General features: G+C 46.8%; 3 protein-coding genes, 1 long non-coding RNA gene and 1 pseudogene across 4 annotated transcripts; 2 read left to right on the top strand and 3 right to left on the bottom strand.

Annotated features, from left to right (window-relative positions):
• Window positions 1-21,670: 21,670 nt before the first annotated feature.
• Window positions 21,671-58,283, bottom strand: LOC121559470 (annotated as a pseudogene).
• Window positions 24,010-24,639, bottom strand: LOC123493076. Its single transcript, XR_006661971.1, has 3 exons — window positions 24,526-24,639; window positions 24,293-24,371; window positions 24,010-24,200 (listed from the first exon to the last, which is right to left on the bottom strand). It is a non-coding gene; the product is annotated as an uncharacterized LOC123493076 (long non-coding RNA).
• A 12,693-nt stretch (window positions 58,284-70,976) lies between the features above and the next one.
• Window positions 70,977-80,676, bottom strand: LOC121559469 (tyrosine-protein phosphatase non-receptor type 2). Its single transcript, XM_041872712.2, has 9 exons — window positions 80,589-80,676; window positions 75,200-75,290; window positions 74,969-75,069; window positions 74,711-74,809; window positions 73,767-73,904; window positions 73,477-73,686; window positions 72,722-72,883; window positions 71,811-72,151; window positions 70,977-71,595 (listed from the first exon to the last, which is right to left on the bottom strand). Exons 1-9 carry the CDS (start codon window positions 80,643-80,645, stop codon window positions 71,406-71,408), a joined length of 1,389 nt encoding a protein of 462 aa, XP_041728646.2. The 5' UTR covers window positions 80,646-80,676; the 3' UTR covers window positions 70,977-71,405.
• A 510-nt stretch (window positions 80,677-81,186) lies between these two features.
• LOC121559468 (nucleoporin SEH1) lies at window positions 81,187-88,194 on the top strand. The gene is made up of 8 exons (XM_045226879.1): window positions 81,187-81,392; window positions 81,717-81,767; window positions 81,951-82,097; window positions 82,315-82,526; window positions 83,211-83,309; window positions 85,239-85,379; window positions 85,580-85,734; window positions 86,983-88,194. The coding sequence occupies exons 1-8, from the start codon at window positions 81,282-81,284 to the stop codon at window positions 87,138-87,140; spliced, it is 1,074 nt and encodes a 357-aa protein (XP_045082814.1). The 5' UTR covers window positions 81,187-81,281; the 3' UTR covers window positions 87,141-88,194.
• Window positions 88,195-98,529: 10,335 nt separating this feature from the next.
• LOC121559471 (centrosomal protein of 192 kDa-like) lies at window positions 98,530-105,372 on the top strand. The gene is made up of 8 exons (XM_041872714.1): window positions 98,530-98,665; window positions 100,355-100,495; window positions 100,593-100,638; window positions 100,776-100,915; window positions 102,741-102,905; window positions 103,308-103,555; window positions 104,925-105,046; window positions 105,269-105,372. Exons 1-7 carry the CDS (start codon window positions 98,657-98,659, stop codon window positions 104,926-104,928), a joined length of 753 nt encoding a protein of 250 aa, XP_041728648.1. The 5' UTR covers window positions 98,530-98,656; the 3' UTR covers window positions 104,929-105,046; window positions 105,269-105,372.
• Window positions 105,373-128,365: the final 22,993 nt, after the last annotated feature.

Raw genomic sequence — 128,365 nt, 5'->3', positions numbered from 1 at the left:
GAGCCTTGGTCTACCATTCAGAACAGAAGAGCCTTGGTTTACCATTCAGAACAGAAGAGCCTTGGTCTACCATTCAGAACAGAAGAGCCTTGTTCTACCATTCAGAACAGAAGAGCCTTGGTCTACCATTCAGAACAGAAGAGCCTTGGTTTACCATTCAGAACAGAAGGAAAGTATTCCTGTAAAACAATGACGGTTGCAATAATGTTTATCTCCTCCATATCAAGTGGAGAGTACTATGGCAACAACACAAATAGCCTACTGAACAGACACACACTCTCTCTCACACACAAACACAAATACTGAACATACACTCACTCACACTCCCAAATGATGAATCATGTAGGTAACAGAACAGTTCACAGTATGAGGAATCATCTAGGTAACAGAACAGTTCACAGTATGAGGAATCATCTAGGTGACAGAACAGTTCACAGTATGAGGAATCATCTAGGTAACAGAACAGTTCACAGTATGAGGAATCATCTAGGTGACAGAACAGTTCACAGTATGAGGAATCATCTAGGTGACAGAACAGTTCACAGTATGAGGAATCATGTAGGTGATAGTACAGTTCACAGTATGAGGAATCATCTAGGTGACAGAACAGTTCACAGTATGAGGAATCATCTAGGTGACAGAACAGTTCACAGTATGAGGAATCATCTAGGTGACAGAACAGTTCACAGTATGAGGAATCATCTAGGTGACAGAACAGTTCACAGTATGAGGAATCATCTAGGTGACAGAACAGTTCACAGTATGAGGAATCATCTAGGTGACAGAACAGTTCACAGTATGAGGAATCATCTAGGTGACAGAACAGTTCACAGTATGAGGAATCATGTAGTCTGTTTCATCCTGGCTGTACTCCAGGGTTGTTTTCCTGTTACAGACAGGCCTTTTCAAGGAAGGTCATTACAATTACAGATCCATTTATTACAGATCCATTTATTACAGATCCATTTATTACAGATCCATTTAGCTTTTCACAGAAAAGCACCAAATAATGTTTTGTGATTGTGGTCTGGAGCTGCTGTAAAGTCAATGTGTCACTCAAGTGTCTCCATTATAGTCGCTCCCTTAATGGCACCCTATTCCCTACATAGTGCACTACTTTAGACCAGAGCCCTGTGGACCCGGGACCAAAGTAGTGCACTACGAATAGGGTGCCATTTGGGACACACTAATGACTGTGGCCTGCCTGCATTAACGGGGTTTTAGATTGGGCAGTGCATCACTACTTTCTGCAGAGAGGAAAATACATCTGAAATAGGTCCCTGATTTAGCAGACGCTCTTATCCGGAGCAACTTGCAGGAGCAATTAGGGTTAAGTGTGTTGCACAACAACAGATTTTTCACCTTATCGGCTCGGAGATTCAAACCAGCGACCTTTCAGTTACTGGCCCAACGCTCTTAACAGCTAGGCAACCTTTCAGTAACTTTTTGTACATAGTCCCCCCCCATTCTAGGGGACCAAAAATATTGGGATAAATTCAGTTAAATGTGTATTAAAGTAGTAAAAAGTATTTGGTCCCATATTCATAGCATGTAATGACTACATCAAGCTGGTGACTCTAGGACACATTTGTTGGATGCATTTGCTGTTTGTTTTGGTTGTGTTTCAGGTTATAGAAATGAATGGTAAATAATGTATTGTCAGTTTGGAGTCACTTTTATTGTAAATTGTCACGAACGTCGTATGAAGGAGTAGACCAAGGCGCAGCGTGAGAAACAAACATGACTTTAATTAGTTAAAGTTTCTAAACAAAACAAAACACGACTCGTGAAGTCCACGGTGACAATGACCGAACACGGAACAAAAACCCACAAACCCAAAGTGAAACACAGACAGTTAAATATGGCTCCCAATCAGAGACAACCAGCAAACAGCTGACACTCGTTGCCTCTGATTGGGAGTCACTCAGTCAAACATAGAAAATGACGAACTAGAACACCCAACATAGAAACAGAACACATAGAATGAACACACCCTGGCTCAACATAATGAGTCCCAGAGCCAGGGTGTGACAGTACCCCTAAAGGCGCGGACTGCGACCGCGCCTCAACTAAACAAAACAGGGGAGGGCTGGGCGGGCATACCTCCTCGGCGGCGGTTCTGGCTCCGGCCTTGACCACCACCCTCCAATACACCCCCCATAGTGCCCCTGGTCCAGTCTGTCGACTTGCACCCCTGGCTTGGTGCGTGGAGGAGGAACGGGCCTTACCAGGCTGACTTCTCGCACCCCTGGCTTAGTGCGAGTGGCAGGAACAGGCCGGGTCGGGCTGGCGACGCGCACCGTAGACTTGGTGCGGGTGGCAGGAACAGGCCGGGTCGGGCTGGCGACGCGCACCGTAGACTTGGTGCGGGTGGCAGGAACAGACCGGACCGGGCTGGCGACGCGCACCGTAGGTTTAGTGCGTGGAGCAGGGACAGGCCGGGCTGGGCTGTCGACGCACACCGTAGGCTTGGTGCGTGGAGCAGGGACAGGCCGGGCTGGGCTGTCGACGCACACCGTAGGCTTGGTGCGGGTGGCAGGAACAGGCCGGGCTGGGCTGTCGACGCACACCGTAGGCTTGGTGCGGGTGGCAGGAACAGGCCGGGCTGGGCTGTCGACGCACACCGTAGGCTTGGTGCGTGGAGCAGGGACAGGCCGGACCGGGCTGGCGACGCACACCGTAGGCTTGGTGCGTGGAGCAGGGACAGGCCGGGCTGGGCTGTCGACGCACACCGTAGGCTTGGTGCGTGGAGCAGGGACAGGCCGGACCGGGCTGGCGACGCACACCGTAGGCTTGGTGCGTGGAGCAGGGACAGGCCGGCCTGGGCTGGCGACGCACACCGTAGGCTTGGTGCGTGGAGCAGGGACAGGCCGAACCGGGCTGTGGAGACGGATAGGAGGCCTGGAGTGAATAGCGGCCACCACCCGTCCTGGCTGAATGCCTACCCTCACACACTCTGTGTGAGGCATCCGCACAGGGACGTACAGGGCGGTGTACCCCTGGCCTGGTGGCCTTCTGGATCCGCCCCCTTTTCTCCTCCGTCAGCCCCCTCGTCCATGCCGTGTGCCCCCCCCTAAAAATTTTCTGGGGTTGCCTCACGACCGTCCGACGACGACCCTGATCACGCCGTAGCTCCTCTCTACGGCGCGCCTCCACCGTCTCACTCCATGGCCGGCGATCCATCCCGGCCAGGATTTCCTCCCAGGTCCAGGACCCCTGCCCGTCCAAGATCTGCTCCCACGTCCAGGCTGCCTGCTCCTGGACACGCTGCTTGGTCTTGGTAGGGTGGGTTTTTCTGTCACGAACGTCGTATGAAGGAGTAGACCAAGGCGCAGCGTGAGAAACAAACATGACTTTAATTAGTTAAAGTTTCTAAACAAAACAAAACACGACTCGTGAAGTCCACGGTGACAATGACCGAACACGGAACAAAAACCCACAAACCCAAAGTGAAACACAGACAGTTAAATATGGCTCCCAATCAGAGACAACCAGCAAACAGCTGACACTCGTTGCCTCTGATTGGGAGTCACTCAGTCAAACATAGAAAATGACGAACTAGAACACCCAACATAGAAACAGAACACATAGAATGAACACACCCTGGCTCAACATAATGAGTCCCAGAGCCCGGGTGTGACATAAATAAGAATATTCACTTCTACATTAATGTGGATGCTACCATGATTATGGATAATCCTGAATGAATCGTGAATAATGAGTGAGAAAGTCACAAACCAGGTTTCCAGCCAACCTTTTTTATGTGAGTAAAGTAAATGTTGGATTAAAAAAATTTATTGAGAGGCCTGAGTGAAACTAAACTAAACTTTCCAAATGTCTACAAAACATAACACGCTTGACAAGGTGGGATGTTTTTGTGTCGGAAAAATTAATTATGCGAGAAACGCTTTAATGCGCAAAATTGTTTATTCGGTACATGGGAATTTAACAACAAGACGTGTCACTGTCCCAATACTTCTGGAGCCAAGTGTCTATGACTAAAGGCTATCTGCAAATTACACTCTATTTTAGTCATTTAGCAGGTGCTCTTTTCCAGAGCACCTTGCATTCATCTTCAGATAGCTAGGTGAGACAATTCCTGGGTGTATTTCTTCCTTTCCTATAATGCATTAGAAACACAGACTTATGTGCAGAGGTCTTATCATATACTGAACAAAATTGAAACACAACATGTAAAGTGTTGGTCCCATGTTTCATGAGCTGAAATAAAAGATCCCAGAAATGTTCCATACGCACAAAAAGCTTATTTCTTTAAAATGTTGTGCACAAATTTGTTCACATCCCTGTTAGTGAGCATTTCTACTTTGCCAAGATAATTACATTTACATTTTAGTCATTTAGCAGACACTCTTATCCAGAGCGACTTACAGTTAGTGAGTGCATACATTTTTCATACTGGCCCCCCGTGGGAATCGAACCCACAACCCTGGCGTTGCAAGCGCCATGCTCTACCAACTGAGCTACAGGAAGTAGAGCATGACAGGTGTGGCATATCAAGAAGCTGATTAAACAGCATGATCATTACACAGCTTCACCTTGTGCTGGGCACAATAAAAGGCCACTCTAAAAGAGAAGATGGCTGCCGTTTTACAGCCCTCTAACCAATTGTACTATTATGTGTGTTTTTCCGCGTTATTTGTAATTTATTTTGTACATAATGTTTCTGCCATCGTCTCTTATAACCAAAAAGAGCTTCTGCATATCAGGACAGCGATTACTCACCTCGTATTGGACGAAGATGTTTTCTTCAACGAGGCGGCCGCGAAGGATATCCTACAGACACCCGACAAGGCCCAAATCCCCGTCATTCGCATGAGGAAGAGACAGAGATATCGTGGACGTAGGTCGGGGTGCCTTGTAAGGATCCGACGGCGAGCGAGTAAACTGCCGCTCCCATCAATCCTATTACCCAACGTTCAATCATTGGAAAATAAATTGGATGACCTAAGATTACGGTTATCCTACCAACGGGACATTAAAAACTGTAATATCCTATGTTTCACCGAGTCGTGGCTGAACGACGACATGGACAACATACAGCTAGCGGGCTATACGCTACATCGGCAGGATAGAACGGCTGACTCCGGTAAGACAAGGGGTGGTGGTCTGTGTATATTTGTAAAACAACAGCTGGTGCACAAAATCAAATACTAAGGAAGTCTCGAGGTTTTGCTCGTCTGAGGTAGAGTATCTCATGATAAGCTGTAGACCACACTATTTACCAAGAGAGTTTTCATCTATATTTTTCATAGCTGTCTATTTACCACCACAAACCGATGCTGGCATTAAGATTGCACTGAATGAGCTGTAAAAGGCCATAAATCAACAGGAAAACGCTTATCCAGATGCAGCGCTCCTAGTGGCCGGGGACTTTAATGCAGGGAAACTTAAATCTGTTCTACCTAATTTCTACCAGCCTGTTAAATGTGCAACCAGAGGGAAAAAAACTGTAGACCACCTTTACTCCACACACAGAGATGCATACAAAGCTCTCCCTTGCCCTCCATTTGGCAAATCTGACCATAACTCCATCCTCCTGATTCCTGCTTATAAGCAAAAAACTAAAGCAGGAAGCACCAGTGACTCGGTTAATAAAAAAGTGGTCATATGACGCAGATGCTAAGCTACAGGACTGTTTTGCTACCACAGACTGGAACATGTTCCGGGATTCTTCAGATAGCATTGAGGAGTACACCACATCAGTCACTGGCTTCATCAATAAGTGCATCGATGATGTCGTCCCCACAGTGACCGTACGTACATACCCCAACCAGAAGCCATGGATTACAGGAAACATCCGCACTGAGCTAAAGGGTAGAGCTGCCGCTTTCAAGGAGCGGGACTCTAACCCGGACACTTATAAGAAATCCCGCTATGCCCTCCGACGAACCATCAAACAGGCAAAGAGTCAATACAGGACTAAGATTGAATCGTACTACACCGGCTCTGATGCTCGTCGGATGTGGCAGGGCTTGAAAACTATTACAGACTACAAAGGGAAGCACAGCCGTGAGCTGCCCAGTGACACAAGACTTCCAGACGAGCTAAACCACTTCTATGCTCGCTTCGAGGCAAGCAACACTGAAGCATGCATGAGAGCACCAGCTGTTCCGGATGACTATGTGATCACGCTCTCCGTAGCCGATGTGAGTAAGACTTTTAAGCAGGTTAACATTCACAAGGCCGCAGGGCCAGACGGATTACCAGGACGTGTACTCCGAGCATGTGCTGACCAACTGGCAAGTGTCTTCACTGACATTTTCAACATGTCCCTGACTGAGTCTGTAATACCAACATGTTTCAAGCAGACCACCATAGTCCCCGTGCCCAAGGACTCTAAGATAACCTGCCTAAATGACTACCGACCCATAGCACTGACGTCTGTAGCCATGAAGTGCTTTGAAAGGCTGGTCATGGCTCACATCAACAGCATTATCCCAGAAACCCTAGACCCACTGCAATTTGCATACCGCCCCAACAAATCCACAGATGATGCAATCTCTATTGCACTCCACACTGCCCTTTCCCACCTGGACAAGAGGAACAACTACGTGAGAATGCTATTCATTGACTACAGCTCAGCATTCAACACCATAGTGCCCTCAAAGCTCATCACTAAGCTAAGGATCCTGGGACTGAACACCACCCTCTGCAACTGGATCCTGGACTTCCTGACGGGCCACCCCCAGGTGGTAAGGGTAGGTAACAACACATCTGCCACACTGATCCTCAACACGGGGGCCCCTCAGGGGTGCGTGCTCAGTCCCCTCCTGTACTCCCTGTTCACCCATGACTGCATGGCCAAACACGACTCCAACACCATCATTAAGTTTGCCGACGACAAAACAGTGGTAGGCCTGATCACCGACAACGATGAGACAGCCTATAGGAAGGAGGTCAGAGAACTGGCCGTGTGGTGCCAGGATAACAACCTCTCCCTCAACGTGACCAAGACAAAGGAGATGATTGTGGACTACAGGAAAAAAAAGAGGACTGAGCACGCCCCCATTCTCATCGACAGGGCTGTAGTGGAACAGGTTGAGAGCTTCAAGTTCCTTGGTGTCCACATCACCAACGAACTATCATGGTCCAAACACACCAAGACAGTCGTGAAGAGGGCACGACAAAGCCTATTCACCATCAGGAGACTGAAAAGATTTGGCATGGGTCCTCAGATCCTCAAAAAATTCTACAGCTGCACCATCGAGAGCATCCTGACTGGTTGCATCACCGCCTGGTATGGCAACTGCTTGGCCTCCGACCGCAAGGCACTACAGAGGGTAGTGCGTACGGCCCAGTACATCACTGGGGCCAAGCTTCCTGCCATCCAGGACCTCTATACCAGGCGGTGTCAGAGGAAGGCCCTCAAAATTGTCAAAAACTCTAGCCACCCTAGTCATAGACTGTTCTCTCTGCTACCGGCAAGCGGTACCGGAGTGCCAATTGAGTGTTATTTTCTCCATAAGCCGCCTTCAACGCCGTTTTAGAGAATTTGGCAGTACGTCCAATCGGCCTCACAACTGCAGACCACGTGTATGGCGTTGTGTGGGCGATGATGTCAACATTGTGAACAGTGCCCCATGGTGGCGGTGGGTTTATGGTATGGCCAGGCATAAGCTACGGACAACAAACACAATTGCATTTTATCGATGGCAATATGAATGCACAGAAATACCGTGACGAGATCCTGAGGCCCATTGTCGTGCCATTCAACCGCCGCCATCACCTCATGTTTCAGAATGATAATGCACGGCCCCATGTCGCAAGGATCTGTACACAATTCCTGGAAGCTGAAAATGTCCCAGTTCTTCCATGGCCTGCATACTCACCAGACATGTCACCCATTGGGCATGTTTGGGATGCTCTGGATCAACGTGTACGACAACGTGTTCCAGTTCCCGTCAATATCCAGCAACTTCACACAGCCATTGAGGAGGAGTGGGACAACATTCCACAGGCCACAATCAACAGCCTGATCAATTCTATGTGAAGGAGATGTTTCGCGCTGCATGAGGCAAATGGTGGTCACACCAGATACTGACTGGTTTTCTGATCCACGCCGCTACCTTTTTTAAAGAAAAGGTATTTGTGACCGACAGATGCATATCTGTATTCCCAGTCATGTGAAATCCATAGATTAGGGCCTAAATGAATTTATTTAAATTGACTGATTTCCTTATCTGAACTGTAACAACAAAACATTTTTGTTGAAATTGTTGCATGTTGCGTTTATATTTTTGTTCAGTATAATTTGAGCCAGTTTCTCACAGCAAATTATCATGCAGCAACAGGAAATGTGAATTGCTATGTGGATTATAATTAATGGACTTTTTTGTAGGGGTTGATACATTTTTCATTAGGACAAATCAGGTCTGAAATTTTAAAGTGGAAATTACACATTTTAGAAGCCTTTTTAAACATTGTATATATCACAAGTTAGCATTTGCAGCAACAAAAGGATGATCCAATGAAAATACGGCATCTGGATATAACAGGATGATGAAATGAAGATACGGCATCTGGATATAACAGGATGATGAAATGAAGATACGGCATCTGGAGATAACAACAGGAGCAGGAAGTTCACACGAGACGGTCGATGTGCTGCTCGGTTCACACCAGATGGTGTAGGGAACAATCAGAACAATCCTCCTTCACAGCTCTGGAAAAAACACTAATTGGTTTGAAGTAAATCGATATGGGCTGGCAGCTACCCACAATCCATCAGGCTCATTCTGCTATTAGCTCATTGATTGGTCAGTACTAATTGATGGCCATTGATTGGCAAGAGCTAATTGAAGGTATGGTTATTACAGGGTCCAGTCAGTCTCCACAGCAGCAGAGGTCAGGATGTAAATCAGAGGTAATGTATCTGTGATGAGGTGGTGTTGAAGGAGTCAGGCGCAGGAGGGTAAATCACAGAATAACAGGCTTTATTCCACAAAATACAGGTTTACGCAGAAATGCGTCAAACACACTCCAGGGCAAAAAAACAGGTGCACTGGAAAATACAAGGCACACGGGAAAATACTCCCGTCGATACAAAATACACGAGCTCCACCGAGCTTCACTAACCTCCACAATAAACAATCACCCACAAGGACAAGGGGGCAGAGGGAACACTTATACACGGACTAATGAGGGGATTAGAACCAGGTGTGTGTGATAACGAGACAAGACAATTGTGATGATGATGATGATTGGGGCGGCAGTGGTTAGTACTCCGGTGACGACGAATGCCGAAGCCTGCCCGAACAAGGAGGGGAGGAGGCAGCCTCGGCCGAAGCCTGCCCGAACAAGGAGGGGTGGAGGCAGCCTCGGCCGAAGCCTGCCCGAACAAGGAGGGGAGGAGGCAGCCTCGGCCGAAGCCTGCCCGAACAAGGAGGGGAGGAGGCAGCCTCGGCCGAAGCCTGCCCGAACAAGGAGGGGAGGAGGCAGCCTCGGCCGAAGCCTGCCCGAACAAGGAGGGGAGGAGGCAGCCTCGGCCGAAGTCGTGACAACGGAGCAATCCCTGGTCTCTTTAGAGCTGAACTTTCATTTATGCCAAAACAAATGTAATCAGCTGGGTGACAGATCATCTACCTGATTTCCATATGAACCTAGAGAAGATAACATGGTGTATGGATTTAGATTGTAGTTAGGTATTGTAGGTAGTTGTTGTATGTAATTATTGTAGGTTAGTATTGTATTCGGCTGAGCCCGGTGAAGCACGAAGCTAGCTAACCCACTACCTGGACTAGCTAGCGGGTAGCTACTGGTAACTATTTGCAACTGTGGATAGTTGTTTCACGCCTGAGAGTACATGTAATTACGCCAGCTAGCTGCCTACAATAATTACATACAATAGTGCCTACCATTCAGCTGTTTTTCTAACCTCATTGTCTGAAGTGTTAATGTTAGGTAGTAAGTGGCTACTGTGCTTGAAATTTAGCTAGCTTGTTGCTACCTGGATAGCTACTAAACAATGGCTGGAACGACCTAGCGAACAGACGCGAACTGGCTGAGTCAATTCAGTGGCTAGCTTTGCACTTGGCTAGCTAACAGTAGCTGCTAGGGGTAAGTTAAAACCTACATTTGTGTTTTGTTTTTACATACTGGTAGCCAGAGTCGTTCAAGGGAATTCGGGACATGGGTGACTAGTTAACGTTAGCTTGGCTCTCTCTGTGTGTTCGTGCCGTGGGAGGAGGGGTTTCTTCTTTGTCTGAAAGCAATGGCTAGCTAGTATGCTAACTATTCTAGCTAACTAACTGGCTGAATAAGTTGACGACGGACTCGCTCAAGCTGTCGGGACTAACCCACAACGTTAGACATGGACACGAATGATCTGCTTGGCGTGTTGACACACTGGTGGTTTGTTGTAGCCGAGTATTGGTGCTAAACCGTGTTGTTGGAGTCCGGCATGCTAGTTGGCTGTGGCGTCATATGACTAGGTGCCCTGGACGATTTTCACGGAAGAATACTGTACCAAGTTAGCTAGCTGAATAAACTAAGTTAGTCTATTCCTAGAAAACATTGAACCGCTGTAGTTTACAACAATTATAGTTTCTGAGGTGGAAGTTGGGAGAGCTATATTTGGGTGTTTCAGTGAAACGTAAGTGAGGGAGGCCCCGCTCTCTCCTTTCCCAGATGTTTAGTTCATTTCATTCCGATCTCCTTTGCATTATTGTAGCCATTTTCTGTAGCCTGTCAACTATGCCTCTGTCTATCCCTGTTCTCTCCTCTCCGCACAGGCTATACAAACGCCTCACACCGCGTGGCTGCTGCCTCTCTAACCTGGTGGTCCCTGCACGCACCACCCACGTGGAGTTCCAGGTCTCAGGCAGCCTCTGGAACTGCCGTTCTGCTGCCAACAAGGCAGAGTTCATCTCAGCCTATGCTACCCTCCAGTCCCTCGACTTCTTGGCGCTGACGGAAACATGGATTACCACTGAAAACACTGCTTCTCCTACTGCTCTTTCCTCGTCTAACCATGTGTTCTCGCATACCCCGAGAGCATCTGGTCAGCGCGGTGGTGGCACAGGAATCCACATCTCTCCCAAGTGGACATTCTCTCTGTTTCCCCTGACCCATCTGTCTATCTCCTCATTTGAGTTCCATGCTGTCACAGTCTCTAGCCCATTCAAGTTTAACATCCTTGTCATTTATCGCCCTCCAGGTTCCCTTGGAGAGTTCATCAATGAGCTTGACAAGTTCCTTTCCTGAGGATGGCTCACCCCTCACAGTTCTGGGTGACTTCAACCTCCCTACGTCTACCTTTGACTCATTTCTCTCTGCCTCCTTCTTTCCACTCCTCTCCTCTTTTGACCTCACCCTCTCACCGTCCCCCCCTACTCACAAGGCAGGCAATACGCTTGACCTCATCTTTACTAGATGCTGTTCTTCTACTAATCTCACTGCAACTCCCCTCCATGTCTCCGACCACTACTTTGTATCCTTTTCTCTCTCGCTCTCCTCCAACACTACTCACTCTGCCCCTACACAGATGGTAATGCGCCGTCGCAACCTTCGCTCTCTCTGTCCCGCTACTCTCTCCTCTTCCATCCTATCATCTTTTCCCTCTGCTCAATCCTTCTCCCTCCAATCTCCTGATTCTGCCTCCTCAACCCTCCTCTCCTCCCTTTCTGCATCCTTTGACTCTCTATGTCCCCTATCCTCCCGGCCGGCTCGGTCCTCCCCTCCTGCTCCGTGGCTTGATGACTCATTGCGAGCTCACAGAACAGGGCTCCGGGCAGCCGAGCGGAAATGGAGGAAAAACTAGACTCCCTGCGGACCTGGCATCTTTTCACTCCCTCCTCTCTACATTTTCTTCATCTGTTTCTGCTGCTAAAGCCACTTTCTACCACTCTAAATTCCAAGCATCTGCCTCTAACCCTAGGAAGCTCTTTGCCACCTTCTCCTCCCTGCTGAATCCTCCCCCCCTCCCCCCTCCTCCCTCTCTGTGGATGACTTCGTCAACCATTTTGAAAAGAAGGTTGACGACATCCGATCCTTGTTTGTTAAGTCAAATGACACTGCTGGTCCTGCTCACACTGCCATACCCTATGCTTTGACTTCTTTCTCCCCTCTCTCTCCAGATAAAATCTTGCGACTTGTGACGGCCAGCCGCCCAACAACCTGCCCGCTTGACCCTATCCCCTCCTCTCTTCTCCAGACCATCTCCGGTGACCTTCTCCCTTACCTCACCTCGCTCATCAACTCATCCTTGACCGCTGGCTATGTCCCTTCCGTCTTCAAGAGAGCGAGAGTTGCACCCCTTCTGAAAAAACCAACACTCGATCCCTCTGATGTCAACAACTACAGACCAGTATCCCTTCTTTCTTTTCTCTCCAAAACTCTTGAGCGTGCCGTCTTTAGCCAACTCTCTTGCTATCTCTCTCAGAATGACCTTCTTGATCCAAACCAGTCAGGTTTCAAGACTGGTCATTCAACTGAGACTGCTCTTCTCTGTGTCACGGAGGCTCTCCGCACTGCTAAAGCTAACTCTCTCTCCTCTGCTCTTGTCCTTCTAGACCTGTCTGCTGCCTTTGATACTGTGAACCATCAGATCCTCCTCTCCACCCTCTCCAAGTTGGGCATCTCCGGCGCGGCTCACTCTTGGATTGCGTCCTACCTGACCGGTCGCTCCTACCAAGTGGCGTGGCGAGAATCTGTCTCCGCACCACGTGCTCTCACCACTGGTGTCCCCCAGAGCTCAGTTCTAGGCCCTCTCCTATTCTCGCTATACACCAAGTCACTTGGCTCTGTCATATCCTCACATGGCCTCTCCTATCATTGCTACGCAGACGACACACAACTAATCTTCTCCTTTCCCCCTTCTGATAACCAGGTGGCGAATCGCATCTCTGCATGTCTGGCAGACATATCAGTGTGGATGACGGATCACCACCTCAAGCTGAACCTTGGCAAGACGGAGCTGCTCTTCCTCCCGGGAAGGACTGCCCGTTCCATGATCTCGCCATCACGGTTGACAACTCCGTTGTGTCCTCCTCCCAGAGTGCGAAGAGCCTTGGCGTGACCCTGGACAACACCCTGTCGTTCTCCGCTAACATCAAGGCGGTGACCCGATCCTGTAGGTTCATGCTCTACAACATTCGGAGAGTACGACCCTGCCTTACACAGGAAGCGGCATAGGTCCTAATCCAGGCACTTGTCATCTCCCGTCTGGATTACTGCAACTTGCTGTTGGCTGGGCTCCCTGCCTGTGCCATTAAACCCCTACAACTCATCCAGAATGCCGCAGCCCGTCTGGTGTTCAACCTTCCCAAGTTCTCTCATGTCACCCCGCTCCTCCGCACACTCCACTGGCTTCCAGTTGAAGCTCGCATCTGCTACAAGACCATGGTGCTTGCCTACAGAGCTGTGAGGGGAACGGCACCTTCAGGCTCTGATCAGTCCCTACACCCAAACGAGGGCATTGCGTTCATCCACCTCTGGCCTGCTGGCCCCCCTACCTCTGCGGAAGCACAGTTCCTGCTCAGCCCAGTCAAAACAGTTCGCTGCTCTGGCACCCCAATGGTGGAACAAGCTCCCTCACGACGCCAGGACAGCGGAGTCACTCACCACCTTCCGGAGACACTTGAAACCCCACCTCTTTAAGGAATACCTGGGATAGGATAAAGTAATCATTCTACCCCCCAAAAAAAAAAAAGTGGTTATCCCACTGGCTATAAGGTGAATGCACCAATTTGTAAGTCGCTCTGGATAAGAGCGTCTGCTAAATGACGTAAATGTAATATAATATAATAATATGCCATTTAGCAGACGCTTTTATCCAAAGCGATTTACAGTCATGCGTGCATACATTTTTGTGTACGGGTGGTCCCGGGGATCGAACCCACTACCTTGGCGCTACAAGCACCGTGCTCTACCAGCTGAGCTACAGAGGACCAAATGTAAATGTATGTGTTGCACTTTGTTTTAATAGTTGTGAGATTAATTAGAGATGGTGGGGATATTGTGCATCTATGAACTGTCTAAATGAAGTGTCTTTGACGGTCTATAAAGCTTCTGTTAGGTTCTACAGAGATATATAGAGAGGTATGATGGAGAGCCCTTTAACCAAAAGGGTCTTTATAAAATAATAATGTCGGTATGGTTTAATGTGTTATTGTGATCATTATTTCATGAACTATAAAATCTCATTCAAACACAAGTTTTTGGAGAAAAACAATGATTCATTATGATTTTGGTAATAATAGCATATAACATTTATTTCAGTGATTATTAATCCACATTCATTTTACGGGAAAATATCAGCCTATTTATTTCCACTAGCATTTATTAACCTTCATTCATTGGTCCTAAAAGTTTTGACAGCTAAGTTAAACGCCTGGCATTGAGCCAGGGAACTCTCTTAGTTCATCTTCTGACCACAGATAACTGAGAGGAACCAGTTAACATCTAACTGTTATAATACATTTAGTCCAGTGTGAATAGAGCTACAATAAAGAGAAGCATACTGTCCCAACACCAGGCTAAATCCCCCCTAAGATCTGTCCCAACCAGGCTAAATCCCCCCTAAGATCTGTCCCGACCAGGCTAAATCCCTCCTAAAATATGTCCCAACCAGGCTAAATCCCCCCTAAGATCTGTACCAACCAGGCTAAATCCCCCCTAAGATCTGTCCCAACCAGGCTAAATCCCCCCTAAGATCTGTCCCAACCAGGCTAAATCCCTCCTAAGATCTGTCCCGACCAGGCTAAATCCCTCCTAAGATCTGTCCCAACCAGGCTAAATCCCCACTAAGATCTGTACCAACCAGGCTAAATCCCCCCTAAGATCTGTCCCAACCAGGCTAAATCCCCCCTAAGATCTGTACCAACCAGGCTAAATCCCCCCTAAGATCTGTCCCAACCAGGCTAAATCCCCCCTAAGATCTGTCCCAACCAGGCTAAATCACCCCTAAGATCTGTACCAACCAGACTAAATCCCCCCTAAGATATGTACCAACCAGGCTAAATCCCCCCTAAGATCTGACCCTCTACCTGCTTCATTCCGAGCCAATGAGACTCATTCATTACCGTTTAATTGAGGACAGATAACAGCCAGTAGAGCCAATGAGACTCACTCATTACAGTTTAATTGAGGACTGATAACAGCCAGTAGAGCCAATGAGACTCACTCATTACAGTTTAATTGAGGACTGATAACAGACAGTAGAGCCAATGAGACTCACTCATCACAGTTTAATTGAGGACTGATAACAGCCAGTAGAGCCAATGAGACTCACTCATTACAGTTTAATTGAGGACTGATAACAGCCAGTAGAGCCAATGAGACTCACTCATTACAGTTTAATTGAGGACTGATAACAGACAGTAGAGCCAATGAGACTCACTCATCACAGTTTAATTGAGGACTGATAACAGACAGTAGAGCCAATGAGACTCACTCATTACAGTTTAATTGAGGACTGATAACAGACAGTAGAGCCAATGAGACTCACTCATTACAGTTTAATTGAGGACTGATAACAGCCAGTAGAGCCAATGAGACTCACTCATTACAGTTTAATTGAGGACTGATAACAGACAGTAGAGCCAATGAGACTCACTCATTACAGTTTAATTGAGGACTGATAACAGCCAGTAGAGCCAATGAGACTCACTCATTACAGTTTAATTGAGGACTGATAACAGCCAGTAGAGCCAATGAGACTCACTCATTACAGTTTAATTGAGGACTGATAACAGCCAGTAGAGCCAATGAGACTCACTCATTACAGTTTAATTGAGGACTGATAACAGACAGTAGAGCCAATGAGACTCACTCATTACAGTTTAATTGAGGACTGATAACAGCCAGTAGAGCCAATGAGACTCACTCATTACAGTTTAATTGAGGACTGATAACAGACAGTAGAGCCAATGAGACTCACTCATCACAGTTTAATTGAGGACTGATAACAGCCAGTAGAGCCAATGAGACTCACTCATTACAGTTTAATTGAGGACTGATAACAGCCAGTAGAGCCAATGAGACTCACTCATTACAGTTTAATTGAGGACTGATAACAGCCAGTAGAGCCAATGAGACTCACTCATTACAGTTTAATTGAGGACTGATAACAGACAGTAGAGCCAATGAGACTCACTCATCACAGTTTAATTGAGGACTGATAACAGCCAGTAGAGCCAATGAGACTCACTCATTACAGTTTAATTGAGGACTGATAACAGCCAGTAGAGCCAATGAGACTCACTCATTACAGTTTAATTGAGGACTGATAACAGCCAGTAGAGCCAATGAGACTCACTCATTACAGTTTAATTGAGGACTGATAACAGCCAGTAAGATAATGAAATAGTCATTCCAGAACCGTTCAGAGTGCATTACTTTCCTCTTATCGTAATATTCATCTTATGAAAGAGACAGACTCTGGAGATGCCAACTGTCTTCGCAAACTATTAGGAAGGACAGTAACAGCTACTGGAAGTCATAAGATCCCTCAGTTATTATCTGTGGTTTGAATCATAAAGTGCTTTGCTATTACCATTGACTTAGTTCTAATAGTGTTTAAATAGTTTATTTTTATTTTTTATCAGCCACATGTTTGTTAGTGCGGTAGATGTGAACGTGAGCAGGATGAGTGTTGATATTCTCTAGACAGTGATTACACTGAACAGCTCCTGGAGGAATGGAGCCTTTAGTTCAGTCATTTCAACCTTCACTGTCTCCGCTGGTCTTCCCTCGCTATCTAGTGGTGTAATAATGTATTACACATCCACTGTTTATTACAAACCCTCATGGAGGGCTTAAACTCGACTGATTACACCCGATTTACTAGATAACAGGAAACAATTCTATTCAATCAAATTCAGTCAAATTCCAATTCAAACTCACTCAATTTAAAAAGTCATTCATTTATTTACAAAAAATATATGTAGCTATAAATATAATCTCATATAGTAAACAAAGTCTTTAAGACTGTACAAAGATAAAACCTTTCAATAATGTAGTGATGGGGGGAAATCGATAGTTACATATCGGGATATGTAACTTCAAACCAAGCTGCTTACCTATTGTAGGTTTCCGTAGGCAATTATTGTAGGTAAGTATTGTTTACGTATTGTTTAAGTATTGTTACGGCGGAGCCCGGCGAAGCACGAGGCTAGCTAGCTAGCGGGTAGCTACTGGTAACGTTTATTGGTAATTATCTGTTTAGTGCAATGGTGGAGAGTGGTTTCCAATGTTAATGTGCTAGCTAATGTGCTAGCTAGCCAACGTTTAATTTTTTGCTGCGTTATGAAAGGAACTAGACACGGACATGAATTATCTGTTTAGTGTGTTAACACACTCTTGGTATGCTAGCTAGCTAGCGGGTAGCTACTGGTAACGTTTATTGGTAATTATCTGTTTAGTGCAACGGTGGAGAGTTGTTTCCAATGTTAATGTGCTAGCTAGCCAACGTTTATTTTTTGCTGCGTTACGAAAGGAACTAGACACGGACATGAATTATCTGTTTAGTGTGTTAACACACTCTTGGTAGTTTGTTGTAACCAAGTATTGGTGCTAAACTGTGTGTTATTGGATGCTAGCATGCTAGTTAGCTATGGAGTCATAGCTAGGCATCGTGGGCTGTTGTGGGTAGTTACTGTGGGTTGGCATTGTTTTTCGGCGGTGCCGGGTAGTACGAAGCTAGCTAGCTAGCCGTTCTTCAAACAAGGTCAACACAGTGGCCATTGCTAGCTAGCCAACAGACACGGACACGAATTATCTGCTTAGTGTGTTAACACACTATTGGTGGTTTGTTGTGACCAAGTGTTGGTGCTAAACTGTGTGTTTTTGGATGCTAGCATGCTAGTTAGCTATGGTGTCATAGTTAGCTAGCTGAATAAAGTGGGTTGAGTCTATTCCTTTAAACATTGAACCGCTGTGGTTCACAACAATTCTGATTTCTAAAGGTGGAAGTTGGTAGAGTTTTTGTTCGGGTGGTTCAGTGAAACAATTATAGTTTCTGAGGTAGAAGTTTTTGGTGAGGGAGGCCCTGCTCTCTACTCTCCCAGATGTTTAGTTCATTTCATTCCGATCTCCTCTGCATTATTGTAGCCATTTGCTACAGCCTGTCAACTATGCCTCTGCCTATCCCTGTTCTCTCCTCTCTGCACAGGCTACACAAACGCCCCCACACCGCGTGGCTGCTGCCTCTCTAACCTGGTGGTCCCTGCACGCACCCCCACACCTGGAGTTCCAGGTCTCAGGCAGCCTCTGGAACTGCCGTTCTGCTGCCAACAAAGCTGACTTCATCCCAGCCTATGCTAATCTCCAGTCCCTCGACTTCCTGGCGCTGACGGAAACATGGATTACCACTGAAAACACTGCTACTCCTACTGCTCTCTCCTCGTCTGACCATGTGTTCTCGCATACCCCGAGAGCATCTGGTCAGAGGGGGGTGGTGGCTGGGAATCCTCATCCCTCCCAAGTGGACATTCTCAATTTTTCCCCTAACCCATCTGTCTATCTCCTCATTTGAATTCCATGCTGTCACAGTCACTAGCCCATTTAAGCTTAATATCCTTGTCATCTATCGCCCTCCAGGTTCCCTTGGAGAGTTCATCAATGAGCTTGATGCCTTGATAAGTTCCTTTCCTGAGGATGGCTCACCCCTCACAGTTTTGGGGGATTTCAACCTCCCTATGTCCACATTTGACTCATTTCTCTCTGCCTCCTTCTTTCCACTCCTCTCCTCTTTTTGACCTCACCCTCTCACCGTCCCCCCTACTCACAAGGCAGGCAATACGCTTGACCTCATCTTTACTAGATGCTGCTCTTCTACTAATCTCACTGCAACTCCCCTCCATGTCTCCGACCACTACTTTGTTTCCTTTTCTCTCTCGCTCTCCTCCACACTACTCACTCTGCCCCTACACAGATGGTAATGCGCCGCCGCAACCTTCGCTCTCTCTCTCCCACTACTCTCTCCTCTTCCATCCTATCATCTCTTCCCTCTGCTCAATCCTTCTCCCTCCAATCTCCTGATTCTGCCTCCTCAACCCCTCCTCTCCTCCCTTTCTGCATCCTTTGACTCTCTGTGTCCCCTATCCTCCCGGCCGGCTCGGTCCTCCCCTCCAGCTCCGTGGCTTGATGACTCATTGCGAGCTCACAGAACAGAGCTCCGGCAGCGGAGCGGAAATGGAAGAAAACTAAACTCCCCTGCCGACCTGGCATCTTTTCCTCCCTCCTCTCTACATTTTCTTCATCTGTTTCTGCTGCTAAGGCCACTTTCTACCACTCTAAATTCCAAGCATCTGCCTCTAACCCTAGGAAGCTCTTTGCCACATTTTCCTCCCTGCTGAATCCCCCCCTCCTCTCTCTGTGGATGACTTCGCCAACCACTTTGAAAAGAAGGTTGACGACATTCGATCCTCGTTTGTTAAGTCTAATGACACTGCTGGTCCTACTCACACTGCCCTACCCTATGCTTTGACTTCTTTCTCCCCTCTCTCTCCAGATAAAATCCTGCGACTTGTGACTGCAGGCCGCCCAACAACCTGCCCGCTTGACCCCATCCCCTCCTCTCTTCTCCAGACCATCTCTGGTGACCTTCTCCCCCTACCTCACCTCGCTGATCAACTCATCCTTGACCGCTGGCCATGTCCCTTCCGTCTTCAAGAGAGCGAGAGTTGCTCCCCTTCCTCAAAAAAACCAACACTCGATCCCACTGATGTCAACAACTACAGACCAGTATCCCTTCTTTCTTTTCTTTCCAAAACTATTGAGCGTGCCGTCTTTAGCCAACTCTCTTGCTATCTCTCTCAGAATGACCTTCTTGATCCAAACCAGTCAGGTTTCAGGACTGGTCATTCAACTGAGACTGCTCTTCTCTGTGTCACGGAGGCTCTCCGCACTGCTAAAGCTAACTCTCTCTCCTCTGCTCTTGTCCTTCTAGACCTGTCTGCTGCCTTTGATACTGTGAACCATCAGATCCTCCTCTCCACCCTCTCCGAGCTGGGCATCTCCGGCGCGGCTCACTCCTGGATTGCGTCCTACCTGACCGGTCGCTCCTACCAAGTGGCGTGGCGAAAGCTGTCTCCGCACCACGTGCTCTCACCACTGGTGTCCCCAGGGCTCAGTTCTAGGCCCTCTCCTTTTCTCCCTATACACCAAGTCACTTGGCTCTGTCATATCCTCACATGGCCTCTCCTATCATTGCTACGCTGACGATACACAACTAATCTTCTCCTTTCCCCTTCTCGATAACCAGGTGGCGAATCGCATCTCTGCATGTCTGGCAGACATATCAGTATGGATGACGGATCACCACCTCAAGCTGAACCCTGGCAAGACGGAGCTGCTCTTCCTCCCGGGGAAGGACTGCCCGTTCCATGATCTCGCCATCACGGTTGACAACTCCGCTGTGTCCTCCTCCCAGAGTGCGAAGAGCCTAGGCGTGACCCTGGACAACACCCTGTCGTTCTCCGCCAACATCAAGGCGGTGACCCGCTCCTGCAGGTTCATGCTCTACAACATCCGAGAGTATGACCCTGCCTTACACAGGAAGCGGCACAGGTCCTAATCCAGGCACTTGTCATCTCCCCGTCTGGACTACTGCAACTCGCTGTTGGCTGGCCTCCCTGCCTGTGCCATTAAACCCCTACAACTCATCCAGAATGCCGCAGCCCGTCTGGTGTTCAACCTTCCCAAGTTCTCTCACGTCACCCCGCTCCTCCGCACACTCCACTGGCTTCCAGTTGAAGCTCGCATCCGCTACAAGACCATGGTGCTTGCCTATGGAGCAGTGAGGGGAACGGCACCTCTGTACCTTCGGGCTCTGATCAGTCCCTACACCCAAACGAGGGCATTGCGTTCATCCACCTCTGGCCTGCTGGCTCCCCTTCCTCTGCGGAAGCATAGTTCCCGCTCAGCCCAGTCAAAACTGTTCGCTGCTCTGGCACCCCAATGGTGGAACAAGCTCCCTCACGAGCCAGGACAGCGGAGTCACTCACCACCTTCCGGAGACATTTGAAACCCCACCTCTTTAAGGAATACCTGGGATAGGATAAAGTAATCCTTCTACCCCCCCCAAAAAAATTGTAAAGTGGTTATCCCACTGGCTATAGGGTGAACGCACCAATTTGTGAGTCGCTCTGGATAAGAGCGTCTGCTAAATGACTAAAATGTAAATGTAAAAAATGCAGATTCAGTCTTCCCAGCCTGGTGCAGGTCTACAATTTTGTTTCTGGTGTCCTTTGACAGTTCTTTGGTCTTGGCCATAGTGGAGTTTGGAGTGTGACTGTTTGAGGTTGTGGACAGGTGTCTTTTATACTGATAACAAGTTCAAACAGGTGCCATTAATACAGGTAACGAGTGGAGGACAGAGGAGCCTCTTAAAGAAGAAGTTACAGGTCTGTGAGAGCCAGAAATCTTGCTTGTTTGTAGGTGACCAAATACTTATTTTCCACCATAATCAGCAAATAAATTCATTAAAAATCCTACAATGTGATTTTCTGGATTTTTTTTCTCATTTTGTCTGTCATAGTTGACGTGTACCTATGATGAAAATTACAGGCCTCTCTCATCTTTTTAAGTGGCAGAACTTGCACAATTGGTGGCTGACTAAATACTTTTTTCCCCCACTGTATACACATATCGTATCGGCACCTAAGTATGGTGATAATGCAGTATGGTGAGGTCCCTGGTCTTTCCCAGCCCTACAATATTGTACAAAAGAGGAATGTGTAAAGGTGTTGCTACTATGGCCTTAGACAGCGGTGGGGGGGGTGTCAGAGGTTAGAAGTCAGAGTACAGAACGATACTTGCAGGCGAACATCACCCAGACAGCACAGGCAGACTCAGGGTACGCAAACACCCGGACACGCACCGCCAGCCTCACGTGGTCCCCACGGCAACACACTATCTCATCACAGAACGGAGACCTGCCCAAAAAACAACAGTTACAACTAGGGGTGTAACGATTCGTTTTAACAACGATTCGATTTGTATCACGATTCGTGGTTGTCGATACGATTCAAGGACGATATTGGTTCATTTAGAACGATACGATCCGAAACGATTCAGTGACTTGAAATCGATTCAGTAACCTTTTAGCCAAAAATTCAACCAGTGTGACTGAAATAAATACCTGGATACTGGACAGTGCAGGTGAAGTTTCCTAGATTCCTGTTTCTTGTAATGGAATCAGGTATCAATTAATTATGAATATAAATAAACAAGTAAACAACAATGAATGGCAAATGCATTCACATTTTATTTGAATAAAGTGCAAACAACACTTTAGGTTGAATTAACAGGAAGTTAAAATTGTCTGATCTCATTTTCAATATTCAATACATTTTCAATAAAAGTACAGTAAGTGCAACCAACATTTCAACAGTAGGTTTACCTGCTACTTCTGCTTTTGTTTTTCAACATAAAAATATTACAATATTAATATCAAAAATAAAGTGCAACCAACATCTCTTCAGGTTGAATAAAGAGTAGGTTTACCTGCTACTTCTGCTTTTGTTTTTCAACATAAAAATATTACAATATTAATATCAAAAATAAAGTGCAACCAACATCTCTTCAGGTTGAATAAAGAGTAGGTTTACCTGCTACTTCTGCTTTTCAACATGAAAATATTACAATATTAATATCAAAAATAAAGTGCAACCAACATCTCTTCAGGTTGAATTAACAGTAGGTTTACCTGCTACTTCTGCTTTTGTTTTTCAACATTACAATACAAATACAGTATTAATATCAAAAATAAAGTGCAACCAACATCTCTTCAGGTTGAATAAACAGTAGGTTTACCTGCTACTTCTGCTTTAGTTTTTCAACATAAAAATATTACAATATTAATATCAACAATAAAGTGCAACCAACATTTCTTCAGGTTGAATGAGCAGTGGATGAACCTGCTACTACTCTCATTTTAATAAACAAACAATATTCAACAAAAGATCAAGTGTAACCTACTAGGCTACTCTTCAATGACTACAGATTTTTTTTTTTTAATATCAACTGATCAACATGATCTGGCCGCAGAACACTTCTCTGTGCGTTCACTATGTCGCCAGCAGTACTAACAACTCGTTCTGCTGGCACACTGGTGCCTGGAATGCACAGGTACCGTTTAGCAAGGGTGGAAAGTTGTAACGGTTTTGACTTGAGGTTATTTATAGGGGTGCCAGGTAGGTTGTGCCCACCAGAGAAAGCATGGGTTTCTCCTTTTTAGTTTGGGAGGGAATGAGTCCCATCTGGTCCGTCAAGTCACACTAATACAAAGGACTTATGTAAAAGTCAAGATGGAAATATACTTTTCATAAACCCCTTAAAACCTTGGAAAGAACTTCAAACAAGTGTATTTCTTTTGCGTGGTTGTATTAACAACATAAATGATCACACACACCCCACACACAACAATATAACAAATCAATGCACTTATGTTCATTTAGAAATGTCCTGTACCTCGGGCATAAAAAGAGTCCAGCCCGGTAAATAAGTTCAGTGACTCAAGTATCCTTAGTCCCGCAACGTTTGTCCGTAGCATAAACCCAGTATATCCATACACTCAAAATAACACTTATTTTGTAACACAACTATAAAGCGTATCAAAGACTACCCAAAGAATAATACGTCCTCACAACTACATAAATCACAGTATACATCACCCCAAACAAATGAAATACCGTGTACAAAAAGTTGTAGTCAGTCGGTCAGTCAGACAATCCGCCAACAGCTCTCCAGCGGAGAAAAGGCCACGAAAACCAACGGAGAGTTGTAGTCCACAGACGCACAGAGTGGATCCAATCCTGGGTAAACTCGCTTTAAGGCTACAAAACACACTGTAAGGCAACAAAACAAACGTAATGGCGAAGCTTCATGAACTGAAAGGTAGTACACATCCTCATTCATGTCTCAATCACAACTTTTTTCTTTGCGCAGCTGATGCTGGCTATTTAATGAGGAATTAAAGGGGAAGCGCCCTATTAGAAGGAGAAGCACTGAGACGGTTCAGAAATATTCAGGGCCGTCACAAAGTACAGGTAGCTCTTTCTCCTGAGATCTCCACCACTTCATGGCATTTTCAGTCAAAGGCAACGCATCTTTTGCTCGGTACTTTAACACCTCTGCTCTGGCTGTCTCGCTTGTGGATTTTCTTTCTCTTTGGGTGAAGGAATCGCCAAACAGCGCATCTAAGGCTTTCTTCTTACAAGGAGGTGACTCATTTGGAGCTACAATATAAGAAATATTTTTCAAAATATAGTCATGTTTCTCATTAATACAAAACAACAACAATCTTTTATTGGTATCACATGAAACACACCTGTGGTCTCTTCATTGAATCCTGACAGCTTTGTGCTTGAGCTTCCCTCGTCTTCCTCCTGATTTCCAATTGCTTGCATCTATTGATGTAAGAATGTGTGAACTGTTCAAATTCCTGCTCTGTAATACTGCACACATAAATTTAGAGGAAGATAAAGAACAGATTAGATTTGAGAGAGGACAAATGAAAGGGGAGAAGAGAAAAGAGCAGAGGAAAGAGGAGAGAAGAGTTACCTGGTGGGACACTTCTGCCTCAAAAACCAGTTTTGTGTAGACCTGTTCTCTGTCCTCTTTTTCCAGGTAGGGCAGTTCTTTAAATCGCGGGTCCAACGCTGATGGTGTTTAAAGAACAAGAATATTGCATTCATTGCATTATTAAATTAAGTTGACCTGAAATTGCAAGTGATGACCACCTCCTCATACACAAAATAATCAGAAGATTAAACTTTAGTATGTTTAAAAGAAATGTGGCACAGTGATGATGTAAAGCCACCATGAACTAAGAATTGTATTGCAGATATCTTGTTTACTTTTCCATATGAAAAAACAACTCAAATTCAAACTTGAAAACGCAAAGGTGTGGCATTTTACAAATTAATACAGTCTAATAACCTAAAATATTAACCAAGTTGATTTTAATTAAGACTCCAAATTAATTACCTATGTTGAGAGCGTATTGGGTGCCTCTGTAGCGTGTGGAGAGGTCACTGGCCATCACCCTCTTAATCTCTGCAACCAGGGTTGAGTCGTCTTCGCATGGCTGTAGGTGTTTCAGCAGTTTTGCTTGAAGAGGAGCAATTACAGAGAGAGTTGGCTGGTCTTCTTCACACATCACAGTGGTTGCCATTTTGACAGGACCCATCAACTGAACAATGTCATCCATGTTGGCAATATCACTCTCACTCAGCGTGCCTACATCTGTGACCCCCTTTCGTAGATCCTTGGACATCAGAGTTGCCATTATAGCTGGCTGTTGTTCCAAAAAAACGTTCAAGCATTTCGAATGAACTGTTCCATCTGGTGATTATGTCTTGGATCAGTTTGTTTTGGTAAATCCATCAGAGTTTGTTTTTCCTGTAGGGCGTGACATGCAATCGGGCTGCGGTGAAAATATCCAACAATTTTTCGCACTTTCCCCAACAACCTGGAAGCACGGTCCACCCCCAAACCCTTCTGCGAGGCAAGGTTGAGTGTATGTGCGAAGCAGGTAATGTGTGGACTGAACTGGGCTTCTGCACCGGCCACAATCATATTCCTGGCGTTATCTGTGACGATGGCAGGATTCTTGTCGTAGATTTTCCACTCCATGCAGGCTTCACGCAGTAACGCGCCAATATTTTTACCAGTATGGGCTTCATTTAAAACTCTGGTTAGCAGAACAAAGGTCTTCATTTTCCACTCCGGATCAATGTGATGAGAGGTAATTGTCACATACCCTTGATTTGAGCATGACGTCCAGCCATCTGTCGTTATCGCTACTCGTTCAGCTTGAGAAAGCGACAGCTTCACATCATTCTTAGTACTTTCGTACAATGCAGGAATAACCTTTTCTGAGAAGTGTGGTCGGCTTGGTATTGTGTACCTTGGCTCCAATGTTTGAATCATTTCACGGAATCCCGGATTTTCAACCACACTGTAGGGTCGCATGTCTTTGCAGATAAACTTGGCAATTGTTGCCGTGATGTTTTTCGCCCGAGCTGAGTTTTAGCCTCTGACTAAACATGCAGGCGAGACCTGAGGCTTCTGCAGAGTTGACTTTACCTTTCGCTGCTGTAGCAGCGGGAACGCTGCAAGAGGTGCCTGGACGGTCGGTGTTGTGTGAAATCCCATGGCGCCTTAGTAGGTGGTTGGAGAGATTTGTCGTGTTGCCGTTGTACTTTACTTGACCTTTACATATCCTACAAACAGCGAGCGACTTATTTAGAACATCTCCGTCTTTGCAAAAGCCAAAGTGTTTCCACACACTGGACCGCAATGGTGGCTTGATAATTTCTCGCTCGTCGGCTTCTCTCTCTGTCGTCCGCCATGCTATGTTTTGTTGTCTTTGCGCCTTTGCGCTGCTGCTGGCGCTTGGCGATGACGTCACGGATAGGCAGACTGAATCGAGTAATGTTTAAAGCCTTTATCATTAAAAGTGCTAAGAAAAAACATCCATATAAAGTCTGATGTGCTTAAATCCAATGGGTTATTTCCTAGTATCGATACAATCGATTTATTACATTTTAAAACGATGTTAGATTGATATATGTTGTCCAAAAGGCCAACTCGCCGAGCACAGATCGATGTAGTTGGATCATAGGAATATAAATCGATACATCGATGTAGTAGATGGATCGTTACACCCCTAGTTACAACACCCCTTCTGTATCCATGACAACACACACCTCTCCTGCCCTTCAGCTCTTAATTTATCTGAACAACTTATAAAACTGTGACGTGTCTATAAGCTGGAAACATCCGGTGTTGCGATGCGTTGCTATAGTTACCTGAGGCAGGTAGCGAAGGCTCGGCGTGCGTTGTGGTGCAGGAAGTGGATGGGGAAGGCGTGTCCGTCCGGCACCGCCCTCCGCACAGCGTCCTGGAACTCCTCGTTACCGCAGGAAGTCCCCGTGCAGCGCTCCAGCTCGTACGCCGCCAGGGCAGAGGACAGCACGTAAGACAGGTGGTCCTCCCACACCGTGGCCAGGCCCAGGTCCTGGCGAGACACACAGAGAACTACTCTAATACAGCTTCTACAAACACAATTCCAAGAGACTTCACATTTTTCTCTCGACTGTCAAGAGGCGGTCGCTAAAATGTTTTCTCGCAAGTTAGGGGGAAGGGGCAACATGTCCCTTAGGCCCCCCAAAAGGCTAGGGACAAGGGCCCCCAAAAGGCTAGGGACAAGGGTCCCCAAAAGGTTAGGGCCAAGGGACCCCAAAAGGCTAGGGCCCCCAAAAGGCTAGGGACAAGGGCCCCCAAAAGGTTAGGGCCAAGGGACCCCAAAAGGCTAGGGCCCCCAAAAGGCTAGGGACCCCAAAAGGCTAGGGACAAGGGCCCCCAAAAGGCTAGGACCCCCAAAAGGTTAGGGACAAGGGCCCCCAAAAGGCTAGGGCCCCCAAAAGGCTAGGGCCCCCAAAAGGCTAGGGCCCCCAAAAGGTTAGGGACAAGGACCCCCAAAAGGCTAGGGACAAGGACCCCCAAAAGGCTAGGGCCAAGGGCCCCCAAAAGGCTAGGGACAAGGACCCCCAAAAGGCTAGGGACAAGGACCCCCAAAAGGCTAGGGACAAGGACCCCCAAAAGGCTAGGGCCAAGGGCCCCCAAAAGGCTAGGGACAAGGACCCCCAAAAGGCTAGGGACAAGGGCCCCCAAAAGGCTAGGGCCAAGGGCCCCCAAAAGGTTAGGGCCAAGGGCCCCCAAAAGGTTAGGGACAAGGGCCCCCAAAAGGTTAGGGCCAAGGGCCCCCAAAAGGCTAGGGACAAGGGCCCCCAAAAGGCTAGGGACAAGGGCCCCCAAAAGGCTAGGGCCCCCAAAAGGCTAGGGACAAGGGCCCCCAAAAGGCTAGGGACAAGGGCCCCCAAAAGGCTAGGGCCCCCAAAAGGCTAGGGCAGGGCCCCCAAAAGGCTAGGGACAAGGGCCCCCAAAAGGCTAGGGACAAGGGCCCCCAAAAGGCTAGGGCCCCCAAAAGGCTAGGGACAAGGCCCCCAAAAGGCTAGGGCCCCCAAAAGGCTAGGGACAAGGCCCCCAAAAGGCTAGGGCCCCCAAAAGGTTCTGACTGCATGTGTGGGTATGGATGTGTGTATGCAGACCCTCATGATGAGGTCAGACCCACGAGCCACTGCGGCCCCTCATGATGAGGTCAGACCCGCGAGCCACTGCGGCCCCTCATGATGAGGTCAGACCTGCGAAACACTGCGGCCCCTCATGATGAGGTCAGACCCGCGAGCCACTGCGGCCCCTCATGAGATCAGACCCGCGAGCCACTGTGGCCCCTCATGATGAGATCAGACTCGCAAAACACTGCTGACCCTCATGATGAGGTCAGACCCGCGAAACACTGAGGCCCCTCATGATGAGATCAGATGTTTTGTGGCCCCATGACTATACACATAAATGCCATGTTAATATCCTGAACTGTAGATACACAACATGACTATACATAGAGACCATGTTAATATCATCTACTGTAGATACACAACACAACATGACTATACACACAGAGGCCATGTTAATATCCTGTACTGTAGATACACAACACAACAGATATGGGCTCTGACAGGTGTTTCAGTTTTAACTAAGCCAACCTGTAAGCTGTGTTTCTACTCTCACCTTCCTGTGTTCCACCACCAGGTACCTCAGCTCCAGTTCCAGCTGGTTGGAGGCAGCACTGGGCTCCAGGGAGGGACCACAGAGAGGAGGTAGAGGGGGCAGAGAGGAGGTAGAGGGGGCAGAGAGGAGGTAGAGGGGGCAGAGAGGAGGTAGAGGGGCCACAGAGAGGAGGTAGAGGGGGCAGAGAGGAGGTAGAGGGGGCAGAGAGGAGGTAGAGGGGGCAGAGAGGAGGTAGAGGGGCCACAGAGAGGAGGTAGAGGGGGCAGAGAGGAGGTAGAGGGGGCAGAGAGGAGGTAGAGGGGGCAGAGAGGAGGTAGAGGGGCCACAGAGAGGAGGTAGAGGGGGCAGAGAGGTGGTAGAGGGGGCAGAGAGGAGGTAGAGGGGCCACAGAGAGGAGGTAGAGGGGGCAGAGAGGTGGTAGAGGGGGCAGAGAGGTGGTAGAGGGGGCAGAGAGGAGGTAGAGGGGCCACAGAGAGGAGGTAGAGGGGGCAGAGAGGAGGTAGAGGGGGCAGAGAGGTGGTGCTGCCTGGGGAGCACACTGAGCCAACAGCCTCCTCACTCATAGCCTTCCACTGGGACTGGTGGTGGAAGTCAAACACGCAGAGTTCCACGGCGTCCGTCGGCTGGCAGTTGGCCAGGAAGGCCTTGTGGTTGAACACACAGCCGATGGTCCTGTAGGGATAGGAGGGGCGGGGCTGGGGGAGGGGCATCTGGGTCACACACAGCCGATGGTCCTGTAGGGATAGGAGGGGCCAGGGGAGGGGCTGGGGGGCCAGGGGAGGGGCTGGGGGCCAGGGGAGGGGCTGGGGGGCCAGGGGAGGCTGGGGGCCAGGGGAGGGGCTGGGGGGCAGGGGAGGGGATGGGGGGCCAGGGGAGGGGCTGGGGGGCCAGGGGAGGGGCTGGGGGGCCAGGGGAGGGGCTGGGGGGCCAGGGGAGGGGCATCTGGGTCAATGGCCTGGTGGAGGTACCTAAAACAACATGGTGGAACAGATAGAAATATATTGTGTAGAACAGACATGCCACTGACGTCTAGACTAGAGGAAGGGATCATGACAGGTCTATTCACAACACTGCTGCACCCTGGTGAAGGGGACTCCGTTAACCCATTAAGAAACTCTCAGCCAGAGAGACAGAGGACAAATGGTTGCAGGTGTGTTGAGCCCAGTTCACATCTAAAACACCAGACGCGTTTATGCAGTTACAGAACAAACAGTCTAGTTTTAGATCATCTCATGTTGGCTGCTGGTGTTTTCAACATTCAGCATGTCAAATCTCAGCTAAAAACTTGCGACTCCCTTTAGCCAATCAGAGAACAGTGCGCTGACGTTCTGTGTTCAGCCAAGCAGCTAATTAGTTAGTCAAGCAGACAGCGAGCTGACATGCCACTGACGTATAGACTAGAGCTAGCGGTTTTATTGCAGTAATAGCTAGATTAGCTTGTTGATATTTCTCTGACGAGTCGTCATGTTTCTGGTGCATGTATTTCATGAAAGTTGTTTGCTACAACACCTAGCCGCTGCTACAACACCTAGCCGCTGCTACAACACCTAGCCGCTGCTACAACACCTAGCCGCTGCTACAACACCTAGCCGCTGCTACAACACCTAGCCGCTGCTACAACACCTAGCCGCTGCTCAACACCTAGCCGCTGCTACAACACCAGCCGCTGCACACCTAGCTGCTACAACACCTAGCCGCTGCTACAACACCTAGCCGCTGCTACAACACCTAGCCGCTGCAACACTCCAGCGCGCTACAACACCTAGCCGCTGCTACAACACCTAGCCGCTGCTGCAACACAGCCGCTGCCACTGACACCTAGCCGCTGCTACAACACCTAGCCGCTGCTACAACACCTAGCCGCTGCTGCAACACCTAGCCGCTGCTACAACACCTAGCCCAGCTGCTACAACACCTAGCCGCTGCTACAACACCCTAGCCGCTGCTACAACACCTAGCCGCTGCTACAACACCTAGCCGCCACGCTGCTACAAACACCTAGCCGCTGCTACAACACTGCCAGCTGCTACACACTGGCCGCTGCTACAACACCTAGCCGTTGCTACAACACCTAGCCGCTACTAACACCTAGCCGCTGCTACAACACCTAGCCGCTGCTACAACACCTAGCCGCTGCTACAACACCCAGCCGCTGCTACACACCTAGCCGCTGCTACAACACCTGGCAGCTGCTACAACACCTAGCCGCTGCTACAACACCTAGCCGCTGCTACAACACCTAGCCGCTGCTACAACACCTAGCCGCTGCTACAACACCTAGCCGCTGCTACAACACCAGCAGCTGCTAACACCTAGCCGCTGCTGACACCTAGCCGCTGCTACAACACCTAGCCGCTGCTACAACACTTAGCCGCTGCTACAACACTCTAGCCGCTGCTACAACACCTAGCCGCTGCTACAACACCTAGCCGCTGCTACAACACCTAGCCGCTGCTACAACACCTAGCCGCTGCTACAACACCCTAGCCGCTCACACCTAGCCGCTGCTACAACACTCTAGCCAGCTGCTACAACACCTAGCCGTGCTACAACACCTAGCCGGCTACAACACCTAGCCGCTGCTAACACCTAGCAGCTGCTACAACACCTAGCCGCTGCTACAACACCTAGCCGCTGCTACAACACCTAGCCGCTGCTAACACCTAGCCGCTGCTGACACCTAGCCCAGCTGCTACAACACCTAGCCGCTGCTGCAACACCCAGCCGCTGCACAACACCTAGCCGCTGCTACACCTAGCCGCTGCTAAACACCTAGCCGCTGCTACACACCTAGCCGCTACAACACCTAGCCGCTGCTACAACACCTAGCCGCTGCTACAACACCTAGCCGCTGCTACAACACCTAGCCGTTGCTACAACACCTAGCCGCTGCTACAACACCTAGCCGCTGCTACAACACCTAGCCGCTGCTACAACACCTAGCTGATTCAACACCTTGCTGCAACAAGTGGCAACTTTGTTTCAAAGAAATCATGTCATTGTAAAGAGGCAGCGTTACCGTGGAAACGGTCTGAACAATGTCTGGTCAATTTTTATTTTTATTTTAATCCCCCCCCTCCCCCCAATTTCAATCTTGTCTCATCGCTGCAACTAACCAACGGGCTCGGGAGGCGAACGTCGAGTCATGCGTCCTCCGAAACATGACCCGCCAAACCGCACTTCTTAACACCCGCCCGCTTAACCCGGAAGCCAGCCGCACCAATGTGTCGTAGGAAACACCATTCAACTGACGAACGAAGTCAGCCTGCAGGCACCCGGCCCGCCACAAGGAGTCGCTAGAGCATGATGAGCCAATTGTGCGCTGCCCTATGGGACTCACGGTCACAGCCGGTTGTGACACAGCCTGGGATCGAACCCGGGCCTGTAGTGATGCCTCAAGCACTGCGATGAAGTGACTTAGACAGCTGCGCCACCCGGGAGGCCCCGTCTCTGGTCTTTAGACCGTCTGCTCTACAACACAAGATTCTGAAACAGTCTAGTTCTGTCTCATCTCATGTTGGCTGTTGAATCTGAACCAGGCTTTAGTCTCACCTGTGTGCGGTCAGGCTCTCCCAGAAGGTGATGGTACTGTCAGTGCCCCTGGTCATCACCCAGGTGTGTGCCAGGCCCTTGGGCTTAGTGCCAACACACAGGTAGGCATCCAGGCCAAACCCCAGCAGCAGACTGCACAGCAGGGTGGCATGGTCCTCACAGTCGCCCTGGAAACACACAACCAATCAGATCAGAGAGATGTCACAGTCTCCCTGGAAACACCATGTCTCAGTCTGGCCTCATTTCCTAACCCAGAGTTTCCCAAACTCGGTCCTCGGGACCCCAAGGAGTGCATGTTTAGTTTTTTGCCCTAGCTTTGATCATTTCAATCTGCTGTGTAGTGTTAGGGCAAAAACCAAAACGTGCACCCCTTGGGGTCGCGAGGGCCGAGTTTGAGAAACGCTGTCCTAACCCTAACACTAATCCATAAGGATGGTCATCATGTCTCAGTTCCTAACCCTAACACTAACCCATAGGGCTGGTCATCATGTCTCAGTTCCTAACCCTAACACTAACCCATAGGGCTGGTCATCATGTCTCAGTTCCTAACCCTAACACTAACCCATAGGGCTGGTCATCATGTCTCAGTCTCTCCTAACCCTAACACTAACCCATAGGGCTGGTCATCATGTCTCAGTTCCTAACCCTAACTCTAACCCATAGGGCTGGTCATCATGTCTCAGTTCCTAACCCTAACACTAACCCATAGGGCTGGTCATCATGTCTCAGTTCCTAACCCTAACACTAACCCATAGGGCTGGTCATCATGTCTCAGTTCCTAACCCTAACACTAACCCATAGGGCTGGTCATCATGTCTCAGTTGCTCAGTTCCTAACCCTAACACTAACCCATAGGGCTGGTCATCATGTCTCAGTTCCTAACCCTAACACTAACCCATAGGGCTGGTCATCATGTCTCAGTTCCTAACCCTAACACTAACCCATAGGGCTGGTCATCATGTCTCAGTCTGGTCTCAGTTCCTAACCCTAACACTAACCCATAGGGCTGGTCATCATGTCTCAGTTCCTAACCCTAACACTAACCCATAGGGCTGGTCATCATGTCTCAGTCTGTCTCAGTTCCCCTAACCTAACCCATAGGGCTGGTCATCATGTCTCAGTTCTCTCCTAACCCTAACACTAACCCATAGGGCTGGTCATCATGTCTCAGTTCCTAACCCTAACACTAACCCATAGGGCTGGTCATCATGTCTCAGTCTTCCTAACCCTAACACTAACCCATAGGGCTGGTCATCATGTCTCAGTTCCTAACCCTAACACTAACCCATAGGGCTGGTCATCATGTCTCAGTTCCTAACCCTAACACTAACCCATAGGGCTGGTCATCATGTCTCAGTTCCTAACCCTAACACTAACCCATAGGGCTGGTCATCATGTCTCAGTTCCTAACCCTAACACTAACCCATAGGGCTGGTCATCATGTCTCAGTTCCTAACCCTAACACTAACCCATAGGGCTGGTCATCATGTCTCAGTCTGGTCTCAGTTCCTAACCCTAACACTAACCCATAGGGCTGGTCATCATGTCTCAGTTCCTAACCCTAACACTAACCCATAGGGCTGGTCATCATGTCTCAGTTCCTAACCCTAACACTAACCCATAGGGCTGGTCATCATGTCTCAGTTCCTAACCCTAACACTAACCCATAGGGCTGGTCATCATGTCTCAGTCTGGTCTCAATTCCTAACCCATAAGGATGGTCATCATGTCTCAGTCAGGGGAGGGGAGAGGGGAGAGGAGGAGAGGGGAGAGGAGGAGAGAGGAGGAGGAGAGGGGGGAGGAGGGGAGGGGAGGAGGAGAGGGGAGAGGAGGGGAGGGGAGAGTTGGGGAGGGGAGGCATTTATTCATTCTGCTGCACTGGGGGAAAATCCCAGAACCGTCCATCAGGATAAAAACTAATCTTCTCATAATAGACAGTTTAACGTTTTATAAATCAATTATTGTCCAATTCCACCACTGAGGATTACAACAGAGAGAGAGATACGTTGTCAGAGGTTAAAGACTTAATAGTATTAAAGCTGTCTAAATGGTTATGCCTGTGTGTGTTGTGAGGGGAGAGGAGGGAGAGGGGAGAAGGAGGGAGAGGAGGGGAGGAGGGGGGGAGAGGGAGGGGAGGAAGGGGAGAGGAGGGAGGAGGAAGGGGAGAGGAGGAGAGGAGGAGAGAGAGGAAAGAGGGAGGAGAAGGAGGGAGGAGGGGGGAGAGGAGGAGAGGGGAGAGGAGGAGAGAGGGAGAAGAGGAGAGAGGGGAGGGGGAGAGAGGGGGAGGAGGGGGAGAGGAGGGGAGGGGAGTTGGGGAGGGGAGGCATTTATTCATTCTGCTGCACTGGGGGAAAATCCCAGAACCGTCCATCAGGATAAAAACTAATCTTCTCATAATAGACAGTTTAACGTTTTATAAATCAATTATTGTCCAATTCCACCACTGAGGATTACAACAGAGAGAGAGAGATACGTTGTCAGAGGTTAAAGACTTAATAGTATTAAAGCTGTCTAAATGGTTATGGCTGTGTGTGTTGTGTGGTTTTTGAGCAGGCCTTGCCTAGTCTTTTTCAACAGCCACTGCAGTATAAACAGTGTGGGACAGAGAAGGCGAGGAGAGAGCACCACTGCTCCTGTTTGCCCCCTCCTCCTCCCCCCACCACAGGGGCTTTCTCTAGGCCCAGAAGGCTAACGAAGCGAGCCGCCTGACGAGGACTCTCCAGGAGACGACCAGCACGTAGGAACACACCGGCCTGTTGACGCAATTCTCATCCTGACAGCAAGACAGCAGAGTTCAAATACAGCAGAGTTCAAATACAGCAGAGTTCAAATACAGCAGAGTTCAAACACACCCAACTAACACACACCCCAGCTAACACACACCACAGCTAACACACACCCAACTAACACACACCCAACTAACACACACCACAGCTAACACACACCACAGCTAACACACACCCAACTAACACACACCCAGCTAACACACACCCAACTAACACACACCCAACTAACACACACCACAGCTAACACACACCACAGCTAACACACACCACAGCTAACACACACCCAACTAACACACACCCAACTAACACACACCCAACTAACACACACCACAGCTAACACACACCCAACTAACACACACCCCAACTAACACACACCACAGCTAACACACACCCAACTAACACACACCACAGCTAACACACACCACAGCTAACACACACCCAGCTAACACACACCACAGCTAACACACACCCAACTAACACACACCCCAACTAACACACACCACAGCTAACACACACCCAACTAACACACACCACAGCTAACACACACCACAGCTAACACACACCCAACTAACACACACCACAGCTAACACACACCCAACTAACACACCCCACAGCTAACACACACCACAGCTAACACACACCCAACTAACACACACCCAACTAACACACACCACAGCTAACACACACCACAGCTAACACACACCCCAACTAACACACACCACAGCTAACACACACCCCAACTAACACACACCACAGCTAACACACACCCCAGCTAACACACACCCAGCTAACACACACCCAACTAACACACACCCAGCTAACACACACCCAGCTAACACACACCACAGCTAACACACACCACAGCTAACACACACCCCAGCTAACACACACCCCAGCTAACACACACCCAACTAACACACACCCCAGCTAACACACACCACAGCTAACACACACCCAACTAACACACACCCAACTAACACACACCCAGCTAACACACACCACAGCTAACACACACCCAGCTAACACACACCCAACTAACACACACCCAGCTAACACACACCACAGCTAACACACACCCCAGCTAACACACACCCAGCTAACACACACCCCAGCTAACACACACCCAACTAACACACCCCACAGCTAACACACACCACAGCTAACACACACCCAACTAACACACACCCAACTAACACACACCACAGCTAACACACACCACAGCTAACACACACCCCAGCTAACACACACCCAACTAACACACACCACAGCTAACACACACCCAGCTAACACACACCCAACTAACACACACCCCAACTAACACACACCCCAGCTAACACACACCACAGCTAACACACACCCCAACTAACACACACCCCAGCTAACACACACCACAGCTAACACACACCCAACTAACACACACCCAACTAACACACACCCCAGCTAACACACACCACAGCTAACACACACCCAACTAACACACACCCAACTAACACACACCACAGCTAACACACACCACAGCTAACACACACCCAACTAACACACACCCAACTAACACACACCACAGCTAACACACACCACAGCTAACACACACCCAACTAACACACACCACAGCTAACACACACCACAGCTAACACACACCCAACTAACACACACCACAGCTAACACACACCACAGCTAACACACACCCAACTAACACACACCACAGCTAACACACACCCCAACTAACACACACCACAGCTAACACACACCCCAGCTAACACACACCACAGCTAACACACACCACAGCTAACACACACCCCAACTAACACACACCACAGCTAACACACACCCCAACTAACACACACCACAGCTAACACACACCACAGCTAACACACACCACAGCTAACACACACCACAGCTAACACACACCACAGCTAACACACACCCCAGCTAACACACACCCCAGCTAACACACACCCAACTAACACACACCCAACTAACACACACCACAGCTAACACACACCACAGCTAACACACACCCAGCTAACACACACCCCAACTAACACACACCCAACTAACACACACCCAGCTAACACACACCACAGCTAACACACACCACAGCTAACACACACCACAGCTAACACACACCCAGCTAACACACACCCAGCTAACACACACCACAGCTAACACACACCCCAGCTAACACACACCCCAGCTAACACACACCCAGCTAACACACACCCAGCTAACACACACCACAGCTAACACACACCCCAGCTAACACACACCCAGCTAACACACACCACAGCTAACACACACCCCAGCTAACACACACCCAGCTAACACACACCCAACTAACACACCCCACAGCTAACACACACCACAGCTAACACACACCCAACTAACACACACCCAACTAACACACACCACAGCTAACACACACCACAGCTAACACACACCCCAACTAACACACACCCAACTAACACACACCCCAGCTAACACACACCACAGCTAACACACACCACAGCTAACACACACCCCAACTAACACACACCACAGCTAACACACACCCCAGCTAACACACACCACAGCTAACACACACCACAGCTAACACACACCCCAACTAACACACACCACAGCTAACACACACCACAGCTAACACACACCACAGCTAACACACACCCAGCTAACACACACCCAGCTAACACACACCACAGCTAACACACACCCCAGCTAACACACACCCCAGCTAACACACACCCAACTAACACACCCCACAGCTAACACACACCACAGCTAACACACACCCAACTAACACACACCCAACTAACACACACCACAGCTAACACACACCACAGCTAACACACACCACAGCTAACACACACCCAACTAACACACACCCAACTAACACACACCCAACTAACACACACCACAGCTAACACACACCCAACTAACACACACCACAGCTAACACACACCACAGCTAACACACACCACAGCTAACACACACCACAGCTAACACACACCCAACTAACACACACCCAACTAACACACACCACAGCTAACACACACCACAGCTAACACACACCCCAACTAACACACACCCAACTAACACACACCACAGCTAACACACACCCAGCTAACACACACCACAGCTAACACACACCCCAACTAACACACACCCAACTAACACACACCCCAGCTAACACACACCACAGCTAACACACACCCAGCTAACACACACCACAGCTAACACACACCCCAGCTAACACACACCACAGCTAACACACACCCAACTAACACACACCACAGCTAACACACACCACAGCTAACACACACCACAGCTAACACACACCACAGCTAACACACACCCAACTAACACACACCCAACTAACACACACCACAGCTAACACACACCACAGCTAACACACACCCCAACTAACACACACCCAACTAACACACACCACAGCTAACACACACCCAGCTAACACACACCACAGCTAACACACACCCCAACTAACACACACCCAACTAACACACACCCCAGCTAACACACACCACAGCTAACACACACCCAGCTAACACACACCACAGCTAACACACACCCCAGCTAACACACACCACAGCTAACACACACCCAACTAACACACACCACAGCTAACACACACCACAGCTAACACACACCCAACTAACACACACCCCAGCTAACACACACCACAGCTAACACACACCACAGCTAACACACACCCAGCTAACACACACCACAGCTAACACACACCACAGCTAACACACACCACAGCTAACAATCAATTTCAATCAATTTTATTTTATATAGCCCTTCTTACATCAGCTAATATCTCGAAGTGCTTTACAGAAACCCAGCCTAAAACCCCAAACAGCTAGTAATGCAGGTGTAGAAGCACGGTGGCTAGGAAAAACTCCCTAGAAAGGCCAAAACCTAGGAAGAAACCTAGAGAGGAACCAGGCTATGAGGGGTGGCCAGTCCTCTTCTGGCTGTGCCGGGTGGAGATTATAACAGAACCATGCCAAGATGTTCAAAAATGTTCATAAGTGACAAGCATGGTCAAATAATAATCAGGAATAAATCTCAGTTGGCTTTTCATAGCCGATCATTAAGAGTTGAAAACAGCAGGTCTGGGACAGGTAGGGGTTCCATAACCGCAGGCAGAACAGTTGAAACTGGAATAGCAGCAAGGCCAGGCGGACTGGGGACAGCAAGGAGTCACCACGGCCGGTAGTCCCGACGTATGGTCCTAGGGCTCAGGTCTCTCAGTTGGCTTTTCATAGCCGATCATTAAGAGTTGAAAACAGCAGGTCTGGGACAGGTAGGGGTTTCGTAACCGCAGGCAGAACAGTTGAAACTGGAATAGCAGCAAGGCCAGGCGGACTGGGGACAGCAAGGTGTCAGCATGCCCGGTAGTCCTGACGTATGGTCCTAGGGCTCAGGTTCTCAGAGAGAAAGAGAGAACGAGAGAATTAGAGAGAGCATACTTAAATTCACACAGGACACTGGATAAGACAGGAGAAGTACTCCAGGTATAACCAACTAACCCCAGCCCCCCGACACATAAACTACTGCAGCATAAATACTGGAGGCTGAGACAGGAGCGGTCCGGGAGACACTGTGGCCCCATCCGAAGAAACCCCGGACAGGGCCAAACAGGAAGGATATAACCCCACCCACTCTGCCAAAGCACAGCCCCCGCACCACCAGAGGGATATCCTCAACCACCAACTTACAATCCTGAGACAAGGCCGAGTATAGCCCACAGAGGTCTCCACCACAGCACAAACCAAGGGGGGGCGCCAACCCAGACAGGAAGATCACGTCAGTAACTCAACCCACTCAAGTGACGCACCCCTCCTAGGGACGGCATGAAAGAGCACCAGCAAGCCAGTGACTCAGCCCCTGTAACAGGGTTAGAGGCAGAGAACCCCAGTGGAGAGAGGGGAACCGGCCTGGCAGAGACAGCAAGGGCTGTTCGTTGCTCCAGAGCCTTTCCGTTCACCTTCACACTCCTGGGCCAGACTACACTCAATCATATGACCTACTGAAGAGATAAGTCTTCAGTAAAGACTTAAAGGTTGAGACCGAGTCTGCGTCTCTCACATGGGTAGGCAAACTGTTCCATAAAATTGGAGATCTATAGGAGAAAGCCCTGCCTCCCGCTGTTTGCTTAGAAATTCTAGGGACAATTAGGAGGCCTGCGTCTTGTGACCGTAGCGTACGTATTGGTATGTACGGCAGGACCAACTCGGAAAGATAGGTAGGAGCAAGCCCATGTAACGCTTTATAGGTTAACAGTAAAACCTTGAAATCAGTCCCTTGCCTTAACAGGAAGCCAGTGTAGGGAAGCTAGCACTGGAGTAATATGATCAAATTTCTTGGTTCTAGTCAGGATTCTAGCAGCCGTATTTAGCACTAACTGAAGTTTATTTAGTGCTTTATCCGGTTAGCCGGAAAGTAGAGCATTGCAGTAGTCTAACCTAGAAGTAACAAATGCATGGATTAATTTTTCTGCATCATTTTTGGACAGAAAATTTCTGATTTTTGCAATGTTACGTAGATGGAAAAAAAGCTGTCCTTGAAACAGTCTTGATATGTTCGTCAAAAGAGAGATCAGGGTCAAGAGTAACGCCGAGGTCCTTCACAGTTTTATTTGAGACGACTTTACAACCATCAAGATGAATTGTCAGATTTAACAGAAGATCTCTTTGTTTCTTGGGACCTAGAACAAGCATCTCTGTTTTGTCCGAGTTTAAAAGTAGAAAGTTTTCAGCCATCCACTTCCTTATGTCTGAAACACAGGCTTCTAGCGAGGGCAATTTTGGGGCTTCACCATGTTTCATTGAAATGTACAGCTGTGTGTCATCCGCATAGCAGTGAAAGTTAACATTATGTTTTCGAATAACATCCCCAAGAGGTAAAATATATAGTGAAAACAGTAGTGGTCCTAAAACGGAACCTTGAGGAACACCGAAATGTACAGTTGATTTGTCGGAGGACAGACCATTCACAGAGACAAACTGATATCTTTCCGACAGGTAAGATCTAAACCAGGCCAGAACTTGTCCGTGTAGACCAATTTGGGTTTCCAGTCTCTCCAAAAGAATGTGGTGATCGATAGTGTCAAAGGCAGCACTAAGGTCTAGTAGCACGAGGACAGATGCAGAGCCTCGGTCTGACGCCATTAAAAGGTCATTTACCACCTTCACAAGTGCAGTCTCAGTGCTATGATGGGGTCTAGCACACCCCAGCTAACACACACCACAGCTAACACACACCCAACTAACACACACCACAGCTAACACACACCCAACTAACACACACCCAACTAACACACACCACAGCTAACACACACCACAGCTAACACACACCACAGCTAACACACACCCCAGCTAACACACACCACAGCTAACACACACCCAACTAACACACACCACAGCTAACACACACCCCAGCTAACACACACCACAGCTAACACACACCACAGCTAACACACACCCAACTAACACACACCACAGCTAACACACACCACAGCTAACACACACCCAACTAACACACACCACAGCTAACACACACCCCAGCTAACACACACCCAACTAACACACACCCAACTAACACACACCACAGCTAACACACACCCCAGCTAACACACACCCAACTAACACACACCACAGCTAACACACACCCAACTAACACACACCACAGCTAACACACACCACAGCTAACACACACCCAGCTAACACACACCACAGCTAACACACACCCCAACTAACACACACCCCAGCTAACACACACCCAACTAACACACACCCCAGCTAACACACACCCCAACTAACACACACCCCAACTAACACACACCCCAGCTAACACACACCCAACTAACACACACCACAGCTAACACACACCACAGCTAACACACACCCCAGCTAACACACACCACAGCTAACACACACCACAGCTAACACACACCACAGCTAACACACACCCCAGCTAACACACACCCAACTAACACACACCCCAACTAACACACACCCCAGCTAACACACACCCAACTAACACACACCACAGCTAACACACACCACAGCTAACACACACCACAGCTAACACACACCCCAGCTAACACACACCACAGCTAACACACACCCCAGCTAACACACACCCAACTAACACACACCACAGCTAACACACACCCCAGCTAACACACACCCAACTAACACACACCACAGCTAACACACACCCCAGCTAACACACACCACAGCTAACACACACCACAGCTAACACACACCACAGCTAACACACACCCAACTAACACACACCCCAACTAACACACACCCAACTAACACACACCACAGCTAACACACACCACAGCTAACACACACCCAACTAACACACACCCAACTAACACACACCCCAGCTAACACACACCACAGCTAACACACACCCCAGCTAACACACACCCAACTAACACACACCCCAACTAACACACACCCAACTAACACACACCACAGCTAACACACACCACAGCTAACACACACCCAACTAACACACACCCAACTAACACACACCCCAGCTAACACACACCACAGCTAACACACACCCAACTAACACACACCCAACTAACACACACCCCAACTAACACACACCCAACTAACACACACCCAACTAACACACACCCCAGCTAACACACACCCAACTAACACACACCCAACTAACACACACCCCAGCTAACACACACCCAACTAACACACACCCAACTAACACACACCACAGCTAACACACACCTCAGCTAACACACACCCAACTAACACACACCCAACTAACACACACCCCAACTAACACACACCCAACTAACACACACCACAGCTAACACACACCTCAGCTAACACACACCCAACTAACACACACCCCAGCTAACACACACCCCAGCTAACACACACCCAGCTAACACACACCCCAACTAACACACACCACAGCTAACACACACCCAACTAACACACACCCAACTAACACACACCCCAGCTAACACACACCCAACTAACACACACCCAACTAACACACACCCAACTAACACACACCACAGCTAACACACACCCAGCTAACACACACCACAGCTAACACACACCCCAGCTAACACACACCCAACTAACACACACCCAGCTAACACACACCACAGCTAACACACACCTCAGCTAACACACACCCAACTAACACACACCCCAGCTAACACACACCCCAGCTAACACACACCCAGCTAACACACACCCCAACTAACACACACCACAGCTAACACACACCCCAGCTAACACACACCACAGCTAACACACACCCAGCTAACACACACACCCAACTAACACACACCCCAGCTAACACACACCACAGCTAACACACACCCAGCTAACACACACACCCAACTAACACACACCCCAGCTAACACACACCACAGCTAACACACAGGCCGGTTGACACCATTCCCATCCTAAAAACACACACATGTCAAAGTCGCGTCAATTCAAATCTGGTATTAGGAACAAAAGAGGTCAACACGACTTCTAAGATATACTAGTTATTTTAATTAAAGCAAAAACCTTCAATGGTAAATATGATGTTTCGTATATACGGGCTCTCTGAAATACCTCGCAGGGCACTATCAGAGAACTAACACATTGTTCCAGATTCAATACTCAAATACTCTGACAGAGGGAATTTCCCACTTCTCTGCTGGCCAATCAGAGTAAAGAACTGAGTGTGGTTTAAACTATACTCAGCCAATCCATTGATTCAGGGGTTGGTCTCATCTCCTCGGCGCCATTTGTTGCACACTTCAGCCAGGCACAAGATTATCATAACAACCTATCATAGTGAGAAGAGCCAGCTCCCTTAGACATCATTCCTACGTCCAAGGAAGGTTCACAGATCACAAAGAACCAGTATAGTCTAGCATTTGAAGACACAATCCTTATCTTATTTTACCCCCTAAACCAGCTCTTCACATCAATCACAGCCTTGCCAGGTGTCACAACCTACATTAGCCCAGTCAAGAACGCATTCTTTCTAAATTAGTCATCCCATCAATTTAGGAGAATAATAAATCCCCAATAATCCCCCTTTTCACACCTAATAAGGTGTGATTCAAAAAATAAGAAAACACAGGGTGTCATTCATTATAATACAATACAAACAAAAAATCACACTTTTATTAATAGGCCATAATGATACTAAAAAATTAAAACCCTCAGTTCATCTACACCCAACTGTCACGCCCTGGCTCTGGGGACTAGGTTATGTTGAGCCAGGGTGTGTAAGTCTATGTTTAATTTTCTATGTTGGGCTGAGTGACTCCCAATCAGAGGCAACGAGTGTCAGCTGGGTGTCTCTGATTGGGAGCCATATTTAACTGTTTGTCTTGCACTTTGTGTTTTGTGGTTTCTTGTTCCTTTTGGTTGTGTATCGAAGGACTTCACGTTTCGTTCTTTGTTTTGATCGTGTGATCAGTTGAATAAATATAATATGTTCACCCGCAACGCTGCGCCTTGGTCCTCTCTGTTCGACGATCGTGACAGAAGAAACCACCTTAACCAGACCAAGCAGCGTGTTCAGGAGCCATCGCTGGCAGATCTCCGTGGCAACCTCGACTGGATCAAGCAGCGGGACGAGGAGAGAGGATGGACGTGGGAGGAGATGATTGCGAGTCTGGCAAGAGGGAGGAGAGACCCCCAGGAAATTTTTAGGGGGGGGCTCACGACGTCGGGCCAGCAGGTGTACGGGTTAGAGCGGTGCAAAGCGTTGGCAGAGAAGGCCGCCAGGTTAGGGGGGCCACTGGGCACAGAGGAGAGGGAAAGTGTGGAGGCACGGCGAGAGGTACTGGGGTGTGTTACCAGTCCGGTCCGGCCCGTTCCTGATCCCTGCGTGGGGCCAGTGGTGTGTGTCCCCAGTACGGTCCGGCCTGTTCCTGCCATTCCCACCAAGTCAGTGGTGCGCGTCGTCAGCCCAGCCCGGCCTGTTCCTGCCATTCCCACCAAGTCAGTGGTGCGCGTCGTCAGCCCGGCCCGGCCTGTTCCTGCCATTCCCACCAAGTCAGTGGTGTGTGTCGACAGCCCAGCCCGGCCTGTCCCTGCTCCACGCACAAAGCCTACGGTGTGCGTCGACAGCCCAGCCCGGCCCGTTCCTGCTCTCCGCACCAAGTCTGTGGTGCGCGTCGCCAGCCCAGTCCGGCCCATCCAAGCTTCCCGCACCAAGCCAGTGGTGTGCGTCGTCAGTCCGGCACGGCCCTGTTCCTGCTCTCCGCACCAAGTCTGTGGTGCGCGTCGCCAGCCCAGTCCGGCCCATCCAAGCTTCCCGCACCAAGCCAGTGGTGTGCGTTGGTCAGCCCTGTCCGGCCCGTTCCTGCTCTCCGCACCAAGTCTGTGGTGCGCGTCGCCAGCCCGGTCCGGCCCTGCCCAAGCTCCCCGCACCGGGTCAGTGGTGTGCGTCGTCAGCCCGGTCCGGCTCATTCCTGCTCCCCGCACCAAGTCAGGGGTGCGCTCGTCAGCCCGTCCGCCCGTTCCTCCTCCACGCATCAAGCCAGGGGTGTGCGTCGTCAGTCCAGCACAACCCGTGCCTGGGTCATGTCCGGTGCCGGATCCGCCGCCGAGGCGGAGTGCCCACCCGGTCCCTCCCCTGTTGTGGTTGTTTGGCGCGGCCGGAGTCCGCGCCTTTGGGGGGGGGTACTGTCACGCCCTGGCTCTGGGGACTAGGTTATGTTGAGCCAGGGTGTGTAAGTCTATGTTTAATTTTCTATGTTGGGCTGAGTGACTCCCAATCAGAGGCAACGAGTGTCAGCTGGGTGTCTCTGATTGGGAGCCATATTTAACTGTTTGTCTTGCACTTTGGGTTTGTGGTTTCTTGTTCCTTTTGGTTGTGTATCGAAGGACTTCACGTTTCGTTCTTTGTTTTGATCGTGTGATCAGTTGAATAAATATAATATGTTCACCCGCAACGCTGCGCCTTGGTCCTCTCTGTTCGACGATCGTGACACCAACTTGCAAATTGTTACCAGTCATCAAAGAACTTCAAACCATCACATAAGGAAAGACAAACATTCACATGATTAACTTCATTAAAAAAAGCATAAAACACAGGATTAATAGAACACAAAACATAAGACTATTAAAACATAAAACACAAACAGAGAAGTATATTTTGGCCCCCTTTAGACACCCTCTAGTGTCACTCCACCAAGCCTGGTAGGTCATATCCTCCATTCCTAGGTTGGAGTCCAGGATTGGGCCGTATCTCACCATCTGTTGGGAAATCACCTTCTCCATCTCCTTTCTCACCAAACCTCAGACACAGGAAATAAGACAACATCCACAAAGAACAAGTATACCCATAGAAGCTATAACTTCACCCAGAATAGTTACAACAATAGTTTTCCCTTTATCAAATATGTTATCAAACCAACCGTTTATGGAGCTATCAATACCAGATCTCTCAGCCGGTTTGTTCGTCAGTGTAGTTACTCCCCTGAAGCTCTTTTGTCACGGACCCGTCCGGTGCTATATTGTTTGAGGATGAAAATACAGCACATAGATCCAAACAGAACACAAACTCCGCCCCGCTCAGCCAAAAGCATATCTAAAGCTATTCTATTCTGCCTTGTCATTAAGATAGTTGCCGCTGTCTGCTCATCTAATCCCTTTATTGCATCACAAGTGTGGTTTATAAATCTTTGCTGGTTATAGTAAATATAATTTATCCAATCTACGTTTTTATTAATTGTTGACCACCAAATAATACTTAATTCAAACTCAGCTGCGATCTGATTCCTAGCTTTGAGTTTTTCTGGAACCTCTCGAGGTACTCCTATCCCATCAAAGGATCCTTTCATCAAAGGATCCCGGGAGGAGGTCCTACTTTCTACGTGACAACTCACCAGTCTCTGACACGTTTGATTGTTTGTGTATGTAGGTGAGTTCACAATCAGTTATCACCACACATCCATCAGATGTCAGCACGGGCCTGATTTTAGTTCCTAAAATCCTCTGGCTGCAACAAAGAGGAGAGATTAGTCATGGTCTCTTTCAGTTGTGATATTCTCTGTGTAGGAGCAGAGCTAAGATGCCCTAATCTGTATCCTATCTTACTAGTCCTAGAATAACAATTAGAATTCCCTGAGACTTCAAACGTAGGCAACCTAGGTCGGAATGACCTCGTTATCGGGGGATACAGATAGTTCAAGTTACTACAAGACTCTTTCACCACATTCCCAGGTGGCTTGCATGGAGGATAAATCTGTTTTTGCGTACTTCAGACTTTCAGACAGTACCTACCCTTCTATGGGTCGCACTGCCATTTCTGGTAATTCCCTACCCTCACAACACTACACCTGTCCCCAAACTGTGCACGGAGACCTACACATCCCCCACGCTCTCGACATGAGCAACTACATTGTCCCAGGATGTACACGGCGACACACATACAGTGATGTCCTCCCCTAAAGTCCCTAATCTTCCCCTTTCCCTACGTCTAGCTGTCTCCTATGCCTTCGTAGACTGTGCTCAGGTATTATTTTATCAACTTGTTTTAGGTTAACTACTACTTTCGGCTGATCAGAAGGGTTTGAGTATGTTAGGAATATGGCCCCCCACAATCAGACAGCTACCTACCGTCAGGAGACCTGTGAATCCCCCACCCTCGCCCTGAGAACATGTCAGACGCCAACCCATTGCTTCACCTTCTACCAAACTCACACAGGGATGATCAGACAGGGTAAGGGAATCTTCGTTAAGGAGCCAACCCCGAGCCCTAATGGTGATCGGATCTTTCTCCTAACTCTGTGTTTGTTCATCAGGTGTAACTGGGTTTACCTTTTTTGCAGTGTGTGACATGCACCCAGATGGATCTAATAGGACTTGATAGGGCCCTTCCCAACAGGCCTGCTTCCAGTTTTTCTTCTTTTAGGGACTGGATCCACACCCAGTCTCCTGGTGAGATAGAGTGGGTCACCTTCTCCTTTAGTTCACCTGTGGGGCACAAAACCTCTGACATACAGGTGTGGTTAATAAACTATCTTCACACATACATGTTGAGCTCTCAATTTCTATTGTTGTTTTTTTATTTTTTATTTAATCCTATCACTCCCCCTTTTTGACACATGATTTGCCCATGTGTCAATATTACCACCTTTCTAAACCATCCTTATGTAATTTATCATCCAATTGCCATGCCTTTCATTTTTGAGATTATCTTTTGCTTCTTTATTGCTCCTCCCACTTCCTTTGTCTTTTATGGCAGCTAAATTCAACTTTCATCCAGTTCAGAATCAATCAGTAATCCAATCATCAATCTCTTATCTTGTAAAAACACTCATGTTTAGTTCAAACTCTGTTCTACCCAGGCTCTCCCGGGCTTGACCTGAAGACTAATTGTTGGACATGACAAGTCTATTTTTTAGGTCACCTAAGTCTTCTGTCTAGCAACAAAGAATAAAAATCTCAATGTTCATGATTAACCCAGTTATATCTAATAGCCCACCAAAAAACCTCATCATCTTTAAATCACTACCAATGTCATATCCCTCGTTACTCTCTACCATTTGGATAACATCCCTGATATATGTATGCCTCCTTAGAGTTCCAAATTACTTTACCATGGGCTACCATTGCCTTCCCATAGAAAAGATCACTTAATTTACCCGTATGCAGTACATAATGGAGTATCCAAACTTTACAGCACTTTATCATTACCAAAAAGCTCATCATTTGTTTTTTGTTTTAACGGTTTTGGCGCTTCAAATATAGCAGTTTTCCTGGATGAGTTTAACATTCGCCCCTCCTGTGTTATAGTGTATCCTAGGTAAATGACCTCGCTCTGCCAAGGAAGGTTAACAATTGGATTGTATCCCTCTTACATCCCTCCTGAGTGGGATTAGCCAATAGAATAACATCTACATAAACTAACATTTGCTTCCTTCCCTATGTTCAAACTTTCCCAAATTCCTAGTTATATGGCCTGGACAAAGATTGTAAGACTTTCCGAGTAGCCTTGAGGCATCCTAGCCTAAGTCCATTTCCTTCCCTGAAAAGTAAAGCCAAACCACCCCTGACTATCCGGATGAACTTGGATACTAAAGAAAGCATTAGCTAAATCTATCACTGTAAAATAGGAGTTCTCTGGTTTCAATTGGTTCAGCAATGTATGTGGATCTGGTACACATGGAACTCTGGGAATGATATTTCTATTAAACTAACTGTAAGTCCATGACCATCCTCCAGTCGGCGCTAGGTGCCTCCTTTCTAACAGGAAATACTGGAGAGTTGCATTATACCACATCTCCAGGAATTATCACCCCTCCCTTAAGTAAATGCTCAAATGTAGGTGTTATCCCTTTTATTGCTTCTGGTTTCATAGTATATTGCTTTTGGTATGGTCTATTATCGGATCGAGGAATCACTTGTACTGGAGCTACCCCCTTAATTAGTCCTACATCTGCTGTCCTTGTGACCATAATTTGAACGGAATTGCTGCTAACTCAGCCTCCTGTTCCTGAGTTAAGAAAATCTCTTCCTGTCATCCGTTAAAACTTATGGACACTGGGCTGGGTTTTTTGCTCTCCAATTTAACTTTATTCTATATCTCCCAGTGGAGTGGCCATACTGATCCCCATTTGGTGTATTCTGCCAGTCAGTAATGTTTTTCCCCTGTTTTATCCATTTACCTAGTGATAACCATTCCTCTGAATGTTCTTCCACTAGGGCAACATGGGGGCTCCACCTTTCTCTGTACAGCCTCTGGCTCTGTGAACCCATTTTAACCCAATTTGAAAAAACAACAATCACAAATAGCCAGGCCTCACTCAATTTGATAGCTCACTTTTATGACCTAAATACTGCCTAACTGAGATGAGCTAATCTCTTTCTCCTAGTTATAATCTAAAGATGGTAGTACACACAAAACATGATAGATATTCCCAGTCTTAACCCATCAATAATTGTTTGTATCATTCTAATTCCTCCTAACTAATCCATTAAACCACTCAAAATTCCTCGAGTATACAATGATTATTTAATTGATTACCCTAACTCTGCTACATGTGATCTCATCTCAAATGATCCATTTATCAATTATTTATTCAACGCCCTAGGAAAATCTGTCTCCCCTTCTATTGTTCCTGTCTCCCCTGTAAATGTCATATTTGAATTTTTTTTTTTTTTTTTTTTGCCAATACAATCACGGTTACATAAAATGTTCCCTCATTTAATGGTATTTTCTTCCTAATATAACTTCCCTAAATGAGATTAAATCCCCTGCCTTCCTCTACTATCCTTATATCATTACTGGATCAATGATAATAACTGTAATAACTATCAATAATACTTGTAATAACTATTTCACATTAAATTGTGTCTTTTTTCTGATAATGTTATAATTGTAGCCTATTCCATCACTTTAATTTAAAATATAAGTTTATGTAACAAATCCATAACCCACCACAGGCTGGCGCTATTCCCCAGCACAACAGCCAATGCATACTTTCATCCTAACCAAAATAAATTATCGTTCTATAATCGTCCAATTATTTTGTATTTTTCCCGCTAACCCATTTCAGTTCGCTATTCAATTTATTTAACTGTTCTCTCTGATTAGGCCCTAATTAATAAAACAAATACTTGCTATCGTTGGTCAGCATACGCTTAATGACATTCCTACCATCCAAACTATACTGTCTCTCACCCTCCCCTTGCTCCTTCGGGGAGAGCGCATGGTAACCTTATAACATATTTTCATAGACTTTTCTAGAATACTTCTATTTAAGCTATCTAATTCAACCTTTCACATTTCTCATTCCACATAGTAATCTAGGTATATAGCCCCACTGCGAAAGCTTTGTCTACTGTCCCTACCTGTGTTCGAACCAGGGACATAGCCAGTCACTCCACACCATCTGCGATGCTCTCAAAGTAACTACTCCCAGTTCATAGAGCAAGTGACGTCACCAAATGAAAATCGCAGTAGCTTTCACCTCAGCAAAAACAACTCTCTCTCTCTTACTCATTCCCTATTGAATACGTGAGTTTTTCTATTTAACCCCTACAAATAGTCCATTCAACATTACCAAACTAAATACTCCATCGTACTCATTCAATCAACACATCAGCCGTGGAATTTACACTCATAAATGCAGATTGTTACTCCATGCCTTGAAATGATAAATAGATTTCCACCAATAGTACCATTAATGATCTCATCTTACCCTCTGACACAAAATGAAGTTCCCTCACTGTACTACGTTAGCTCTACCATGATAATTAGTTCAATTTAACCCTCTATTTGCTTTGTACTATATTATACATTACGTCTAAAACAACATTACTTATGGTCAGTTTATTCCAATCAAATTATCCAACAACGCCACAATCTTAAACTCATATGGGGCGGCTGGCAGTTTAGTGACCAATAGCGCCGCGCCAACAACCGAGAGGTCGCCGGTTCCAATCCCCGAGCCGACCAGGCGAAAAATCTGCCGATGTGCCCTCGAGCAAGGCACTCAACCCCAATTGCTCCCATAAATCGCTCTGGACAAGAGCGTCTGCCAAATTACCAAAAACGCAAATGTAAATATTCTCTACTTTCCCACCCATGACGCACGTCTGCATTCGGTGAGCAAGTTTAGAACATTCTCTCATCAGATACCCACATGCGTTCCCAGCCAACTGCCAGTCTTTTCATGGCTCCAAAAGCCACACTTTCGCTCTCTCCAGCCCCTCCCCTCGCAACTCTACCTTTTTGAGGAGCTGTGAGGAGCTGCTTCTCGTCCCAGCACGCCTCCAATATTCTGCCGTTACTCAAAGTACTCCAGTCGATTTATTTAAATCAAATAATTCCCACCTAATTAGTTAAAGTTGGTGCACGTTTATAAACCGAATTATTTCGGTCTAATTGTTTAACCAGTATTTTGCACGGTCAAACATCAAACGTTAAATCAAATAATAAACCAAATAGCCCAAACCAAGCACCTAAAACCAGTATTATGCTATGTCAAACATCAAACCTCAAATCAAATACTAAACCGAATTGCTTCGACACAACTATTCAAAAGCAGTATTATGCTATGTCAAACACCAAATGTTATATTTCAAATATATCAGTTCAAACGTTTTAGTTCAGTCACACTCATTCATCACTTTTTATTTCATGTTTTCGATTGTCACTGACGGGTTATATGGTTTGAGTAACCACAAATCCAACATTTATTCCCAAATTATACAGTTTGAACAGCCACAAACGTCTTTTGATTCCCAATTTGTTTTCTATCAAGGTATACAGGTTTATTATTCACCTCCTATGGGTGTCTTTTGTTAACGTTTGCACAATTTAAACCTTATTTCCTATTTGTAATTCTCATTATTTACTGTTTTAAAATATTATTTGTATTCACAGCCAAAAATGGTACACAGTTAAGCGTAGTATACAGTTATCACACAGCAAAAATAGTACACAGTTATCGCCCTCACTCACAATACACAGTCATAATCCTATCATACAGTCAAATATGTCACACAGTCATAAATGACACCCATGTCACACAGTCATAAATGACACACTTATATTCCACACACAATCTATTTGGGCACACAGCCCCGTCTACTATCTTTAAAAAATACTCCGCTGAACCTAGCCATATCCTCGAAGTTATGGACCTTGCCAGTCGCTAGTATTTATCTAAAATTTCCCGAACCTAGCCGTATCTCAGTTACGGACCTTGCCGGTGTAATTCTTCGAACCTAGTCGTACTGTCGTAGTTACGAACCTTGCCGATAGCAATTACTTAAATCAATTATTCCCTATATCTTCCGAACCTTAGCCGTATTGTCGCAATTACGGACCTTGCCGGTAGATGTCAGTATTGTCTCCTGAACCTAGCCGTATCTTAACGGACCTTGCCATGGTTTAAACATCACATTTTACCAAAGGTTTGCATGTCACAATATTGTGCTTATCTACTCATAATAGTTTCATAATTTAGTTCACTTACATCAGACAGTTGTTTCACAAAATTAATTTGGATAAAGCCAATGTGCAGATCTTCAGTTATTTAACAATAGGTATCTGCTTACCTTTTTAGAAGCCCGGGCAGTTTGTGAAACATACGGTTTGATGAAAGAGGTGACCAAATGTGCCGGACATTACCCAGCAAAGTCCCTTCTACCAGACCGCGTCGGGGTCACCAATTGTCAAAGTCGCGTCAATTCAAATCTGGTATTAGGAACAAAAGAGGTCAACACGACTTCTAAGATATACTAGTTATTTTAATTAATGCAAAAACCTTCAATGGTAAATATGATGTTTCGTATATACGGGCTCTCTGAAATACCTCGCAGGGCACTATCAGAGAACTAACACATTGTTCCAGATTCAATACTCAAATACTCTGACAGAGGGAATTTCCCACTTCTCTGCTGGCCAATCAGAGTAAAGAACTGAGTGTGGTTTAAACTCTACTCAGCCAATCCATTGATTCAGGGGTTGGTCTCATCTCCTCGGCGCCATTTGTTGCACACTTCAGCCAGGCACAAGATTATCATAACAACCTATCATAGTGAGAAGAGCCAGCTCCCTTAGACATCATTCCTACGTCCAAGGAAGGTTCACAGATCACAAAGAACCAGTATAGTCTAGCATTTGAAGACACAATCCTTATCTTATTTTACCCACTAAGACAGCTCTTCACATCAATCACAGCCTTGCCAGGTGTCACAGCCTACATTAGCCCAGTCAAGAACGCATTCTTTCTAAGTTAGTCATCCCATCAATTTAGGAGAATAATAAATCCCCAATACACAATAATGGTTTTTAATATTATTAAACACTAATACATCAGTATTATATTAATACACAAGTATTACAACAAAAGCAAACATTGTGAGGACCTGTGCAAAGATCTTGACCAGTTTGGCTTGGTTTGACTGTCTGATCTCTAGAAACTTTCTCCACCACTGTTTAGCACAGAACAGAAACAACCTCTCCTTCTCCGCCGTCTTCTGGCGCTCCAGGGATTGCTGCAAATAATAACAACAATCATTAAAAATGGCTGCCTCTTAGGAAGGAACGATACAAATGTTAGTGAATGATAGCGTGACAACGTGACAGAGCGTAGTAGCATAGCATGGCGTGAGCAGTCTCTGACCTGTGTGGTGATGACGTCAGGTGACGGGGCCTCTGTCAGAGGAGGGCGGAGCTCCAGACTCACGTTGAGAACACCAGCTGATACCTTACATTCACTACCTACAGTTAGGACAGAGCAGACATCAGATACACACACTGAACACATGGGTAGGGGATGGGGGGAAAAAAGGACTAAATACCATTACAACGTACCATAAAGACCAATGTCTCAAAATAAACTACGAAATAAATACTTGTATTTTGAAATGTATTTTATGAAAATACATGTATTTAGTTTTTTTTTTAAATACAGAGATACATTTGCCAGTAGCCAGCGGAACAGCAACAACATTGTCAGTAACGGTGACAGAAACGTTTTATTGTGGTATGATGTTGTTTGTCCATCTTGGTAGAATGCACTGACTGGAAGTCACTCTGGATAACACTGTCCGCTAAAGGACCAAATGTAAATGTATATGTGAAAATGAACACACCAAAATGAACTGCAAAGCAAACTGGGTATTATTAGCGCCCTTGTTTCGGGGTCATGCCTAGATGGGTTACAGCTTCACCTGATTATCCTAACCTGCTACGTTAATTATCCTAACCTGCTGTGTTAGTTCTCCTAACCTGCTGTGTTAATTATCCTAACCTGCTGTGTTAGTTCTCCTAACATGCTGCGTTATTTCTCCTAACCTGCTATGTTAATTATCCTAACCTGCTGTGTTAGTTCTCCTAACCTGCTACGTTAATTATCCTAACCTGCTGTGTTAGTTCTCCTAACATGCTGTGTTAGTTCTCCTAACCTGCTACGTTAATTATCCTAACCTGCTGTGTTAGTTCTCCTAACCTGCTACGTTAATTATCCTAACCTGCTACGTTAATTATCCTAACCTGCTGTGTTAGTTCTCCTAACCTGCTATGTTAATTATCCTAACCTGCTGTGTTAGTTCTCATAACCTGCTACGTTAATTATCCTAACCTGCTACGTTAATTATCCTAACCTGCTACGTTAATTATCCTAACCTGCTGTGTTAGTTCTCCTAACCTGCTATGTTAATTATCCTAACCTGCTGTGTTAATTCTCCTAACCTGCTGTGTTAATTCTCCTAACCTGCTGTGTTAGTTCTCCTAACCTGCTGTGTTAATTATCCTAACCTGCTATGTTAATTATCCTAACCTGCTATGTTAATTATCCTAACCTGCTGTGTAAGCTCTCCTAACCTGCTAGAAAAAGTCAATTTTGACAAAAGCTGTACCCCTTCTAGACAAAATCTTGTTTCGGGGCAGAGCTCATTAGAATAATACTCAGCATGCTTTGCAATTGTCCATTTTTACACATTTAGTTAATTTAGCAGGCACTCTTACCACACCATAGTGCCATCAGACTTCTAATACAAATGCAGGGTGAAAGGGGGCCACAAATTGGTATAGAAAAGTATTTAGTACATAGAAATTACAGCTCTGGAAAGTATCTTGCTACAAACACATTGGAGTGTAGTTCAGCCCACTGTTATACAAATGACTAAATACTCAAAAGTAATTGAAATACTGCCCATCTCTGCACATGGTCAACTAGCTGGTAGCCTAAAATAACTACCTGTTAGGACAGAACAGAAACACCTACACTCACTACCTGACAGAACACAGCAGACAGAATTTTTCCCTCTCTTTTATCTTAACATCAAGGCGGTGACCCGATCCTGTAGGTTCATGCTCTACAACATTCGGAGAGTACGACCCTGCCTTACACAGGAAGCGGCACAGGTCCTAATCCAGGCACTTGTCATCTCCCGTCTGGATTACTGCAACTCGCTGTTGGCTGGGCTCCCTGCATGTGCCATTAAACCCCTACAACTCATCCAGAATGCCGCAGCCCGTCTGGTGTTCAACCTTCCCAAGTTCTCTCACGTCACCCCGCTCCTCCGCACACTCCACTGGCTTCCAGTTGAAGCTCGCATCTGTTACAAGACCATGGTGCTTGCCTATGGAGCTGTGAGGGGATCGGCACCTCTGTACCTTCAGGCTCTGATCAGTCCCTACACCCAACCGAGGGCATTGCGTTCATCCACCTCTGGCCTGCTGGCTCCCCTTCCTCTGCGGAAGCATAGTTCCCGCTCAGCCCAGTCAAAACTGTTCGCTGCTCTGGCACCCCAATGGTGGAACAAGCTCCCTCACGACGCCAGGACAGCGGAGTCACTCACCACCTTCCGGAGACATTTGAAACCCCACCTCTTTAAGGAATACCTGGGATAGGATAAAGTAATCCTTCTACCCCCCCGCAAAACTGTTCGCTGCTCTGGCACCCCAATGGTGGAACAAGCTCCCTCACGACGCCAGGACAGCGGAGTCACTCACCACCTTCCGGAGACATGTGTATTTTACTGGGTGTTAATCAGGCAAATGAATAGAAAATGCAGGTTACTTTCCTTCAAAAAAATTTAACCTCAAATAGTTCAACCCCAGTGTCCTTACCGACTCCAAGCAGCTCTACGGCAATGCTGGTCTTCCCAGAGGGAGAGGCGAGGACGGTCCTCCAGTCCAGGAAGAAAGAGGAGACCAGGGTGGTCTCACTGGACGTGTCTGTCTTTATCAACACCAGGTGGACTGGGTCACAGATAGACAACATCGTGGTGGCATCCGCCATCTTACTGCCATCACCTGTAAGACACAGAGAAAAGGGAAAGTCATGACCAAGAAGCCTGTTCAGAGATTATCAATTGATACTTGTAATTTTTTGGTGTATTTTACCCCCCTTTTCTCCGCAATTTCAATCTCATCTCATCGCTGCAACTCCCCAACGGGCTCGGGAGGCGAAGGTCAAGTCATGCGTCCTCCGAAACAAGAACCGCCAAACCGCGCTCCTTAACACCCGCCCGCTTAACCCGCAAGCCAGCCGCACCAATGTGTCGGAGGAAACACCGTTCAACTAACGACCGAGGTCAGCCTGCAGGGGTGAACCCGGGTCTGTAGTGTCGCCTCGAACTGCGATCCAGTGCCTTAGACCGCTGCGCCACTCGGGAGGCCCCAATACTTTTGTTGTCCGAGAGTAAGCTCAATCTAGGCCTGTAAAACTGGCCCTAAAATATAAATCCACTATTGTACAACGAAGATCAATGAGAGAAGCTAAATTAAATTAAAGGAGGCAATGTTGTTACTATCCAAAGTAAACACTGGTGGAACAACAGGCAGGTGAGGAAAACAGGTCAACTAGTAAACAGGACTGCTTTACAACGGGGATCAAAGATACATTGTAAATTAAAGGAGGCAATGTTGTCTACAGTAAACCGTTTGTGTAATATCAGGCAGTCAGGAAGTAAACCAGTCTGTACCCAGTCCCTCTCTGTGTATCTCCAGCAGGAAGCCCTCGTGTAGGTCTGGCTCACAGGCACAGGGGACAGGCTTGGAGCGGAAGCGCTGGTTCCTGAAGTGCAGGTAGAGGGTGAAGGTGGAGCAGACCTGCCCAGGTAGGGCCTCTGGCTCCTGGAGGTGCTCTAGAAAGGCCTTACCCCCCAGGACCTGGAAGTACAGGTACCTCCTCGCTGGGTCCATGTTGACTGGGAGGACAGAAATAGAATCATTTGACACTGAACAGTAGTAAGGGTACTTTAGGTGCTACAGGAGACTGCTCGTTCAATCTCCCCGCTAACAGCTTTTCTTACTTTTCTTGAGCTTTGTCAGGTCCTTGTCAATCAAGTGAGTTGCAGGCTTTGGAGTCCTAACTCTGTGTCAGGCACTTCCTATCAAAACAGTGTCAACGTTAAAAAGAAAGGTACGGAAGTCCAGAGAGGACATATGGAAAAAATAGATTATGTCGAGATCACAACTTATTTATGTCATGATCACTACATAACAAAAGTTGTTTTGTTGAGATCACGAGATAAACTCTATAAATAGGAGTGGAGGTATTGATGATAGATTGTGTGGCTGAGGCGGCAGAGCCCACGGTGGATCAACGCATACGTTTTTATTGACTGATACACTAAGGGATGGTACATTTCATGCCGACATCATGCTTTCATTTGTGTTTGGAGCTCATTATCAGTTTATAAGTTAGAATGTTAGCAAGCTAAATGTCCCTTTAGAGCTCATGGGGCATCTATGCCCTCGTGGGGTTATTTAAGCCATTAACTATGCCTGACAGGCAGCGCTGTCTCCCAGGCTGTGTGCCACCCCCGAGACCACAGCCAATCGCATGCAAGCAACAACGTAGCTAACTTGGCTAGTCTTGTGAGCGAGCTAGCGAGATAGATAGCAAGGTAGTCTTGTTAGCTAGCGAGATAGATAGATAGCAAGGTAGTCTTGTTAGCTAGCTAGCTTGTTATCTGTGCTGGTTGTTAGCTTGCATAACTGATATGTGTATAATTGTAAGGGACACTGCATGTATACACTAACTTACAGTTAGTGTATACATGTTTTCTTCTATTTTTTTCTTCATATAAATAAACATAGCTCCAACCCCCATATCACACCCTCACAAATTGAAATCATATGTGTGTACATTATACAATCAATCAGTGAGAGAGAGAGAGCCTCAAATATCACATTTATTTGTATTACTTCACTGTACATGAATCGTGGCAAAGTTGATCCCTTACATGGACCATGGTAGTACAATGAAAAAAATATACCAAGGTACTATTATGTTTTTTTGGTCACTGCCATGGCAAGAAAATACCATGGTACTGGTGCAAACACCACAGTACTTTCCTGCCATGGTAGTGACCAAAAAAACATGATCTTTTTTTCATGGTAATACAATGAAAAAAAGACCATGGTTTTGTACTAGCAGCATGTATAGTAGTGAAACATGCATGGTAGTTGTTTACAATGTATTATGATGGTCTGTGTCAAAAAACGTAGTAATTTATGGTACTCACATAATGCAACATTGACTACTCGCTCTGCAATGGCAAAGTGTAGGCCTAGTACCCTCTTAAACCTCTTTAACTCAATAGTGAAAAACCACAACACACAGGGTCTAGTAGTGTAGTCAACCCTCTTCAACCTTGGGACCTGGATAGGGTACGGTGAGAAGAATGAGTCTGAAACCTTGAAGATTTAAAATAGTTTATCTGGTGCTTCTCTCCTAAATACAGTTTTCAGTTGGCTCTCTCTTATTCAACTGACTTCGCTACTCATATACAATTCTAAATAACCAACATACTAAAAACTATTTATTAAAAGGTATACATTCATCATCTTATCTCATAGATACATTTTCATCGTGTAATTATCAACATATCCCTAAAAACAGCAAGTTACATCGTTCCCCTTTGTTTACTGGTCACGGGTGCACTTCAGCCACGCTCAAGGTCCTAAACGATATTATAACCACGATTGATAATAGACAGTACTGTGCAGCCGTCTTCATCGACCTGGCCAAGGCTTTCGACTCTGTCAACCACCGCATTCTTATTGGCAGACTAAATAGCCTTGGTTTCTCAAATGACTGCCTCGCCTGGTTCACCAACTACTTCTCAGATAGAGTTCAGTGTGTCAAATCGGAGGGCCTGTTGTCTGGACCTATGGCAGTCTCTATGGGGGTGCCACAGGGTTCAATTCTTGGGCCGACACTTTTCTCCGTGTATATCAATGATGTCGCTCTTGCTGCTGGTGACTCTCAGATCCACCTCTACGCAGACGACACCATTTTGTATACATCTGGCCCTTCATTGGACACTGTGTTAACAAACCTCCAAACGAGCTTCAATGCCATACAACAATCCTTCAGTAGCCTTCAACTGCTCTTAAACACTAGTAAAACTAAATGCATGCTTTTCAATCGAACGCTGCTAGCACCCGCCCACCCGACTAGAATCACCACTCTCGACGGGTCTGACCTAGAGTATGTGGACAACTACAAATATCTAGGTGTCTGGTTAGACTGTAAACTCAACTTCCAGACTCACATAAAGAATCTCCAATCCAAAGTTAAATCTAGAATCGGCTTCCTATTTCGCAACAAAGCCTCCTTCACTCATGCTGCCAAACATGCCCTCGTAAAACTGACTATCCTACCGATCCTTGACTTCGGCGATGTCATTTACAAAATAGCCTCCAACACTCTACTCAGCAAATTGGATGTAGTCTATCACAGTGCCATCCGTTTTGTCTCCAAAGCCCCATACACTACCCACCACTGTGACCTGTACGCTCTTGTTGGCTGGTCCTCACTACATGTTCGTCGTCAAACCCACTGGCTCCAGGCCATCTATAAATCACTGCTAGGCAAATCCCCGCCTTATCTTAGCTCATTGGTCACCATAGCAGCACCCACCCGTAGTCTGCGCTCCAGCAGGTATATCTCACTGGTCATTCCCAAAGCCAACACCTCCTTTGGCCGCCATTCCTTCCAGTTCTCTGCTGCCAATGACTGGAAAGAATTGCAAAAATCTCTGAAGCTGGAGACTCTTATCTCCCTCACTAACTTTAAGCATCAGTTGTCAGAGCACCTTACCGATCACTGCACCTGTACACAGCCCATCTGAAATTAGCCCACCCAACTACCTCATCCCTATATTGTTATTTATTTTGCTCTTTTGCACCCCAGTATCTCTATTTGCACATCATCTCTTGCACATCTAGCATTCCAGTGTTAATACTATTGTAATTATTCTGCACTATAGCCTATTTATTGCCTTAACTCCATAACTTGCTACATTTGCACACACTGTATATATATTTTCTGTTGTATTTCTGACTTTATGTTTTTTTTACCCCATATGTAACTCTGTGTTGTTTTTTATTGCATTGCTTTGCTTTATCTTGGCCAGGTCGCAGTTGTAAATGAGAACCTGTTCTCAACTGGCTTACCTGGTTAAATAAAGGGGAAATAAATAAATAAATAAATTACACTGTGTGTGAACGAACGTTCGTTGGTCCTGTTGCCATGACTACGACAGGCTCGCTTGACTGGCGCTAACTTTAGCCGGCGTTAGCTTCTATGCTAACGGACCTTTAACAAATAAATTAAACTATCAAAATATCATCCAAAAAATGGTTTATACCTTTACACTCCGCTTCTTGGTGTTTCATATCAAATGCTTTATAACTCGCTCACCGTCATGATAACGTTTAAAATATTTCGTTTATCTGGTTCTTCCCTCCTCAGTTTTTAGTTGGCTCTCTCATTCAACGGACTCACTGACTAGGCAGGCTAGCGCCAGCGCCACAGCAGAGCCCCTAGAGCGAGCGGCTCCCCCTGCAGGCCGAAACAAGCACAACACCCCTTGACTAGAAATACTGTAAAATGATTACAACATGACAGAGATTAGGATACGATATCGCTCACATGTCAGGTTGGCAACACAGGGAACCCCCAAAAAACTATACTATTAATACAGAAAGTGTATCCCTTTTCCACAGCGACTATTTCCCTTTTTCTTTGATGTTACAGACAAACTGGGCGGCAGGTAGCTTAGTGGTAAAGAGTGTTGTGCCAGTAACTGAAAGGTCGCTGGTTCTAATCCCGAGCTAACTAGGTGAAAAATCTGCCGATGTGCCCTTGAGCAAGGCACTTAACCCTAATTGCTCCTGTAAGTCGCTCTGGATAAAAGCGTCTGCTAAATGACTAAAATGTAATGTAAATGTAAACTAGCCTGCCTCTGACTTTATCAGAAACTGGCCCATTCTGGTATATCAATTCATCAATATCAGTGGTGTAAAAGTACTACTTAAGTAGTTTTTGGGGGTATCTGTACTTTACTTAACTATTGATATTTTTGACAACTTTACTTCATTATATTTCAAAAGAAAATAATGTACTTTTTACTCCATACATTTTCCCTGACACCCAAAAGTCCTTGTTAGGAAAATGGTCCAATTCACGCACTTATAGACTTTTACTCAAGTAGAATTTTACTGGGTGACTGACTTTTACTTGAGTCCTTTTCTATTAAGGTATCTTTACTTTAATCAAGTATGACAATTATGGTCTTTTTCCACAACTGATCAATATAATGCCAACCAACCTATTTTGACCTTGAGGGGTTTATTCATTTAATGCATTATACTGCCATTGTACTACGGCAACGCACAATTAATAAAGATGGTACCATATGATAATATTTAGTACAATTTATCATAATTGTGCATTACTATGGTAGAATGTATAATGCGGTATAAAACCATGGTATTTCCATGATTCAGATCTATACTATGGTATAAATGATGCAATACCATGGTAATATTTAGGTACAATGGCAGTACCATGGTAGTACCATCATACGTCAAGGCTAAAAACCATGGTACATTTCCACGATTCAGACTATACCATGGTATCATTAAAAGTACCATAGTAGTACCATGGTTTCCTGTTTCAGTCATGTCTTTGGTCACATTTGCGTGGGGTCATACAAAAACACCCTAATGATTGGTTGATAACAGATCCTCCCACAATGCAGGCGATGTCTGCAGGATGAAGTTGGGGGAGAGCAACTGCAGAAACTTGCAGTCGACTGCAGTCAAAACTTCATGACCTTTGATCACATTATTTTTGTCAAGTTCATGCAGTTGACCTGTAGGCGTTAAGTCACAAAAGGGATCTGGTCGAACGCAGATTCATATTCAACCTATGATCATATTCATCACTTTAGTCATTCCTAAAGTACGCAGCACTGGGGGCAATGAGTGCACATACACAACGACTAAATGCTATGTGGATGGAGTAAAAAAGGTTGTTACTTCCTTGAATAGTTGTGTTGTCTCATAGGAAATTGTTTAAGTTGAATGAACTACATTAAATGGCTTACAATGACTGAGTGAATTGTTATTGTAAAAAAAAGTATGTTCCCTTTATCTAATATTAGGTTTTGGTTGAAGATCTGATAACATTCAGTATCACAAATATGCAAAAGTAGAGAAAATTAGAAAGGGGGCAAATACTTTTTCATAGCACTGTAAACATGTTTATCTACATATCATTGCTTTAAATGTTTCATACTGACATTTAAAACAGTTTCATACTCCCCCAGTCAGGACTCATAAATCAAATACCACAACTGTTTTTAAAACATCTATGAACCTCTCCACTGAATCAGTTAATGTTTTCATGCTAATGTTTTAATAAATCATAGAATAAAAAGACAAGCACATTATTGTACCCACAAACCATTTTACAAGCAGAGAAATATGCTGTCCTTTTCAGATGAGAGAACTGTATTTCCCAGAGCCTTATTGCAAATCAAATAACAGCTCTTCCCAGATATAATAACCCAGCAGTCCTGAGTGGGGCAAATGGATGCTGCTGGCCACGTGGCTGGAGAAAATGAAATTACTGGATGTATGACCAAAGGCCTCTTCTAGAAACACTGAATACATTCCTGGAATGTGGCGTCAGTGGTCTCTAATTGTACCTGCATTGATTGAGACCAGTCATTCACATCATAAATCACAACGAAATCCTGATGACCACCAGAGCCCAGACATCAGGGAGAGGCTGAGAGAGGAGCAGCAGACTGGGAGGATGGAATTGTGGGGGCACTTCAACCTTTTGTCAAGCACAGATTAAACAAAACTAGGTCTATTTCCTACATGTAGTCATTCAGGACACAGTCTACAGCAGGGATCATCAACTAGATTCAGCTGCTGGCCCATTTCTTCTGGAGCGGATGGTCGGGGGGCTGGAACATAATTACAAATCATTTGTAGACTGCAAATTGACCTCTCTCCCTCCCCCCCACCTTCCTCCTGCTCCTCCTCCCCCTCCCCCCTCCTCTTCTAAATAATGTAAACATGAGATTTCAGTTCCTTCTTCTAAGACCAGTGTATAACCATCACTGATTGAAAACTTATCAACTCAGTCAAAAGCATGTACTGTTATAAAAAAAGACATTTTATTTAACAAGTTCAGGTTGGTTTTTCAAAACATTATCAGTCATGTTGTTCACTGCAGCTCCACAGTGTACAAAACTCACCTGAATCTCACGGGGAAACAACAAACAAATGGAACGTTATGGTCCAAGCTGTTCTGAGGTCAGTATTACCTGCCTAAACCCTCAACCACATCCAATGGTGGAGGATCGTCCAGTGTCATCACAATGCGTCAGTCCCAAATGACACCCTTTCCCCTATATAGTGCACTACTTTTGACTAGAGCCCTATGCAAAAGTAGTGCATTATAAAGGGAATAGGGCGCCATTTTGAACGAGGCCAATTATTCATTCTATCACAAGGAGTCAGTACCTAGGATGACGTAAAGAAGACATCTCATCCTAGGTTAGTCCATGCTAACAACACATTTGGTATGCAACTGTGGACAATACAACCAACATTCAGACTTTAGTTAGCCACACTGTTTTGATCAACAGTATACAGGACAATGACCATTCAGGGTGTATGAACTCAACTCTGCCACACTGTCCTACTGGCAAACAACATGTTCAATTCCCTATAATGTTACTATGGAAGCTAACCACGGGATTATCTTAAAAGGCACATTCAAGTATGGGTTTTAAAGCAAACAAACTAAAAGATACATCCACATCATATTGTCACCTAGTTTGCTTTCTTTCTTTCAACAACATATTAATTCATTTACTGGCAGGTGCTTTGACTAAACCTGTGAATTGCACTACTAACATAACTTTTTTTAAATTGGTCCCTGTGATTTATAAGCTGATATGACAGGCTCATTTCTGCCATGAACTCACAGAGGAGTCTCTCTATCCATGCTGCAACAGAGACCAATGCTACTGTTATACATCACTTCTCCTTATTGTCTGCTGGGCGTCAGCCAGCCAGCCAGCCAGCCAGCCAGCCAGCCAGCCAGCCAGCCAGCCAGCCAGCCAGCCAGCAAGTCAGTCAGTCAGCCAGCCAGTCAGCCAGCCAGCCAGCCAGTCAGCCAGCCAGCAAGTCAGCCAGCAAGTCAGCCAGCCAGCCAGCAAGTCAGTCAGCCAGCCAGCAAGTCAGTCAGCCAGCCAGCAAGTCAGTCAGCCAGCCAGCCAGCCAGCAAGTCAGTCAGCAAGTCAGTCAGCCAGCCAGCAAGTCAGTCAGCAAGTCAGTCAGTCAGCCAGCCAGCAAGTCAACGGCTCTAGACTCAACAGAAAATACATTCTGAATCAGATGAATGAGAACAACTAAATAAAACAACCCCAGGTTACCAAAACTTGTCATATCAAATATAACCTCATAAGCAGAGTTATCACAAGCTAGCTAAGTCAGGAGAGCCTTCCTTACTATGGATCAGCTGCCAGTAGAACCTAACCCAGCCAGTAGAACCTAACCCAGCCAGTAGAACCTAACCCAGCCAGTAGAACCTAACCCAGCCAGTGGAACCTAACCCAGCCAGTAGAACCTAACCCAGCCAGTAGAACCTAACCCAGCCAGTGGAACCTAACCCAGCCAGTGGAACCTAACCCAGCCAGTGGAACCTAACCCAGCCAGTGGAACCTAACCCAGCCAGTGGAACCTAACCCAGCCAGTGGAACCTAACCCAGCCAGTGGAACCTAACCCAGCCAGTAGAACCTAACCCAGCCAGTGGAACCTAACCCAGCCAGTAGAACCTAACCCAGCCAGTAGAACCTAACCCAGCCAGTGGAGACCTAACCCAGCCAGTGGAACCTAACCCAGCCAGTAGAACCTAACCCAGCCAGTAGAACCTAACCCAGCCAGTAGAACCTAACCCAGCCAGTGGAACCTAACCCAGCCAGTAGAACCTAACCCAGCCAGTGGAACCTAACCCAGCCAGTGGAACCTAACCCAGCCAGTAGAACCTAACCCAGCCAGTGGAACCTAACCCAGCCAGTAGAACCTAACCCAGCCAGTAGAACCTAACCCAGCCAGTGGAACCTAACCCAGCCAGTAGAACCTAACCCAGCCAGTAGAACCTAACCCAGCCAGTAGAACCTAACCCAGCCAGTAGGGAACCTAACCCAGCCAGTGGAGACCTAACCCAGCCAGTGGAACCTAACCCAGCCAGTGGAACCTAACCCAGCCAGTGGAACCTAACCCTAGCCAGTAGAACCCTAACCCAGCCAGTGGAACCTAACCCAGCCAGTGGAACCTAACCCAGCCAGTAGAACCTAACCCAGCCAGTGGAACCTAACCCAGCCAGTAGAACCTAACCCAGCCAGTAGAACCTAACCCAGCCAGTGGGTTGGTAGATACAGTGCCTTCGGAAAGTATTCAGACCCCTTGACTTTTTCCACATTTTGTTACGTTTCAGCCTTATTCTAAAATGGATTAAATAAATAAAAATCCTCAATCTACACACAATACCCCATAATGACAAAGTGAAAACAGGTTGTTAGACATTTTTGCAAATTTATTTAAAATAAAAAACAGAAATACCTTATTTATATAAGTAGTCAGACCCTTTGATATGAGACTTTAAACGGAGCTCAGGTGCATCCTGTTTCCATTGATCATCCTTGAGATGTTTGTACAACTTCATTGGAGTCCACCTGTGGTAAATTCAATTGATTGGACATGATTTGAAAAAAGGCACACACCTGTTGACTGTGCATGTCAGAGCAAAAACCAAGCCATGAGGTCGAAGGAATTGTCCGTAGAGCTCCGAGACAGGATTGTGTCGAGGCACAGATCTGGGGAAGGGTATCAAAAAATGTCTGCAGCATTGAAGATCCCAAGAACACAGTGGCCTCCATCATTCTTAAATGGATTCTTAAATGGAAGAAGTTTGGAACCACCAATACTCTTCCTAGAGCTGGCCACCCGGCCAAACTGAGCAATCGGGGGAGAAGGGCCTTGGTCAGGGAGGTGACCAAGAACCCTATGGTCACTCTGACAGAGCTCTATAGTTCCTCTGTGGAGATGGGAGAACCTTCCAGAAGGACAACCATCTCTGCAGCACTCCACCAATCAGGCCTTTAGGTAGAGTGGCCAGACGGAAGCCACTCTTCAGTAAAAGGCACATGACAGCCCGCTGGAGTTTGCCAAAAGGCACCTAAAGGACTCTCAGACCATGAGAAACAAGATTCTCTGGTCTGATGACACCAATATTGAACTCTTTGGCCTGAATGCCAAGCGTCACGTCTGGAGGAAACCTGGCACCATCCCTACAGTGATGCATGGTGGTGGCAGCATCATGCTGTGGGGATGTTTTTCAGTGGCAGGGACTGAGAGACTAGTCAGGATCGAGGGAAAGATGAACGGAGCAAAGTACAGAGAGATCCTTGATGAAAACCTGCTCCAGAGCGCTCAGGACCTCAGACTGGGGCGAAGGTTCGTCTTCCAACAGGACAACGACCCTAAGCACACAGCCAATACAACGCAGGAGTGGCTTCGGGACAAGTCTCTGAATGTCCTTGAGTGGCCCAGCCAGAGCCCGGACTTGAACCCGGTCTATCATCTCTGGAGAGACCTGAAAATAGCTGTGCAGCAACACTCCCCATCCAACCTGACAGAGCTTGAGAGGATCTGCAGAGAAGAATGGGAGAAACTCCCCAAATACAGGTGTGCTAAGCTTGTAGCGTCATACCCAAGAAGACTCGAGGCTGTAATCGCTGCCAAAAGGTGCTTCAACAAAAGTACTGAGTAAAGGGTCTGAATACTTATGTAAATGTGATATCCGTTTGTTCTGTTCATATTTGAAAGAACATTTATGAATTGATTCGTGTTTGAACGATCAATAGAGCACTTGACCGAAAGCGTTCAGACCAAACTCTGTCTGGTCCTTGCCCTGCCCTGCTGACACAGTGGAAGAACCATGTCTGGTCTGGAAAACATCTCAAAGCACCATGAGCATTATGAGGAGCAAAGTATGTTGTTGGTTAGAGAACAGCTCTACTGTTATACCCCTGACCTCTATGTTCCCGTTGCACTGTGAGCTCTATGGGAGGATCAAAAGGTCAAACACAGCCTTTGAAATGCTTCATGTCAAAATATGTACATCAATCAATCAAAACAATCAATCTGACCTTTAAAATGAAATAAAGAAAGGAAGAAAAGTAAATGTGAAGTACTGAGCCTTTAGTATGTCTTGTATGTTGCTGCTCCATATGGTTTCCTACAGTACATTCATCAGGTGCTGCTAACTGGAGCACCAAGATCCCGAGAGAACGTCTTACCAGGAAGATCTTTAAACGTCAATCTAAATATACACTGGGAGGAGTCATCTAGCGCTCTGACGTTTTCACCAGGGTTGGGCTCAATTCCATTTAAATTCCCAGTCAATTCAGAAAGTAAACCAAACTCAAAATGTTCATAATTGAAAAGGATTGAAGAGAACTGACATTGGAATTTCAGTGTACTTCCTGAATTGACAGGAATCGAAATGGAATTAACCCCAACCCTGGTTGACCTGTAGAAATAAATATCCCTGTTATGCACAGACAGACCATGAGAATGTCCCTAAGAGAGAGGGTTCCGTGGAGAGAGAGGGTTCCGTGGAGAGAGGGTTCCGTGGAGAGAGAGGGTTCCGTGGAGAGAGAGGGTTCCGTGGAGAGAGAGGGTTCCGTGGAGAGAGAGGGTTCCGTGGAGAGAGAGGGTTCCGTGGAGAGAGAGGGTTCCGTGGAGAGAGAGGGTTCCGTGGAGAGAGAGGGTTCCGTGGAGAGAGAGGGTTCCGTGGAGAGAGAGGGTTCCATGTCCCAGGAACTGGTGCAACAAAGAAGAGTGAGTCAGTGTGTCAGACAGAGGGAGGGGGTATCACTGGGAGAAGAGCCACACCACCATTAGACCCAAGGCCATGGCAGCTCAGACAGAGGGAGGGGGTATCACTGGGAGAAGAACCACACCACCATTAGACCCAAGGCCACGGCAGCTCAGACAGAGGGAGGGGGTATCACTGGGAGAAGAGCCACACCACCATTAGACCCAAGGCCACGGCAGCTCAGACAAAGGGAGGGGGTATAACTGGGAGAAGAGCCACACCACCATTAGACCCAAGGCCACGGCAGCTCAGACAAAGGGAGGGGGGTATCACTGGGAGAAGAGCCACACCACCATTAGACCCAAGGCCATGGCAGCTCAGACAGAGGGAGGGGGTATCACTGGGAGAAGAGCCACACCACCATTAGACCCAAGGCCACGGCAGCTCAGACAGAGAGGGGGGGGTATAACTGGGAGAAGAGCCACACCACCATTAGACCCAAGGCCACGGCAGCTCAGACAGAGGGAGGGGGTATCACTGGGAGAAGAGCCACACCACCATTAGACCCAAGGCCACGGCAGCTCAGACAGAGGGAGGGGGTATCACTGGGAGAAGAGCCACACCACCATTAGACCCAAGGCCACGGCAGCTCAGACAGAGGGAGGGGGTATCACTGGGAGAAGAGCCACACCACCATTAGACCCAAGGCCATGGCAGCTCAGACAGAGGGAGGGGGTATCACTGGGAGAAGAGCCACACCACCATTAGACCCAAGGCCAAGGCAGCTCAGACAGAGGGAGGGGGGTATCACTGGGAGAAGAGCCACACCACCATTAGACCCAAGGCCACGGCAGCTCAGACAGAGGGAGTGGGTATCACTGGGAGAAGAGCCACACCACCATTAGACCCAAGGCCACGGCAGCTCAGACAAAGGGAGGGGGGTATCACTGGGAGAAGAGCCACACCACCATTAGACCCAAGGCCACGGCAGCTCAGACAGAGGGAGGGGGTATCACTGGGAGAAGAACCACACCACCATTAGACCCAAGGCCAGGGCAGCTCAGACAAAGGGAGGGGGTATCACTGGGAGAAGAGCCAAACCACCATTAGACCCAAGGCCACGGCAGCTCAGACAGAGGGAGGGGGTATCACTGGGAGAAGAGCCACACCACCATTAGACCCAAGGCCACGGCAGCTCAGACAAAGGGAGGGGGTATAACTGGGAGAAGAGCCACACCACCATTAGACCCAAGGCCACGGCAGCTCAGACAGAGGGAGGGGGTATCACTGGGAGAAGAGCCACACCACCATTAGACCCAAGGCCACGGCAGCTCAGACAGAGGGAGGGGGTATCACTGGGAGAAGAGCCAAACCACCATTAGACCCAAGGCCACGGCAGCTCAGACAGAGGGAGGGGGTATCACTGGGAGAAGAGCCAAACCACCATTAGACCCAAGGCCACGGCAGCTCAGACAGAGGGAGGGGGTATCACTGGGAGAAGAGCCAAACCACCATTAGACCCAAGGCCACGGCAGCTCAGACAGAGAGGGAGGGGGGTATCACTGGGAGAAGAGCCACACCACCATTAGACCCAAGGCCACGGCAGCTCAGACAGAGAGGGGGGGAGGGGGTATCACTGGGAGAAGAGCCACACCACCATTAGACCCAAGGCCACGGCAGCTCAGACAGAGGGAGGGGGTATCACTGGGAGAAGAGCCACACCACCATTAGACCCAAGGCAGCTCAGACAGAGGGAGGGGGTATCACTGGGAGAAGAGCCACACCACCATTAGACCCAAGGCAGCTCAGACAGAGGGAGGGGGTATCACTGGGAGAAGAGCCACACCACCATTAGACCCAAGGCAGCTCAGACAGAGGGAGGGGGTATCACTGGGAGAAGAGCCAAACCACCATTAGACCCAAGGCCACGGCAGCTCAGACAGAGGGAGGGGGTATCACTGGGAGAAGAGCCAAACCACCATTAGACCCAAGGCCATGGCAGCTCAGACAGAGGGAGGGGGTATCACTGGGAGAAGAGCCACACCACCATTAGACCCAAGGCCACGGCAGCTCAGACAGAGGGAGGGGGTATCACTGGGAGAAGAGCCAAACCACCATTAGACCCAAGGCCACGGCAGCTCAGACAGAGGGAGGGGGTATCACTGGGAGAAGAGCCACACCACCATTAGACCCAAGGCCACGGCAGCTCAGACAGAGGGAGGGGGTTATCACTGGGAGAAGAGCCACACCACCATTAGACCCAAGGCAGGCAGCTCAGACAGAGGGAGGGGGTATCACTGGGAGAAGAGCCACACCACCATTAGACCCAAGGCGGCAGCTCAGACAGAGGGAGGGGGTATCACTGGGAGAAGAGCCACACCACCATTAGACCCAAGGCCACGGCAGCTCAGACAGAGGGAGGGGGTATCACTGGGAGAAGAGCCACACCACCATTAGACCCAAGGCCATGGCAGCTCAGACAGAGGGAGGGGGTATCACTGGGAGAAGAGCCACACCACCATTAGACCCAAGGCCACGGCAGCTCAGACAGAGGGAGGGGGTATCACTGGGAGAAGGGCCACACCACCATTAGACCCAAGGCCACGGCAGCTCAGACAGAGGGAGGGGGCATCACTGGGAGAAGAGCCACACCACCATTAGACCCAAGGCCACGGCAGCTCAGACAGAGGGAGGGGGCATCACTGGGAGAAGAGCCACACCACCATTAGACCCAAGGCCACGGCAGCTCAGACAGAGGGAGGGGGTATCACTGGGAGAAGAGCCACACCACCATTAGACCCAAGGCCACGGCAGCTCCAGCCCCCACGTTGAGCAGGATAGGCCTCCAGTACAGCCAGCGCTCTCTCTGCCTCTCTGTGTCCGTCAGTCTCTGTTTCATTAGGTGCAGCTTCTGGGCCGTGCTGGCGATCCGCTCCTCCCGGTGTCTCCTCCTCAGACTGGAATAACATGAGGGTTTCATTACATGGTTACAGAAGTCTGGAGGGGTCCTAATTGAATGCCATCTAAACATGCCAGTCTGGATGAGTCTGGATGGGTCCTAATTGATACTCGATCTGCCCAGTACTAAAGGCCTACAGCCAACTTCAGTAGGAGTTAAGCAGACAGAAAGCAGCAACACAATAGAGAGAAATACACCCTGAGGGGAACTGACCTCGTCACCTCCGTCCGGTCCTTCTCTGAGCTGGAGCTGTCTGGATCTGGCCCTGACCTCGTCACCTCCGCCCGGTCCTTCTCTGAGCTGGAGCTATCTGGATCTGGCCCGTCTCCTGATGTCCCGTCCTCTCTGGACAACGCCACAGCCTCAGGCTCCACACAGGGCAGCGGCTGGCCGTTGGGCTTGTCTGAGGGCCGACTGGGGACGGGGGTGGCAGGGTTGTCTAAAGGCCGTGGCGGGGGTGGAGGGGGGGCGTCGGAGAGACACCTGGGAGGGGGGGCAGGGGGCGACTCACACACTGTCTCTCTGTCCTGTCTGGACAGCTCTCTCCACTGGCTCTGTGGAGACAAACAGACCAGTACATAATGATCAACAGCTCCTCAGACAGACGGACAGACAGAGGCTGGAATACAGAGGTCTTCATTGACTCTCTTCATGTTACTGTAAGGTAGTTTGGATACAGGCGTAGCACATTGGGAGCACATATTGTCCCTCAGTGGAGAAAGTCACTGTTCTGCTAATGTCTAATTTCACACGGACACATACAGCATGACCCTGTACAGAGGAGTCACAACCAAATAGTTTCACATTGACACAGTACTCATCCCTTCCACTAGTTACAGTGTGTGCAGAGCAGTCTCCCTACCTGTGCAGAGCAGTCTCCCTACCTGTGCAGAGCAGTCTCCCTACCTGTGCAGAGCAGTCTCCCTCCCTGTGCAGAGCAGTCTCCCTACCTGTGCAGAGCAGTCTCCCTACCTGTGCAGAGCAGTCTCCCTCCCTGCAGAGCAGTCTCCCTACCTGTGCAGAGCAGTCTCCCTACCTGTGCAGAGCAGTCTCCCTACCTGTGCAGAGCAGTCTCCCTACCTGTGCAGAGCAGTCTCCCTACCTGTGCAGAGCAGTCTCCCTACCTGTGCAGAGCAGTCTCCCACGATGCACTTGGCTCCCTCCAGGACTGCCCTGTAGGAGAAGCGTAACTGGTCAGGAGTCTGGATCAGACCCATCCTGTACTCCCTCATGTCCAGCAGAACCCTCTGGATGTCCACCGACGACGGGTCCTTCCTCTTATCCATCTAGACAGGAGAGAGAGAGAGAGTTACAGTGAGTGTCCATCTAGACAGGAGAGAGAGAGTTACAGTGAGAGAGAGGGGGAGAGAGAGAGAGAGAGAGAGAGAGAGAGAGAGAGAGAGAGAGAGAGAGAGAGAGAGAGAGAGAGAGAGAGAGAAGAAAGAGAGAGAGAGAGAGAGAGAGAGAGAGAGAGAGAGAGAGAGAGAGAGAGAGGAGAGAGAGAGAGAGAGAGAGACGAGAGAGACGAGACAGAGACAGAGACAGAGACAGAGAGAGAGAGAGAGAGAGAGAGAGAGAGAGAGAGAGAGAGAGTTCCAGTGAGAGTCCATCTAGACAGGAGAGAGAGTATGACTTAACCTTCAACATCAGTGACAAGTGAAGACTGCCTGGTCTATATAATTAGACTGGAGACACAGGAGATAAATACAGTTTGACCAGGAGCTGATCTTAAATACCAAGCCTTGTCCGAGACAGAATCTCCCATCTGTAGCGTGAGCAAGCTTCATGTCCAAGTACACCCCCTGAACAGGACGCTAGTCTGGTTTCATACCAAGTAGGGCGTTCAATTAGTACGTAAAACAGGAAGTATTGATATTACCAGGATGAGACACGTGTCAACCAATGAGAAGGTCCCCGAGCGTCCAATCCCAGCGCTGCAGTGGACCACGGCGGGCCCATGCTCCGCCCCCAATGAGCCAGACTCCCGCACCTTGACCAGGAAGTTGAGGAAGGACGCCGGGGATTCTGGGACGCCAAAGTCAGGCCAGGTGGTGTAGTGAAAGTGGTATATCTCTCTGGTTCGTCCTGTCTGGACAACGCATGTCATTTTAATACAGAGACTGTGCTAACAACAACATCACACAGAGTCAATGGAGAAGCAGTGCTCACCTCTGTATTCCTCAGCTCCAGCACTCGTATGATGTAGTAGGACTTGTCCTCTTCTTTCACCAGCGTCACAACAAACCCTGTGTCAGTGTAACACAACTGGTGTTCCTCAGCTGTGGGCCAGTACTGAGCACACTTCTCCTGTTGGGGGACAATACATTAGTGATTAGCCCAACCTGAACGCCTGATGGGAAGGCTAACTAGCTACGGTAGCTACATGATGATCACAGTAGCCTGGACAGAGATCCAATGAACAGCGGTGTGTTGGTCCACACTTGGTTATGTGGCCTAGAGTGTGGTGTAAACCTAATGCATAGGCTTGTCTGTCAGAGAGGGATGCCAATGTACCTTCTCTAGGATTCTGTTCAGCATTATAACATTTATGTAGGCTACTTACAGATCCCTTCTCTATGACTCTGTTCAGCATTATAACATTTATGTAGGCTACTTACAGATCCCTTCTCTATGACTCTGTTCAGCATTATAACATTTATGTAGGCTACTTACAGATCCCTTCTCTATGACTCTGTTCAGCATTATAACATTTATGTAGGCTACTTACAGATCCCTTCTCTATGACTCTGTTCAGCATTATAACATTTATGTAGGCTACTTACAGATCCCTTCTCTATGATTCTGTTCAGCATTATAACATTTATGTAGGCTACTTACAGATCCCTTCTCTATGACTCTGTTCAGCATTATAACATTTATGTAGGCTACTTACAGATCCCTTCTCTATGACTCTGTTCAGCATTATAACATTTATGTAGGCTACTTACAGATCCCTTCTCTATGACTCTGTTCAGCATTATAACATTTATGTAGGCTACTTACAGATCCCTTCTCTATGACTCTGTTCAGCATTATAACATTTATGTAGGCTACTTACAGATCCCTTCTCTATGACTCTGTTCAGCATTATAACATTTATGTAGGCTACTTACAGATCCCTTCTCTATGACTCTGTTCAGCATTATAACGGCTTTGGAGTTCTGCTCCCAGATCATCAACCAGAAGTGACCACAGGTGTTCCTCAGTGGTCCCTTTGGGAGAAAACACAACACACTGCTTATTCCCCAACTTAGAACACAGACCAATCCTCAAAATGTAGATCCATAATCATTAGTACTTGTTTTGTGAAAGTCTCATTTACATGATCAGTACATAATGAATGAAAGTCTGAGCTACTTGTCTGCACTTACCTGGGATAGAATATAGGTTCTTTGGGCTTCCTCCACCATGACTAAACTAGCATTGATGTAGTCATTTTCAGAGTTTTCAAGTTTAACACGACTGTGATCATCTGAAACCAGAGACAAATATATTTAAAATGTGTAAATTAAAACTATTGATAATCGTCGAGGTGCAAGTATTCATCACAATGATGACTAGTGTAGGGTACTTCATAAGTTATAGTTAGACAAAATACTTACAGGGGCTGACATCTCTATATCGGTTTCGATTCCGATTCTCTGGAAGTTTTGCCATTTTGTATGAATATTCACTGGCTTGGTTTCGGATTTCCTGAGAAAGCATGAGAACAAATACCAGTCAGTGACTGTGAATATGATTGTCATTAAACTGTGTACAGGTCTGATCAACAGCAACTAGCAGCAGACATCTGAAGTTGCAGCACTAACAAACAAGCCATCAACTTCTGAGAAAGGCTTACTCCTGGCTACTGGGTATACACTACCTAACTAATTAGCTAGGTCAGCTTACTACTGGCTATACACTACCTAACTAATTAGCTAGGTCAGCTTACTACTGGCTATACACTACCTAACTAATTAGCTAGGTCAGCTGACTACTGGGTATATACTACCTAACTAATTAGCTAGGTCAGCTTACTACTGGCTATACACTACCTAACTAATTAGCTAGGTCAGCTTACTACTGGCTATACACTACCTAACTAATTAGCTAGGTCTACTTACTACTGGCTACTGGGTATACACTACCTAACTAATTAGCTAGGTCAGCTGACTACTGGGTATATACTACCTAACTAATTAGCTAGGTCAGCTGACTACTGGTCCTCTGTAGCTCAGCTGGTAGAGCACGGCGCTTGTAACGCCAAGGTAGTGGGTTCGATCCCCGGGACCACCCATACACAAAAAAAATGAATGCACGCATGACTGTAAGTCGCTTTGGATAAAAGCGTCTGCTAAATGGCATATTATTTATATATTATATTATTATATATTATTATTACACTACCTAACTAATTAGCTAGGTCAGCTGACTACTGGCTATACACTACCTAACTAATTAGCTAGGTCAGCTGACTACTGGGTATATACTACCTAACTAATTAGCTAGGTCAGCTGACTACTGGCTATACACTACCTAACTAATTAGCTAGGTCAGCTTACTACTGGGTATACACTACCTAACTAATTAGCTAGGTCAGCTTCCTACTGGGTATACACTACCTAACTAATTAGCTAGGTCAGCTTACTACTGGGTATATACTACCTAACTAATTAGCTAGGTCAGCTTACTACTGGGTATATACTACCTAACTAATTAGCTAGGTCAGCTTACTACTGGGTATATACTACCTAACTAATTAGCTAGGTCAGCTTACTACTGGGTATATACTACCTAACTAATTAGCTAGGTCAGCTGACTACTGGGTATACACTACCTAACTAATTAGCTAGGTCAGCTTACTACTGGGTATACACTACCTAACTAATTAGCTAGGTCAGCTTACTACTGGGTATACACTACCTAACTAATTAGCTAGGTCAGCTTACTACTGGGTATACACTACCTAACTAATTAGCTAGGTCAGCTTACTACTGGGTATACACTACCTAACTAATTAGCTAGGTCAGCTTACTACTGGGTATACACTACCTAACTAATTAGCTAGGTCAGCTTACTACTGGGTATACACTACCTAACTAATTAGCTAGGTCAGCTTACTATCCTGGCTATAGTCACTACCTAACTAATTAGCTAGGTCAGCTTACTACTGGGTATCACTACCACTAATTCGCTAGGTCAGAACTTACTACTGGGTATACACTACCTAACTAATTAGCTAGGTCAGCTTACTACTGGGTATACACTACCTAACTAATTAGCTAGGTCAGCTTACTACTGGGTATACACTACCTAACTAATTAGCTAGGTCAGCTCACCTCTATATCCCTGTCTATAGTCATATCCCTGTCCCTAGCCTAGAACCTCTACTATAACTGTCTATCCTATGTAGAATACACAACCACATGAGCCAGATATATAATCATGTTCAATTATTCACATCATTGTGGTAAGAATGTGCCAAAAAAGCAGTCTGAATCGCTGATTTCTTTAGACAATGGCAACATTTCATCTTCAAAACGTGCAAAATGGATATGTGAATATTCATGGGTGTGAGCGGATTCCAATGATATATTATGTTATCCTATTAACTGTTTTCATAAACACAGAAGACTAGAAGCTTGCCACATACACTACAATGTAAAATTCCATAGGAATGCCAACACGTTTTCACCTGATGATGAGAGCAACAGCAAACCATTACACGTAGTCAGTCTAAATGAAGATGTTTTCTTAGCAGATTGGTCTGTTACTAGAATACTTCAAGTAAATATAAAATTGGCCTCAACAGGCCCAACATTGGATTCTACTACATTGTAATGGAATGTACCGGGGCAGGTTTATAGTCCTCATAATGAAAACAGCTACTAGGATAACATTGTATATCATTGGAAATCAGCTCACACCCATGACTCTATACATGTAAATATCCATTTTACATGTTTGAAGATGAAATGTTGCCATTATTGATCATAACATCTTCAGAAATCAGCGATTCAGACAGCTTTTTGGGCACATTCTTATCACTATTATATTTATATATCTTATATTTATATATCTGGCTCACGTGGTTGTGTATTCTACATCACTATGAACATTTTTGGGCAACCTACAATTCTATTTCATGCAGGTATGGTCCTTTGAAATTGTCCAATAAGACCTCATTGGGTTGTTGGGCGGCCATATTGGGAAAAGGCTTCTGTGGGGGTTAATATGTGAATTCTGTGATGGCCCTGTAAATACAAATCTTTTTTAAAACCCTGTTCTAGCTGTGTGTGTATGTGTGCAATTTGCTGCTTCTATAACCAAAGTCACATAACTAAAACATAGCTGCCCCGTTACAATCGCACAATATGGGTGACTTTGAAACAATAGTTGTAGTTGGTGCTTTCAAAGTTGGCTACATTATATATAATTTTACAAGTAATTTCATGACCTTTCAGAACCACTTTTTTAAAGCCAGTTATACAGGTAATTCTGATATGTACACTAGAGGTCTATTGACCTGTACATTCTGAAAATGTCTCTGATGGATAGCTGTAAATCTAAGCCTTCCAATTATATATGATTAAAGGGTATAAGTGAGCAATAACTTGTTGTATACTGACATTGTTTGTCATAGTAAAATCCCTATGGGAAAAATTAATGGGATAATCAAATCATTTTTATTTTTTTTGTCACATGCGCCAAATACAACAGTGAAATGCTTACTTACAAGCCCTTAACCAACAATGCAGTTAAGAAAGTATACCCCCCCCCAAAACATATAAAAAATAAAATAAAAAATACAACATAAAATATGAAATAGAAGTAACAAATAATTAAAGATCAGCAGTAAAATAACAGTAGGGAGGCTATATACAGGGGGTACCGGTACCAAGTCAATGTGCTGGGGCACCGGTTAGTCGAGGTAATATGTACATGTACAGTCGTGGTCAAAAGTTTTGAGAATGACACAAATACTAATTTTCACAAAGTCTGCTGCCTCAGTTTTGATGATTGCAATTTGCATATACTCCAGAATGTCATGAAGAGAGATCACTGTCATGCTGATTCAGTTAGAATAACAGACTGGAAGCTTTAAAAAGGAGGGTAGTGCTTGAAATCATTGTTCTTCCTCTGTTAACCATGGTTATCTGCAAGGAAACACATGCCGTCATCATTGCTTTGCACAGAAAGGGCTTCACAGGCAAGGATATTGCTGCTAGTAGTTCCCAACCATTTTTCGGATCATCAAGAACTTCAAGGAGAGAGGTTCAATTGTTGTGAAGAAGGCGTCAGTGCGCCCAAGAAAGTCCAGCAAGCACCAGGACCATCTCCTAAAGTTGATTCAGCTGCGGGATCGGGGCACCACCAGTGCAGAGCTTGCTCAGGAATGGCAGCAGGTAGGTGTGAGTGCATCTGCACGCACAGTGAGGCGAAGTCTTTTGGAATATGGCCTGGTGTCAAGAAGGGCAGCAAAGAAGCCACTTCTCTCCAGGAAAAACATCAGGGACAGACTGATATTCTGCAAAAGGTACAGGGATTGGACTGCTGAGGACTGGGGTAAAGTAATTTTCTCTGATGAATCCCCTTTCCGATTGTTTGGGGCATCCGGAAAACACCTTGTCCGGAGAAGACAAGGTGACCGCTACCATCAGTCCTGTGTCAAGCCAACAGTATAGTATCCTGAGACCATTCATGTGTGGGGTTGCTTCTCAGCCAAGGGAGTGGGCTCACTCACAGTTTTGCCTAAGAACACAGCCATGAATAAAGAATGGTACCAACACATCCTCCGAGAGCAACTTCTCCCAACCATCCAAGAACAGTTTGGTGTCGACCAATGCCTTTTCCAGCATGATGGAGCACCTTGCCATAAGGCAAGTGATAACTAAGTGGCTCTGGGAACAAAACATCAAAATGTTAGGTCAATGGCCAGGAAACTCCTCAGACCTTAATCCCATTGAGAACTTGTAGTCTATCCTCAAGAGGCGGGTGGACAAACAAAACCCCACAAATTCTGACAAACTCCAAGCATTGATTATGCAAGAATGGGCTGCCATCAGTCAGGATGAGGCCCAGAAGTTAATTGACAGCATGCCAGGGCGGATTGCAGAGGTCTTGAAAAAGAAGGGTCAACACTGCAAATATTGACTCTTTGCAAAAACTTAATGTAATTGTCAATAAAAGCCTTTGACACTTACGGAATGCTTGGAATTATACTTCAGTATACCATAGTAACATCTGACAAAAATATCTCATAACACTGAAGCAGCAAACTTTAAGACCAACACTTGTGTCATTCTCAAAACTTTTGACCACGACTGTAGGTAGAGTTATTAAAGTGACTATGCATAGATAATGGCATGAAACAAACTGTGACTACACACAGAAAACTACCACTGCTGCACTGCTAGCACACATGTTTCAACTCTAGGATATAAACATTGAAACAAATCACAGACAACTTCGGCCTAAGTGAGCCCGACTGGCCCCCTGGCTCATGGACTACTAGTGTGCTTGTAAATGTATGAAAAATAAATAAATCAAACATTAGCTATAACACTCAATAACCAGAATTAGAAAACAGGACTATGTGTTCCCTGTGGCCGAGTAGGTGTATATATAGGTTATTAACTAATGTTAGTGCTCTGGACATCCACTTCCTTGTAATCCGCCCAGTTTCCTAGATATGGCATTAGCAACACATGCGCACATATTATTTCAGGAAGTCTTTGCGACTTCTCAGAAACAGGCTAGTCAGCTAATGTTGATGCACGTTTTCCGGAAGTCTGAGTCTTTTCCTGTAAAGCGTATCAGTTTATTTTTCAGGATGAACACCAGTTTGACCAGCATTATCCATTCAATATACGGTTAAAGGGACATAGTTTGGGCTAGTATGATGGATAATGTGCATAATTGCTAGCTAGTAACCGGCAGATAGCTAGCTAGCCAATTTAGCTACCTAACGTAGGCAACCAAAAATAACACATTGAATGCCCAACTTACATTGTAAAGGTTTTGCCACTGCCCAGACGAATCTATGTCCTCAAACTGTTGATCCATTTTGGTATTGTGGATGTCTTGCTAAAAATAGTATTTGAATGTTATCGTTGTCAATGGTAAGTTAGCTGGCTAGCCCCGACTGACAGCCATCTACAGCGGAGAGTCAGCCAACTGTGTGTGTGGGGGGGGTAGTCACCTACGTCATCTACGCAAGGGGTTCCCAAACTTGGTCCTGGGGGGCAGGTTTTGGTTTTGTTTTGCCCCTAGCGCCACACAGCTGATTCAGATAATCAAAGATTGGTGATGAGTTGGTTATTTGAATCAGCGGTGTGTTGCTAGGGCAACAACCAAAACGTTCCCCAGGAACCGAGTTTGGGAAAACCTGATCCACGCATGCGCTCTCGCTCAGCCCGTACACAAGATAACTAAATATTTGTACGGATGGAAAGGTTTTTATGGTTTTAAATTAGTACTAAAGACTGGCACCCAGACCCAGTGAAGTTTCCTTCGAACGAGACGTTAATTTCGCGTAGCTACACTCTCTCGATTGACTCTAGCAAATACAAAATGTTTTTACCGCCCTTTGTGGTCACCATGTGAAGTGTGTGAACTCTTGCTAGCTACTGGCGCCAAGACCGGGAGCCGCATGACAGCAGCGTCCATTCTGAGGAAAGAAAACGGAGCTACTAAATAAACATGTTTGTGGCTCGTAGCATTGCAGCGGATCACAAAGATCTAATCCACGATGTTTCCTATGATTTTCACGGCCGGAGAATGGCAACTTGTTCAAGTGACCAAAGTGTCAAGGTAAAAAAACAAGTGAACTAAGCTAGTTAGCTAGTAGCAGGCTAGCTTGCTTGCTAACTCTTGACCTTATCGATATTGAAATAAATAGCTGATTCAGCAACCAAATTAACTGCAGCTAACTAGTTTAATTGATGACTATTACCCACTTTAGAGAAAAGTAATTAACTGACAATATTAAAACAGCTTGCTAACGTTAACTAAGCCAGCCAACCAGATTGCAAGCCATGTAGCTAGCTTGCTATGCTAGCTGGATGTAAACAAACTGCACAGACTGTAACCAGCGCTTGCTTTAGTAAAACATTATCAATGTTCTTCCTCCTTCAGGTTTGGGACAAGAGTGAAAGTGGGGAGTGGCACTGCACTGCCAGCTGGAAGGCAGGTCTATTTTATTTATTACATGCCAAGATTTAAAAGTATGTTTTTAAGTGTCTGCTTTGAATTGTAGCTAGCTACTAGGCCTAGCAGTAGCTATCTTCTCTCCCTTTGAAATGTCTTTGCCTATTAAATTCTGAAATGCACTATGTAGAATGAAGGTTTGTAATTGACTCGTCTTTGCAGACACACAGCGGGTCCGTGTGGAGGGTGACATGGGCCCACCCTGAGTTTGGACAGGTGCTGGCCTCCTGCTCCTTTGACCGAACAGCTGCCGTGTGGGAGGAGATCGTTGGGGAGTCAAACGACAAACAGAGGGGGCAGAGCCACTGGGTAAAACTCCTGGACATTCAGCTACGAGCCTGTTCCCACATCTATTTGTACTGTCTCACCAATTCAAATTGTCTTTGTCATGCCAGTTTGGCACATGCCGGTCTTGGACCAGGCTATTATCCAGCCACTGCAGTAAAGGGATTCTCTACCCAAGTGATAGTCAAGGAGACATGCGCCCGGATGTACAGTATCGGTAACAAACTCTCATTCTGTTTAGATAAAGAGGACGACTCTGGTGGACAGCAGGACGTCGGTGACGGATGTGAAGTTTGCTCCTAAACACATGGGTCTGATGCTGACGACGTGCTCAGCAGACGGGGTGGTGAGGATCTACGAGGCTCCAGACGTGATGAACCTCAGCCAGTGGTCCCTGCAGCACGAGATCTCCTGCAAACTCAGCTGCTCCTGTATCTCCTGGAACCCCTCCAGGTCTGCTTCACTGAGTCGGTAGACGGAGGCCTCATTTCAGTCTACGGTCATTTGACTATCGGTTGCGTGAAACCAGTCAGTGATTTTTTAAGATGAATATCACTTTATTCGTCAATTGTACACAATGTCCAATGAACTGAAATGTGACTTTATTTATTTATTTTTTATTTTTGGTCATTTAGCAGACGCTCTTATCCAGAGCGACTTACAGGAGCAATTAGGGTTAAGTGCCTTGCTCAAGGGCACATCGACAGATTTTTCACCTAGTCGGCTCGGGGATTAGAACCAGCGACCTTTCGGTTACTGGCACAACGCTCTTACCCACTAAGCTACCTGACTTCTGCTTTGATGAATCAATGGCAGTGTTGCTGATTGTGCACTGCACACGCTAACAGCCCTGTGTCACGTTCTCTATAGCTGGGGTATTCAACTCTGACCTGACGAGGTCCAGAACCTGCTGGTTTTCTGTTCTACCTGATAATTAATTGCACACACCTGGTGTCCCTGGTCTAAACCAGTCCCTGTTTAGAGGGGAACAATGATCAAGGTCCAGAGTGTTCCACTGCTGTGAAAATGCATTTGGAGCGCTCCGGCAGCTGTAGATACTAATGAGCTATTGTATTGATGACTATTAACAACATGTTACCTAGTTTAATAACTGTCTATTTATAATTTTCTCCTTAGCTCTCGTGCCCACCCGCCCATGATAGCAGTGGGAAGTGATGACAGTAACGTGATGTACGGTGGGAAGGTTCAGATCTACGAGTACAACGAAAACACTAGGTCAGTCCTATTACATGATTAGCACAACAAACACTAGGTCAGTCCTATTACATGATTAGCACAACAAACACTAGGTCAGTCCTATTACATGATTAGCACAACAAACACTAGGTCAGTCCTATTACATGATTAGCACAACAAACACTAGGTCAGTCCTATTACATGATTAGCACAACAAACACTGGGTCAGTCCTATTACATGATTAGCACAACAAACACTGGGTCAGTCCTATTACATGATTAGCACAACAAACACTAGGTCGGTCCTATTACATGATTAGCACAACAAACACTAGGTCAGTCCTATTACATGATTAGCACAACAAACACTAGGTCAGTCCTATTACATGATTAGCACAACAAACACTAGGTCAGTCCTATTACATGATTAGCACAACAAACACTAGGTCAGTCCTATTACATGATTAGCACAACAAACACTAGGTCAGTCCTATTACATGATTAGCACAACAAACACTAGGTCAGTCCTATTACATGATTAGCACAACAAACACTGGGTCAGTCCTATTACATGATTAGCACAACAAACACTAGGTCAGTCCTATTACATGATTAGCACAACAAACACTAGGTCAGTCCTATTACATGATTAGCACAACAAACACTAGGTCAGTCCTATTACATGATTAGCACAACAAACACTAGGTCAGTCCTATTACATGATTAGCACAACAAACACTGGGTCAGTCCTATTACATGATTAGCACAACAAACACTGGGTCAGTCCTATTACATGATTAGCACAACAAACACTGGGTCAGTCCTATTACATGATTAGCACAACAAACACTAGGTCAGTCCTATTACATGATTAGCACAACAAACACTAGGTCAGTCCTATTACATGATTAGCACAACAAACACTAGGTCAGTCCTATTACATGATTAGCACAACAAACACTAGGTCAGTCCTATTACATGATTAGCACAACAAACACTAGGTCAGTCCTATTACATGATTAGCACAACAAACACTAGGTCAGTCCTATTACATGATTAGCACAACAAACACTAGGTCAGTCCTATTACATGATTAGCACAACAAACACTAGGTCAGTCCTATTACATGATTAGCACAACAAACACTAGGTCAGTCCTATTACATGATTAGCACAACAAACACTAGGTCAGTCCTATTACATGATTAGCACAACAAACACTAGGTCAGTCCTATTACATGATTAGCACAACAAACACTAGGTCAGTCCTATTACATGATTAGCACAACAAACACTAGGTCAGTCCTATTACATGATTAGCACAACAAACACTAGGTCAGTCCTATTACATGATTAGCACAACAAACACTAGGTCAGTCCTATTACATGATTAGCACAACAAACACTAGGTCAGTCCTATTACATGATTAGCACAACAAACACTAGGTCAGTCCTATTACATGATTAGCACAACAAACACTAGGTCAGTCCTATTACATGATTAGCACAACAAACACTAGGTCAGTCCTATTACATGATTAGCACAACAAACACTAGGTCAGTCCTATTACATGATTAGCACAACAAACACTAGGTCAGTCCTATTACATGATTAGCGCAACAAACACTAGGTCAGTCTTACAGATAGATGACATTATTGGGCCCCGTGTAGCTCAGTTGGTAGAGCATGGCGCTTGCAACGCCAGTGTTGTGGGTTCGATTCCCACGGGGGGGCCAGTATGAAAAAAATAAAAAATGTATGCACTCACTAATTGTAAGTCTCTCTGGATAAGAGCGTCTGCTAAATGACAAAAACATGTAAAAAAAAAAATTATGACATTTTACAGGTGGAGCAGATGGTTACATGAACCCCCCAGTTCCCTTGAAATAAAGCTATTCTATTTTATTCTACTGTATCATGTTGTTAGACAATTTAGCTCTTAAAATAGAGGAATCTATCTTTGATCAGGAAATATGCCAAAGCTGAGACGTTGATGACGGTGACTGACGCGGTGCATGACATAGCCTTCGCCCCTAACCTGGGGCGGTCCTTCCACGTGCTCGCCATAGCAACCAAAGACGTTCGGATCTTTAAGTTGGTCCCTTTGCGGTGAGTGTATAAATGTAGTTGTTGTTTCTGACTATAGGAAAGGCAGAATAGGACTGTAATGTGTGAAGGACATATTGAGAGTTTTCTAATAGATATTAGCTGTTTCTTTTGAACTGGCTGTATTGTCTAAGTAGTATGTAGATCACAGCAGTGTCAGTCTATTATACTGACCTGTTCTGCATATCTCTCTCATCTGACAGGAAGGAGAGCAGCTCAACAGGCCCTACTAAGTTTGAGGTTCAGATCGTGGCCCAGTTTGACAACCACAACTCCCAGGTGTGGAGAGTCTCCTGGAACATCACGAGCACCCTGCTGGCCTCCTCAGGAGACGACGGCTGTGTCAGGCTCTGGAAAGGTAGAGTACATATCTAGTATAGACTAGAAAAGGCTGTGTCAGGCTCTGGAAAGGTAGAGTACATATCTAGTATAGACTAGAAAAGGCTGTGTCAGGCTCTGGAAAGGTAGAGTACATATATAGGATGGACTGAAAAGGCTGTGTCAGGCTCTGGAAAGGTAGAGTACATATATAGGATGGACTGAAAAGGCTGTGTCCCACTGGAAAGGTAGAGTGTGTGTGTATATATAGTATAGACTGAAACATTAATAGAATCAATGATGCACTCTGGGATCTTAAAGGTGTGCTATGCGGAAATCGCTCCGCCATTTCCTGGTTGCTAAAATTCTAATAGTTAGCCTAATTTCCGTTGGTGAGAAAACATGCAACTATAGTGGAGAGAATCACTGTACTGACTAAACCGCTGTGAAATATATATTTCCCATAACCAAACATATAGTATTTTCAGCTGTTTGAAGCTGGTGCACAAAACCAAAAGTAAAAGACATAAAAACAATATGTAATACCGGGTAGCATAGGAACAACCAGATCGATAACTTATATTTCTATGTGTATTTGGTCGGGTCGCCCAAAAAGTTACCATATTATATATATTATTACCGCACTATAAGGCGCACCGGAGTATAAGCCGCAGCAGCTAAATTGAATGATGTGTACATATATAAGCCGCACTGGACTATAAGCCGCAGGTGTTTTAATGTTTAAGGTCTTCTAGTGGCCGTTAGCTGTAAAAATCCATAGATTAGCCGCACCGTTATATAAGCCGCAGGGTCGAAAAATGGGGGGAAAAGGCGCGGCTTATAGTCCGAAAATTACGGTACATATTGCAGCTTGAAGCACAACAAATTCGTAACACATCGCACAAAATGGATGACGTAGTGCAGAAAAAAACAGGGACCCGTTTTGGCTCGTGAGCACCACTTACAAAACTACTGGCTAAAATTGTAGAGAAGTTTGAGAGTGCATCTTTTAAATGACTTAACTAGTTGTGATATGAGGCAGAGCTGATGACTGACTGCCTCATATGTAATTCTATGCTGGAACTTGACAATGACCACTAGAGTTGGCAAGGCCGCACCAACCGGTTTGGGACCAGGCTAAAAGTCTGTGCAATAATTAAAGCCAATGGTTTAGCTGAAATAAAATAAAGTGCCATCTACTAGTGAACTGTGTAAGGTTCCTATTTCATATGTACACCACACATTTACACTATTTAATTAGTTCTCATACCAATCTTCTGGTCCCCAGCCAACTATATGGACAACTGGAAGTGTACAGGCATCCTGAAGGGAGACGGTAGTCCTGTCAACGGGTCGTCAGGACAACCCAGTGCCATGAATACCGTGGTGGGGTCGACTGTCCAGACCTCCCAGAGTGCACTGAACGGCTCTGCTGCAGGAAGGTAGGAGGCTACGCCCACTGTCGGAGCTGACGACTGACTGCCTCACTGCTTTACTCTCTCTGGGCCTGACTGACCCTGCAGCACTGACCCCCTCCCTGGGTCAACTGACCACAACTGGCACCGTGGGCTGCACTCATTCAAAGAGCTTGGCTTCTGGCAAGGCCCAGCAGGTCAGACCCAGAACATAGGCCTGCTCTCTGCTAGGCCTGTCTGCTAGTCATAAAAGGAGTGTTTGGGATGGGGTTTGCTACAGTTTAATGTTAGCACAACAGCAGGTTGCTGTTTTATTGGACACTTTTCTATTTTTTTTTGGTGATTGATTGTTTACACAATTTTAGGTTGAGGGAACAAGAATGTTATTTTGAAGAATATAATTTTTAGATTAGTTACAATTACAGATGTCTGTCATCGTCACACAATGTCCCAGAATGCCCCAGATATTGAGTTTAAGCTTTTGTCATTCCATGGTCTTCATACCAGGGCCAAACATACAAACTTGCTAAAATTGAATACTTTACTCTTTTGATTTAATATTCTTATGACACAATGTAAATCATGTTTGGTGGGCATATTGATAAAAAAATAAAATCATATTTTCAATATTTTTATTTTTTATTTTATTTTGAAACAAAAAGTTGCCAAAGTCTTTGCATGGTGGAGGAACAACTGGACTATAATCTGGTAATAATCCCTATTAACCTGCTGGTAATCTGTCATTAATCTGAATGAAATAGTGACTACAGGCCGGTAACCATACTAGTGCTTTGATAACACACAATGTTAATATTGCTGAGTTTACATTCAATATTCCACCTTGTACTATACATCAACATTCCTTTCCAGGCGTTATACTCTCACCTAGTACTGTACGTTGGTTCATAATAAAAGTCTAATATGCCCTCGCTTGTGGTGACTATTCTGCCTTAAAATCCACTCCATTCTGAAAGGCCTCTGCTAACCTGTTACATTGTGACTGCATTGTGCAGCGTATTGTTTCTGTTTTTAATAATGACAACTTTTTCTGTACTGTCAATCTTGATAAATGCATCTTATTGTGATTTGTGTTCATGACTGTGTGTATGTCTGAATGAAGTTGTTCAGTCTAATTGGAAATGAAGTAGTTTGCTTTCGTGTGATTATCCCGTTTTCAATAAGGACTCGTCCCCGTGTGTTATTATCCCGTTTCAATAAGGACTCGTCCCTGTGTGATCTATTGGACGTGATGGGTGCTGCTTGATGCATGCACACAGGAAGGGCAGGAGAACCCCCTTTAGCCCTCGCCAGCGACGCCTGACTGCCCCCAACACACTCCACCAGCCTGCATACTATTCATCTAAAGCCCATTGACCAGCAGGCACCTCACTTCTCTACGGTGTTTCCATACGTGGGCAAGGATGCCACTGCTTCAGGAATACTTGGTTCTAATTGGTCGAGTGGGTGTTTTTGATTTATTTTAGATAACACCACAGATCGGTAAAACATCTAAATGAATACCCCCCACAGTCTTCTGTTTTGTTCATGTGTCTGTTAGTTCTGCTGAATACAGTGTCTTCTGTTTTGTGTTCATCCTGCTTCTGCACGTCTTGCCCTTCACTTTTACTGTTCTGTATAGCTGCCTTCCTATTTTAATTCACTTCTCATTTCTCTGTTTTTGTTTGTTTATTTGTATCCCATTGTTGTCTGTTTCCTGTCTGGTCCATGTCTGTTTCCTGTTCCTGTCTGGTCCATGTCTGTTTCCTGTTCCTGTCTGTTTCCTGGTCCATGTCTGTTCCCTGTTCCTGTCTGGTCCATGTCTGTTCCTGTCTGTTCCCTGTTCCTGTCTGTTCCCTGTTCCTGTCTGGTCCATGTCTAGTCCATGTCAGTTTCCTGTTCCTGTCTGGTCCATGTCTGTTCTCTGTTCCTGTCTGGTCGTTGTCTGTTTCCTGTTCCTGTCTGGTCCATGTCTGTCTCTGTGTTGTTTCAGGTATTTCTTCCCCCCTCTGGACGCCCCCAGGGCAGGGTCCAGGTACGGCCACCTGCTGCCCCCCCCCTCCCTGATAGAGCACTGTGATGCCCAGTCCAGCCCCCCCCAGTCCCCCCACAGCCTGGCTGTACACAGCCAGCTCCCCCAGTCCCCTCTGTCCATCTATGGCCAGCTCCCCCAGTCCCCTCTGGCCATCTATGGCCAGCTCCCCCAGTCCCCTCTGGCCATCTATGGCCAGCTCCCCCCTGGCCAGCAGTCCCCTCTGGCCATCTATGGCCAGCTCCCCAGTCCCCTCTCCATCTATGGCCAGCTCCCCCAGTCCCCTCTGGCCATCTATGGCCAGCTCCCCCAGTCCCCTCTCTCCATCTATGGCCAGCTCCCCCAGTCCCCTCTGGCCATCTATGGCCAGCTCCCCCAGTCCCCTCTGGCCATCTATGGCCAGCTCCCCCAGTCCCCTCTGTCCATCTATGGCCAGCTCCCCCAGTCCCCTCTCTCCATCTATGGCCAGCTCCCCCAGTCCCCTCTGTCTCTGCACAGACTGTACTCACCGTCTAGAGCCCTCAACCCCCTGCCTGAACACGACTGACCGTCTAGAGCCCTCAACCCCCTGCCTGAACACGACTGACCCTCCAGAGCCCTCAACCCCCTGCCTGAACACGACTGACCGTCTAGAGCCCTCAACCCCCTGCCTGAACACGACTGACCCACTAGAGCCCTCAACCCCCCTGCCTGAACACGACTGACCGTCTAGAGCCCTCAACCCCCTGCCTGAACACGACTGACTGGGATGGTACTCTTATTCTTAGTGACTAATCAAAAGAAGACCATCCCTCTTCCACAACAGTTTGGTTGGTGCATAAAACTAGTGATTCTTGATAAGCAAAAATGTAATGTTTTCTTAGTAAGACATTTTGTTTTTACGATAGTCCCTCCCTAATATGAACAGCCCTAGTGCTGACTGACGATTCTCCTCCCTTGCAGTTTGCCCAGATGTAGTTGCCCAGAGTTGTGACTGACGATTCTCCTCCCTTGCAGTTTGCCCAGAGTTGTGACTGACGATTCCCTAGATGTATTTGATCTTTAGTAGTTGGAGATCAACGGGATGTATTTATTTCATTAAAAACCAACATGCTGGTTTTACTATGGTGCCTGCGGTTCAAACTCACAGCACTGTGTTGGAATGTGTCTTTACTTCATAAGACTGTGGCTCTATATGTGTTATTCCTGTGTGTTTATTTAATTTCAAGCCTAATGTAGCATTAAACAAATGGGGGCTAGTCGATGCGAATGAGAAATGTATTTCAAATAACAAATGTTCATTCACAATGTCTAGACTGTGTGTGTTGTAGACTGTAGCATCACCATAGTAACATTAAAAACCCCAACACTGTTATACAATGTAGCTGTGTATCCAACACAGTGTCACCCATGAATGACTACCATGTGAATCAGCCGTTACTATAATAGGTAGAGATCCAGAGGTATCACATGGTTTGAGCCTGGATTTGGTCTGAGGGCCCTGAGCACTTCACATTCTAGCACTGGGTTTCTCTCAGGAAACCGTCTATTGTTTTCATACTGTACGGCAAGTATCTGAAGTCAACAGAAAGATGGGGGTCAGTCAGAATTGGTATGGTGTGTTTAATTACTGTGCAGCTGTCAGCTAGCCAAATGATGGTTGCAGCTGCTGTGGGGAATATATGATACTCCTGCAAGTTCCTGACCACTCCTTAGACTTAGGATTTATGATACAGTATGGATGCTATTGAATCTGCAACAAGTGCTACACATTTTGAATATATATTACATACATTTCAAGAGCAAAATAATATTCAATTTAACTATATCACAACAATTAGTTGATGAGAAGCACTTCAATCCAATGCTATAATTTCAGAATGTAAGGACCATAGCGGTAAGGACATTGATCTGAGTAATATATATAATTGTTTTGGCCTCTACAATTGAACTAATTATAGTAAAATGACAGGATGACAATCCAATGGTGATTTAGCCTTTCACAGTGTCAAAGAGGTTAGTCCAATCAAAACATCTCTTTCTATCTACGTTCCTGTGAATGAACCAACTGGATTCCTTTTTTCTTCGAGAGAAACGCTACGGTTTGTTACTTATCACTATGCCAGAACCTTATAACTGGGTGTGAAAAGACGTTATCATTTGAACGTTTCGTGGCTTGTGTTATAATTAATCAATTCAACTAAGACGTGTTGCTATTGTTAGAAATTGCGTAATTCAAATCGGTTATTGGAATAAGAGAAAACATAATCAAGAGATATTTAATCCAAGCTACATTTATTATATGCAAAATGTATGTATGATGGTTCGTATACGGGCTCACTGAAATACCACGCAGGGCAGACAGAGAACTGATCCATTGTTACAGGCTGTTCTTTTAAATACCCTGACAGTGATAGTTCCCGCTCCTTGCTGGGCCTATCAGGGTAGAGGTTGGGCGTGGTTTAGACTTGCCCAACCTATCGCTGGCGCTCAGGCTGGTCCCAGCCCCTTGGCGCTCCACTGTTGCCAGGCATAAGTTGTTATCATAACAACCTGTAGAGTCAGCTCCCATAGACACCGTTCCACTGTACTCTAAGTACCTACGTTCAAGGACGGTTCACAGATCACAAAGAAGCAGTGTAGTCTAGTATTTTGAGACACAAGTTCTTATCTCATCCTACCCCCTAACTTTCCTCACATGAATCACAGCTTGTTATGTGAAACAATTTATATCAGTACAGTACAAACCTTCTACGTTTAATCACCAATGCATTCCTTCTAAGCTATTCATCACATCCAGATCCAATTATGAGAAAATAGAGCCCCACACTACTTTAAAAACTGTAACGTTACAGTGTGGACTTCATGGTTTCGCGGCCCCGTCTCAAACGTATGCGAGTCGGTTTTCACTCGGGAGAGAAGGCAGAGAGTTTTATCATTTGTTGGGAAAATTTCAGCGCTGTTTACTTTTTGGTATTTTTTTGGAAAGTACTGGCCTTAAACTATTCAGTAAGTTAGAAAACGGTTTATTCGTGTGCACAAACCCACTTTGGCTAAAGTGTTTGTAGCTAACTAGCCTTGATAAACTTTCGTCTGTGTGTCAACACAAGTTTGTTTTGCCAGGCCACAACGACAGCTGATTGGCTACATTGAGGTAGCTAGCTATCTGTCCATCTAATATTAATCTAGTTTTAACAATGTCTTCTTTGTTTAGTTATTTTTTTTTTGGTTACCTTGTTGCTTGAGTTTGGACTGGAGTCAATTGATTGGGTACTAAAGCGTCTTTGGCATTGCCATCATGTGAACATCACAAGAAGAAATCTGCATGGCGGTTTTGTTTCGACTACAACACAAACTTTCCACTATAAACTGAATTGTTTATCAGCAATTGTGATAAATGCTTTCTCCACTCAGTTGATGGTCTGCAGTAGAACCTGAGGTGGCGGGCCAAACCATAGCCCAACATCATGACCGAGAGTTTCTGCAACATCGAGGATGAGGCTTTCCCCAGTTTCCTGTCTACCTCTGTGGGCAGCGGCCGTGCCACCCTGGGGGACGTCACCCTGGCCTCCACCCTGGGGCTGCCCGTAGCTGCCTCCACCGTGGCTCAAATTAGAGCTGGGGCTGACAACAGGTGGGTCAGCAGCACGACTTGGACAGAAGAGAAGAGCCTTTTACCACCGGCCCTCACATCAACAACAATGTTACTGGAACACAGGGCCCTGCAGAGCTATAGAGGTGCAGGGTTTTGTTCTAACTCTGTACCCTCTAATACGGTGTTGTGTAGCACTGATCAGTGTTCATAACAATCTGATTTCTAAAAATGAATCTCACTAATTTCTCTCCAGAGTAAATTCTATCCAGGCGTCGTATCTGGAGAACGGTCGGCTCTCTCTGGCTAACTCGCAGTCTAACGAGGAGCAGGGGACATTTGCCCTCAGCTTCACAGATGATCTGTGAGTATCAAGAGTCTTAGCAGCAGTGAAAGTCATGTGATTTAGGGCTCTAAGCTGACATGTTTTCCAAGGAGCACGTGCTCCTAAGTTGAAAAATGAAGGAGCAGATAATGAAATTTAGGAGCACGTGAAAAATATTTGAGATTTTAATTATAAGAATTGTCAACAATGACAAATTACAGGGTTAAGGAGCACCAGAAATAGATTTTGAAGCTTGAGTTAAAGCATACATTGGTCTGGTCATGCCTAAGGGGTTTAAAGGTGTATATATAAAAAAAAAATAAAGCCACGTGGTGTAATGCTGTTCCCAGTGCTTTACCACACGGTGTAATGCTGTTCCCCGGTGCTTTACCACATAGTGTAATGCTGTTCCCAGTGCTTTACCACACGGTGTAATGCTGTTCCCCGGTGCTTTACCACATAGTGTAATGCTGTTCCCCGGTGCTTTACCACACGGTGTAATGCTGTTCCCCAGTGCTTTACCACACGGTGTAATGCTGTTCCCCGGTGCTTTACCACACGGTGTAATGCTGTTCCCCGGTGCTTTACCACATAGTGTAATGCTGTTCCCAGTGCTTTACCACACGGTGTAATGCTGTTCCCCGGTGCTTTACCACACGGTGTAATGCTGTTCCCCAGTGCTTTACCACACGGTGTAATGCTGTTCCCCGGTGCTTTACCACACGGTGTAATGCTGTTCCCCGGGTGCTTTACCACACGGTGTAATGCTGTTCCCGGTGCTTTACCACACGGTGTAATGCTGTTCCCAGTGCTTTACCACACAGTGTAATGCTGTTCCCCGGTGCTTTACCACACGGTGTAATGCTGTTCCCAGTGCTTTACCACACGGTGTAATGCTGTTCCCAGTGCTTTACCACACGGTATAATGCTGTTCCCGGTGCTTTACCACATAGTGTAATGCTGTTCCCAGTGCTTTACCACATAGTGTAATGCTGTTCCCGGTGCTTTACCACACGGTGTAATGCTGTTCCCATTGCTTTACCACACGGTGTAATGCTGTTCCCAGTGCTTTACCACACGGTGTAATGCTGTTCCCGGTGCTTTACCACACGGTGTAATGCTGTTCCCAGTGCTTTACCACACAGTGTAATGCTGTTCCCCGGTGCTTTACCACACGGTGTAATGCTGTTCCCAGTGCTTTACCACACGGTGTAATGCTGTTCCCAGTGCTTTACCACATAGTGTAATGCTGTTCCCAGTGCTTTACCACATAGTGTAATGCTGTTCCCCAGTGCTTTCCCACATAGTGTAATGCTGTTCCCCGGTGCTTTACCACATAGTGTAATGCTGTTCCCAGGGCTTTACCACACGGTGTAATGCTGTTCCCCGGTGCTTTACCACATAGTGTAATGCTGTTCCCAGTGCTTTACCGCACGGTGTAATGCTGTTCCCAGTGCTTTACCACACGGTGTAATGCTGTTCCCCAGTGCTTTACCACATAGTGTAATGCTGTTCCCAGTGCTTTACCGCACGGTGTAATGCTGTTCCCAGGGCTTTACCACACGGTGTAATGCTGTTCCCCAGTGCTTTACCACATAGTGTAATGCTGTTCCCCGGTGCTTTACCACATAGTGTAATGCTGTTCCCCAGTGCTTTACCACACGGTGTAATGCTGTTCCCCGGTGCTTTACCACATAGTGTAATGCTGTTCCCAGTGCTTTACCACACGGTGTAATGCTGTTCCCCGGTGCTTTACCACACGGTGTAATGCTGTTCCCCGGTGCTTTACCACATAGTGTAATGCTGTTCCCAGTGCTTTACCACACGGTGTAATGCTGTTCCCCGGTGCTTTACCACATAGTGTAATGCTGTTCCCAGTGCTTTACCACACGGTGTAATGCTGTTCCCGGTGCTTTACCACATAGTGTAATGCTGTTCCCGGTGCTTTACCACACGGTGTAATGCTGTTCCCCAGTGCTTTACCACACGGTGTAATGCTGTTCCCCGGTGCTTTACCACACGGTGTAATGCTGTTCCCCGGTGCTTTACCACATAGTGTAATGCTGTTCCCAGTGCTTTACCACACGGTGTAATGCTGTTCCCCGGTGCTTTACCACACGGTGTAATGCTGTTCCCCAGTGCTTTACCACACGGTGTAATGCTGTTCCCCGGTGCTTTACCACACGGTGTAATGCTGTTCCCCGGTGCTTTACCACACGGTGTAATGCTGTTCCCCGGTGCTTTACCACACGGTGTAATGCTGTTCCCAGTGCTTTACCACACAGTGTAATGCTGTTCCCCGGTGCTTTACCACACGGTGTAATGCTGTTCCCAGTGCTTTACCACACGGTGTAATGCTGTTCCCAGTGCTTTACCACACGGTATAATGCTGTTCCCCGGTGCTTTACCACATAGTGTAATGCTGTTCCCAGTGCTTTACCACATAGTGTAATGCTGTTCCCCGGTGCTTTACCACACGGTGTAATGCTGTTCCCCAGTGCTTTACCACACGGTGTAATGCTGTTCCCAGTGCTTTACCACACGGTGTAATGCTGTTCCCCGGTGCTTTACCACACGGTGTAATGCTGTTCCCAGTGCTTTACCACACAGTGTAATGCTGTTCCCCGGTGCTTTACCACACGGTGTAATGCTGTTCCCAGTGCTTTACCACACGGTGTAATGCTGTTCCCAGTGCTTTACCACATAGTGTAATGCTGTTCCCAGTGCTTTACCACATAGTGTAATGCTGTTCCCCAGTGCTTTCCCACATAGTGTAATGCTGTTCCCCGGTGCTTTACCACATAGTGTAATGCTGTTCCCAGGGCTTTACCACACGGTGTAATGCTGTTCCCCGGTGCTTTACCACATAGTGTAATGCTGTTCCCAGTGCTTTACCGCACGGTGTAATGCTGTTCCCAGTGCTTTACCACACGGTGTAATGCTGTTCCCCAGTGCTTTACCACATAGTGTAATGCTGTTCCCAGTGCTTTACCGCACGGTGTAATGCTGTTCCCAGGGCTTTACCACACGGTGTAATGCTGTTCCCCAGTGCTTTACCACATAGTGTAATGCTGTTCCCCGGTGCTTTACCACATAGTGTAATGCTGTTCCCCAGTGCTTTACCACACGGTGTAATGCTGTTCCCCGGTGCTTTACCACATAGTGTAATGCTGTTCCCAGTGCTTTACCACACGGTGTAATGCTGTTCCCGGTGCTTTACCACACGGTGTAATGCTGTTCCCCGGTGCTTTACCACATAGTGTAATGCTGTTCCCAGTGCTTTACCACACGGTGTAATGCTGTTCCCAGTGCTTTACCACACGGTGTAATGCTGTTCCCCGGTGCTTTACCGCACGGTGTAATGCTGTTCCCAGTGCTTTACCACACGGTGTAATGCTGTTCCCCAGTGCTTTACCACACGGTGTAATGCTGTTCCCCAGTGCTTTACCACACGGTGTAATGCTGTTCCCCAGTGCTTTACCACACGGTGTAATGCTGTTCCCCAGTGCTTTACCACATAGTGTAATGCTGTTCCCCGGTGCTTTACCGCACGGTGTAATGCTGTTCCCCGGTGCTTTACCGCACGGTGTAATGCTGTTCCCCGGTGCTTTAGCACACGGTGTAATGCTGTTCCCAGTGCTTTACCACACGGTGTAATGCTGTTCCCCAGTGCTTTACCACACAGTGTAATGCTGTTCCCCAGTGCTTTACCGCACGGTGTAATGCTGTTCCCCGGTGCTTTACCGCACGGTGTAATGCTGTTCCCAGTGCTTTACCGCACGGTGTAATGCTGTTCCCCGGTGCTTTACCACACGGTGTAATGCTGTTCCCCGGTGCTTTACCGCACGGTGTAATGCTGTTCCCCAGTGCTTTACCACATAGTGTAATGCTGTTCCCAGTGCTTTACCACACGGTGTAATGCTGTTCCCCGGTGCTTTACCACACAGTGTAATGCTGTTCCCCGGTGCTTTACCACACGGTGTAATGCTGTTCCCAGTGCTTTAGCACACGGTGTAATGCTGTTCCCCGGTGCTTTACCGCACGGTGTAATGCTGTTCCCGGTGCTTTACCACACGGTGTAATGCTGTTCCCGGTGCTTTACCACCACGGTGTAATGCTGTTCCCCGGTGCTTTACCACATGGTGTAATGCTGTTCCCCGGTGCTTTACCGCACGGTGTAATGCTGTTCCCCGGTGCTTTACCACATGGTGTAATGCTGTTCCCCGGTGCTTTACCGCACGGTGTAATGCTGTTCCCCGGTGCTTTACCACACGGTGTAATGCTGTTCCCCAGTGCTTTACCACATAGTGTAATGCTGTTCCCCAGTGCTTTACCGCACGGTGTAATGCTGTTCCCCGGTGCATGCGGTTTGGGATGTGAATATACCCCATGTTTGTTTCAGTGAAAGATGTTGCCAACATTGATCCTCTCTATCCACCTCTCAGGGATGATGCAGATGACTTCATAGCAGCCCACCGGTTCTCAGTGGATATGGACGAGACAGAGCCCAGGACTGGAGCCTCCTCCCTCGGCCCCAACACACGGACTGGACCTCTCCCTGGAAGACACTCTGAACATGGAGATGGTAACAACTTCCACTGTACCATTACTTTGGGTTGGTTTGCGGTTCTGTATGGCCCAGTTGGTAGAGCATGGTGCTTGCAACGCCAGGGTTGTGGGTTAGATTCCCGGGACCACCCATATGTAAAATTGTATGCATGCATGACTAAGTCGCTTTGGATAAAAGCGTCTGCTAAATGGCTTTTATTGTTGGGTTGAGAGGTAAACCTAACGTACGATGTGGTCTTGATTAACTCTCCGTCCTTCAGTAGTTGATAGATCAGTGATGTCCAGCAGGCTGATGTGTTATGTTCGCTAACAAACCAGCTAATCGCTGTTCTTTTCTCTGGTCTCCCTATCAGATCTCTCTAGGGGGTTGCTGACCTTCACCCACCTGGGAAATGGGGATGTTATGGATCTAAAGGGATCACAATCTGTTGTATGCATTAGCTTTTAGGGTGGTAACCTCCCCTCCGTCCCCCTGTCCTTTAGGATCCAGTATGGGTGCTAGCCTCCCCTCCGTCTCCCTGTCCTTTAGGATCCAGTATGGGTGCTAGCCTCCCCTCCGTCCCCCTGTCCTTTAGGATCCAGTATGGGTGCTAGCCTCCCCTCCGTCCCCCTGTCCTTTAGGATCCAGTATGGGTGCTAGCCTCCCCTCCTTTAGGATCCAGTATGGGTGCTAGCCTCCCCTCCGTCCCCCTGTCCGTTAGGATCCAGTATGGGTGCTAGCCTCCCCTCCGTCTCCCTGTCCTTTAGGATCCAGTATGGGTGCTAGCCTCCCCTCCGTCCCCCTGTCCGTTAGGATCCAGTATGGGTGCTAGCCTCCCCTCCGTCCCCCTGTCCTTTAGGATCCAGTATGGGTGCTAGCCTCCCCTCCTTTAGGATCCAGTACATGATACTAGAATGTAGTAGTTGTGTCTCTGTGATCCAGGTCCAATCCCTCCGAGGCTCCGTAGAGGACCAGAGTGGCCAGTGAGGGAGCCGACAGCGACCACTTCAGTGGGAGTGTCTCCAGCTTCCTGGCCAATGAGAAGCTCATGTCTGTGGACAGCATGAACAGTGATGTCACAGGTGAGGCCCCACCCCTTTCAGTGCACAACATTTTAATTAATTAATTTATTTAACCTTTATTTAACTAGGCAAGTCAGTTAACAACAAATTCTTATTTACAATGACGGCCTACACCGGCCAAACCCGGACGACGCTGTGCCAATTGTGCGCCGCCCTATGGGACTCCCAATCACGGCCGGTTGTGATACAGCCTGGAATCGAACCAGGGGGTCTGTAGTGACGCCTCAAGCACTGAGATGCAGTGCCTTAGACCACTATTCAGGAAGATGCAACATTACTGACCATTCAGATTGAAATGTATAGTGCAGAGCAGACGTTATACATTTGTCATAAAGGGAATAAGCAATTGTGAGGCATGTGAGGAAGTGTTAATAAAAGAATCCCCTTAACGTTCCTATGGTCGGAACATGGTAAGACATGCCTCATAAAATGACGACAAACCTCCAGGTTTTAAACAATTTAGTTTATGGTTAAATAGTTTCAAAATGTTGACTACCTCAGCTCAGATTGCATGGTGGGTGATGTTGCAGTGCGCAACAGGCACTGGCCTTTCTCTCCTGTCAGAACGAACAGTGCCTCAACTATGTCAACAGAATCAAGCCTTTAGATATTAATAATGATCCTACGTTATATTTGTCAAACATTACTGGCTTTTAGCCTGCTTATATCCTGTCAGCATCGGTCAGGACTTGACAGACAGTTGGCTCAGTATGCATAGGCTATCAACAATACTTTGACATGTAAGATCATTATTTACATACACCTATGTTTTAACAGAAGCGTTTTTCGGTTTTCAAATCACTCTAATTAGCTATTTTGGTGAATGTCCTTTGTCCTTTGTGGCAGATTGGGCACCTCTTGAAGGCCTGCAAAAATCTCTGAAGCTGGAGACTCTTATCTCCCTCACTAACTTTAAGCATCAGTTGTCAGAGCAGCTTACCGATCACTGCACCTGTACACAGCCCATCTGAAATTAGCCCACCCAACTACCTCATCCCCATATTGTTATTTATTTTGCTCTTTTGCACCCCAGTATCTCTATTTGCACATCATCTCTTGCACATCTATCATTCCAGTGTTAATACTAATTGTAATTATTTTGCACTATAGCCTATTTATTGCCTTACCTCCATAACTTACTACATTTGCACACACTGTATATATATTTTCTGTTGTATTTTTGACTTTATGTTTTGTTTTACCCCATATGTAACTCTGTGTTGTTGTTTTTATCGCACTGCTTTGCTTTATCTTGGCCAGGTCGCAGTTGTAAATGAGAACTTGTTCTCAACTGGCTTACCTGGTTAAATAAAGGTGAATAGTTATGCACGCTCAAGTTTTCAGTTTTTTTGTCTTATTTCTTGTATGTTTCACACAAAAAAAATATATTTTGCATCTTCAAAGTGGTAGGCATGTTGTGTAAATCAAGTGATACAAACCCCCCCAAAATAAAGGTGAAATAAAAATAAATAAATAAGGCCAAATGACCTCGGCCCTAAAATCACGGAATTCCAGGCCTGGTGTCACGTTACTGTTACTCAAAAGCACTTTGACCTGAATCCTAACTTGATGTCTGCATGAGTAAATCAAGTTTTGAGTCCTTTGTGACAAATGTATTTTGTTAAAATAGTTGGCTATACAAGCACACTTTTGATTGGTAATATTGTCTTTGTGATGTCACGTTTCTAGAATGCCACGGCTTGGCGCTGCTTCACTTTCTCCAAGAGTCCCGTTGCCATGACAGCTGAGGGCGTGCTGCAGGCGGGGACTGTGACCTCACTGGCCGCGCCGTCCGTCATTAACCATGTGATGCACGCCAGCTACGGAGAGGTGAGTGAACCTGGAGGGACCTAGTCTTAGTGACTTAAATAGTTTAGTAGTTTGAGGGATGTTTTGGAATGAAATGTTATTTTCTGTTGCATTTCAGAATCCAGAGAGCTTCATGGTTTGGGATCACTTCCAGCCCTGTTCAGGTATGGCCCCTGTCCTCGCTTGATGAATATTAATACACAAAGATGCCATTCAGCCACCAGTCATGGCCGATGTTTGTGTCGTGTGATGTCATACAGGTGATCTAGGTCCAGCTGAAGAGTACAGTGATGTCATACAGGTGATCTAGGTCCAGCTGAAGAGTACAGTGCGCGGGTGGACATCGAGGTGGACTGTCCAGGGCCCAGTCATGTGATCAGGAGCGTCCCCCTCGGAGCCAGGTCTGGGATAGCCAGAGTACACGCCCCCAAAGGCCTACAGGTAGGAACTGACGTGTCGCACGGCTTACATGAGACTAGTCTTTATATTCAGGATTTAACTGGGAAAGTAATTCTCTTTTTGTTTTCTTATAATTTGGTTGGGTCTAATTGTGTTGCTGTCCTGGGGCTCTGTGGGATCTGTTTGTATTTGTGAACAGAGCCCCAGGACCAGCTTGCTTAGGGGACTCTTCTCCAGGTTCATCTCTCTGTAGGTGAGGGCTTTGTTATGGAAGGTTTGGGAATCGCTTCCTTTTAGGTGGTTGTAGAATTTAACGGCTCTTTTCTGGATTTTGATAATTAGCGGATATCTGCCTAATTCTGCTCTGCATGCATTATTTGGTGTTGTACACTGAGGATATTTTTGCAGAATTCTGCATGCAGTGTCTCTTTGATTTTTGTGAATTCTTGGTTGGTGAGCGGACCCCACACCTCACAACCATAAAGGGCAATGGGTTCTATAACTGATTCAAGTATTTTTAGCCAGATCCAAATTGGTATGTCAAATTTTATGTTCCTTTTGATGGCATAGAAGGCCCTTCTTGCCTTGTCTCTCAAATCGTTCACAGCTTTGTGGAAGTTACCTGTGGCGCTGATGTTTAGGCCGAGATATGTATAGTTTTTTGTGTGCTCTAGGGCAACGGTGTCTAGATGGAATTTGTATTTGTGGTCCTGGCAACTGGACCTTTTTTGGAACACCATTATTAGGTTTGTCCCCCAACACCACTTTCCATCAATTTGTTCCTTCTTTTTCCGTAGTGTATTTCTGTATTGTTTTAGTGATTCACCATAGTGTGAAGGTGTAGGCTCAGGTTTTCAATTTGTATAGCAGACCCTCATGCCAAATTGAGTCAAAAGCTTTTTAAAAATCAACAAAGCATGCAAAGACTTTGCCTTAGTTTTGGTTAGTTTGTTTGTCAGTTAGGGTGTGCAGAGTGAATACGTGGTCTGTCGTACGGTAATTTGGTAAAAAGCCAATTTGACATTTGCTCTGTACATTGTTTTCACTGAGGAAATGTACAAGTCTGCTGTTAATGATAATGCAGAGGATTTTCCCAAGGTTGCTGTTGACGCATATCTCACGGTAGTTATTGGGGTCAAATTTGTCTCCACTTTTGTGGATTGGGGTTATCAGTCCTTGGTTCTCAATATTTGGGAAGATGCCAGAGCTAAGGATGATGTTAAAGAGTTTAAGTATAGCTAATTGAAATTTGTGGTCTGTATATTTTATCATTTCATGTAGGATACCATCAACACCACAGGCCTTTTTGGGTTGGAGGGTTTGTATTTTGTCCTGTAGTTCATTCAATGTAATCGGAGAATCCAGTGGGTTCTGGTAGTCTTTAATAAGTTTGTATTTGATCATGTATATGTTTTTGCTGTTTTGTTCTTTGTTATAGAGCCAAAAAGATTGGAGAAGTGGTTTATCCATCTCAGTTTTGGATAGATAACTCTACGTGTTGTTTGTTTGTTTAGTGTTTTCCAATTTTCCCAGAAGTGGTTAGTAAATGGATTCTTCAATTACATTGAGCTGATTTCTGATGTGCTGTTCCTTCTTTTTCCGTAGTGTATTTCTGTATCGTTTTAGTGACTCTCTCTCTCTCTCTCTCTCTCTCTCTCTCTCTGTCTCTGTCTCTGTCTCTGTCTCTGTCTCTGTCTCTGTCTCTGTCTCTCTCTCTCTCTCTCTCTCTCTCTCTCTCTCTCTCTCTCTCTCTCTCTCTCTCTCTCTCTCTCTCTCTCTCTCTCTCTCTCTCTCTTCCCGTCTCTCTCTCTCTCTCTCTCTCCTGTCTCTCCCCTTTCTATCTGTTAATGTAATATATCCATCCCAGCTCCAGAGTAGCTTTGGACTAGAGGAAAGGTTGACCCGGCACAGAGAGCTGTCCATCCGGCCCAGGGAGGATGTTGTGGTCCACCTGCTGTTTGCCCCCACCCGGGTGGCCTGCACCCTGGCCAAGCTGGAGATCAAACCCTCACAGCCTGGCATCAAGTTCACTGTGAGGCGCTCTCTACCCTAACCATCCTGTAGACCGATGTTTCTTCATCCTGGTCCTTAGTCGTTGCCCTAGCACTCCACTCCTGATTCCGCTAATCAAAGGCTTGATGAGGAGTTGGTTATTTAAGTCAGGTGTGTAGTGCAACGGCAACAACAGAAATGTGCACGTATTTGGGTCCCCGGGACCTAGTTATTCACTGAAGTGACCAGACTGGTTTTCAATGGTGGTTTCTGATCTTAAAGGGACATTACACTTTAAAATCAAAGTTGTCAGATGTTTTCAGACCTCAAAATGAGTGTGATAATGAATGGGTTATGTAGATCCAGCTATATGCCTCACATCCAAGTACACAATCAGGAAGTAAGACAACGCTCATTGTCTCCTCTCTCTCTTCCCCCCCAGATCCCCCTATCAGGCTATGGAGGGACCAGTAGCATTATTCTGGAAGACACCAGGAAGCGTTCAGACGGCTACGTGGGTATGCTAATGGGTGTGGCAGCAGGCCAGGTGTCCAAGCTCTGTGTGTGTGTGAGGAACACTGGGTCCAGGGCTGCCTTCATTAAGGCTGTTCCCTACTCTGACCTTCAGACACGCTCTGTCATGGACTCATCTGTCATCAGCCTCTCTCCATCTCCGTTAGTACACAGGAGGTAGGACACATGACTTGTTTCGACATTTCTGCATGTGGTCAGAAAGGAGGTTCTGGTTGACACCTTGTCAAGTTGGTTTCATCTGGACTAACTGTCAAAGAGACCTGACTGAATGACACCTTGTCAAGTTGGTTTCATCTGGACTAACTGTCAAAGAGACCTGACTGAATGACACCTTGTCAAGTTGGTTTCATCTGGACTAACTGTCAAAGAGACCTGACTGAATGACACCTTGTCAAGTTGGTTTCATCTGGACTAACTGTCAAAGAGACCTGACTGAATGACACCTTGTCAAGTTGGTTTGAACTGGACTCCCTGTCAGAGACCTGACTGAATGACACCTTGTCAAGTTGGTTTCATCTGGACTAACTGTCAAAGAGACCTGACTGAATGACACCTTGTCAAGTTGGTTTCATCTGGACTAACTGTCAAAGAGACCTGACTGAATGACACCTTGTCAAGTTGGTTTGAACTGGACTCCCTGTCAGAGACCTGACTGAATGACACCTTGTCAAGTTGGTTTGAACTGGACTCCCTGCCAGAGACCTGACTGAATGACACCTTGTCAAGTTGGTTTGAACTGGACTCCCTGCCAGAGACCTGACTGAATGACACCTTGTCAAGTTGGTTTGAACTGGACTCCCTGCCAGAGACCTGACTGAATGACACCTTGTCAAGTTGGTTTGAACTGGACTCCCTGCCAGAGACCTGACTGAATGACACCTTGTCAAGTTGGTTTGAACTGGACTCCCTGCCAGAGACCTGACTGAATGACACCTTGTCAAGTTGGTTTGAACTGGACTCCCTGCCAGAGACCCTGACTGAATGACACCTTGTCAAGTTGGTTTGAACTGGACTCCCTGCCAGAGACCCTGACTGAATGACACCTTGTCAAGTTGGTTTGAACTGGACTCCCTGCCAGAGACCTGACTGAATGACACCTTGTCAAGTTGGTTTGAACTGGACTCCCTGCCAGAGACCTGACTGAATGACACCTTGTCAAGTTGGTTTGAACTGGACTCCCTGCCAGAGACCTGACTGAATGACACCTTGTCAAGTTGGTTTGAACTGGACTCCCTGCCAGAGACCTGACTGAATGACACCTTGTCAAGTTGGTTTGAACTGGACTCCCTGCCAGAGACCTGACCTGAGAGCTGTTTCTAACATTCACGTTCTCTGGAATGTTTAGTTATACATTTTCTATCACCTTGGATACTTCCCTTGGCATCTTTCTGTTTGATGACAACGTTACGTGTTCTATTTGAATGCCAGTTGAACCAGGTGTTTGTGGCCCGGTAACCTTCCCTGGGCTGTACTGGAGGGACACATACCGGCTAGTTAACCTGTGGTTCCCTTCTTCTTGTCTTAGGTGATCACGGTTCTGATGAAGGTGACCCATAGAGAGCAGACTCTGTGTCAGTCAGCTAATGCCCTCCTGGCCACAGTCTGTCTCTTCTGTGGAGACGAGGTCTCACGACAACAGTTCAGGAGGTGAGGACCTGTCCCTTGGTTTCTTACATGGACTAATCTGTCATTAACTTGACTTTAAACAGCAATCTTGTGAAGCCAATAGCATTAGTCTTTGAAGGGGTTGTTTCAGGCTGTCAGACAGAACAGCCCCTGTTGTCCTCCAGGCCCTCTGTTTGATTTACAGCACACACTGTAAGGAGACTCATTTCACTACTCTCTCCATCTCTATCTCCTGTCCCCCAGGTTGCTGCTGTCGAAGCCCGAGGCAGGCAGGAAGATTCTGTCGGAGAACAGCCTGCTGAAAGGACTCAACTTCAACGAAAGGTTCCTGGGGGAGGAGCAGGTCCTGGAGGGTAAGGGTCATGGGTCATTCTAGAACATGAGTGGGATAATGTCAATGTTGCCTTGGTTAGATAGTAGCTGGGAGCTTGCGGAGTCTGATACTTGTGAGATTTGTTTGTCACATTTTGCGGTAAGAATTGTTTGGCGAGCTGCTCCTAGGTGGTCTGGTAGCTACTGGTAGATCAACCTGTTGGAGACCCCTGTTCTAGAAACGAGGGTACCAGCGAGGATGGACAACAGCTGTCGATAAGGTCATTCATAATAATCAGCAAAAAAATGTTTGTTGTGGAATTACCACCAGGGACACCTGAAGTCAATCTTAAATGAATCATTATTTATTATCAGCAAGTTGGTGAGGTTCCAACAAACTCAATGCACCATAGGACACGTCGGTCGGCAGCTCCGCCGGGGCAGTCCCGTTAGTTCTCTTATATACTGCTTACACAGACAAGTTATACTTGCATGATTTACATTATTCATTATTCATAATGAATTCATCATTAATTCATCTTGAACTTCTTCCATTTTCTAATAATTGCGTCAACAGTTGTTGCCTTCTCACCAAGCTGCTTGCCTATTGTCCTGTAGCCCATCCCAGCCTTGTGCAGGTCTACAATTTTATCCCTGATGTCCTTACACAGCTCTCTGGTCTTGGCCATTGTGGAGAGGTTGGAGTCTGTTTGATTGAGTGTGTGGACAGGTGTCTTTTATACAGGTAACGAGTTCAAACAGGTGCAGTTAATACAGGTAATGAGTGGAGAAAAACTAACAGGTCTGTGAGAGCCGGAATTCTTACTGGTTGGTAGGTGATCAAATACTTATGTCATGCAATAAAATGCAAATGAATTAGTTAAAAATCATACAATGTGATTTTCTGGATTTTGGTTTTAGATTCCGTCTCTCACAGTTGAAGTGTACCTATGATAAAAATGACAGACCTCTACATGCTTTGTAAGTAGGAAAACCTGCAAAATCGGCAGTGTATCAAATACTTGTTCTCCCCACTGTACACTGGAGGTGGTGTGGAGAAAGGCACCTTGCTGCATGTCCTGACTCCTCCCATGATGCATAGCGTTCTCATTCTCACGTCATCGCCATGTGGAATGAACTTCTGTTGCTACACCATCTCGAGAGGTTGGTCTGCGTTCGGTTTGCTTGAATTCCGCGGGTTGCTTGTCATTTTTCCCCCACCACACATTACTGCAACACCGTTTTCCCTGCCATAAACCCTCACATTGGTGCCACAAAAGAGACCTGATGTGCAGGTTCGCAGAAAAAAAAAACGTGTGCCGTTTTTGGATATTGAGTAGCGGTTGTCAAGGATGCACAGAAATTCCAAAACCTGTTGAGTTTTTAGTTCTGATTATTTGTTTGCAATATGTGATCTATAGGCTAAGAGAGGATGTTTATTGATTGTGGGGTTTGAATAGTGGGAGAAGACAATATATTTGGTTAGAATCACACCATGGTGTACAAAATCAATTCTAGCTCTTGAAGGGCCAGTAGCCTACATTGGGTCTACAATTTTCAATTACAGCATTATATAATCTGCAGTTATTCTTCTGCTATTTGTTCTGTTAATAGTATCTTCTGATTACAATGATTGTCTCATCTTTGAACTAAATGCAATCTATTAGCTTCCAAAATGTAATTAGGTATTATATCTAGCTGTCCGATGCGTTCTGATGGAATGGCTTGTCCTGCACTTTGTAAAAACCCACAGTGCATTGAGTGAATGTTGGGAAAATATCTTGGTTCCTTTCTAAACATAGCAATGTGAATGCAAAGAGGACTCGGACCACAAAATAGGTTTAGTGAACTGGCAAGAGTTGATTCCTAATTTCTAGGAAAACCTAAGTTCCAAAAGCTGGGCCTAATATTGTGTGTAAGAGGTCATACAATGAGTTTTGTAGTGATTCATATGTTGATGATGTAAAGAATATTTCCAGGTATGTGGTGTGTAATGAGGAGCAACCAGACGCTGCACTTGACACATTTATGAAATTGCTTATTCCAGTTACTAATAAGCACGCACCCATTTAAGAAAATGACTAAAAACTATTAAATCCCCTTGGATGGATGATGAGGAATTGAAAAATGGTATGGTTGAGAGGGATGAGGCAAAAGGAATGGCAAATGAGTCTGGCTGTACAACCGATTGGCAAACGTACTGCAAATTAAGAAATCATATTTGTATTTTATTTCACCTTTATTTAACCAGGGAAGCCAGTTGAGAACAAGTTCTCATTTACAACTGCGACCTGGCCAAGATAAAGCAAAGTAGTGCAATAAAAACAACAACAACACAGAGTTACATATGGGATAAACAAAACGTACAGTCAATAACACAATAGAAAATATATATACATATGACTAAACTAAATAAAAAACGCTAATATGAAACAAAGATAAATGATATAAAGAATGATAGTAAAAAGCTTTGGAGCCCCTTAAATGAAATTTTGGGAAAAAAGGCAAACTCTGCTCCATCATTCATTGAATCAGATGGCTCATTCATCACAAAACCCACTGACATTGCCAATTACTTTAATGACTTTTGAATTGGCAAGATAAGCAAACTTAGGTATGATATGCCAGCAACAAACGCTGACACCACATCCAAGTATATCTGACCAAGACTGATGATTGACTGAGAGAAATTGATGATAAAATGATTGTGGGGGCTGTTTTGTTAGACTTCAGTGCAGCTTTGACATTTTCGATTATAATCTGCTGCTGGAAAAACATGTTATGGCTTTACACCCCCTGCTATTTTGTGGATAAAGAGTTACCTGTCTACAGAACACTGAGGGTGTTCTTTAATGGAAGCCTCTCCAACATAATCCAGGTAGAATCAGGAATTCCCCAGGGCAGCTGTCTATGCCCCTTGCTTTCTTCAATCTTTACTAACGACATGCCACTGGCTTTGATTTAAAGCCAGTGTGTCTATGTATGCGGATGACTCAACATTATATACAGGTCAGCTACTACAGCAACTGAAATGACTGCAACACTTAACAAAGAGCTGCAGTTAGTTTCAGAATGGGTGGTAAAGAATAAGTTAGTCCTAAATATTTCCTCAACTAAAATCATTGTATTTGGGACAAATCATTCACTAAACCTCAACTACATCTCGTAATGAATAATGTGGAAATTGAGCAAGTTGAGGAGACTGAACTGCTTGGAGTAACCCTGGATTGTAAACTGTCATGGTCAAAACATATTGATACAACAGTAGCTAAAATGGGGAGAAGTATGTCCATAATAAAGCGCTGTTCTGCCTTCTTAACAGCACTATCAACAAGGCAGGTCCTACAGGCCCTAGTTTTGTCACACCTGGACTACTGTTCAGTCGTGTGGTCAGGTGCCACAAAGAGGGACTTAAGAAAATTGCAGTTGGCTCAGAACAGGGCAGCACGGCTGGCCCTTGGATGTACGCAGAGAGCTAACATTAATGACATGCATGTCAATCTCTCATGGCTCAAAGTGGAAGAGAGATTGACTTCTTCACTACTTGTTTTTGTAAGAGGTGTTGTGCATGTGCAGATCAAACACAGCTGGAATGCCGATTGTGTTTAAATGTCCTTTATAATTCGAAAGATTGCTCAGAAAACCGGTGTTTTAATCGGCGTATGATTACTTCGATTTAGATCTTACGCCGATTAAGATAAGTATGACTATAAAATGTAATAAATACTGCGCATGTAAACGTACTCCATGTAGCCACCACTACTCCTCATCAGGGGGCGCTATTGCTCCAGTGTCTCCACTTGGTCAGTGTTGTGTTCCTCTGATGGTGAAGTGCAGCAGACCGACAGTCGCGCTTGACCGCAACCTAGACTTTTAGACACCGTGCAGGAGCGTACTTATTCGGATACATTTACAGGGTAAGACTGTTGGCTGTATTTTTCCATTAAAATGTGTAAATGACGTTGCTTTGGGCATCGTTAGCTACCGTTTTTTACTGTTAGGGTTTGATAGTTGACGCTTTTTATTAGATAGCAAAGCAAGCTAGATGAGGGGTGATCTACGCACTGTTGGAAAGTTGCAGGCTGCGTAGCCTTGGCACCGGATACTAGTGATCCAGATCCGATCAGCGCACTACCGGCTGCAGGGTGCGTAGCCTTGGCACCGGATACTAGTGATCCAGATCTGATCAGCGCACTACCGGCTGCAGGGTGCGTAGCCTTGGCACCGGATACTAGTGATCCAGATCCGATCAGCGCACTACCGGCTGCCAAGGCAACGGGGGACGTTGGGAGACGCCTTTTGCTTTGCCTAACGGTAACGGTTAGCCACATCTACCCTGCCTCACACAGGCCGTTTTTTAAGCGACATTTGTCAAGAATGTTTGTTTAATAATCGTTTAGCCTGCTACTAGCCGATGTGGTTGATACACCGGGTACCCTTTGCGGAATTGTTTAACTACTGTAGCAGGCCGTTGGCAACAGCTACAGCCAGCATGGATGGTGGTCGACTGGGCCAGTCAGCGAGCTAGTGGAAATGTGGGCATATCTATGCACCATTGAATACATCATTTCACTGTTATCTAGCCTGCTGGCCAGCCCATCAATCACACTATCCATGTCTGTAGGGTCAGTTTGAAAATGTAGATACAATTTCTATGAAACTAACTAAATGTTTTATAATTGATCACTTCTTGTGAGTTGAGTACTCCTGTCATGTGAAGTGTTACACTGGATGTTGTATTGCATGGCTGATGCTACCATGAACTTGTCACACTGTCCATCACCTCACCATCTCAGTTGACACACAAGGACCACAACTATTATATAGGGTCATGTTGAGCATTACTCATTTCTGTGTTGTGGGAATGTTCAATACAATACAATACTATATGGGCCACCCCTGTCATTGGTACATCATTCAGATTGGTACATTGGTTCAATAGACTGACTCAAACAATCATCATGTCATTTTTCTCTGACTATAGCTGTGAAAAGGACAGTTAATCTCCAGTCTCCTCCTGTAGTCTAGTCAGGCCAGACTGGCAGGCTGCTTATATTTAATGCAACAGCCAGACGTACTGCCACCCCAGGCAGCATGCAACAGCCAGACGTACTGCCACCCCAGGCAGCATGCAACAGCCAGACGTACTGCCACCCCAGGCAGCATGCAACAGCCAGACGGGCAGGCAACAGCCAGACGTACTGCCACCCCAGGCAGCATGCAACAGCCAGACGTACTGCCACCCCAGGCAGCATGCAACAGCCAGACGTACTGCCACCCCAGGCAGCATGCAACAGCCAGACGTACTGCCACCCCAGGCAGCATGCAACAGCCAGACGTACTGCCACCCCAGGCAGCATGCAACAGCCAGACGTACTGCCACCCCAGGCAGCATGCAACAGCCAGACGTACTGCCACCCCAGGCAGCATGCAACAGCCAGACGTACTGCCACCCCAGGCAGCATGCAACAGCCAGACGTACTGCCACCCCAGGCAGCACTGAGCCCTCTATGTCCCTAATGGCACCCTATTCCCTCTATAGGGCACTACTGTTACCTGGGCCCAAAGGGCTGGTCAAAAGTAGTGCACTATATAGGGGATAGGGTGCCATGTGGTATCAGACAGGGGACTGAACCGTGTTGGACAGAGCTCCTAGCCTCTGGCTGTCGTGACCAACTCATACTGCTGCTCCCTGCCCTGCTCTAAAGCTACCTGCGGCCATGACCTGCCCTGCTCTAAAGCTACCTGAGGCCATGACCTGCCCTGCTCTAAAGCTACCTGCGGCCATGACCTGCCCTGCTCTAAAGCTACCTGAGGTCATGACCTGCCCTGCTCTAAAGCTACCTGAGGCCATGACCTGCCCTGCTCTAAAGCTACCTGAGGTCATGACCTGCCCTGCTCTAAAGCTACCTGAGGTCATGACCTGCCCTGCTCTAAAGCTACCTGCGGCCATGACCTGCCCTGCTCTAAAGCTACCTGCGGCCATGACCTGCCCTGCTCTAAAGCTACCTGAGGCCATGACCTGCCCTGCTCTAAAGCTACCTGAGGTCATGACCTGCCCTGCTCTAAAGCTACCTGCGGCCATGACCTGCCCTGCTCTAAAGCTACCTGAGGCCATGACCTGCCCTGCTCTGAAGCTACCTGAGGCCATGACCTGCCCTGCTCTAAAGCTACCTGAGGTCATGACCTGCCCTGCTCTAAAGCTACCTGAGGCCATGACCTGCCCTGCTCTAAAGCTACCTGCGGCCATGACCTGCCCTGCTCTAAAGCTACCTGAGGCCATGACCTGCCCTGCTCTAAAGCTACCTGCGGCCATGACCTGCCCTGCTCTAAAGCTACCTGCGGCCATGACCTGCCCTGCTCTAAAGCTACCTGCGGCCATGACCTGCCCTGCTCTAAAGCTACCTGAGGTCATGACCTGCCCTGCTCTAAAGCTACCTGCGGCCATGACCTGCCCTGCTCTAAAGCTACCTGAGGCCATGACCTGCCCTGCTCTGAAGCTACCTGAGGCCATGACCTGCCCTGCTCTAAAGCTACCTGAGGTCATGACCTGCCCTGCTCTAAAGCTACCTGAGGTCATGACCTGCCCTGCTCTAAAGCTACCTGAGGCCATGACCTGCCCTGCTCTAAAGCTACCTGCGGCCATGACCTGCCCTGCTCTAAAGCTACCTGAGGCCATGACCTGCCCTGCTCTAAAGCTACCTGAGGTCATGACCTGCCCTGCTCTAAAGCTACCTGAGGTCATGACCTGCCCTGCTCTAAAGCTACCTGAGGTCATGACCTGCCCTGCTCTAAAGCTACCTGAGGTCATGACCTGCCCTGCTCTAAAGCTACCTGCGGCCATGACCTGCCCTGCTCTAAAGCTACCTGAGGCCATGACCTGCCCTGCTCTGAAGCTACCTGCGGCCATGACCTGCCCTGCTCTGAAGCTACCTGCGGCCATGACCTGCCCTGCTCTGAAGCTACCTGCGGCCATGACCTGCCCTGCTCTGAAGCTACCTGCGGCCATGACCTGCCCTGCTCTGAAGCTACCTGCGGCCATGACCTGCCCTGCTCTGAAGCTACCTGCGGCCATGACCTGCCCTGCTCTGAAGCTACCTGAGGCCATGACCTGCCCTGCTCTGAAGCTACCTGAGGCCATGACCTGCCCTGCTCTAAAGCTACCTGCGGCCATGACCTGCCCTGCTCTAAAGCTACCTGCGGCCATGACCTGCCCTGCTCTAAAGCTACCTGCGGCCATGACCTGCCCTGCTCTAAAGCTACCTGAGGTCATGACCTGCCCTGCTCTAAAGCTACCTGCGGCCATGACCTGCCCTGCTCTAAAGCTACCTGCGGCCATGACCTGCCCTGCTCTAAAGCTACCTGCGGCCATGACCTGCCCTGCTCTAAAGCTACCTGAGGCCATGACCTGCCCTGCTCTAAAGCTACCTGAGGCCATGACCTGCCCTGCTCTAAAAGCTACCTGCGGCCATGACCTGCCCTGCTCTAAAGCTACCTGCGGCCATGACCTGCCCTGCTCTGAAGCTACCTGCGGCCATGACCTGCCCTGCTCTAAAGCTACCTGCGGCCATGACCTGCCCTGCTCTAAAGCTACCTGAGGCCATGACCTGCCCTGCTCTAAAGCTACCTGACGGCCATGACCTGCCCTGCTCTGGAAGCTACCTGAGGCCATGACCTGCCCTGCTCTAAAGCTACCTGAGGCCATGACCTGCCCTGCTCTAAAGCTACCTGAGGCCATGACCTGCCCTGCTCTAAAGCTACCTGAGGCCATGACCTGCCCTGCTCTAAAGCTACCTGAGGCCATGACCTGCCCTGCTCTAAAGCTACCTGAGGCCATGACCTGCCCTGCTCTAAAGCTACCTGAGGCCATGACCTGCCCTGCTCTAAAGCTACCTGAGGCCATGACCTGCCCTGCTCTAAAGCTACCTGAGGCCATGACCTGCCCTGCTCTAAAGCTACCTGAGGCCATGACCTGCCCTGCTCTAAAGCTACCTGAGGCCATGACCTGCCCTGCTCTAAAGCTACCTGAGGCCATGACCTGCCCTGCTCTAAAGCTACCTGAGGCCATGACCTGCCCTGCTCTAAAGCTACCTGAGGCCATGACCTGCCCTGCTCTAAAGCTACCTGAGGCCATGACCTGCCCTGCTCTAAAGCTACCTGAGGCCATGACCTGCCCTGCTCTAAAGCTACCTGAGGCCATGACCTGCCCTGCTCTAAAGCTACCTGAGGCCATGACCTGCCCTGCTCTAAAGCTACCTGAGGCCATGACCTGCCCTGCTCTAAAGCTACCTGAGGCCATGACCTGCCCTGCTCTAAAGCTACCTGAGGCCATGACCTGCCCTGCTCTAAAGCTACCTGAGGCCATGACCTGCCCTGCTCTAAAGCTACCTGAGGCCATGACCTGCCCTGCTCTAAAGCTACCTGAGGCCATGACCTGCCCTGCTCTAAAGCTGCCTGAGGCCATGACCTGCCCTGCTCTAAAGCTACCTGAGGCCATGACCTGCCCTGCTCTAAAGCTACCTGAGGCCATGACCTGCCCTGCTCTAAAGCTACCTGAGGCCATGACCTGCCCTGCTCTAAAGCTACCTGAGGCCATGACCTGCCCTGCTCTAAAGCTACCTGAGGCCATGACCTGCCCTGCTCTAAAGCTACCTGAGGCCATGACCTGCCCTGCTCTAAAGCTACCTGAGGCCATGACCTGCCCTGCTCTAAAGCTACCTGCGGCCATGACCTGCCCTGCTCTAAAGCTACCTGCGGCCATGACCTGCCCTGCTCTAAAGCTACCTGCGGCCATGACCTGCCCTGCTCTAAAGCTACCTGCGGCCATGACCTGCCCTGCTCTAAAGCTACCTGCGGCCATGACCTGCCCTGCTCTAAAGCTACCTGCGGCCATGACCTGCCCTGCTCTAAAGCTACCTGAGGCCATGACCTGCCCTGCTCTAAAGCTACCTGAGGCCATGACCTGCCCTGCTCTAAAGCTACCTGAGGCCATGACCTGCCCTGCTCTAAAGCTACCTGAGGCCATGACCTGCCCTGCTCTAAAGCTACCTGAGGCCATGACCTGCCCTGCTCTAAAGCTACCTGCGGCCATGACCTGCCCTGCTCTAAAGCTACCTGCGGCCATGACCTGCCCTGCTCTAAAGCTACCTGCGGCCATGACCTGCCCTGCTCTAAAGCTACCTGCGGCCATGACCTGCCCTGCTCTAAAGCTACCTGCGGCCATGACCTGCCCTGCTCTAAAGCTACCTGCGGCCATGACCTGCCCTGCTCTAAAGCTACCTGCGGCCATGACCTGCCCTGCTCTAAAGCTACCTGAGGCCATGACCTGCCCTGCTCTAAAGCTACCTGAGGTCATGACCAGCCATGTTCTATAACTATCGGAGGTCATGACCTACTCTATAGTTACCTGAGGTCATGACCTGCTCTATAGCTACCTGAGGTCATGACCTGCCATGCTCTAAAGCTACCTGAGGTCATGACCAGCCATGTTCTATAACTATCGGAGGTCATGACCTGCTCTAAAGTTACCTGAGGTCATGACCTGCCATGCTCTAAAGCTACCTGAGGTCATGACCAGCCATGTTCTATAACTATCGGAGGTCATGACCTACTCTATAGTTACCTGAGGTCATGACCTGCTCTATAGTTACCTGAGGTCATGACCTGCTCTATAGTTACCTGAGGTCATGACCTGCTCTATAGTTACCTGAGGTCATGACCTGCTCTATAGTTACCTGAGGTCATGACCTGCTCTATAGTTACCTGAGGTACAGGACCGATGATCTGTATTGTTGCAGCCAGGCACAAGTCAAACCAACTACATTTTAGTGATTTAGCAGACGCTCTTATCCAGAGTGGGGTTAAGTGCCTTGCTCAAGGGCACATCGACAGATTTTTCACCTAGTCGACTCTGTGATTCGAACTAGTGACCTTTCGGTTACTTGTCTAACGCTCTCAACTGCTAAGCTACCTGCAGCGCAGTCTGCTAGCTACTGCAGTCGTAAAGTTGTTCTCCAGATTGTTCTTCCCTAGTGTCTGTGGACTTCCTTGGATGTTCAGCGTTGCCTAGCAACATGGCTCCCTCTATAAGCCATCAGAGTTGTTGGAATGTTTCCAAGTCTTAGTGTTTTGCATTGGCTTTTCTTTATCAATGAATTATTCATATCGTGTGTGTGTGTGTAACGTTATTGATGATTGGTTGTTCCCCTGTTTGTAAGCAGCTCCACATTCATTACCATTCTCTCTCTGTTCTTTCTGCTTTGGCAGATTAAATGTAGTGTATGAAAAGTCTCTTTTGCTTGACTGACAGGGCTGTTACACCCCCCCCCCCCGTACCCGGACTCTGCTTGGCTGACAGGGCTGTTACATCCTCCCCCCCCCACCCCCCCCCGTACCGGGACTCTGCTTGTACTGAACACAACACAGTCAGCCATCTTCATCTGAATGAGACTTCCTCGCAAACAATCACAAGCATTGTTTTATAACTCACATATACAAGCATGTGCACACATGGGGTGTGACGGTTTAAAGGGTGGGTAGCATTAACCTATCCACATGGGGTGTGTCTGTTTAAAGGGTAGGTAGCATTAACCTATCCACATGGGGTGTGTCTGTTTAAAGGGTAGGTAGCATTAACCTATCCACATGGGGTGTGTCTGTTTAAAGGGTAGGTAGCATTAACCTATCCACATGGGGTGTGTCTGTTTAAAGGGTAGGTAGCATTAACCTATCCACATGGGGTGTGTCTGTTTAAAGGGTAGGTAGCATTAACCTATCCACATGGGGTGTGTCTGTTTAAAGGGTAGGTAGCATTAACCTATCCACATGGGGTGTGTCTGTTTAAAGGGTAGGTAGCATTAACCTATCCACATGGGGTGTGTCTGTTTAAAGGGTAGGTAGCATTAACCTATCCACATGGGGTGTGTCTGTTTAAAGGGTAGGTAGCATTAACCTATCCACATGGGGTGTGACGGTTTAAAGGGTAGGCAGCATTAACCTATCCACATGGGGTGTGACGGTTTAAAGGGTAGGTAGCATTAACCTATCCACATGGGGTGTGTCTGTTTAAAGGGTAGGTAGCATTAACCTATCCACATGGGGTGTGACGGTTTAAAGGGTAGGCAGCATTAACCTATCCACATGGGGTGTGACGGTTTAAAGGGTAGGTAGCATTAACCTATCCACATGGGGTGTGTCTGTTTAAAGGGTAGGTAGCATTAACCTATCCACATGGGGTGTGACGGTTTAAAGGGTAGGTAGCATTAACCTATCCACATGGGGTGTGTCTGTTTAAAGGGTAGGTAGCATTAACCTATCCACATGGGGTGTGACGGTTTAAAGGGTAGGCAGCATTAACCTATCCACATTTTACATTTACATTTAAGTCATTTAGCAGACGCTCTTATCCAGAGCGACTTACAGGAGCAATTAGGGTTAAGTGCCTTGCTCAAGGGCACATTAACGTCATTTAGCAGACGCTCTAGTCCAGAGCGACTCACAAATTGATGCATTCACCCTATAGCCAGTGGGATAACCACTTTACAATTTTTTGGGGGGGGTAGAAGGATTACTTTATCCTATCCCAGGTATTCCTTAAAGAGGTGGGGTTTCAAATGTCTCCGGAAGGTGGTGAGCGACTCCGCTGTGTGTGTGGGGGGTAGAAGGATTACTTTATCCAATCCCAGGTATTCCTTAAAGAGGTGGGGTTTCAAATGTCTCCGGAAGGTGGTGAGCGACTCCGCTGTGTGGGGGGGGGGTAGAAGGATTGCTTTATCCTATCCCAGGTATTCCTTAAAGAGGTGGGGTTTCAAATGTCTCCGGAAGGTGGTGAGTGACTCCGCTGTCCTGGCGTCGTGAGGGAGCTTGTTCCACCATTGGGGTGCCAGAGCAGCGAACAGTTTTGACTGGGCTGAGTGGGAACTATGCTTCCGCAGAGGAAGGGGAGCCAGCAGGCCAGAGGTGGATGAACGCAATGCCCTCGTTTGGGTGTAGGGACTGATCAGAGCCCGAAGGTACAGAGGTGCCGTTCCCTCGCTGCTCCAAAGGCAAGCACCATGGTCTTGTAACGGATGCGAGCTTCAACTGGAAGCCAGTGGAGTGTGCGGAGGAGGGGGGTGACGTGAGAGAACTTGGGAAGGTTGAACACCAAACGGGCTGCGGCATTCTGGATGAGTTGTAGGGGGTTTAATGGCACATGCAGGGAGGCCAGCCAACAGCGAGTTGCAGTAATCCAGACGGGAGATGACAAGTGCCTGGATTAGGACCTGTGCCGCTTCCTGTGTGAGGCAGGGTCGTACTCTCCGAATGTTGTAGAGCATGAACCTGCAGGAGCGGGTCACCGCCTTGATGTTAGCGGAGAACGACAGGGTGTTGTCCAGGGTCACGCCAAGGCTCTTCGCACTCTGGGAGGAGGACACAACGGAGTTGTCAACCGTGATGGCGAGATCATGGAACGGGCAGTCCTTCCCCGGGAGGAAGAGCAGCTCCGTCTTGCCAGGGTTCAGCTTGAGGTGGTGATCCGTCATCCATACTGATATGTCTGCCAGACATGCAGAGATGCGATTCGCCACCTGGTTATCAGAAGAAAGGAGAAGATTAGTTGTGTATCGTCAGCGTAGCAATGATAGGAGAGGCCGTGTGAGGACATGACAGAGCCAAGTGACTTGGTGTATAGGGAGAAAAGGAGAGGGCCTAGAACTGAGCCCTGGGGGACACCAGTGGTGAGAGCACGTGGTGCGGAGACAGCTTCTCGCCACGCCACTTGGTAGGAGCGACCGGTCAGGTAGGACGCAATCCAGGAGTGAGCCGCGCCGGAGATGCCCAGCTCGGAGAGGGTGGAGAGGGAGGATCTGATGGTTCACAGTATCAAAGGCAGCAGACAGGTCTAGAAGGACAAGAGCAGAGGAGAGAGAGTTAGCTTTAGCAGTGCGGAGAGCCTCCGTGACACAGAGAAGAGCAGTCTCAGTTGAATGACCAGTCCTGAAACCTGATTGGTTTGGATCAAGAAGGTCATTCTGAGAGAGATAGCAAGAGAGTTGGCTAAAGACGGCACGCTCAATAGTTTTGGAAAGAAAAGAAAGAAGGGATACTGGTCTGTAGTTGTTGACATCAGTGGGGTCGAGTGTTGGTTTTTTGAGAAGGGGAGCAACTCTCGCTCTCTTGAAGACGGAAGGGACATGGCCAGCGGTCAAGGGATGAGTTGATCAGCGAGGTGAGGTAGGGGAGAAGGTCACCGGAGATGGTCTGGAGAAGAGAGGAGGGGATGGGGTCAAGCGGGCAGGTTGTTGGGCGGCCTGCAGTCACAAGTCGCAGGATTTTATCTGGAGAGAGAGGGGAGAAAGAAGTCAAAGCATAGGGTAGGGCAGTGTGAGCAGGACCAGCAGTGTCATTAGACTTAACAAACGAGGATCGGATGTCGTCAACCTTCTTTTTCAAAGTGGTTGACGAAGTCATCCACAGAGAGAGAGGAGGGGGGGAGGATTCAGGAGGGAGGAAAATGTGGCAAAGAGCTTCCTAGGGTTAGAGGCAGATGCTTGGAATTTAGAGTGGTAGAAGGTGGCCTTAGCAGCAGAAACAGATGAAGAAAATGTAGAGAGGAGGGAGTGAAAAGATGCCAGGGTCGGCAGGGAGTTTAGTTTTCTTCCATTTCCGCTCCGCTGCCCGGAGCTCTGTTCTGTGAGCTCGCAATGAGTCATCAAGCCACGGAGCTGGAGGGGGAGGACCGAGCCGGCCGGGAGGATAGGGGACACAGAGAGTCAAAGGATGCAGAAAGGGAGGAGAGGAGGGTTGAGGAGGCAGAATCAGGAGATTGGAGGGAGAAGGATTGAGCAGAGGGAAGAGATGATAGGATGGAAGAGGAGAGAGTAGTGGGAGAGAGAGAGCGAAGGTTGCGGCGGCGCATTACCATCTGTGTAGGGGCAGAGTGAGTAGTGTGGGAGGAGAGCGAGAGAGAAAAGGAAACAAAGTAGTGGTCGGAGACATGGAGGGGAGTTGCAGTGAGATTAGTAGAGGAGCAGTATCTAGTGAAGATGAGGTCAAGCGTATTGCCTGCCTTGTGAGTAGGGGGACGGTGAGAGGGTGAGGTCAAAAGAGGAGAGGAGTGGAAAGAAGGAGGCAGAGAGAAATGAGTCAAATGTGGACATAGGGAGGTTGAAATCCCCCAAAACTGTGAGGGGTGAGCCATCCTCAGGAAAGGAACTTATCAAGGCGTCAAGCTCATTGATGAACTCTCCAAGGGAACCTGAAGGGCGATAGATGACAAGGATATTAAGCTTAAATGGGCTAGTGACTGTGACAGCATGGAATTCAAATGAGGAGATAGACAGATGGGTTAGGGGAACAATTGAGAATGTCCACTTGGGAGAGATGAGGATTCCTGTACCACCACCCCTCTGACCAGATGCTCTCGGGGTATGCGAGAACACATGGTCAGACGAGGAGAGAGCAGTAGGAGTAGCAGTGTTTTCAGTGGTAATCCATGTTTCCGTCAGCGCCAGGAAGTCGAGGGACTGGAGGTTGGCATAGGCTGGGATGAAGTCAGCTTTGTTGGCAGCAGAACGGCAGTTCCAGAGGCTGCCTGAGACCTGGAACTCCAGGTGTGGGGTGCGTGCAGGGACCACCAGGTTAGAGAGGCAGCAGCCACGCGGTGTGGTGCGTTTGTGTAGCCTGTGCAGAGAGGAGAGAACAGGGATAGGCAGAGGCATAGTTGACAGGCTGTAGCAAATGGCTACAAAAATGCAGAGGAGATCGGAATGAAATGAGCTAAGCATCTGGGAGAGGAGAGAGCAGGGCCTCCCTCACCAAAAACTTCTACCTCAGAAACTAAAATTGTTTCACTGAACCACCCGAACAAAAACTCTCCCAACTTCCACCTTTAGAAATCAGAATTGTTGTGAACCACAGCGGTTCAATGTTTAAAGGAATAGACTCAACCCACTTTTATTCAGCTAGCTAACTATGACACCATAGCTAACTAGCATGATAGCATCCAATAACAATAACACACAGTTTAGCACCAACACTTGGTCACAACAAACCACCAATAGTGTGTTAACTAGCTAACTAGCATGCTAGCATCCAGTAACACACAGTTTAGCACCAACACTTGGTCACAACAAACCACCAATAGTGAGTTAACACACTAAACAGATCATTCGTGTCTGTGTCAAGTTCCTTTCATGACGCAGCAATGATCAAACGTTGGCTAGCTAGGACAAGTATATTGTATTTAGCTACTACAGTACAGTTAGCTGGTCGTGTTGGGTAGCTAGCAATGGCCACTGTGTTGACTTTGTTTGGAGAACGGCTAGCTAGCTAGCTTCGTGCTACACCCGGCACACAATGGCTACTGTGTTGACTCTGACTCTGTTCGAAAAACGGCTAGTTAGCTCGCCGTGCTACAGCGCACGGCCGAAGACACTGCCAACCTACAGTAACTACCCACAACAACCCACGATGCCTAGCTATGACGCCATAGCTAACTAGCATGCTAGCATCCATTAACACACAGTTTAGCACCAATACTTGGTTACAACAAACTGCCAAGAGTGTGTTAACACACTAAACAGATAATTCATGTCCGTGTCTAGTTCCTTTCATAACGCATAACGCAGCAAAAATTAAACGTTGGCTAGCAGCACATTAACATTGGAAACAGCTCTCCACCGTTGCTAAACGTTACCAGTAGCTACCCGCTAGCTAGCTAGCCTCGTGCTTCGATACTAACCTACAATAATTACCTACGGAAACCTACAATAACAACAATACTAACCTACAATACCTAACTACAACTAACTACCTACCTACGATCTAATACATGGTTTAAGCTTTACTCAACACCATATGAGAAGCTTACCTCCTGCTAGAGAAAAACACAACCTCTCCCGATGGCTCTCTCTACTAATAGAGGATTCACATGGGGTGTGACGGTTTAAAGGGTAGGTAGCATTAACCTATCCACATGGGGTGTGACGGTTTAAAGGGTAGGTAGCATTAACCTATCCACATGGGGTGTGACGGTTTAAAGGGTAGGTAGCATTAACCTATCCACATGGGGTGTGACGGTTTAAAGGGTAGGTAGCATTAACCTATCCACATGGGGTGTGACGGTTTAAAGGGTAGGTAGCATTAACCTATCCACATGGGGTGTGACGGTTTAAAGGGTAGGTAGCATTAACCTATCCACATGGGGTGTGTCTGTTTAAAGGGTAGGTAGCATTAACCTATCCACATGGGGTGTGACGGTTTAAAGGGTAGGTAGCATTAACCTATCCACATGGGGTGTGTCTGTTTAAAGGGTAGGTAGCATTAACCTATCCACATGGGGTGTGACGGTTTAAAGGGTAGGTAGCATTAACCTATCCACATGGGGTGTGTCTGTTTAAAGGGTAGGTAGCATTAACCTATCCACATGGGGTGTGTCTGTTTAAAGGGTAGGCAGCATTAACCTATCCACATGGGGTGTGTCTGTTTAAAGGGTAGGCAGCATTAACCTATCCACATGGGGTGTGTCTGTTTAAAGGGTAGGCAGCATTAACCTATCCACATGGGGTGTGTCTGTTTAAAGGATAGGCAGCATTAACCTATCCACATGGGGTGTGTCTGTTTAAAGGGTAGGCAGCATTAACCTATCCACATGGATTTGCATTAGAATACGCATCAAAAGTCCCAATGCAAAGTGGCACCACAATTTTCTATTTTTCAAGTTATTACATAAAACTGATCAGAATGCCGAAAAAAAACATTTGCGGGGTGTGACGTAATATGGAGGACCGGTAAGCCAGCCTATTGTTAACTCCAACAGAAATAGTATCAAATGTAGAACTTCAAATTAAACTAAATTGTTTGCACTCGTGACTAATGGTTTCAATTACATTTTCAGCCAACTTACAAGCAAATACTTTATGAATATATGTTTACAAAGTCAGCTTGCAAGGTTGCAAGCCAACTATCCTGCAAACGTTATGTTAGCCCTTCATGAGTCAACCAGTTGCTACCAACGACTAGCTTACAACTACATGCACTGAGACCATGCTGGTGCTGAACTTCCCCCTGTAGATTTGATCCTGAAGCAAGGCACTGAGACCACCCTGGTGCTGAACTTGTAGTGCAGGATATGGCTCGACGTGTGGGGAATGTTGATTGGTAATATGGCTAGCTAGTTTGCTACTGAGAATACACCCTATGATGTCACTTCCTTCGTAACTAGGTCTGAACCATGTCAGAATAACCTGTTGTAGATTCTCGTGCAGCAGGTGTGTTCCCATGCCGACGGCCATGGAGTCTGTGCGCTGTCAGGAATACCGGCAGACAACGTTCCCGATGACAGAGGAAGGAGTCTGATACTGCGTTCAAGACAACTGGGAACTTGGGGAAAAAAAACGAGCTTTGGTAAAAAATCGTTTTGAACGGTCATCCAACTCGGAATTCCAAGTCGGAAACTCTGGCATCTTTCTAGAACTCAGACTTTCGACCTGAAGCTCACTGACGTCATGATTTGACATCGTTTTTTCCAGAGTTCCCAGTTGTCTTGAACGCACCACTATGCAACATTCTGTCTTCCTTTTCGGTCTGCCTGGATGTCAATGTAATGCGCACGGCCTACAGTACCTACCAGCCGGACCCCCCAGGATGCAGACACTCCATAGTCAACAGTAGTTAGTTCATCTAGAAATAGAATCCTCACTAATTGAATGCAATAATGAAATCAAACAATGTTACACCGCTCCCCCTACCAATAGTAATAAGCTTTCTCCCTTTCCTTTGATAAAGTTCAGACATGTTGCCTACGGACAATTCATCAGCTGGAATTACGGCTATCTGGGGCAACAGTGTGCCAAAACGCATCTGCAGTCAATGGAAGAAGAAATACTGCAGGTTCCCAAATGCTCAGAACATGCCCTACACAGGCTTGAAGAATTCAAACACGTTTTGACTTCTTTATTAACAGTTATGTGTTACACCAATACTGGTTCACCACTTCTGTCATGGGTCTTTAAAAAAAACTAAATCCACTTTGTGGTCACAGTCCCCATAATAATGATAGTTAATACACATACAATAACAATAATACAATTTAGAAATGCAATAAATAATATATTTTTATACATTTCTTTATGGATTGAGTTCCACTCTGAAAGCTTGGCGGCAGCAGCAAAGATGTGTGAGGAGTGTCAAGGAGCCCAACATCCGATGATGGTGTGGAGTTAGGTAGACTGAGGCCAGGTGTGGAGTTAGGTAGACTGAGGCCAGGTGTGGAGTTAGGTAGACTGAGGCCAGGTGTGGAGTTAGGTAGACTGAGGCCAGGTGTGGAGTTAGGTAGACTGAGGCCAGGTGTGGAGTTAGGTAGACTGAGGCCAGGTGTGGAGTTAGGTAGACTGAGGCCAGGTGTGGAGTTAGGTAGACTGAGGCCAGGTGTGGAGTTAGGTAGACTGAGGCCAGGTGTGGAGTTAGGTAGACTGAGGCCAGGTGTGGAGTTAGGTAGACTGAGGCCAGGTGTGGAGTTAGGTAGACTGAGGCCAGGTGTGGAGTTAGGTAGACTGAGGCCAGGTGTGGTGGTGTGGAGTTAGGCTTGTTACAGCCTCAGAGTGCCACTGATCTCAGCTCAGTGATGGGAAGTAAAGAAGGGAACGACTGGGTAACAAAACCCTACAGACTGTTGCAGCTCATCCCTAGCAGGCAGACAGGAATCAGCTAAGGGCTGGATGCAGGTCTTGGTTTCTTGCACATAAATATCAGAAGTCTACTTCCTAAGTTTGAGTTATTCACTGCGTTAGCACACTCTGCCAACCCTGATGTTCTAGCAGTGTCTGAATCCTGGCTCAGGAAGGCCACCAAAAATTCTGAAATTTCCATCCCCAACTATAACATTTTCCGTCTAGATAGAACTGCCAAAGGGGGTGGAGTTGCAATCTACTGTAGAGATAGCCTGCAGAGCTCTATCATACTATCCAGGTCTGTGCCCAAACAGTTTGAGCTTCTACTTCTAAAAATCCACCTTTCCAGAAATAAGTCTCTCACTGTTGCCGCTTGCTACAGACCCCCCTCAGCCCCCCAGCTGTGCCCTGGACACCATATGTGAATTGATTGCCCCCATTTATCCTCAGAGTTTGTACTGCTTGGTGACCTAAATTGGGATATGCTTAATACCCCAGCCATCCTACAATCCAAGCTAGATGCCCTCAACCTCACGCAAATTATCAACGAACCTACCAGGTACAACCCTAAATCCGTAAACATGGGTACCCTCATAGATATCATCCTGACTAACATACCCTCTAAATACACCTCAGCTGTCTTCAACCAGGATCTCAGCGATCACTGCCTTATTGCCTGCGTCCGTAACGGGTCCGCGGTCAAACGACCACCCTCATCACTGTCAAACGCTCCCTAAAACACTTTAGCGAGGAGGCCTTCCTAATTGACCTGGCCCAGGTATCCTGGATGGATATAGATCTCATTCCGTCAGTAGAGGATGCCTGGTTGTTCCTTAAAAGTAATTTCCTCTCAATCTTAAATAAACATGCCCCATTCAAAAATACAGAACTAAGAACCGATATAGCCCCTGGTTCTCCTCAGACTTGACTGCCCTTGACCAGCACAAAAACATCCTGTGGCGTACAGCATTAGCATCAAATAGCCCCCGCGATATGCAACTTTTCAGGGAAGTTAGGAACCAATATACACAAGCAGTCAGGAAAGCAAAGGCTAACTTTTTCAAACAGAAATTTGCATCCTGTAGCACTAACTCCAAAAAGTTTTGGGACACTGTAAAGTCCATGGAGAATAAGAGCACTTCCTCCCAGCTGCCCACTGCACTGAGGCTAGGAAACACTATCACCACCGATAAATCTACAATAATCGAGAATTTCAACAAGCATTTTGCTACAGCTGGCCATGCTTTCCATCTGGCTACCACTAACCCGGCCACCAACTCTGCACCCTCTGCTGCAACTTGCCCATGCCCCCCCGCTTCTCCTTCACACAAATTCAGACAGCTGATGTTTTGAAAGCGCTGCAAAATCTGGACCCCTACAAATCAGCTGGGCTAGACAATCTGGACCCTTTCTTTCTAAAACTAGCCGGCAAATTGTCGCTACCCCTATTACTAGTCTGTTCAACCTCTCTTTCATAACGTCTGAGATCCCCAGAGATTGGAAAGCTGCCGCGGTCATCCCCCTCTTCAAAGGGGGGTGACACTCTAGATCCAAACTGCTACAGACCTATATCCATCCTGCCCTGCCTTTCGAAAGTATTCGAAAGCCAAGTTAACAAACAGATCATCGACCATTTCGAATACCACCGTACCTTCTCCGCTATGCAATCCGGTTTCCGAGCTGGTCACGGGTGCACTTCAGCCACTCTCAAGGTCCTAAACGATATTATAACTGCGATTGATAATAGACAGTACTGTGCAGCCGTCTTCATCGACCTGGCCAAGGCATTCGACTCTGTCAACCACCGCATTCTTATTGGCAGACTAAATAGCCTTGGTTTCTCAAATGACTGCCTCGCCTGGTTCACCAACTACTTCTCAGATAGAGTTCAGTGTGTCAAATCGGAGGGCCTGTTGTCTGGACCTATGGCAGTCTCTATGGGGGTGCCACAGGGTTCAATTCTTGGGCCGACACTTTTCTCCGTGTATATCAATGATGTCGCTCTTGCTGCTGGTGACTCTCAGATCCACCTCTACGCAGACGACACCATTTTGTATACATCTGGCCCTTCATTGGACACTGTGTTAACAAACCTCCAAACGAGCTTCAATGCCATACAACAATCCTTCAGTAGCCTCCAACTGCTCTTAAACACTAGTAAAACTAAATGCATGCTTTTCAATCGAACGCTGCTGGCACCCGCCCACCCGACTAGAATCACCACTCTCGACGGGTCTGACCCAGAGTATGTGGACAACTACAAATACCTAGGTGTCTGGTTAGACTGTAAACTCAACTTCCAGACTCACATAAAGAATCTCCAATCCAAAGTTAAATCTAGAATCGGCTTCCTATTTCGCAATAAAGCCTCCTTCACTCATGCTGCCAAACATGCCCTCGTAAAACTGACTATCCTACCGATCCTTGACTTCGGCGATGTAATTTACAAAATAGCCTCCAACACTCTACTCAGCAAATTGGATGTAGTCTATCACAGTGCCATCCGTTTTGTCTCCAAAGCCCCATACACTACCCACCACTGTGACCTGTACGCTCTTGTTAGCTGGTCCTCACTACATGTTCGTCGTCAAACCCACTGGCTCCAGGCCATCTATAAATCACTGCTAGGCAAATCCCCGCCTTATCTTAGCTCATTGGTCACCATAGCAGCACCCACCCGTAGTCTGCGCTCCAGCAGGTATATCTCTCTGGTCATTCCCAAAGCCAACACCTCCTTTGGCCGCCATTCCTTCCAGTTCTCTGCTGCCAATGACTGGAACGAATTGCAAAAATCTCTGAAGCTGGAGACTCTTATCTCCCTCAATAACTTTAAGCATCAGTTGTCAGAGCACCTTACCGATCACTGCACCTGTACACAGCCCATCTGAAATTAGCCCACCCAACTACCTCATCCCCATATTGTTATTTATTTTGCTCTTTTGCACCCCAGTATCTCTATTTGCACATAATCTCTTGCACATCTAGCATTCCAGTGTTAATACTATTGTAATTATTCTGCACTATAGCCTATTTATTGCCTTACCTCCATAACTTGCTACATTTGCACACACTGTATATATATTTTCTGTTGTATTTCTGACTTTATGTTTTTTACCCCATATGTAACTCTGTGTTGTTTTTATTGCACTACTTTGCTTTATCTTGGCCAGGTCGCAGTTGTAAATGAGAACCTGTTCTCAACTGGCTTACCTGGTTAAATAAAGGTGAAATAAAATAAAAAAGGTGTGTTGATGGCAGTGTGACATTAGAAGGCTGGTGGACTGAGGTGGTATTCAGGTTCCTACAGGAAGACTGGAAAATGTATTCGGAAGTTACTCACGTATTGTAAAACATTTAGACTTTGAATCATATTATGACACAGTACAGTGCCTTCGGAAAGTATTCAGACCCCTTGACTTTTTCCACATTTTGTTACGTTACAGCCGTATTCAAAAATTGATTAAATATCACATTTTCCTCAGCTATCTACACACTACACCATAATGACAAAGCAAATTTGCAGTTGACAGTGCAAGTCAGAGCAAAAATCAAGCCATGAGGTCGAAGGAATTGTCCGTAGAGCTCCGAGACAGGATTGTGTCGAGACACAGATCTGGGGAAGGGTACCAAAAACATTCTGCAGCATTGAAGGTCCCCAAGAACACAGTGGCCTCCATCATTCTTAAATGGAAGAAGTTTGGAACCACCAAGACTCTTCCTAGAGCTGGCCGCCCGGCCAAACTGAGCAATCAGGGGAGAAGGGTCTTGGTCAGGGAGGTGGATGGGAGAACCTTCCAGAACAGGGGCGGCCTGTTCAATAGGGCGATATGGGCGACGCACTGCCAAACGGGAAAAGGAAGGGATTTTTTTTCTAATCAATTATATCACGGCAACAGTAGTTATCAGTGTTGTAATCTATACGTCTGATCTGCCACAGTGCCACACTGCCACTAAATGTCGAATCAGGCTAAAGTCGTGCTTCAAATGGCTCCCCCCTCTTTTGGGGCGATTTCAGTCAGGTTGAAAATCGCCCAGAAGTCTGTCATAGACTCCCATGTAAAATCTATTTTTTCAAATTTCAGAGCCTTCAATACAATCTCTATGGGTGTCTGTGGGCTTGCACTTACGCGCTTTCGTCATACGTTACGTAACCATGAACGTAACTGAGAAAAGAGCGGATTGTTTGAAAGAAGTTCCTTTTTGTCGGCGAACAAATGAAGATAAATTGGCAACGAAACAATTAGGACCTCCCAGACCAAATTTAATAATTCAACAGGTTTCTACTAAAGGCGGAAAGTCCTACACCCGAGGATTTTCCAAAAATTGGTACTGAACGAAAAAAGACATTGCCACTCACTCAACTGGATGAGGGATA

Source organism: Coregonus clupeaformis, chromosome 18 (assembly GCF_020615455.1).
Source record: "Coregonus clupeaformis isolate EN_2021a chromosome 18, ASM2061545v1, whole genome shotgun sequence".
Lineage (NCBI taxonomy): Eukaryota > Metazoa > Chordata > Actinopteri > Salmoniformes > Salmonidae > Coregonus > Coregonus clupeaformis.
Note: the sequence above shows the minus strand (reverse complement) of the source record. Positions and strands in the feature narration are given on the sequence as shown.

Bases quoted from the DNA above. Each gene is read 5' to 3' on its own strand.
- LOC121559469 (XM_041872712.2), bottom strand. From the start codon at position 80,645: ATGGATCAACAGTTTGAGGACATAGATTCGTCTGGGCAGTGGCAAAAC. The intron at 75,291-80,588 runs GTAAGTTGGGCA...ATGCTTTCTCAG, and splicing joins AGTGGCAAAACCTTTACAAT to GAAATCCGAAACCAAGCCAG. The intron at 72,152-72,721 runs GTAGGGAGACTG...TTGTCTCCACAG, and splicing joins TGGGAGACTGCTCTGCACAG to AGCCAGTGGAGAGAGCTGTC.
- LOC121559468 (XM_045226879.1), top strand. From the start codon at position 81,282: ATGTTTGTGGCTCGTAGCATTGCAGCGGATCACAAAGATCTAATCCAC. The intron at 82,527-83,210 runs GTCTGCTTCACT...TTTTCTCCTTAG, and splicing joins ATCTCCTGGAACCCCTCCAG to CTCTCGTGCCCACCCGCCCA. The intron at 85,735-86,982 runs GTAGAGTACATA...TCTGGTCCCCAG, and splicing joins CTGTGTCAGGCTCTGGAAAG to CCAACTATATGGACAACTGG.
- LOC121559471 (XM_041872714.1), top strand. The intron at 100,496-100,592 runs GTGAGTGAACCT...GTTGCATTTCAG, and splicing joins TGCACGCCAGCTACGGAGAG to AATCCAGAGAGCTTCATGGT. The intron at 100,916-102,740 runs GTAGGAACTGAC...TATCCATCCCAG, and splicing joins ACGCCCCCAAAGGCCTACAG to CTCCAGAGTAGCTTTGGACT.